Consider the following 121,896-nt stretch of genomic DNA (forward strand, 5'->3'; position numbering starts at 1 on the left):
ATATAGAGCAACTCTCACTAAAATAAACTTGGGAACTAGCAAAACAGCTCTTCTAAAACAAGGGCTGTAAAGAAATTTCCACATGGAGTCTAGTAAGAAGAAAAGAGAAGTGATCTGGTCAGGAACCACAACCACCATGGGGGACAAAAAGAGAAGGGGGATATCACAGGCTAGGAGATCCTCCCTGGGAAGAGAGGGGTTTGAGCCACATATCAGACACCCCAGCCCTGGGGTCTGACCAGGAAGACAAGCCCCCTTAGCTGGTTTGAAAACCAATGGGGTTTACCAGAGGGCTGTAAGAAACCAAGACTCTGCTCTTAAAGAGTGCACACACTCTTTAAGAGTGTTTATTTCTGGTCACAGCATGGAGGCAGCAAATTGAAAACTGCCTGGGGCTCTGGCCAGCTTGCCAAGACCACCCAGCATGCACCCCAGCCCACACTGGGCTACTACTCCAGCCACTCTTGCTCCGGCACTACTCCCCACTCAAGGGGAGCCTGCTATTGCCAACAAGGCTGTGCACACTGGGAGGGAACAGAGCCAGCCCAGACCATGGCCCTGCGTCTGACCAGGACAGAGGCAACCATCACCAGCTCGTGCATCCTTGCACACAATATGGAAGGAGTGAAGCTAGCTCCATGTTGGAGACCACCATCACAGGAACACATGTCCCTGTGCATACTTGGGAGAGGGCAGGCCCAGCTCAGTGTTGTGGCATCACCCCCTCCAGCTCCTATCCAGCCTCTAACTAATGTGTGCACACTGGGGCAAGGGGGTAGGTAGTGAAACCAGCACAGAAACCAGCCCCAAGCTCTCAGGCACTGGCCATGCCCCAAACATATTTAGAGACTGCCATTACACCCAGGAAAAACCCAACTACCTCAGAGTGTCTGCTCCAGCCCCTTGGGCCCTGCCTTTACCCCTGATAGGGCGGTGACAGTCACTGAGCACAGGAGAAGCCCTATCTTGCACCTGGCTCTGGTCCCTCCAACTCAAGCCCTACCTCCCACTAAGCAGGTGGCTCTCAGCCACCCACGGGAAGATATGAAATGTGCTGATTTCAGATCCAGCACTCCCACCAAAGCTACCGGGCACATGCAGACTGTATAAGGACGGTCTAACACAAGGACACACCCTCAAGACCAGGATAAGTAACCGTTTCACCTAACTTCCTAGAGACAGAGAAAGTTAGACAAAATGAGAAAAAAGAGGAATATGTTTCAAATGAACAAGAAAAAACTCCAGAAAAAAACCTAATGAAACAGATAATTTACCTGATAAACAGTTCAGAGCAATAGTAAAAAGAATGCTAACTGAACTGGGTAAAAGAACAGGTGAACACAGTGAGAATTTTAATAAAGAACTGGAAAATATAAAAAAAAGACCCAGTTAGAGCTGAAGAACTCAATACCTGAAATAAAAAATACACTAGCGGGAATTAGCAGATTAGGTGATACAGAAGAACACATAGCAATCTGAAAGACGGAATAATGAAAATCACTGGATCAGAAGAGCAAAAAGAAAAATTTTTAAAAATAAGAATAGTTGAAGGGATCTCTGGGACAACATCAAGTATACTAATATTCAAGTTATAGGGGTCCCAAAGGAGAAGAGATAAAAAGGTAGAAAATGTATTTGATGAAATTATGACTGAACACTTACTGAACCTGAAGAAGGAAACAAATATCCAGGTACGGGAATTACAGAGGGTCTCAAACAAGATGAACCCAAACAGACCCACACCAAGACATATCATAATTAAAATGGCAAAAGTTAAAAGATAAAGAGAGAATTCTAAAGGCAGGAGGAGAAAAAGAAAGAATCACGTACAAGGGAACCCTCATAAGGCTATCAGCTGATTTTTTCCAGAAACTTTGAAGAACAGAAGGGAGTGGCACGATATATTTAAAGTGTTGAAAGGTAAAAACCTGGAACGTAGGATACTCCGCCACAAGGTTAACATTCAAAACTGAAGGACAGATAAAGAGCTTCTTAGACATGAAAAAACTAAAAGAGTTCATCAATTCTAAATGGACCTTACAAGAAGTGTTAAAGGGTCTTCTTTAAGTGAAAAATAAAAGGTTACAATAAGAAATAAGAAATTATAGGAAGGGAAAAATTCCACAGGTAAAGGCAACTATATAGTAAAGGCTGTGGATCAACTACTTAAATAAGCTAGTACAAGGGTTCAAAGACAAAAATTGTAAAATCAGCTATAGCTACAATACATAGTTGAGGGGTAGATATGAAGATATAAAACATGACATCAAAAACACAAAATGTGATAGGGAGAGTAAAAAATGTAGAGTTGTTAGAATGTGTTTGAACTTAAATGATAATCAGTTTAAAACAAGCACATATAGTTATAGGTCAACATATATGAACCCCATGGTAACCACAAATCAAAAACCTACAACAGTTACACAAAAAACAGAGAGAAAGGAGTATAAGAATATCACTAAAGAAAATCATCAAAGCATAAGAGAAAAAATTAAAAGAAGAAAATAGGAACAGAGGAGAACTACAAAAACAAACAGAAAACAAGTAACAAAATTGTAAGAAGTACATATCAATTAATAATCACTTTAAACGTGAATGGACTAAATACTCCAATTGAAAGACACAGGGTGGCTAAAATACTCCAATTGAAAGACACAGGGTGGCTAATTGGATTAAAAAAAAAGATCCATCTATATACTTCTTACAAGAGACTCACTTTAGAGCTAAAGACACAGACTGAAAGTGAGGGGATGGAAAAAGATATTTCATGCAAATGGAAACAACAAGAAAACTGGGGTAGCAATACTTATATCAGACAAATTGGACTTTAAAACAGTCTATAATTGAATACAAAGAAGGCATTACATAATAATAAACAGGTCAATCCAAAAACAGGATATAACACTTGTAAACGTATATGCACCTAATATCAGAGCACCTAAATATATAAAGCAAATATTAACAGACGTAAAGGGATAGGGGTGCACAGGGACATGTGTTCCTGTGATGGTGGTCTCCAACATGGAGAAGTTTTAAGAGAAATTAACATTAATATAATAATACTAGGAGACTTAACACCCCACTTACATCAATGGACATATCATTCAGACAGAAAATCAATAAGGAAACGCTGGAATTAAATGACACAGTAGACCAGGTGCACTTAATATATCTATTCAACATTACATCCAAAAACAGCAGAATACACATTCTCTTCAATTACACATTGAATGTTCTCCAGAAGAGAGCACATGCTAGGCCACAAAACAAGTCTCAACAAATTTAAGAGGACAGAAATTATATCAAGCATCTTTTCCGACCACAAGGTATGATACTATAATACAGTCAAATACAGGAAGAAAAATGGGAAAAACACAAACACGTGGAGACTAAACAACATACTAGTAAAAAAAAAAAAAATTTTGGTCAATGAAGAAATCAAATAAAATATCGTAAAATACTTTGAGACAAATGAAAATAAAAACACAACTTTCCCAAATCTATCGGATGTTGCAAAAGCAGGTTTAAGAGGGAAGTTTATAGTGACACAGGTGTACCTCAAGAAACAAGAAAATTCTCAAACAACCTAATTTATCATCTCAAGGAATTAGAAAAGAATAACAAAGTCAGAAGAAGGAGGGAAATAATAAAGATTAGAGGCAATAAATAAAATAGAGACCCCCCAATCAACAGAAAAGATCAATGAAACCAAGAGCTGGTTTTTTGAAAAGATAAACAAAATTGATAAGTCTTTACCCAGGCTCATTAAGAAATAAAGAGAGAGAATCAAAATAAACAAAACAGAACATGAAAGAGGAGAAATAACAACTGATATCACAGAGACACAAACAATCATAAGAGAAACTATGAACTATATGCCAACAAATTGGACAACCTAGAAGAAATGGCCAAACTACTAGAAACATACAATCTTCCAAGACTGAATTAATAGATAATGAGAACAGAACAATCACTAGTACTGAAATTGAATCACTAACCAAAATATTCCAACAAACGAAAGACCAAGCCCACATGACTTCACAGGGGGACTGTACCTAACATATAAAGAAGAGTTAATACCTATACTTTTCAAACTATTCCAAAAAATTAAAGAGGAGGGAACACTTCCAATTTCATTCTATGAGGTCACCATAACTCTGATACCAAAAGTAGACAAAGACACTATATAAAAAGAAAATTACAAGCCAATATTCCTAATGAATATATATGCAAAAATCCTCAACAAAATATCACCAAACCAAATTCAACAATATATAAAAAGGATTATACTGAGCTTCCGGGGGGAGAGGGGGAAGATGGCGGAAGAGTAAGACGCAGAGATCACCTTCCTCCACACAGATACATCAGAAATACATCTACACGTGGAACAACTCCTACAGAACACCTACTGAATGCTGGCAGAAGACCTCAGACCTCCCAAAAGGCAAGAAGCTCCCCACGTACCTGGGTAGGGCAAAAGAAAAAAGAATAAAAAGAGACAAAAGAATAGGGACGGGACCTGCACCAGTGGGAGGGAGCCGTGAAGGAGGAAAGGTTTCCACACACCAGAAGCCCCTTCGCGGGCAGAGACAGCGGGTGGCGGAGAGGGGGAGCTTCGAGGCCGTGGAGGAGAGCACAGCCACAGGGGTGCAGAGGGCAAAGCGGAGAGATTTCCGCACAGAGGATCCGTGCCAACCAGCACTTACCAGCCCGAGAGGCTTCTCTGCTCACCCGCGGGAGCGGGCGGGACTGGGAGCTGAGGATCGGGCTTCGGTCGGAGCGCAGGGAGAGGACTGGCGGCGTGAACATAGCCTGAAGGGGTTAGTGCACGACGGCTAGCCGGGAGGGAGTCCGGGAAAAAGTCTGGACCTGCCGAAGAGGCAAGAGACTTTTTCTTCCCTCTTTGTTTCCTGGTGCGCGAGGAGAGGGGTTTAAGAGCGCTGCTTAAAGGAGCTCCAGAGATGGGCGCGACCCGCGGCTAACAGCGCAGACCCCAGAGACAGGCATGAGACACTAAGGCTGCTGCTACCGCCACCAAGAAGCCTGTGTGCAAGCACAGGTCACTCTCCACATCTCCCTTCTGGGGAGCCTGTGCAGCCTGCCACTGCCAGGGTCCCGTGACCCAGGGACAACTTCCCCGGGAGAACGCACGGCACGCCTCAGGCTGGTGCAACGTCACACTGGCCTCTGCCGCCACAGGTTTGCCCTGCACTCTGAACCCCTCCCTCCCCATGGCCTGAGTGAGCCGGAGCCCCCGAATCAGCGGCTCCTTTAACCCCGTCCTGTCTGAGAGAAGAACAGATGCCCTCTGAAGACCTACACACAGAGGCGGGGCCAAATCCAAAGCTGAACCCCGGGAGCTGTGCGAACAAAGAGAAAGGGAAATCTTTCCCAGCAGCCTCAGGAGCAGCGGATTAAATCTCCACAATCAACTTGATGTACCCTGCATCTGTGGAATACATGAATAGACAACGAATCATCCCAAATTCAGGAGGTGGACTTTGAGAGCAAGATTTATTATTTTTTCCCCTTTTCCTCTTTTTGTGAGTGTGTATGTGTATGCTTCTGTGTGAGATTTTGTCTGTATAGCTTTGCTTTTACCATTTGTCCTAGGGTTCTATCCGTCCGTTTTGTTTTTGGTTCTTTTTTTACTTTTAAAAATTATTTTTCTTAATAATTATTATTTATTTTTTATTTTAATAACTTTATTTTATCTTTATTTTATTTTATTTTATCCTCTTTCTTTCTTTCTTCTTTCTATGTTTTCTCCCTTTTATTCTGAGCCGTGTGGATGAGAGGCTCTTGGTGCTCCAGCCAGGAGTCAGTGCTGTGCCTCTGAGGTGGGAGAGCCAACTTCAGGACACTGGTCCACAAGAGACCTCCCAGCTCCACATAATATCAAACGGTGAAAATCTCCCAGAGATCTCCATCTCAACACCAAGACCCAGCTTCACTCAACGACCAACAAGCTACAGTGCTGGACACCCTATGCCAAATAGCAAGACAGGAACACAACCCCACCCATTAGCAGAGAGGCTGCCTAAAATCATAATAAGTCCACAGACACCTCAAAACACACCACCAGATGTGGACCTGCCCACCAGAAAGACAAGATCCAGCCTCATCCACCAGAACACAGGCACTAGTCCCCTCCACCAGGAAGCCTACACAACCCATTGAACCAACCTTAGCCACTGGGGACAGACACCAAAAACAATGGGAACTACGAACCTGCAGCCTGCAAAAAGGAGACCCCAAACACAGTAAGATAAGCAAAATGAGAAGAGAGAAAAACACACAGAAGATGAAGGAGAAAGATAAAAACCCACCAGACCTAACAAATGAAGAGGAAATAGGCAGTCTACCTGAAAAAGAATTCAGAATAATGATAGTAAAGATCCAAAATCTTGGAAATAGAATAGAGAAAATGCAAGAAACATTTAACAAGGACTTAGAAGAACTAAAGAGGAAACAAGCAACGATCAACAACACAATAAATGAAATTAAAAATACTCTAGAAGGGATCAATAGCAGAATAACTGAGGCAGAAGAACGGATAAGTGACCTCGAAGGTAAAATAGTGGAAATCACTACTACAGAGCAGAATAAAGAAAAAAGAATGAAAAGAACTGAGGACAGTCTCAGAGACCTCTGGGACAACATTAAACACACCAACATTCGAATTATAGGGGTTCCAGAAGAAGAAGAGAAAAAGAAAGGGACTGAGAAAATATTTGAAGAGATTATAGTTGAAAACTTCCCTAATATGGGAAAGGAAATACTTAATCAAGTCTAGGAAGCACAGAGAGTCCCATACAGGATAAATACAAGGAGAAACACGCCAAGACACATATTAATCAAACTATCAAAAATTAAATATAAAGAACACATATTAAAAGCAGCAAGGGAAAAACAACAAATAACACACAAGGGAATCCCCATTAGGCTACCAGCTAATATTTCAGCAGAAACTCTGCAAGCCAGAAGGGAGTAGCAGGACATATTGAAAGTGATGAAGGAGAAAAACCTACAACCAAGATTACTCTACCCAGCAAGGATCTCATTCAGATTTGATGGAGAAACTGAAACCTTTACAGACAAGCAAAAGCTGAGAGAGTTCAGCACCACCAAACCAGCTTTACAACAAATGCTAAAGGAACTTCTCTAGGCAAGAAACACAAGAGAAGGAAAAGACCTACAATAACGAACCCAAAACAATTAAGAAAATGGGAATAGGAACATACATACCGATAATTACCTTAAATGTAAATGGATTAAATACCCCCACCAAAAGACACAGACTGGCTGAATGGATACAAAAACAAGACCCATATATATGGTGTCTACAAGAGACCCAATTCAGACCTATGGACACATACAGACTGAAAGTGAGGGGATGGAAAAAGATATTCCATGCAAATGGAAATCAAAAGAAAGCTGGAGTAGCAATTCTCATATCAGTCAAAATAGACTTTAAAATAAAGACTATTAGAAGAGACAAAGAAGGACACTACATAATGATCAAGGGATCGATCCAAGAAGAAGATATAACAATTGTAAATTTTTATGCACCCAACATAGGAGCACATCAATACATAAGGCAAATACTAACAGCCATAAAAGGGGAAACTGACAGTAACACAATCATAGTAGGGAACTTTAACATCCCACTTTCACCAATGGACAGATCATCCAAAATGAAAATAAATAAGGAAACACAACACATCTTGCTTAAATGATACATTAAACAAGATGGACTTAATTAATATTACAGGACATTCCATCCAAAAACAACAGAATACACATTTTTCTCAAGTGCTCATGGAACACTCTCCAGGATAGATCATATCCTGGGTCACAAATCAAGCCTTGGTAAATTTAAGAAAATTGAAATCATATCAAGTATCTTTTCTGACCACAACGCTATAAGACTAGATATCAATTACAGGAAAAGATCTGTAAAAAATACAAACACATGGAGGTTAAACAGTACACTACTTAATAATCAAGTGATCACTAAAGAAATCAAAGAGGAAATCAAAAAATACCCAGAAACAAATGACAATGGAGACATGACGACCCAAAACCTATGGGATGCAACAAAAGCAGTTCTAAGAGGGAAGTTGATAGCAATACAATCCTACCTTAAGAAACAGGAAACATCTCAAATAAACAACCTAACCTTGCACCTAAAGCAATTAGAGAAAGAAGAACAAAAAAATCCCAAAGTTAGCAGAAAGAAAGAAATCATAAAGATCAGATCAGAAAGAAATGAAAAAGAAATGAAGGAAATGATAGCAAAGATCAATAAAACTAAAAGCTGAGGGCTTCCCTGGTGGCGCAGTGGTTGAGTGTCCGCCTGCCGATGCAGGGGACACGGGTTCGTGCCCCGGTCCAGAAAGATCCCACATGCCGCAGAGCGGCTGGGCCCGTGAGCCATGGCTGCTGAGCCTGCGCGTCCGGAGCCTGTGCTCCGCAAAGTGAGAGGCCACGACAGTGAGAGGCCCGCGTACCGCAGGAAAAAAAAAAAAACTAAAAGCTGGTTCTTTGAGAAGATAAACAAAATTGATACACCATTAGCCAGACTCATCAAGAAAAAAAGGGAGAAGACTCAAATCAATTGAATTAGAAATGAAAAAGGAGAAGTAACAACTGACAACGCAGAAATACAAAGGTCATGAGAGATTACTACAAGCAACTCTATGGCAATAAAATGGACAACCTGGAAGAACTGGACAAATTCTTAGAAAAGCACAACGTGCCAAGACTGAAACAGGAAGAAATACAAAATATGAACAGACCAATCACAAGCACTGAAATTGAAACTGTGATTAAAAATCTTCCAACAGGGCTTCCCTGGTGGCCCAGTGGTTGGGAGTCCGCCTGCCGATGCAGGGGACGCGGGTTCGTGCCCCGGTCCAGGAGGATTCCACGTGCCGCAGAGCGGCTGGGCCCGTGAGCCATGGCCGCTGGGCCTGCGCGTCCGGAGCCTGTGCTCTGCAGCGGGAGAGGCCACAACAGTGAGAGGCCCGCGTAACGCAAAAAAAAAAAAAAAAAAAAAAAAAAAATCTTCCAACAAACAAAAGCCCAGGACCAGATGGCTTCACAGGCGAATTCTGTCAAACATTTAGAGAAGAGCTAACACCTATCCTTCTCAAACTCTTCCAAAATATAGCAGAGGGAGGAACACTCCCAAACTCATTCTACGAGGACACCATCACCCTGATACCAAAACCAGACAAAGGTGTCACAAAGAAAGAAAACTACAGGCCGATATCACTGATGAATATGGATGCAAAAATCCTCAACAAAATACTAGCAAACAGAATCCAGAAACACATTAAAAGGATCATACACCATGATCAAGTGGGGTTTATTCCAGGAATGCAAGTATTCTTCAATATACACAAATCAATCAACGTGATACACCATATTAACAAACTGAAGGAGAAAAACCATATGATCATCTCAATAGATGCAGAGAAAGCTTTCGACAAAATTTAACACCTATTTATGATAAAAACCCTGCAGAAAGTAGGCATAGAGGCAACTTTCCTCAACATAATAAAGGCCATATATGACAAACCCACAGCCAACATCGTCCTCACTGGTGAAAAACTGAAACCATTTCAACTAAGATCAGGAACGAGACAAGGTTGCCCACTCTCACCACTATTATTCAACATAGTTTTGGAAGTTTTAGCCACAGCATTCAGAGAAGAAAAAGAAATAAAAGGAATCCAAATCAGAAAAGAAGAAGTAAAGCTGTCACTGTTTGCAGATGACATGATACTCTACATAGAGAATCCTAAAGATGCTACCAGGAAACTACTAGAGCTAATCTATGAATTTGGTAAAGTAGCAGAATACAAAATTAATGCACAGAAATCTCTTGCATTCCTATACACTAATGATGAAAAATCTGAAAGTGAAATTAAGAAAACACTCCCATTTACCATTGCAACAAAAAGAATAAAATATCTAGGAATAAACCTACCTAAGGAGACAAAAGACCTGTATGCAGAAAATTATAAGACACTGATGAAAGAAATTAAAGATGATACAAACAGATGGAGAGATATACCATGTTCTTGGATTGGAAGAATGAACGTTGTGAAAATGACTCTACTACCCAAAGCAATCTACAGATTCAATGCAATCCCTATCAAACTACCACTGGCATATTTCACAGAACTAGCACAAAAAATTTCACAATTTGTATGGAAACACAAAAGACCCCGAATAGCCAAAGCAATCTTGAGAATGAAAAATGGAGCTGGAGGAATCAGGCTCCCTGACTGCAGACTATACTACAAAGCTACAGTAATCAAGACAGTATGCTACTGGCACAAAAACAGAAATATACATCAATGGAACAGGATAGAAAGCCCAAAGATAAACCCACGCACATATGGTCACCTTATCTTTGATAAAGGAGGCAAGAATATACAGTGGAGAAAACACAGCCTCTTCAATAAGTGGTGCTGGGAAAACTGGACAGGTATATTTAAAAGTATGAAATTAGAACACTCCCTAACACCATACACAAAAATAAACTCAAAATGGATTAAAGACCTAAATGTAAGGCCAGAAACTATCAAACTCTTAGATCCTTAGATCCTTTTTGACCCACCTCCTAGAGAAAAGGAAATGGAAATAAAAACAAAAATAAACAAATGGGACCTAATGAAATTTAAAAGCTTTTGCACAGCAAAGGAAACCATAAACAAGACCAAAAGACAACCCTCAGAATGGGAGAAAATATTTGCAAATGAAGTAACTGACAAAGGATTAATCTCCAAAATTTATAAGCAGCTCATGCAGCTCAACAACAAAAAAACAAACAACCCAATCCACAAATGGGCAGAAATCCTAAATAGACATTTCTCCAAAGAAGATATACAGACTGCCAACAAACACACGAAAGAATGCTCAACATCATTAATCATTAGAGAAATGCAAATCAAAACTACAATGAGATATCATCTCACACCAGTCAGAATGGCCATCATCAAAAAAATCTAGAAACAATAAATGCTGGAGAGGGTGTGGAGAAAAGGGAACACTCTTGCACTGTTGGTGGGAATATAAATTGATACAGCCACTATGGAGAACAGTATGGAGGTTCCTTAAAAAACTACAAATAGAACTACCATACGACCCAGCAATCCCACTGCTGGGCATATACCCTGAGAAAACCATAATTCAAAAAGAGTCATGTACCAAAATGTTCATTGCAGCTCTATTTACAATAACCAGGACATGGAAGCAACCTAAGTGTCCATCATCGGATGAATGGATAAAGAAGATGTGGCACATATATACAATGCAATATTACTCAGCCATAAAAAGAAATGAAATTGAGATATTTGTAGTGAGGTGGATGGACCTAGAGTCTGTCATACAGAGTGAAGTAAGTCAGAAAGAGAAAAACAAATACCGTATGCTAACACATATATATGGAATCTAAGGGGAAAAAAGGTCATGAAGAACCTAGGGGTAAGACGGGAATAAAGACACGGACCTACTAGAGAATGGACTTGAGGATATGGGGAGGGGGAAGGGTAAGCTGTGACAAAGTGAGAGAGTGGCATGGACATATATACACTACCAAACGTAAAATAGATAGCTAGTGGGAAGCAGCCGCATGGCACAGGGAGATCAGCTCGGTGCTTTGTGACCACCTAGAGGGGTGGGATAGGGAGGGTGGGAGGGAGGGAGACGCAAGTGGGAAGAGATATGGGAACATATGTATATGTATAACTGATTCACTTTGTTATAAAGCAGAAACTAACACACCATTGTAAAGCAATTATACTCCAATAAAGATGTTAAAAAAAAAAAAGATGTGGCACATATATACAATGGAATATTACTCAGCCATAAAAAGAAACGAAACTGAGTTATTTGTAGTGAGGTGGATGGACCTTGAGTCTGTTATACAGAGTGAAGTAATTCAGAAAGAGAAAAACAAATACCGTATATATATGGAATCTAAAAAAATAAAATGGTTCTGAAGAACCTAGGGGCATGACAGGAATAAAGACGCAGATGTAGAGAATGGACTTGAGGATATGGGGAGGGGGAAGGGTAAGCTGAGACAAAGTGAGAGAGTGGCATGGACATATATACACTACCAAATGTAAAACAGATAGCTACTGGGAAGCAGCCGCATAGCACAGGGAGATCAGCTCAGCTCAGTGCTCTGTGACCACCGAGAAGGATAGGGAGGGTGGGAGGGAGACGCAAGAGAGAGGGGATATGGGGATACATGGATACGTATAGCTGATTCACTTTGTTATACAGAAGAAACTAACACTACAACGTAAGGCAATTATACTCCAATAAAGATGTTAAAAAAAAAAAAAGGATGCCTGGAGACCTAACTGTAATTTTCTTAAGTCCAAACATTTGTTGAGTTGAGGCAATTCTGTGAATTAAACATGAATTCAGACTTTCCTCACCTTTCAGGTAAAATACCATTTGCAAAGAGTAAAGCATATATATTTAGAGGAAACTATACATATGGAGACCTAGAAAAGACATAGAAAGAATAGTGCTCATATAATCTGTAATGTTTCAACTTAATCTGTTTCATTATAAAAATTTTTTTAAATGCTTTGCTGAAACCCTTTGGGGAGTTCGGGGGTTTGGGGGACATGAGTCACCCATTCTCCCTGCATGGCCCTGCAATCAACCTTTCTCTGCTCCAGACTCTGCCGTTTTGGTTTGTTTGGCCTCACTGTGCATCAGACACACAAACCTGTGTTTGGTAACAGTTTTTCAAGGCAGAAATTGGAAAGTTGGGAATGTGTTGTCGCCCCGTTAAGAGAAAGTGTTTAAAATATCCCAATTATGCAAGAAAAGACAGAGAATCCAAGTAGCCACTGAACAACAAACGTATTTTGACAGCAACTGTGTAGTACTCGGCCACTGCTGTAACAGGTGTCTGAGGACATTGTATGTCTTTTGCTGAACAAGCCTCAACTATATATACTCAGAGAGTTGAATATTTATGAGAGAAATTAATAGAAGCAATCAATCAAATGTCATCTCTGAATAGGGGATGGTGCGGATCCCGATATTCCTAAAGGACTTTGTTGAAAGATTTAGAAACCTGGAATAGGAATATTAGGAGTACTGAGAATGCATGTAATTTTTCTGGGCATAAGGGAAAGGTGCAGAGGTGGACAGGCAGTGGTTTGCCAGCTCTTGTCAAGCCAGATTTCACCCCCTTTCTTTCTCCCTCCCCCGACGATCATTTGAAAAATGAAAGGAATTTCTCTTTAAATCACTTCACTACCAAGTTATCACAGAGATGAAAGTGGAACATCCAGAGAAAGGCAACCGAGAGCGAAATGACAGAGAAATATTTGATCCAGCCCAAACTAAGATTTTGGGGGAATTCAAGGCTTTACCTACAAAGTTAGGCCATCATTCTAGAAATCTCATGTTTTCTGAGTTATAAGGATGTAGACACCTCACTCCTGATCATGTAGAGCCAGCTTTCCCTATCAACATTCCTTTTGAGAACTAGAAAAAGATAAATGAAATGCAGAAAGTATTTGTTTGAAAGTATTGGAAAATCTAACAAGGTTGTCAAGAGTCAGCAGAGAACAAGACCTCAGAGGGAAGAGAAGAGTACTGAGACGAGCTTGATATTCTGTATTAATTGTCTCCTCAAGGCCTTTGTCTATGCGCAAGTGGTACGTGGCCAAGAGACTGAGAAGCCTGGCAGAAACTGGTAGCTAAGAGGCTGAGAACCTTAGCTGAGCTTTGGGCAGTTCATGGGTATATGGACACACAACTTAAAATTCAGGGCTACCAAGGCAGGCAGGATTTGTTGGGTCAAGATCCCCAAAAGAAGCAAAACGTTTTAAGGTGAGCCCAACATTCTGCATCCATGTTCCCCATGAGATACGTAAATGCCATATGTAGCACATGATAAAAGGGTAAGAAGCTGAACAGAAAGTAGAGTCTATGAGGCCGAGAAGCCAAGCAGATATAACTGTAGTTTGAAATTGGAGCTGAGGGTCCACCAAGAAGAGGTAAGTGGTGATTACCCCTTTAGCTAGAGCCATGGAAGGTCACAGAAGCACTATACCGTAGGAGTAATGCTGAACAAGAAACAGAACAGTCTTACAACAATTTGGAAACACAATTTGGAAAGAGGTCAATGCCAGATTGGATTAAGATGATTTGACTCTAAATGCCTGCACAAAGCAAAAGTTATCCTTTTCTGGACTGAGATGACATCAGCCAGAGTCTCAGTTTCACTTCTAAAAATGTCAGGTATTCCTTAAGACGGGACCAAATGACCAAAAATGGAAAATAAAAGACCATAGAACAGATCCACTGGAGATCTCAGATATTAGAGTTATCAGACATGCATTTTACTTTATTTCATTTTCATATTCATTCATCTCTTTGTTCAATAAACATTTGCCTTTTTTCTAGCTTTATATAATTGACAAACAACATTGTGTGAGTTTAAAGCACACAGCAGGATGATTTGATATACATGTATATTGTGAAATAATTACCACAATAAGATTAACACATCCACCGCCTCATGTAATTACCATTTTGGGTGTGTGTGTGTTGAGGACATTTAAGATCTACTCTCAGAAAATTTAAAGAATGTAATACAGTGTATTAACTGTACTAGATTAACTAGTCATCATGCTGTACATTAGATCCCCAGAGCTTATTCTTCTTATAATTGGAAGTTTGTACCCTTTGACCAACATCTCCTCATTTCCCCCAACCCCTGGAAACCACCAATCTACTCTCCATTTCTAAGAGTTCAGCTTTTTAAGATTCTACATATAAGTGAGATCATACAGTATTTGTCTTTCTTTCTGACTTATTTCACTTACCATACTGCCCTCTAGGTCCATCCATTTTGTCACAAATGGTAGGATTTCCTTCTTTCTATGGCCAAATAACATTCCATTGTATAGCTATACCTCATTTTCTTTATCCATTCATTCACTGGCATACACTTAGGTTGTTTCCATGTCTTGGCTATTGTGAATAATGCTGCAATGAACACAGTAATGCAGATATCTCTTCAATATACTGATTTCACCTCATTTGGATATATAGCCGGAAGTAGGATGCTGAATCATATGTCAGTCCTATTTTTCATTTTTTGAGGTCTCTCCCTACTGTTTTCTATAATGGCTGTACTAATTTACATTTCCAACAACAGTGCACAAGGGTTCCTTTTTCTCCACATCCTTGACAATACTTTTTATCTACTCAGACATGCACTTTTAAATGAGTTTGATTAATGTGTTCAAGCAAATATGTGGCAAAATGGAGAATGTCTCTAGAGAACTGGATTCTATAAGACAGAACCAAAAGTAAACTCTAGAACTGAAAAATATAATAACCAAAATTAAGCAGATTAGAAACAGAAGAAGAGAAGATGAATAAAACTAGGATGTGGGTCAACAGAAAATATCCTGACTGAAAGACAGAGACCAAAAAAATGAGAAATACAGCATAAAATCATCAAAGTCTTATGGGAAATGGTAAGATCTAACATATGTATAGTTAGAGTCATAGAAAGGACAGACAGAATCGGACAGAGCAATATAATTTAATACGAAAATGTAGTTAAACAGAAGTTGCAAAATTGGAAAAGCGAAAAGGGAACATTATGGTAATACAGAGATAGTAATCACAGAATTGTGGCTAAGGGAACAAAGAGAAGAGGTTGGACCATCAACTGAAAGCCTACAAGAGTTTCTCCATGAGCTGGGACTCAGATCCTTAAGCAGGGTGCTGCCCATCTGTGCTGCCATCTCAGGAGCTCAGAGAAGGGGTCTTATGAAGCTGGGAAGGGGAGCTTCCTTGTTCCTGCTATGGCTGAGAGGGCATGAGGAAGCTAGTTCCAGGAGTGCTGAGAAAAAGCTGAAAGTGGAACCCCAGCTATTGCTGGGGTGATGCGAACAGAAACAGCAAGTAGTCTCCCTTTAGTGCCACAATCTAAGAGGAGTCAGATGTCAAAGAAGAAAATACTTTCCATATTCTGCACATCACAAAGCATAAGGGTGGGTTTAGAGATAAGAGGGAGAAGTTTAATAACCACTACGAACCTCGAGCAAGATAAATACAAAAGAAAACAAATCTAGGCATTTATATTAAACTACTGAAAACTAAAGGCAAAAAGAAAAAATTTTAAACAGCCTGAGACAAAAGACAAATTACCTTTAAACAGTACTGAGACAGGCTGGGACCTGGGGCCTGGGACCCTTTGCCGCAATGCTCGCACCTGGACAAAGTCTCCTCCAGCAACAGAATACAAAGAAACTATAAGGGGCTGAAAACAACTGCAGGCATGTGCAGCTGGGGCAAAACAGAAAGACCAAAACCCAACTGCTACTTCTGAGGTGTCAGAAGCAAACACAGGGTACTACCCATGATCCCTGCACACAGCACCACCAAGGGAGTGGGCAGACCACCTAAGCCACCTGCTGGCCTGACCCACGGATCTGCCCCTACCCTTACCCCATTTAAGGGAACAGCTCGCCCTCAGTGAGCGAGCAAGGGCACCTGTTACTTGTTTTCACTCCCTCGTGCTGCAGCACGAGTCCCAATAAAGCCATGCCTGAATTTCTTGTCTGGCCTATTATCAATTTATATTGATTAAATAGTTTAAGAACCCAGGTCCATAACAGTACCACCTTTAGACACAGGCAACTGTGGTCCAGGCCTGGACTTCTGTTTTAGGGCCTGTTTGGTTTCCTTCCCACCCATCACTCTTCACAGGGTGAGGGTCCTGCAGAGTCTAGCTGATACACCCACCCACAGCTGGCACACTCTATATCTCCTGCTTCAAAGAGCTGGACCTCAGAAATCCCTGCCCAAACAGCCTCAGGTCCATTTCCGGTTCTCACAGCCCTCTTTCCACAGGAGTGAGCACACCAGGCGTGAGGAGTGAGCACACCAGGCATGAGGAGTGTGCACGGAGCTCGACGGTGTGTGCTGAATTACGGAGGCATGCACTGACTTCCTCAGTTCATGAAAGACCCAATGGTGCGACAAAGAAGAGCCTTGGGTCAAGGACCTCCATTTGTACTTTTTACCCGGGAAATAAGTAAAGGCGAGCCTGCCTTCGAAGGAGCCAACTTTAGACTGAAATTGATTTCAAACAGAAGGGATAGACTTCTTAAGTCTTATGGGTTAATATTCTGATAATGATGAAAGAAAATAAATGCAAACTAGAGTTCTATACATCAAAATGTACCTCAAAATGAAAGAAAATGTACCGCAGAAATGAAGGGAGAGCTGCTCTGCCGCCCCACGCCCGGCGGGTGGGCCCAGGAGAGGCGAGAGGAGGCCCAGGCCCGGCGCGCTGGATGCCCGGTTTCACACCACCGTTTCCACGTGTCGTTTGGCAGCAACAGGCTGAGCCCGCTCCTCCAGATCAGGTGGCGGGTGACGAGGAGGTAGAGGACAGGGAGGCAGGCTGGAAGCTTAAAAGGCAGCCCGCCCCAGGACCTCCGAGAGCATGCCTCTCCCGGTGGTCCCTCCACAGGGCCAGGCGACGCCCTGGCCTCTGCGCAGCCGTCCAACTACGCGGGCCGGCTCCGCCCACCTGGCTACACCATAGCAACTGCGATGAAACAGCCTCTTCAAGCTGGTGGAGGGCTTCTTCGACTGTGGTCGGTGCTAGAGCGCATCATGGAAGACAAGCTGCTGGCAGACGTCAACACCTGGGAGAGCGAGGAGCAGAAGCGGAACCGGTGCGTGGCAAGCTGAGAATCATGGAACCCCGCAACCACGTGCTGATCCTGTCCTTCCCCATCCTGCCGACGGCGGCTCTTGGGAGATCCCTGAGGGCTACCGGGCCCAGAGTAGCCAGCATTGCACGCCCTGCAAAGGAAGGGTCCGCTACTGTGAAGGTGTGAGTGTAGATGAAGTAAAAGCTTTGGCTTCGGGCTTCCCTGGTAGCGCAGTGGTTGAGAGTCCGCCTGCCGATGCAAGGGGACACGGGTTCGTACCCCGGTCCAGGAAGATCCCACATGCTACGGAGCGGCTGGGCCCGTGCGCGTCCGGAGCCAGTGCTCCGCAACGGGAGAGGCCACAGCAGTGAGAGGCCCGCGTATCGCAAAAAAAAAAAAAAAAAGAAAAGAAATAATAATAATTAAAAAAGAAAGCTTGTAAAGCAGCAATAGGAATCTTGTCAGAGCCTGTCCTTTGTCCTTTTCCAGGGAGAGATGTTAAGAGTTGGAGAGGTAAATCATCAAAAGATTATTGAAGTGGGGTGGCACTTACAATCAATTCTAGTTTGTACAAGAGGCAAGATCAATAATCTATCCAGAGGTGCCTTAGGAAAATATGCAGTCTAATTCAAAAGAATAGAGATAGTAGCATTTGAGAAGCAATGTTGCCCTTAGCTCAAACATGCAGATATAGTCCTGAGCCTGGGACCACTGGAGCTGATTTTTTAAAAATTAAATTAATGTTTTTAAAACCCAATGTCCAGAAATCTCTTTAAGAAGGTTCCACATTTACCACTCCTCATTTTCAGGTCAGACACAAATTCACCTAATTGAGCTAGGAAGCCCTTTATGATCTTATCACATCTTTAATAAGAATGTCTGAATCTCCCATTCCAATTGTTCAATTAAGTCACTGCTCTATACGTCTTAAAGTTCCTTAAAATGCCTATTTCCAGGACCTTAATGGTATTTCAGCTGCTATTTCAGTTAAAGAGTAAGCAAAGACCAAAGAGAAGTAAGTCCCTATTTTTATTGAAATTCTTTTGAATCCTTCAGAAACACTGGCAGTGGCCCCATGTCAACCACCTTTTAGCAGTCTTGGGAGATTCTCCCCAAGACCAATTTTGGGTAGTTTTTCTCCTATTATCATCCAGGAAATTACATTAGTAACTTCCACAGCAGTGACTTTGGTGGATGACAATGGAATATGTTTTTGTAACAAACATTGTTGCATGGCTTGGACACTTCCATGACTGCTCATATCATGTATCCAAGTGGCTACCTGCAAACAGTCGACCAAGTCACCACCTTGGCATTCTGGTTCTCCTCTGAGCCAGTAATTGGGTTCTTTTGTTGAGCACCCCTATGATGTACTTTAATTTTCCTTCTGAAATTCCATAGGCCTGCCACAACTGTGTTCTTCACACACAGTATTCTTTCATTGTTCACCCATCAAACATTTATTAGCTAGACCATTGGGCCATTGGCTATGGCCTAATAGTCTGTGATATCCTGACTTTTGTATGTAGCATTTTATATGAATTAGGACTTTGTTCTAGAGCAAAATTACTTTCGTACTGCTACATGAATTGCTTTCAGTTCAGCCCATTGTGCAGAATACTTTTGCCTTTTTCAACTAGGAATTTACTGTCTGCTAGGCAAATAGCAGCAGACTTCCATACAAAATGTCATTTTTCCATACTTGAGCTCCCAATGGTGGAGCAAGCAGCCTGTGACACTTCAGCGAGAAGGGAGTCATAAGAGTCAGATCATTCATAAGCGTGAGTGAGCGTTCTGTCATTGATCCTACAGATAGAGAGAGGCTACCTACTCATGGATACGATACACACACTACTCCATCTCAGCATATTCCTAAGTATGACATTTACATTTTGTCAAGGAATTGTGTTGTTCAGCTCTCTCTTTATATGAATGTCTTTCTTAAATCACTCATATCAAAATATATATCTTGGTAATTCATTGTCCTTCAGCCATATGAGCTATTTCCACCACAGCTTAAGAGCATGCTAGTAATTGTGTCTGAAGTGGGTTGCACTTAGTCACAGCCTAGTTTTCTAATTCAAAATACCAGTAACTGCCATTGGGTGGCAGAATTAGACTTTTGCTAATAACTCTATAAAACTGGGGAAAAAAAGTGAAGAAAATCTTCACAGCTTCCCCAGCCATTTCCACAGCTATTGCTTTTTCCTCTCATTTCTTGTCCTTTCTACCCCTCCCCTTTTGCCTCTCCTGCACTTTTTTACTTTGTCTATGCACAAAGTGTAAATCAACCTATCTGACCACTAGCAAATATCCCACTTAATTCTGGGACAGTCCCTTCTTAGTACTGAGACCCAATTCCTCCTTTGTTCCCATACCAAAAAATCTCTGGCAAGTTACAGCTCCAGAGTAACTTAGAAAGAAATGAAATAAAATAAGTGTGTCTCCTGCTGTCTTTGTTCTTAACAAGTAACACCTAAATAGAACATAGCAAATAGTAAATCCTCAATAACTATTTGTTGATTAAGGAGTGAATGCAGGAATGAATGATGGATCTGTCTGGAGAGTCCTTTCTGTTGCATGATTCTAGGAAATAGGAGGGAGTATTCTCCTCTAAAGTGTAAGTCTTGAGACCCCTAACAGATTCTGTATCCCCAGTGTCTAGTTTGTCCTGTCACTTAATATGCTCTCAATTAGTGTGGAAAAAAAAAAGAATGAATGAGAGAGAAGGAGGGGGTGAGAAAAAGAACATATGAAAAGAAACAATTTTGTCCAGTAAAATTCCTGCCTTCATGACAATATAGATGACAGAGGAAAGTAGCATGGAGGAGAGATCAGGATAGAAAGAGCGAAAAAGAGTCCATATTTTGGGACACCATCCAGGGTCCTCCTCACACAGAGCTCGGTGAAACGTGTGCACTCTGACAGCCCCTGCCCTGAGTCTCTCCACCACCCACCTTAGTCTGGGCCACTTTCGATCCCTGCCTGGTTCAGGACTTTTTCCAGGCCTAGAGGAAGGAGAAGGAGTTAGAAAAAGCAGAACAAATGCTCAGCGACCACCCCACGTCCCATTCAGCTCCCAAGAGGGTTCTCTGAAAGAGAACAAAAGCAGCTTTCTGTCCTGCTTCTACCCAAAGGCAGAGAGGTCTTCATCAGTCAAGACCACATCCATGCCAGCTCCCTAGCTTCTACCTGTTCTTGATCCTTTGACCCTCAGGCTAAAATCCTCTCTGCAATTGTCAGTTTCCTTCAGCAAAACCCTCTAAAAATCATGGCCTCATATATGGTACATTCACAGGTGAAATTTCCAAGATCAGGATATTTCTCTACAGAATGAAGGCCAGGGCTATGGAGCCGAGCAAAACAGTCCCAGCTTTAGTTGCATTTCTGCTCTGCCCACTTGGTGGAGTTGGTCCCTTATATTTTCCAGAGCATATACCTTCCTGAGGGTGTAACTGAGGCAAAGTAGTAAGTAGATGTGTGAGATCAGTGGGAGTGGCCCTTCAATCCTGCCCTCCCACACACCACCATGCACAGGGGTTATTCCTAAAACCCTGTAGACTTGGCGAAAAGCCTTCTGTCCCATAATTAGGGAGGGAATAGCATGCAATACCCCCGGGAGATGTGTCACATTGTGTTCAAATTCAGACTAAAATCATATGATGAATACCAAGTTATTTCCTGAGAGTTTGTTTTCATTAAGTATAGGAGAGGGATGGCCTATCCACCCCTTGCCTGGGCCTATAGGTCCCTAAACAGGCCATGGGGGATTCATTTGGGAGCTGCTGGTCTCTGGGACAAGAGAAATATGGTCTGAATGCCTAAAGCCCCAGTGGGTATAGAAGGTAGGAGGAGGGAATTAGAAGATATAACTTAGCTAATACAGAAATGGGGTAATTCAAATTGGAGTCTTAGAATGTTGGATTCTCAAAGCAGGAAGAGATCTCAGAAAAATTACTAGACTAAAACTGTCATTTAAAGATGAGGAAATTGAGCCCCAGAGACAGAGATGACTTACCCAGCTTTGGACCATCAATGAGAAACAGAAACGGACTTTAGGAATCAAATCTCCTGGCTCTCCTTCTTTCACATTTCTCATAATCAAATTAGAATACAGTTCTGCAAAATTCCTCCTTAAAGAGAAGCCGCAAGAAGAGGTAATGGAGTGCAGGGTCCCAACAAAAAGGCCCCAGGTGTCCAGACTGAATCTTCAATTGCTGAGCTGTTCTCATCTATTGTTTTTAGAAAGAGTTCCTCTCACAGCAATTTGTGAAAGGTATTTCATTATCTCAGGGGTAAAGAAATACCTCAACCCCCCTCAAGTCACCCATTTCAGATTCTTGGAGCCCCTGCCCTTGCTGTTCTTTTCCCACCCTACATCTCTATCTGTCAAAACCCCAACTTCAAACAAGCTTAAATGTCGCTTCTGTCATGAATCTTTCCTTGAGCCCTTTCCCCACAGCCCTCCACCAAATATAAATTATCTTTCCTCTTATGAATACTCAGGGCACATTTCTAACCTCTCTCATGATACTTATGACACTCTTTCTTGTATTATAATTATGTATTAACGTTTCTCTTACCTTTCCTACGAGTCCTTGAGGCAACAGATGCTTTTAGCCAAATGTAGTACCCCTCCACAGTTTTTTAATACGCTAGGTGATCAATAAATGTTCGTTGAATGGAATTGATACAGAAAGAAATCTGTACCTTTGAGTTATTGTAAGTTCAGCCTATTTCCTCTTTAGCAGAGATGAAGGTGGCTATGACCCATGGCCATGTCCACCTACTCACCCTATTTCCTCCCTCTCCCTCCAGAAAGAAAATACAGCCAGCCACTCAAAATCAGGCCCTTTATTCAGGATAGAGGTAGAATCCACTGTTGTAATGAAAGTGCCACTGGGGGCACTGAGCAAGGGTCAAAAGTCCAGAGCACCAGTCACTCATCCCTGGAGAACAGTCCTTGCAATAGCCCAATGGTGTCACTACAGGGCTCAGGGCTCAGAGACAAATTAGCTTCAAGGGGGTACAAAGAAGCAAAACGAGGTAGCCATAGGGGAGAGGAGATCCAGGAACATAAAAAGGGCAGAAGCAGCAAAGACAGCAGGTGTTCACCACTTCTCGCAGCGCCACTGATCCAGCTTCTCAAAACAGAGTGCTTTATGGGCCAACCTGATCATGAAGAAAGAGACAAGGCAAGTTGACTGGCCGGATCTTAGTTCAAACTTCCATCTAGCTTTATCCCCAGGAGGGACGAGGTGGAAGAGTATGGGTGAAAATTACACTTTCCTAGCCAGATGCCAAGGGACACTGAGCCACCTAGTGGAGTGAGGTCCATTTTTTTTAACTCCAAGAAAATTGTAGGGCAGTGGTACAAAGGGCTTGCTTTAGAATTAAATATTCAAATCCAGGTGAAGGAGATCCTGGGTCTCAGCCCTCTATTAGGGAACACTTGTTAGGAAAATTGCTAAACAGGAGTGGAGTGAGTGAGGCTTGAAAGCTGAAAACCTGAGTCTGTTGGATGAGTTTTGTTCTGAAGACCACATTCCAGCTTAAATACCAGGAAACAGAGAGAAAGGGGGATGATGCTGGGACTAAAGGGGTGAGAAGAAGGAGGAGAAGGGTAAAGCAGAAAATAGAATGGGGACTCACCAGTAGTTAATTCCTACATTATCCAGAATCTTCTTGACACACATAATGTCATCAGTAAGGTCATCATCCAGGAACTCTGGCAGGAGTTACAGGGGGAAAAATGAGAGAGCTAAGTATTACCCAGAAAGGTAATGAGTTTCCCTCTTGCCTGGTCCTTCTTTGATCTAGAGGCTTATGCCTGTTGCCTTTCTATATGATAAATCCAGTACAATAATGCCTCCCCCTAGGTAAGGACTCCCTTCGCTTCTCTGGGGGCATCTCTAGAAGAATTATCAACTTCATCAACTGACTTACTCTGAAAATGCAGGGTATTAGACTTCAAGATCCCCAAACAGTTCAAATCATCTACGTGTGAACTTTAAGGGACTGTCTGGGGATTTGGTGATAATGAAAAATTCTGACAGCCTCTTACTCAGTACTATCAGTTGAAGTCCCACAGTTGATGTGGCGTCCAAGGCAGTGAAGTTAGAGGTGCGCTTGACGCCAAAAAAGGAGATTATCCCAGGAGTAGGCTCCAATAAAACACAGGAACATGGTAAAAGTGGTCACTCACTGTCACAGGAGATGCCACAGATGTCCCTTGAGTGAGGGATCTGGTTGTCTCTGCACCAAATTTTATTATTGATCTGGAAAAGTCCATATTCTGTGCTGTCGTTGTTATTTACTATGGTTTGTGTGTCACAACCACTAGTATGAAATACGGTACAGACCCCTGAAAGAAAGATGAAAAAGAGATATCACAGGGATGTCCGCATATAGCATAAATGTGGACAGACAGAAAAAGGCTCTCCAGCCAATCTCCAAATATGGCCGACCACAGAGTATCTTGATAAGATTAAGAGTTCCAAAAACCAATCAGACAATAGGAGAAAGGAGAGACAGGTGAATAAATGTAATAAAAGAGTAAACAGATGAGCAGATAAGAGGATTATTAGATAACTGAGTTAAAAGTAGAGAAAAAAAGAGGCGGAAGAGAAGGGTGGGGAAGACAGAAGAAGATGAAGCGTGGAACAAAGCAAGATAGCAGGGAACTCACATTCAGGCAAAGTGACGCCTCCATAGCCATCCAGGTCTTTCAGCCTCTGGAACAACTCACATTTTGTTAATTGTTCGGCCTGGACGGCATGGAACAGGATGCCCACCAAGAGCAGAGAGACAAAGGACATCGTTTTGGCTGCTCCCAGGATTCTGAAATGGGGTCACCACACAACTTCACCTCCTTTTATTTGTGGAGAAAGCCTCAGGGGTCCCGGCATCAAGCCCTACATCCAGGAAGAGGATGAAGAGAGACTGGTCATGCCAACAAAGAAACATTTAGCCTGCCAGCTGCCTTCGTAATTTCACCCCATTATTCCCTTCCTTCCCAGAATCTCTAGACCATACTAGGTATTGTTACCTGTCCAGAGAGAGTTACAAGCATGATCCTGTTTCCCATTTGGCTTTGTTTATACCTTTATTTCTTGTAGTGTTGGTTCTAGGAAGCAGGATGTCCCCAACCTACTTCAGCAACAAACCAGGCCTCAGGGGTAATACGAGTGAAGCAATTCGAAAACACAAAAAGGGTCCATGGCCAACTCCCGCTTCTCCTTAGAGAAATACAGAATTTGGGAAAGGAGTGTATATCATCACTCGTCATGGTTCCAAGATCAGAGCTGCCACTTGCCCAGTCGACCCAGGCATGAAACAAAGGAAGAATTCCTTGATATGCCAGTTCATGGCTGAGGGCTCAGGAATAGAGATAGAATACGGCAACATAGACTGAGAATCAGATATAACGTGGACCCAGAGACTTCCTATGTCACGAAAATGGAGAACTTGAAAAGTGTGTGTGACAGTATCTATCTACCCTATGAGCTATTATCAGCCTCCCCACACCCAACCACCACTACCACTAAATTGTAAACCTAAAAGTAATAACTTGTAACAGACTTGTTCATAAACACATAAACTTGTAGACAGCTTCAGAGTTGGCCACAGAAGGTTAAGAAAAGAGTGACCCAAGCCAGTGGGAAGACTGGACTTCCAGCACTTGAAGGTTGGAGTAGTATATATCTAGAGCCTATAAGACAAGATTCTGGATCTGAGCTTTCGGATCAGTGTCCTTGAGCAGTAGAGTTTAGGATACTAGTTCTGATGATTCCTTCGACTTGCTGGCATCAAGCTTCACGTCACGGTGCCAATAGCTGTTAGCTTCCTTCATGCAGGGGGTCATTCTCTCTACCTCAATGTCTAAACCTGATTTCTTTTTTTTTTTTAACATCTTTATTCGAGTATAACTGCTTTACAATGTTGTGTTAGTTTCTGCTGTATAACAAATGGAAACAGCTATAGGTATACATATATCCCCATATCCCCTCCCTCTTGCGTCTCCCTCCCACCCTCCTTAATCCACCTTCTAGGTGGTCACAAAGCACCAGCTGATCTCCCTGTGCGATACATTGCTTCCCACTAGCTACCTATTCTACATTTGGTAGTGTATATATGTCAATGCTACTCTCTCACTTCGTCCCAGCTTATCCTTCCCCCTCCCTGTGTCCTCAGTCCATTCTCTATGTATGTGTCTTTATTCCTGTCCCTCCCCTAGGCTCATCAGAACCGCTTTTTTGGTTTTTGTTTTTAGATTCCATATATATGTGTTAACACACAGTATTTGTTTTTTTTTCTTTCTGACTTACTTCACTCTGTATGACAGACTCTAGGTCCATCCACCTCACTACAAATAACTCAGTTTCGTTTCTTTTTATGGCTGAGTAATATTCCATTGTATATATGTGCCACATCTTCTTTATCCATTCATCCGATGATGGACACTTAGGTTGTTTCCATGTCCCAGCTATTGTAAATAGTGTTGCAGTGAACATTGTGGTACATGACTCTTTTTGAATTATGGTTTTCTCAGGGTATATGCCCAGTAGCAGGATTGCTGGGTCATATGGTAGTTCTATTTTTAGTTTTTTAGGAACCTCTATACTGTTCTCCATAGTGGCTGTATCAATTTACATTCCCACCAACAGGGCAAGAGGGTTCCCTTTTCTCCACACCCCCTCCAGCATTTATTGTTTGTAGATTTTTTAATGATGGCCATTCTGACTGGTGTGAAGTAATACCTCACTGCACTTTGCATTTGCATTTCTCTAGTGATTAGTGATGTTGAGCATCCTTTCATGTGCTTGTTGGCCATCTGTATGTCTTCTTTGGAGAAATGTCTGTTTAGGTCTTCTGCCCATTTGTGGATTGGGTTGTTTGTTTTTTTGATATTGAGCTACATGAGCTTCTTGTAAATTTTGGAGATTAATCCCTTATCACTTGCTTCATTTGCAAATATTTTCTCCCATTCTAAGGGTTGTCTTTTGGGTATTATTGGGTTTTTTTACTATATGATTTTTTTATTGAAATATAGTTGACTTACAATATTATATTAGTTTCAGGTGTACAACACAGTTAATTCAATATTTTTATAGGTTATACTTCACACAAAGTTATCATAAAATATTGACTATGTAACAATTGGCCAATTTTAAGCCTCCTTTTCTAAAGTTCCTGTTCATATCTTTTGCCCATTTTTTTTTTTACGTTGTCTTCTAATTAAGTTGGAAGATCTTTTGGTATATACTAGATCCAAGTTCTTCTTCAGATATATTTATTGTAAATATTTTCACTCAATCTATGGCTTGCCTTTTTATTTTCTTAATAGAGTAATTTGAATAAAAGTTTTTTTATTTTGATCAAATCCAATTTATCACTTTTCTTTTTTATTTAATGCCTTTTATAGCCCAACTTAGAAATTTTTGCCTACATACTCCAAGTCACCAAGATTTTCTCCTATGTTTTTCTCCAGAAGTGTTATCATTTTATATTTTTCAGTTAGATCTATAACACCTTTGAGTTAATTTTTGTGTATGGTTTGAGATAGGAGTCAGGGTTTGGTTTTGTTTTGTTGTTTTTTTCCCCAATACGGACAGCTGTTCTATAAGTTTTTTTATATATACCCAGTTGTTCTAGAACATTTGCTGAAATGACAAACTCTCTTCTCCCCAATGAATTACCTTGGCATCTTTATCAACAATCAATTGAAAATGTATGTGTCCATCTATTTCTATACCTCTTACTTTGCCTCCTATAGTGGAAGCATGGAGTCCTAACCACTGGACGGCCAGGGAATTCCCTCCTCCTCTGAATAACACGGATGAATTTTTGAATATTAAACAAATTGTGCATTCCTGAAATAAACCACACTTGCTCATGGCACATAAGCATATTTGTATGTTGCTGGAATTATTTTGCTAAAATTCTATTGAGGATTTTTGTGTCTATGTTCATAAGGTACATTGATCTGTGATTTTCTTCTATAATGTCTCTGTTAGGTTTTGATATTAGGATTATTCTGGTCTCACAAAAAAAGTTATAAAGTGTTCCCTCCTCCTCTAGTTTCTGAGAGAGTATCTGAAGGGCCAGTATTATTTATTATTTCTTACTTAAAGTTTTATAGAATTCACCAGTGAACTAATCTGCATCTGGAGTTTTCATAGTGGGAAGGTTTTCAATTGTGAATTTAATTATTTTGTAGATATACAGCTATTCCAATTTTTATTAATTCTTGTGCCAGTTTTGGTCACTGGTATCTTTCAAATAATTTTTCCATTTCATTTAAATTGTCAAATTTATTGGCATAAGTTTGTTCATAATACTACCTTTTTATTCCATTAATATTTTAAGGATCTGCAGTGATTCCTCTTCTTTCATATTAATAATTTGTGCTTAATCTGTTTTTAATCAATCTAGCTGAATATTTATCAACTTTATTGATATGTCAAAGATCTAATTTTTTGCTTTGTTGATTTTTCTCTATTATTGGTTCCTTTTGTATTTCATTGATTTCCACTATTTCATTTTGTATTCCAGTATTTCCTTTGTTCTATTTCTTTAAGTTTACCTTGCTCTTCTTTATCTAGCTTCTCGAGGTGTAAGCTTAGATTAAAATTTTACAAGTTTCTTTTCCTATATAACCATTTAAAGATATAAAGTTCCTTCTAAGCACTGCTTTCACTGCATCATTTTGATATATTCTAATTTCCCTTGTGATGTCTTCCTTTACACTTCAGTTATTTAACAATATGTTGCTGTAGTTAATAATACTGTACTGAATACTTGAAAGTTGCTAAGAGAGTAGATATTAAAAGTTCTCATGACACACAAAACAATTTTTTGTAACTATGTGTGGTGATGAATATTAACTAGACTTACCATGGCGATCATTTTGCAATATATACAAATATCAAATTATTATGGTGTACACCTGAAACTAATATAATGCTACATGTCAATTATATCTCAATTTTTTAAGTATATTGCTTAAATTCTAAATATTTAGAGATGTTCCTAGATATTTTAATGCTATTGATTTTTCTTTTTATATTCAAGACCCCTTTATTCTCTAGTTCTGCCCACATGGAGACACCCTCCTTGAAAAGGGGTTGAATCCTTCCGTTCACTTTAACACCTTGTGCTGAAAACACGTGTTCCGAGGTTTCAACTATGAAACCTTGTGCTGAAAACACGTGTTCTGAGGTTTCAACTATGAGATCCACATTCATAAAGCACTAATTCTTAAATCTCATCTAGATTTCTCCCCTTGGATGGCGGGAGATAACCCAAACACAGCAAAGAACAGCTCAGGACTGTGGGCTTTGCTCGCCCGGAAGACCTTGCAGCGCCCCTGGCCAGCTGGCTGGAGCCAGGATTAGGGCCCTGAGATGAGGGGCACCTGCTGGCTGCCGCCACCGCCCCCACCCCCAACTCCTCTCCTCTTCACTAGGCTGGCTGTCACCTTTAGTTTCCCTGGAGTTTGGGGATTCCAGACGGTCTCTGCTCACACTTCTGTATCACGCCTGCTGCCTCAGCACTGCTGATCCACAGCAAGGGGGAAAAGCACACAGAACTGCTTTTCAACACACCAACGTTCCACACAAAAGTTATTTTATAAGCCTGCAGGTTCTTTTTCAACAGAGGACATTCCCAAGGCCATGACTTCCCCCGGCTCCCCACTGCCCTTGCCAGCAGACTGGACTTGCGTGGTTGCAGTGCTGAGTCGGGCACCCCCCCGACCCCCCACCCCACCCCGCCACCGACTCCACTCCAGCACACTCCCCTGGAGAACTGAGGACGGTGCCCTGGCCTCATCAGCAGGATCTGTCCTGAAGCCAGTCCTAGAGTGACAAGAGCCACACCTGCAGGTCTATTCCACTGACCAGCCGCACAGGACTGAGCTGGGCCCACTGACCTTGGTCTGGGTTGTGTTGGCTGGTCATTCTTGCCTAGGTTCACAGGCCAACAGCCGTCGTCCTTCCTCTCCTGCTCATCACTGCACCAGCGGCTCACTCCTACCTGCTGCCGTCACACGCCTGGCAACCTCGTGTTCCGGGGCCAGCCAAGAACTGAGACCCCAGGGCTTCCCTGGTGGCGCAGTGGTTGAGAGTCCGCCTGCCGATGCAGGGGACGCGGGTTCGTGCCCCGGTCCGGGAGGATCCCACATGCCGCAGAGCGGCTGGGCCCGTGAGCCATGGCCGCTGAACCTGCGCGTCCGGAGCCTGTGCCCCGCAACGGGAGAGGCCACAGCAGTGAGAGGCCCGCGTACCGCAAAAAAAAAAAAAAAAGAACTGAGACCCCAGCAGGCCCCTAGTTCCCAGCAGGCAAACACCCCATTAAACTACTGCTGCCTAGCCGTTTCTCGAGGCTTCAGAGCCGGGAAAGTGCGGAGAGCATAGCAAGCCGCAGCGCTCCCAGCCCCAGACCCACAATGCTCCGCGGAGGCACCGGAACCTCGTCGCACCACCCCCCACACACAAGCGACCTCTGCGCCCGCCTGTCCCGCGGACCCGGGCGCACCTCCGACCACCGCGACCCAGGACGGAGGCGCGGGGCGCGGGGCTCGGCCAGCAGCGGGCGCTGGGGCGGGCGGGGACCCGGACTCCGGCCCCAAGGCCGCGCGGACCCGCCAGGGCCACCTCTTTCCCCGCCGCCTGGAAGAGCAATGCTATTGATTTTTAACTTACTCTCCTGTGGTCAGAGAAAATGACCCTTTTATATTGTATATCTACTAACATAGATTTATAATGACTTTTTATGCTTTTGTTCTTTAAATTCTATACCAGATTTGAAAATGATTTACACACCTACATTACCATACTATAGGATTCTGTATTTGTCTATATATTTACCTTTACCAGAGAGTTTTATGCTTTGGTATGGCTTTGTGTTGCCGTTTATCATCCTTTTGCTTCAACTTGAAGGGCCTTCTTCCGTATTTCTTGTAGGGCCGGTCTAGTGGTTATCAGCTCCTTCAGTTTCTGTTTAGCTGGGAGAGTCTTGATTTCTCTGTTTTTGAAGGACAGTTTTGCTGGATACAGTATTCTGGTTGGCAGGTTTTTTCTTTTAGCACTTTGACTATATCATCCCACTCCCTCTATCTTGTGAGGTTTCTACTGAGAAATAGGATGATGATATAGTAGGAGCTCCCTTTTATGTGACAAGTCATTTTTCTCTAACTGCTTTCAAGATTCTCCCTTTGTGACTTTTGGCAGTTCGGTTATGATATGTCTTAATGTAGGTCTCTTAAGACTGATCCTACTTGGAGTTTTTTGAGCTTCTTGAAATTGTATGTCCAATTCTCTCCACAGATTTAGGAAGTTTTCAGCACTTATTTCTTCAGATAGGCTCTCTGCCCCTTTCTCTCTTTTTCCTCCTTCTGTGACTCCCATAATGCATATGTTGCTCTGCATGATGGTGTCCCATAAGTCCCTCAGGCTATCTTCATGTCTCTTCTTTCTGTTTTCTTTTAGCTCCTCTGCCTCGGTAATTTCGAAACTCCTAAATTTGCTGATTCTTTCTTCTGCCTGGTAAAGTCTGCTGTTGAGTCCTTCTAGTACATTTTCCAATCCAGTTATTGTATTTTTCAGTTCCAGAATTTCTGTTCGGTTCTTCTTTATAATTTTATCTCTGTGTTGGTATTCTCATTTTATTCATGCATCATTTTCCTGATTTCATTTAGTCGTCCATCTGTGTTCTCTTTTAATTCATGAACATCTTATGATAGTTGTTTTGAATTCTTTGTCTGGTCATTCACATATTGCCATTTCTTTAGGGTTGGTTTCTGGAGGTTTAATCTGTTCCTTTGAATAGGCTATGTTTTTCTGTTTCTTTGTGTGTTGTATTATTTTCTGTTGGGACTTAAGCATTTGAAAACTCAGCTACCTCTCTCAGTCTTTGTGGTCTGGTTTCCACAGGGAGGACCTTCTCCAATCAGCCCAGCTAGAGAGTGTGGAGTCCTCTCAAGCCTTTTCTGGGTATGCATGCTCTTTGGGTTTGCACATGTCATCTCCTAATTAAGAGGCTTACCAGTTTCTACTTAAGATCTCCTCCTTGTGTCTGTCTGCAATACTTCAGCCTCTCTGGTACTGTAGAAAGTTGCAGTATTGGAGTTCCACCTAGTGTCTATCTGTACAGACTCTGGTGCTAGGCCAAGCCACCTTGATTGCCTCTGTTCTCTATGACCTGACATCCCATTCCTCTCAGTGCTTAGACTCGGGTAAGACAGAAACCAGTCCCTTGGCAGGAAGAAGTCAGGAGTTGGAGCTTTCCCTTAATCATGCCAAGCCACGCTGAGGAGAAATGCTCTGGTGAATGAATGCAAGAATTTTCCTGCTGGGCTTCATGCTTGCCTGGGGTGAAGAAATTTCTCCCTCTGTCTCTCTTTTTTAAACACAAAATAGCTTTTACCACTTTCAGGCCAAAAATAGAAATATTTATTTTCTGTTCACCCCTGTTTACGGTCTGCTGGCCTCAAAAGATTAGACGTAACAGTTAGTACCCATTTTCAGGAATGCACCTAATTGGCATAAGCTTTCAAATCTGAGGTGTTCACTTTCAGAAAACCACAAATGACTTATTCTTACGAATATCCACAGTTCTTCCTCTGATATAAGAAATGAGGACTTGGGACTTCCCTGGTGGCACAGTGGTTAAGAATCAGCCTGCCAATGCAGGGAACACGGGTTCGATCCCTGGTCCGGGAAGATCCCACATGCCGCAGAGCGGCTGTGCCCGTGAGCCATGGCCGCTGAGCCTGCGCGTCCGGAGCCTGTGCTCCGCAACGGGAGAGGCCACAACAGTGAGAGGCCCGCGTACCGCAAAAAAAAAAAAAAAAAATGCTAGGTGAAATATTAGGATTAAAATTTTATGTATGATGATAATTACAACTATATAAAGAATGCATATTAAAAAAACTGGAAGGAAAAAAATTTTTGGTGATGGAGTTATTTTAATGTATATGTGCTGTTCACATGTTTTTATTGCCATGATCCAAAATTAGTCTTGAAAGACAGTTGGCCTGGCTATCTAACTACCTTCATGAAGGATGACATAGGATGATCAGTAATTCCAAAAGCCAAACTTTATTTTTATTAAATATCCTCCAACATCTTACTGGATCAAACTAACAGTCTTTAAAAACAAAAAACAAAAAAAAAATTAACAGTCTTATTGAGAAAATTAGTTCATGTAGTTGCAACAAGTTTATCCTGAAGAGCTCACCAGGAAGTTTTACTGTCATAGTGAGGTATTGTTAAGAGTGTTTTATTGAGACTTTGTTAATGACTGAGGCCATTGTTTGATAACATCGACTTTATTTATTTTTTCCAGGATGAAATTTTGACAATAGGAGGCAAGTTAGGGTACATTTCATGTATGTCTGTAGATCTGTGTGTCTGTTCCACCATACTTTGGAGGTAGCAAGCGTCTGAAGATAGTTTTTATGGACCAACTTAATCATATTTCCAGGCCAACCCATCACAGTTTTCTTCTTTTCCTTAATATCTTCTATTTACCCTTCTCTATTACCCAAAGGCAATACTGTGGAATGTCAGCTTTGAATTTGGGCTTCACCAGTCACTGATTGTATGATCCTGGACAACGTACTCAATCTCTCTATGCTATACTCACCTGATATATGTAAATTGTAGATAATGATAATAACTACCTCCCTCAATTCTTGTGAGGCTTCAATGAGATAATTTTGTAAAACTCTTATCAGAGTGCCTCACACATAAGAGATATTCACTAACTGATCTCTTTTAGTATCGTTATTTTGTTTTCTGGTCTTAACACGTCCTCCTCTTTATATTCTCTCCATTCATTCTTGATGCTTGTATCAGTTAGTTGATATGAGGGACACAGGAAGCTAGTCCTGTGAAGATGAATTTTTTCCCAGGCAGGATTTCTGCATTCAGGAAAGCCAGCTCTGGACGAAAGAGGTTTCTGATGAGGGTAACATGTATCCATCATCAAGACGCAGGTAACTGAAAGTAGTTCAGATAACTCCGCTAACCAAATTTTGTTTTGTTCATTGCCTTATACCTAGAGTCTAGAACAGTGTCTGACAGGTTATAAATACTTGGTAAGTACAATATTTCTTGAATTAATTAATGTATGGCACGGTTTTATACAAAAACTAATCTAATACCTAGGAAACAGCATGTAGACCCTTCATTTCCACTTTCAACTCACAGATAACACTTCAGGGGAAAAAAAAGCTGAAATTAAACTTTTAAACACAAGTTGGATACTTTTATTGCTATTATCATAAATTCTACATTAATAAACACTGGACTTCCTTTCTACCTGGAAAAGTCTCTTATTCTGTTTCTCAACTGGCATCTCTCTCAGGCTCTTTACAGCAACCCAAGACTGAGGCAGCCCTATTTACTCTCAGCTACTCTCTCAAAAACAATATTATAGTTACTTCCTTGCAAGTCACCTTTTCCTCATCCAAGTCTTTCCACTCTGCCTTTCAGCTGTCAAAGTAAGACACTTGTGCAGTCTCCTCCAGGAGGAGCCATTCTAGTCTGTTACTAGGAAAAATCCAACCTCTGCTGTGGCCCTGTGCTGTCTTCCTTCTGGCCTAGGTCCCCTCTCTGCTTTCATATGGAAGGAACTCAGTGCTATATTCCTGCAGCAAGGTTTCTTCTTTGTATCTGTCATTTAACTGCATTTTACTATCTACCTGGACTCTCTTTAAGAGGACTGACCTGGTTTATGTAAATCTGTGATGTTAAAAACTATCAAACTAAACAGAAAAAATTATCTACAGAATTATATCGCTGTCAGCTCGATGCTTTGTGACCACCTAGAGGGGTGGGATAGGGAGGGTGGGAGGGAGGCTCAAGAGGGAGGGGAGATAGGGATATATGTATACGTATAGCTGATTCACTTTGTTGTACAGCAGAAACTAACACAACACTGTAAAGCATTTATACTCCAATAAAGATATATTTTTTAAAAAAGAATTATATGGCTGTTTTCTCCTGCCTCCTCCCTGTTTAGAGATTAAAGCAGGACCCAGGTCTTGACCCATGCCAGAGTAGGAAGACTGCTAATCTAGCCCTTAGAGGTCATACTCTAGATAATCCGTCCCAATGATGCAAGAACAAATGATAGCATACGTGCATTTCACATTGGGGTTCATTCTGAGTATCAGATATTTATTAAATAAGTTAATATTTGTTTTATGAATTATAAAGTATTAAATGTTGGTTTTAATCGCGGATATTCTTATGTCTTTCCAGTTTTTCCCTATCTCATAAGGAAGAGGTCATTAGATTTGAGTGAAACATATGGATGTGGTTCCTGATGAATGAACCAAAACATTTCCCTGGAACAAAAACATAGATGCAGCTGATCTCGTTGACTCCAAGATACATCTCCTCCTTAGGGAGGCTTTTCTTCAACCCCCAGAAGGGAAGGAGGCTGTCTCGCTCTAGAAAAGGCAGTAGTGTCCATAGCAGCATATATAGAATAGGGTCAACAGCTTCCATGAGTACCTTGGAGTGGGGAGAAGCCAATACCATGGAGCCTTCATAGGAGAGAAGCAGAAAGTCCACAGATCTGTAAGCTGGAAGAAGAATTTAGTCCAGGGGTAAGACAACCAGGGGAGAAGGCATTGACTCCAAGCCCAAAGCAGGTCATGTCCCCTCTCTACTGAACCTGAGTATCTAGAATTTATCTGGGCCCAGACTACCCTCTGCCTCCAGGGAGGACCACCTCTGACACAACCTTAACAAATTCGGAAGCATGCCATATTTTTTTTAATGTCTTGTGTTTGTTCCAAGTACTTCCAATGAATGGGGCCCATATTTGCCAACAAACTTCTAGAGGCTCTAGGAAGAAACTTCATTGTCCCCACTCTTACCCTCTCTTAAAGTGAGCCTTACCTTATTTTCGTACCCCAAAAATCATGCTGTAAATAACAATTGTTAGCCCCATAAGAATCCCCTCTGTGAAACCAGCACAGGTAGGTGGGTATGGGGTTTCTACCACCACCACCCCCATGGTCCTTGTTCTCCCCTCTGAGCGTCTATGGGATAATTATAATCCCTCTTCTTCATAAGAATCCCTCCAATATTGAAAACAGCTATCATCGTCTTCCATTAGTTTAGTCTTTTCCAGGTTAAACCTCTCCACACTCTTCATATGTTCCTCCTACTTTATACCTACTAAGTCCTAATTCATGATGGTCAAAAAAAAAAATCTCAAATCATTCTCACAGAAGTGGGCACCAAGTCAGGTCTTATCTTTCCTGTAATTTTTCAACTGATTGTTAAAGCTTATCTGCAGAGTTTATATGTGCCCTTGTTAAATTTCATCTTGTCTTTAGCATTCCAAAAGACACGATTATTTTGCATTATAATTCTATCACCTGTAATATTGGTTACCCCTCTTTGATTCGTATCATCTGAAGTTTCATGAGCCATGCATATTTGCTATGTCTAGATAGGTGAATGAAACAAGATCTACAAAACTTTCTCCTTTTCACTAGACTTCTTTCTCAGACTTTCAGAGGGTCATTAATGAATACTTTTGCTATATAGTAAACAAACTAAGAGTATTCTCTTTAAGCTCACAGGCATCATGTTTTCTGTTAAGCTTTACTGAAGTCAATATGCCCTTTTCCCACCCCTTTCTCCTGATCTACTAAATTATTTTTTGATCTACTAAATTATTAATACTATCAGTAAAAGACATTATGTGAAGTTTCACACTGTAATTCGCATTATATAGTTCCTAATGATATCTCCTTATGAGAATTCCAAATGTTCTGTAAAACACCTATTTAAGAATTTTAACAGGGACCAAGGTCAAATTCACTGGTTAGCAAGAACGATAGTAACTTTTTGATCATAAGCATCGATTCAGGGTCCAGATTTGAAACGTTTTGGGTCAGTTGACTGGTTTGTTGGTTTGGTTAGTTTTACTAGCTTCTTCCCTTGCTCCATCTCTCTGCTAAATCTGGAGTCCTATTCCACTCTCATTTCAAGTCTCTCCCTAGTTCTTTCAGAAGTCACTAGTACATAGAAGACAAAATATGTTCAAAAACATATGAAAGTACTCTATTTGCTCTATGTCTGTACTGCCCATGCGACCAATGTGTGTCTGCATGGTGTAAGCTCAAGTCCAGAAGAACAGGTAGGACCAGGAAAAGAACACAAAAACCCTGTGTTCTTGCTGCCATCTGCCAATGTGGAAAGTCATCTTTCTTAACTTTAAAAATGAGAAAACTGGGGGCTTCCCTGGTGGCACAGTGATTGAGAGTCCGCCTGCCGATGCAGGGGACGCGGATTCATGCCCCGGTCCGGGAAGATCCCACATGCCGCAGAGCGGCTGGGCCCGTGAGCCATGGCCGCTGAGCCTGCGCTCCGCCATGGGAGAGGCCACAACAGTGAGAGGCCCACGTACCGCAAAAAAAAATAAATAAATAAAAATAAATGAGAAAACTCTATGTTGTGTTGGGCTTTCTGGTTTCTTCAGCTTAACACATACACACACACACACACACATCTCTTTGACTTCCACCTACAATCTTAATCATGGTTCCATCTCAAGCTCTGAGTAGCAATATTCCAATATTCCCTCAGTTAGGGGAGGGACCAAAGATTCCTTCTCTCTTGGTAATCATTTAAATGTCTCTTTCTCTAGCCCAAGCATTAATTTCAGATGCTGAAAGTTTCCATGGCAATTTGCTATTGGAAATTTATTATAATTCATTTATTTATTTTTTCATATATTCCACAAGTACTTACCAAGATCTTCCTGTGTGTTGGTATTATCTTCCTGCAATAACTGAGAGAAAACAAACCACGGTAGAAATTTCTAAAGAATCTACAGTTAGGTGAGATAAGCTGAACATTTTGGCCTGTATAGGGAACATGAGGCAGGAGAATCAAGAAAAGGAAAGTATCCCCAGCTTCCGGCAAACTGATTAGAGACTGGGCAAAGTTTGAAAATGGCTTTACCAACAGTCACCAGGGCACTTGTCCAAGGAAAAAGAATGGCTTCCCAGGAGAGTGGGATCTAGGTTAATTCAGATCTTTCTATATGGCATCTCTCACGGAGTAGATGACATACATTTTTTGTCAGGATTTCCATCTCATTTTCTTGGAAAGGGAAAATAGTCTGAGATGAGTGACTGCTTCGGGAATGTGCATGACCTAGAGCAGGACCACCTCCCAAGAAGTCCTGGGCCCTCTTCCTACCCTTCCAGAAGAGTTTACCAGGGATGGTTCTCCTGTTGATGTTCAGCGAAGATTGTCAGGTAAAGAGCTGGTTGGAAGAGCCCCATACTGCTCTCTGATATGGACATTTCTATCACTCAGAAAGCATTTCAAAAAGCACTGTAGGATAGTGGTTAGCAGCTTTGGAGTCAAGCAAACTTGAGTTCAAATCATGACTCCACCATAATGACCTTGAAAAATCGACATAAACTCACTGTGTCTCAGTTTCTCTTCTATAAACAGGAGACAATAAAGCCTGTACCCAGTGCTTGCTTGATGAATAAATTAATAAGCCAAACATGGCGTGTGGTCATAATACAGTCTTGGTTAATATTACCTTCCTCTGTTCTCTTGAGGACAAATCTAGATGAGAAAGCAGCCCAGTAGTGACAGCAAGAACCAGACCGCCTGGCTAATCCTAGAGGGCTTTGAGGAGCTGCAACACCTGGGCTTTCTCCCGTTCACCCTCTTTCTGGCCGTCTATGTGGTGACAGTCGGGGGCAGCAACCTCATCGTGCTGGCTGTGGCCTCCAGTCGGACTCTTCACACACCCATGTACTTTTTCCTCTGCCGCTTCTCCCTGCTGGAGATTGGCTATACCTCAAACATCGTGCCTCAGCTGTTGCAAAGCTTCCTGGATGGGCGGGAAACCATCTCGCTGGTCACCGTCTGGTCCAGTTCTACTCTTTTGTCTCACTGACTGCAGTTGAGTGCCTGCTACTGCTGCCACGTCCCATGATACTACTTGGCCATCTGCCACGTCCTTTGCTATCCTGCCCTGATGAGCAGCTGGTTGTATGGCTGCCTGGGGCCTAGTTCAGTGGCTTCTCCTTCTCTGCCTTCACTCTGGCCCTGGCAGCCCCTCTGCCTCTCTGCCCTGGCAGCAGGGAGATGGACCACTACTTCTGTGAGTTTGCTCCAGTTGTAGGGCTATTCTATGGGGATGTGGGGGTCATGTGGGGAGCTGGAGCGAGCATCTCAGGTTTCCTGACACTGGCCCCCTTCCTGTGGATTGTGGCATCCTATGCCTTCATTCTAAGCGCTGCGCTGCGAATACCTTCAAGCTATGGAAAGCAGAAAGCCTTCTCCACCTGTTCCTCTCACCTCCGAGCCTGGAGATCCAGCCTGAGAGCCGCAGGTGGACTCCACTGGTGCTCTGGCGCCCTCTAGTGGCCATATGCTGTAATGCCAACTCTCAGCCCTTCCTCCTGCCTCCCTCCCCAGCCCTAGGGGCTGCACTGGCCTTGGGCACCTGCCAGCCTGATTTCGTTCCTCCTCTCCCTCTAAGTGCAACGAAGTGCCCTACAGAGGTTTAAGATCTCTTGGAGAAAAGAAAAGGATAACCCACCATCTAAAATGGCACAAGATGTTTGCAAATCATGTATCTGATAATGGTCTGTAGCCCACCAGCCAAGCCCCCTGCTGCCCAGTGGGGTACCTGCGTGGCCCCTCCCATCCCAGGTGATAAGGGGATTTCAGGCCCCACAGCACCCGAGGGGTGGGCACTGGTCATCCTCAACACCCTCAAGGAGTGAGTGCTGGATTGTTTTGAACCCAGATTACTTCCCCCATTTCTGCCATCAAAGGCTGGGGGCTTCCTCATGCCTCCGGAAGAACACACAGTATTTGCAAGTCTTTGAGAACCAAGAGAATAGTCTTCACTTTTCTGAAAAGTGCATCTTATTATTTCACAACAGTGACCGTTTTCAAACTGGCTCCCAGGGGTGCCCTTCCACTCTTCTTTATTTCTCTGAAAGTGGCCATGGCGGTTTGGCTGTCCCCCATCCCCACCCCATGTGACAAGGCCAGTGGGGCCAGCTCCTGGTGGCCCTTACCTTCGCTGGAGATTAACCCAGACTCTCAACCTTAGATCGAACGTGACGTCCCTGCTGTTCCCTGTCACCACTTCTCATCTCCTTCACCTGTCTCGTTTCCTCCAGCTTTTCAGTTTCAGAGTTTGCTGACTGTCACCACTCACAGTCCCCGCAGAGTCCAGAGATTTCTCCTCGAAGGGAAGGTTCTGGAGAAATCAGAGGGATAAAGAGTGCGGCCGATTCTTGCCTTGTGCTGATGCCCAAGAGGCTGAAGAGTGAGTGTCTTCTCGTTAGAATTTTTAAATCCTCCAAGTAATAGATCATTTGGGAGCATCCTGTGTCCTCCTGCTCGCTCTAATAATATGTTGTTCCTAACTTTTAATGAGGGAAATTCTTTATCTCATAAATATGCCAACTGGGAGATCCATTTTAAAAATGGTATTGAGGTAACTCCAAGCGTTTACAAAGAATGAGGACGCAGCATCCTGTGTTCAGACACTGGCTGAGAGTTTCCCGCCTGGAGCCTGGGGCCCATCGGAGGGTGGGACAGACAGGACCCTCCTCCCATGGGTGGGCCTCCTCAGGAGCATCCCAGACGTGGGCCCACCTCATGGCAAATTCCTCATTCGGCCAGTGGCAGGCAGCTGGCTAGAGATGTGGACAAAAGAAAAGTGCCCAGCAGCCTGGGATCACCCCAGGGCATGGCCTCAGGAGCCTGGTCCAACCCATCAGCACCTCTAAGGAGCAACACATCTTGGCAGGAGCTCTTCTGGTCTGGGATGTGGCAGGAAAGGGAGAGGGAAATGTGCTGGAGAGGGTGGCAGAAGACCTGAGAGCTGGCGTTCTAGCGAATGGCCACTAGAGGGCACCAGAGCACCGGCGGAGCCCACCTGAGGCTCTGGGGCCTGATTTCCAGCCTCGGAGATGGGGTTGGCAGACCCCAAAGAGGTGCCCAGAGGATAGGGGTTGATTACCGGACGCCTCTGACTCTCCGACCCACATTGTCTCGCCTCACAGAGGCGACAGAAGTTTTCCTTCAGCATCTGACGGGGTCACTTCCAGCCTGGTCGAGTGGCCCAGTGGCCAGACAGCCTCACAGGCTGTCTGCGGTCTGACTGCCTTTTGTTTCTCCAGAGGCAGTACTCTGGACCCAGAAATACCCGGCTTGAGTCTTGTGCTTGCAGTTTTCAAGCTGCAGGCCTGCATGAGTGGTGGCATGTGGAAAATAGGGATGGTGGACGTGAACTTGGAACATGTAAAAGTGGTGGTATTTTGGTGGGCAGGCTGTGTTCTTCCCTGTGCCCTCTTTGTGGAGAGTTCTCCCCAAACTTCCTTCTTCCCTTTCCAGCTGAGCCTCTCCCTTTTGTCCCCACACCCCTGCTGGATGGAACAGACACATGCACCCCAATGTTCCTAGCAGCACAAGTTACAATAGCCAAGACATGGAAGCAACCTAAGTGTCCATCAACAGAGGAATGGATAAAGAAGATGTGGTATTTTTATATATAATGGAGTATTAGTCATAAAAAGGAATGAAATAATGCCATAGGCAGCAACATGGATGGACCTAGAGATTATCATACTAAGTGGAGTAAGTCAGACAGAGAAAGACATATATGATATCACTTATATGTGGAATCTAAAAAAAATGATACAAATGAACTTATTCACAAAACAGACACAGATTCACAGACATAGAAAACAAACTTATTGTTACCAAAAGGGAAAGGGGGGTGAGGGAGGTTGGGATTAACATACACACTACTATATATAAACTAGATAACCAACAAGGACCTACTGTATAGCACAGGGAACTCTACTCAATATTTTGTAATAACCTATAAGGGAAAAGAATCTGAAAAGGAATATATATATCTGAATCACTTTGCTGTACACCTGAAACTAACACGATATTGTAAATCAACTATCCGTCCATTTTTTTTAATTTTTAAAAAATTTTCAGTTAGTAGGAAAAAACAAAATCTCTTGAGTGTCCAAACCAACATTTGCCTCAGACCAATATCCGATTGTCTAATGAATTCTCTGCAAAAAGGAGACACAGTGAGCTTCCCTTAATGTGGGGGAAAACAACAGCCCCCTTTAAATGGTCCTTCATACTATCTGCTGTGGTTAATGAGCTGAAGGGAAGGTTGAATCACCCGTCCTGTAAGCATGTGTAGCCCATATCCAGGGACAAGCATACACTGGTCCATTAACTTGGGGCCGTTCCATTCGAGTTAGCCTGTCCTTCCCTGTAGTGGGGAATAGGTCGCTGCCAGAAGATCTAATTAATGGGGAAAGGAATAAACTGTGAGGATGAACTCTTGAGAACCCCACAGAAAATCCCCAGAGTCAAGCTTCACCCACCATATCATGATGAATATCAGTATTCCACTTGTTATTAGCTGTTCTGTGGAAACATTTTAAGACATATTCCATATTGCATTCTAAGGAATTCAAAATGTTTATTACAGTAAAGTAAATCAACCTAGTTATTTTGAACAAATAACTTTTAAATTCTCAAATGAACATCACTGGACACTAACTTTATGAGATATAATTTGAAAAATGGAGAAAAATGGAGCTCTTTGGTGTGTGATTATAGCTGAAGGGCCAGTTTTTGCTACTGAGAGCAAAGGAAGAGGTCCTATAAAGTTCAACAGGAAAACACTGGTGGTTTCAGGATTCAGTAAAGTGGTTGCCCTGGGGGAAATACGTTCTGGAAGGGTGGTCATGGGCTCTGCTGGGACACAGTAATATTTCTTCTCTTGGTCTGGTTCCTGGTTACCTGAGTGTATTTACTTTGTGAAAAGTAATCAAGCTTTACACCTATGATTTTTACATACACCTCAATGGATATTATACTTTAACAAAATTAGACTTCAAGAAAAGAGCTGCTTTGAGGTGGAGACAGGAGTTGGAGTTACACCTGTGGGCCACCTGGCACCTACACTCTGTGGCAAAGAGGTGAGGCTCTTACAGAGGTAGTGTAGGGCACTGGCTAAGAGCACTGGGCTCAGAGCCAGATAGAACGGGATTTGAATCCCCGTTTTGTGGCTCCTGGCTACATAAGCAACAAGGAGAGCAATAGATTAGGCCAGATACGGTCATGGGCCAGACCACGAAAGACCCTATAAAGTCAAGATAAAGATTTTGACAATTGTAAGTATTAGAATATGTTGAGAGATCACCATATTGAGGGAGAATGAATAAAATGGATCAAGAAATTTTATCCAACCAGATGAGTACTGTTAGATCTTTTTTAAAAATTCCTCAAATATATAAAAAAATTTTCCAGAGAAATAAAATTGGAGCTGTGCTTGCATTACATGAAAAGAATACCAACCATTATGCCGATTTGGGGGAACTCTGACATATGTGCTAATAAAAAAAACTAAAAGAACTTGTATAACACCCATTAAGTTCTACTTCTATAGACTTATAAGGCCATTTATCATATTCTCAGAGAATATGATAAACAATTCCACAATATTCTTACTGTAATTGTGAGGTACATAAGAATATAAACATTGATAAAACATGCTAAACCTATATCTTTTAAGTAGTAAAAATTATCTTGTGCTAAACTGACTTTTTTGAACTGATCATCTTTCTTAGGGGCAAGATGAACAATTTAATCAATTAGCCTTGACTACATGTTCTCTGACCTTTCAGTACAAATGCAAGAATGGATCCGATAGTCACATTTCTTTCTTTTTACATTAATTGCTGGGTATGTTTCTCCATACGGAAAAAAATGAAAAAAGTTAATTTTTGGGTGTCATCACAGATAGAAAAGAAAACCTGCTTTTACATTTCCAGTGTCATCACTTCACACATTAAAACTAAGTGACAACTAACACTCCAATCTCACTTTAACAAGCAAGTATCTCGGGTACACTTTAGAACAGGATGACCCAGAGAAATGATCAGTGTGGTGTCAGAGTCCAAGTGTGGCTCTGAGCACTGGCTTTGCCAGTTAGCATCTCAATGGCACTACTAACACATTCTAAACCTACCAGAACCTCATTTTTCGTATCCCTATAATATCACTAACAGTATCTACCTCCTAACATTCTTTAAACAATAAAACAGATAACATGCAGTTGTCTAGCAAAGAGTTGATATTATATACGTTTAATATTTTCCTTCTTTCCCTTGTATATGGAAAGGAAATTTAACAATATCATGGTATTATTTATTCACAATATAACTTTCAAAGTAGCTGCTCTTCTAGGTAGAGTCTTAGGAACTGGACATTAAAGCCACATGATTTGAAGTAAGATGATAAATCTTATTCTTGTTTTTTAATTGATCTATAAGATGAAAGATGATATATACGTTTGCTAGGGCTGCCATGACAAGATTCCACAGACTGGTTGCCTTAAACAACAGAAATCTATTTTCTCACAGCTCTGGAGGCTGAAGGCCCAAGATAAAGGTGATGACAGTTTTGTTTTTTCCAAGGCCTCTCTCCTTGGCTTGCAGATGTCCATCTCACTGCTGTGCCCTCACGTGGTCCCTCCTCTGTACACATTTCTGGTGTCTCTCTGTGTCCTAATCTCCTCTTCTTATCAAGACAACAGTCATACTGGATTAGAGCCCATTCCCACAGCCTCATTTTAATCTTACCTTAATTACCTCTATAAGGGTTCTATCTGCAAATACAGTCACATTCTGAGGGACTGGGGTTTAAGGTTCAACAGATGAATTTGAGGGACACAAATTACATTGTTGGGGGGGTGTAGGAAAAATTTCAATATTTTCAAATATTTAAATGATTTTAATCCTAAGAAGGAACAAAATGATACTTTAATAGAGAAGTTTTCTCCCCTACAGTATTATTTTTTTCCCCTACAGTATTATTAAAGGTGAAAGAGGATGCCTGTGGAAGATGATGTTAAACATCGCTCACTATCTCTGCCCCCGTCCTTCAAAGCATGAGCTTCTCCTTCTCCCACTGCATTTACTCTGAATATTTGGGATAATTTTGGAATAGCACTTACAGCTGATTTAATAAATAAATTACTTCACAGCAAATCTACTGTAGATAAAAAAATACCTCCTAGTATCACATGGACATCTCAGGGATGGCTCGGCCCGTGACAGCAGGTGCGCTCTCTGCTTTGGGCTGGTGTTCTTTTGTATACATCTTGTCTTTTTTCTTTTCTTTCAGCTAAGGCTGGGCTTCTTAACCTGACAGCTGTGGGTGAGGGTTAAGAGAGCCCATTGCTTCCCTGAAATGTACACAGAATGGTGTGCGGACCCGTGTCACTTCCCTGTGGAGATGCTTCGTGTGTTTTTGCAGATCATTGAAAGGGTTTTGCATTCTGTCCTTCAATCACTGAACTAATGTTTATTATGGTAATGTTTATTACTATATGCTGGGCACCGTTCTAAATGCTGGTAATACAGTAATGAACTACAAAGACAGCAGCCCTGTTCTTATGGAGCTAACATTCGCAATCCCAAAAAGGCTAGGAAGCGCTAATCTAAAGCTTAAGGTAACTTGTTATGGCTGTTCTCCTTGTATCCAAAAATGAATGATTACTTGATTGTCTTATGAATGGAAATCTTCTGAGTCATTTTTTGTTGTTGTTATCATTAAAGTGATTATGGGAAATCATGTTTACTACTAAAATTTTATCTATATATAAAACGACATCTACCTATGCATGCATACATACACACTTATATATTAATTATATATATTTGTGTATACATGTGATTGTACAAAACCTTTTCTGTTTTAAATTATTTCACTACTATGTCTTTCTACCTCTGAAATAAAATGGAAATTTTATATCAGTTTAATATTCTCTTGATGTCTTAGCAATTAAACGGATTTTGCTATCAGAAAACTGGACTTTATTCTCCACGGACTTAGAAAAAAATCAATAACTTACATAGCATAGATATTCAGTACATCTTGGTACAAAGAATAAAAGAGTTGCAGGATAGATGAAAGGGTCAATAAATGACAAGTCTACATTTAGAAATAAAGGGTTTTAAAAGCTAAACTCCTTTGTGGTTATACATACCAAGAGTATACAAACTAGTAATTCCAGGACACCACTTCATGTGAGAAACAAAACTGAAAACCATTTCTTACAGACAGCAGGCTTTTGGCCAGCTTACTTTCTGCAATCTAAGATGCCTCTAAAATGCCTATTATAGAACAAAGGAAAGAACAAACTAGAACTTCCATCATATTTAACCTTGCCTATTATGTAAACAGAAGCCATAAACCCTTTGTGGTACTGGGTCACCCTCTCTCCACAGTACATTTCTTGAACCTAGGGGATATCATTTAGCTTTTTTTTAAAACAACGTTGTAATTACAGGGCTGCTTCCAGAGCCACATGCAAGGGCCTTTGAAGCAGGAGCATTCAGTGGGGCGAAAATCACACTTCTAGACTTGAATAATTTTCTCTTTTCTACAAAATGAAGCATAGCAATAGAATTTTTAAGGAATAAAATTGAAATGTAGCAAAAATTGTTGGAGTCATATTCAAATGAATCGAGTTTTGACTTTCCTAGGGTGTGTTAATTTGCTAGGTAGTTTTAGGTAATCAGATGATAGAGGCCAATAGGCCTATAGAGATATTACTGAGATTTTCCAGAACTCTTTTTTTTAAATGTAATAATTGCACTAGCCCAAAGGAATAGATGACATCCAGAAATAATGAACTATTAAGTGGGCGAGTTAGCGTCAATAGGAATTTCTAAACCAAACTCTGAGCAGGCTACTCTTTTTTTTGCGGTACGCGGGCCTCATCACTGCTGTGGCCTCTCCTGTTGCGGAGCACAAGCTCCGGACGCGCAGGCTCAGCGGCCATGGCTCACGGGCCCAGCCGCTCCGCGGCACGTGGGATCCTCCCAGATCGGGGCACAGAACCCGCGTCCCCCGCATCGACAGGCGGACTCTCAACCACTGCACCACCAGGGAAGCCCTGAGCAGGCTACTCTTAAGGTAAGAAGTGTCCATCACTCACTCGCACTCGTACAAGAGTACCATCTGCTATTGGATGGTATCACTTATCTCTCTGCAAAAAAAGCAGCCTTTAGGGATGGTAGGCCTGAGGTTCTGGACTAATTATAAGTTAGATGATCTTGCTTAGCTACATTTCCCAAGCAGTTTTATCTAAATTTCCTGCCTGACCCCTATTTTATTTTATTTTATTATCTACTCTAATTTTATTATCTACTCTAACTAATTTTATTATCTACTCTAACTCTTGCCGAGAGCTAGAAGGTACAGTTAACCCACCCCTTGATCTGGGAACAGATGTAGTGGCTGCGCCATCCCATCCGTGGGCTAAATGACTCCTGACAACACTGGGATGTTATCCTCTAAGCAGCGATGGAGATGGAGAATCTGGAACTGGTTTGTAAAGGACAAAGGGTCCCTGAAGAGGGGAGGGTTAAATTTATTGTGCGAAGTGTCTGATACTGCATTTACGTTATAGAAATCAGATTGGGGGAGGGTGTATTTGATTAATATATGGCCATTATAGAAAATAAGTTGAAAATTAGTATTGAATTTACGAAGAAAGGATTGACTGGCCTTTCTTGCAAGGCTACAAGAGCACCAAGATTAAGTGTATCTCCTGAGAGGTAAGATGATGGACCACTTAAGGAGAGGGCCTTGGTACTTTTATTAGTGACATCTTAGAGGTAAGATGATGGACCACTTAAGGAGAGGGCCTTGGTACTTTTATTAGTATCTCCTGAGAGGTAAGATGATGGACCACTTAAGGAGAGGGCCTTGGTACTTTTATTAGTGACATAGGTGTGAAGGGCAAATGGCTTTGGTGACTGGAATATAAGTCAAACCTACTACTAGGGTAGTGTTACAGAATGGTGCAAGCTGGTAGACTAGAGGGTGATCGCTTCAGATCAAAAAGCAATCACCAGGGGGACTTCCCTGGCAGTCCAGTGGTTACGAATCTGCTTTCCAACACAGGGAACGTGGGTTCAATCCCTGGTTGGAGAACTAAGATCCCACATGCCGGGAGACAACTAAACCCATGCACCGCAGCTACTGAGCCCTCGCGCTCTGGAGTCTGCACCTCACAGCTAGAGAAAAGCCCGTGCACCGCAACAAAGAGCCTGCATGCCACAATGAAGATCCCGCATGCCACGACTAAGAACTGATGCAGCTAAATAAATAAATAAATTTTTTTTTAAAAAAAAAAAGCCATCACCGGGGAAGCAGCTGAATTTGGAAGGTCAGAACAGAGGAATTTTCACCAAAGCCTTGTAGTAGCACACCACTACCAAATTCCACTATTAAAGAACTCAGTGACTTGAGGTTATGGGGCGGGGGAAGGGTGAGCTGTGACAGGGCGAGAGAGAGTCATGGACATATACACACTAACAAACGTAGTAAGGTAGATAGCTAGTGGGAAGCAGCCGCATGGCACAGGGATATTGGCTCGGTGCTTTGTGACAGCCTGGAGGGGTGGGATAGGGAGGGTGGGAGGGAGGGAGACGCAAGAGGGAAGAGATATGGGAACATATGTATATGTATAACTGATTCACTTTGTTATAAAGCAGAAACTAAAACACCATTGTAAAGCAATTGTACCCCAATAAAGATGTTAAAAAAAAAAAAAAAAGAACTCAGTGAGGTTGCTGTAGTCAGCATGGACTACGGCTTAAAGTAGGGAACTGACCTTTACTGAACTGGGTTAAACATTTCTTTGGCCAAAATTCTGTTTCCAGAAATAAAAATATACAGCTTAAAGTTAAAATGCAAGAATGTGAGAAGAGTTACAGAAAGAAAATGACATTATATTCTCTAAAAATTACATCAAATATGCAATAAAAAATATTTGAGTTCTTGAGACAAAGGAAGGGAAAATAATGAAACTATTAAAGTTTGGGGCTGGGTTAACAGGTGCATTTTATCTAAGATACGGCTGGGAGAGGAGGGCAAGAAAGTACAGGAAAGGGGCCCAGGATAGACACATTCATCATTAGGAAATTGGTTTAGAATAGGTTTATAACAACTACAAGCAGGGAAGCAGACCCTTGAAGACAGAGGTCTGGATATAAGTACTCACATCTTTATTTTTTTTAATTTTTATTAGAGTATAGTTGCTTTACAATGTTGTGTTAGTTTCTGCTGTACAGCAAAGTGAATCAGCTATATGTATACATATATACCCTCCTTTTTGGATTTCCTTCCCATTTAGGTCACCACAGAGCATTGAGTAGAGTTTATAGTTTGGCTCTCCACATTCCTTGCCTGCATAGAATGTGCTGGCTAGTCAATCCTATCCCTTCAGCATTTACTCTTCTCATTGTAAATTAATATATTGGCCTTTTGATTTTAGATCTCAGTGTTACAGACACGGATTATATTTGAGATCAAACTACAGCGTGCTGATAAATCAAGTTCTATCATAAGAATCTGACTTTGAATCGTAGAAAACTCATTAAGGTAACGTCAGATATCTTGAGAGACAGCCTTTGAGACATCTCCATGTGATCTAATTTCAGCTCCCAGAATTTGATGCAGCAAGCTAAATTTCTTTTCCTTTCTGAAATTTCTATGCATAGGCAAGCATTTCGTCTATACTGTACTATCCTAAGAAGTTGCTTCAGAGAAAAATCTCTACTAAATCCTTTCTAATATAAGCGAAGCCCGGTTTCTTTGTTTTTCTGCTTTCTCATTAAAAGTGAAATTTCCAAGGTGGTTCAACATTTTTATTTTCTCAAGAGGTTCATTTTTATAGACCTTTCTCCTACATGTAAAACTCCACTTATATCTCTCCTCCTCAGGTCATTTATGCTTCCTTTTATTTCTCTGAACCACGCCTGCACGTATTTTCTACATTTTGCCTGAGTTGCATTGTTCCTATCTTGAGCTGATACTCAAGACAGGATAAGAGCAATTCTGAGTGGTAGTAGAAAAACTGATTAAAATTTTTTTGGTTATACATTTTCACACTATTCTTATCCCGGCTGATTTTTAAATTTATATTTGGTCTATGTTACTTTAGATATTTATCTCTCATATTTGACCAAAGCCAACCCCTCCCCACTGAATATATCTCTGTTGGTAAAATACTCTGGTTTCAGATGTATGGTATCAGGTAACATTTAGTTTTAATTTTTTCCACCTCTGTCACTTTTAATTTAAATTCACTTATAATTATCAATTTAGTAAATTAATTACAGCCAATCAGCCTGATTATTCTCCCCACAAATGTCATTGTCAACTTTAATAGCAGACACCTATTCCATATACGTAATTTGATTCATTTGCGTTTCAAATATGCTCTGTGTATTGTTACTTTCAAGAAGTCTGTGCCATAGGGACTTCCCTGGTGGCGCAGTGGTTAAGAATCTGCCTGCCAATGCAGGGGACATGGGTTCAAGCCCTGGTCTGCGAAGATCCCACATGCTGCGGAGCAACTAAGCCCGCGTGCCCCAACTACTGAAGCCCGGGCACCTAGAGCCCGTGCTCCGCAACAAGAGAAGCCACTGCTATGAGAAGCCCGCGCACCACAACGGAGAGTAGCCCCCACTTGCCACAACTAGAGAAAGCCTGTGCGCAGCAACGAAGACCCAATGCAGCCAAAAATTAATTAATTCCTTGATTTTTTTTTTTTTTAAAGAAAAAAAGTCTGTGACATATAGTATGGAAACCTATCAAAACTAACCAGTTTCTCATTTCAGGGACAGTTTGATAGAAGAGTTCAATTTGACTAGGTTATTTTTGGAACCATGGAGGTTGTGTGTATGTTTGTGTGTGTGTGTGTGTGTGTGTGTGTGTGTTATTTATGTATTTAAAACACATATAGACACTTTATTATAGAGACAGAGACATATGCACTGGTACCTGCCCCAATGGGTGAAAAAAAATAGAGACAGACAGACAGACACTGTGGGTGCTTTGCTTAATCTGAACAATATCTATTCCAAGATTGGAAAGAAGAAGAATAAATTGCCTAGGGACAGAAGGAGGAAGAAGTCATTGCCATTGAATATCCTGTAACTTCAGTATCACGTTTAGAGTACATTTTTAGATATTGGGTACTCATATCTAAGAATTATGTTAAAACATTCTAAAGCCAAATATTCATTTTAAAATCATCTACTACATTCATTCACCTTTTTGCCACCTTTTGTTAGTTTGGATAATGTATGTGTAGTGATGCCCAATTTTAAAGCTTTGTGCCAGTTTAGGAGATCTATGTGCAATGACCATTCAGGAAGGACACATTTTTTTCTCTGCTCTAGTTGGCATTATTTCCTTAATACTTCCTATGTTAACATGAAAACCTTATAAATTACAGTAAGTCCCCTACACACAAACCTTCAAGTTGTGAACCTTCAAAGATGCGAGCATGCGTTCCATCAACGTCAGGCATGAGTGAAAGTGCAGCTTGCCCTCCGTCTCCTAATGCTGAAGATCCTTCAGCTCTACCATCTCCCACTTCTTCTCTCCCTCCTCCAGTCAGTAACTCTTCTTCCCTGTTCACTCAAAGCCAGCCCCTGTATGCCAGCTGTTATACTATACTACTGTACTTTTCAAGGTACTGTACTATAAGATTAAAAATGTTTTCCTTATTTTTTGTGTTTGCTTTGTGTGTATTATTTGTGTGAAAACTATTATAAACCTATATATTACAGTACAGTATTATATAGCCGATTGTGTTAGTTCGGTACCTCGGCTAACTTTGTTGGACTTAAGAACAAATTGTACTTACGAACACGCTCCAGGAACGGAACTCATTCATATGTAGGGGACTTACTGTATTCTATCAGTTCTCTTTATGCAAATGCATAGCTGGTTAAGAGAGCTGAAACCTCTGTCTGTCCACTGTTATGTGCTAAGCTTCATTTAGTAGACTTGAGCACCTCATAATATTGGTCCTCATGACTTTGTTGCTCTGACCACCTTATCATTTTGAAGTTTTGACATGAAACAAAATTAAAATTTTGGTTTCTAGAGACCTTTACAAAGCTACCTTCTAAGAAGAAAGACTAATTGATCTTAACATTTGAGCTCACTAGATTAATATGCTTTTATGAAAATTGTGAGATACTAAATATAATCAACAGTCTGGCTGGACAGAACTGCAGAGTGGGCTGCTCTAGTTATTCCCTCTGGCATCCAAAACACAGGTCCAAACACAGGTTTTGGACATCCTGTGTTTTCAATAGGAGGGTAGTATGTGTGTGAGGCTGCAGGGTGGCTGGGGGAAGAAGAGGCAAAGGGTACCAATGAGGAAAGGGAAGAAATGAACTACAAGACCAGAGCACTAAAGGCAAATTGTTTCTCTTACCTCCAACCTAATTCTCCTGGTGCCCAAACTGGGAGTTAAACTTATTTGGAAGTTGCATTTGTTTTTTAACCACCAGAGTAAAATTCAAACAGTAAAAGTTGACTTTGGAGTTTAATAGAAAAATGGAAGAAAATATAGAAAATAAAGCTGATGGTACCAAGCTACTTTTCTGGCTAGCAATTTTCCCTCACCGCCATCCCCTCCAGGACTGGGGAGTGACTGACTGAAATCTTTGGAATGAACTTCAACAAGGAGCCCTTACTCCATGAAACTACATGCAGACAAGCTGACGGGACTCATTAATTGTGCCTAATGCCCCAGATTTTCTATAATCTTTGGTTGACTTTTCTGGAACTGGAAACAGGATCCAGTTTTTAAAAAATAAAAAAAAATTTTTAATTAAAAAAAATAAAATGCTGTGATAAGTGAAGGTCAACAGAAAAACAGTTGTAGGAACCTTAATGGATTTCCATTGCCCACAGCCATGGTTCTCAGAGTGGTCTCTAGACCAGCAATTTCATCATCACCTGGGAACTCTCTACTAGTCTGCTCAGGCTGCCACAACAAAATACCTCAGGATGAGTGGAGTAAACAGCAGACGTTTGTTTACTTACAGTTCTGGAGGCTAGAAGTCCAAGATCAAGGTGTTGGCCGGTTTGCTTTCTGGTGAGAGCTCTCTTCCTGGCTCTTCCTCTTTTTATAAGCCACCAATCCAATCAACTTAGGAATGCAGCCATATGACATCATTTAACCTTAATTACTTCCTAAAAGCCCTATCTCAAATACAGTCACATTGGGGATTAGGACTTCAACATATGAATTTGGGGGGACACAATTCAGTCCATAGCACTTGTTACAAATGAAGTATCTGGAGCCCCGCCTCAGACCTATTGAATCAGAAATTCAGGAAATGGAGCCCTGCATTTTGTGCCTTAATTAATCTCTCCTGGTTATTCACATGCACACTAAAGCCTGAGAAGCCTTCAAGAAAAATTCCCAACATCACATTTCGTTTCCTTCACAGTTTTCCCCATTTTTACTTTCCAACCTTATTTCTTACTGCTCTTTGCCATGAACTCTGCTTCTGCTAAACTTCTTCTGACCATGGGCTGAAGGATCATCCGTCCTCTGTCTTCCAGACTCTTGTTTACTCTTTCACCAGCCTCGAATTGCCGTTCAACCTCTTTAAGGAAGCATCACTTTAACATCCCAGACACAGTCATGTCTTCTTTCTCCAGATAGCAGAAGGCCTGACTGTCTGAACCAATCATTTTCATATTTTACAGATCTTACTTTTTTCTTTAACATCTTTACTGGAGTATAATTGTTTTACAATGGTGTGTTAGTTTCTGCTGTATAACAAAGTGAATCAGCTATACGTATACATATATCCCCATATCCCCTCCCTCTTATGTCTCCCTCCAACCCTCCCTATCCCACCCCTCTAGGTGGTCACAAAGTACCCAGCTGATCTCCCTGTACTATGTGGCTGCTTCCCACTAGCTGTCTATTTTACATTTGGTAGTGTATATATGTCCATGCCTCTCTCTCGCTTCGTCCCAGCTTACCCTTCCCCCTCCCTGTGTCCTCAAGTCCATTCTCTACGTCTGCGTCTTTATTCCTGTCTTGCCCCTAGGTTTTTCAGAGCCTTTTTTTTTTTTTAGATTCCATATATATGTGACAATACATGGTATTTGTTTTTCTCTTTCTGAGTTACTTCACTCTGTATGACAGACTCTAGGTCCATCCACCTCACTACAAATAACTCAGTTTCGTTTCTTTTTTATGGCTGAGTAATATTCCATTGTATAAATGTGCCACATCTTCTTTATCCATTCATCTGTCGATGGACACTTAGGTTGATTCCATGTCCTGGCTATTGTACAGAGTGCTACAATGAATATTGTGGTCCATGACCCTTTTTGAATTATGGTTTTCTCTGGGTATATGCCCAGTAGTGGGATTGCTGGGTCGTATGGTAGTTCTATTTTTAGGTTTTAAGGAACCTCCATACTGTTCTCCATAGTGGCTGTATCAATTTACATTCCCACCAACAGTGCAAGAGGGTTCCCTTTTCTCCAAACCCTCTCCAGCATTTATTGTTTGTTGATTTTTTGATGATGGCCATTCTGACTGGTGTGAGGTGATACCTCATTGTAGTTTTGATTTGAATTTCTCTAATGATTAGTGATGTTGAGCATCCTTTCATGTGTTTGTTGGCAATCTGTATATCTTATTTGGAGAAATGTCTATCTAGATCTTCTGCCCATTTTTGGATTGGGTTGTTTGTTTTTTTGATATTGAGCTGCATGAGCTGCTTGTATATTTTGGAGAGTAATCCTTTGTCAGTTGCTTCATTTGCAAATATTTTCTCCCATTCGAGGGTTGTCTTTTTGTCTTGTTTATGGTTTCCTTTGCTTTGCAAAAGCTTTTACGTTTCATTAGGTCCCATTTATTTATTTTTGTTTTTATTTCCATTACTCTAGGAGGTGGGTCAAAAAGGATCTTGCTGTGATTTATGTCATAGAGTGTTCTGCCTATGTTTTCCCCTAAGAGTTTTATAGTGTCTGGCCTTACATTTAGGTCTTTAATCCATTTTGAGTTTATTTTTGTGTATGGTGTGTGCATTGAGTCTTCATTGCTGTGCACAGGCTTTCTTTAGTTGCGGCGAGTGGGGGCTACTCTTCGTTGTGGTGCGCGGGCTTCTCATTGCGGTGGCTTCTCTTGTTGTGGAGCACGGGCTCTAGGTTCACAGGCTTCAGTAGTTGTGGTTCACGGGCTCAGTAGTTGTGGCTGGTGGGCTCTAGGGCTCAGGCTCCGTAGTTGTGGCGCACGGGCTTAGCTGCTCCATGGCGTGTGGGATATTCCCCAACCAGGGATCGAACCATGTCCCCTGCCTTGGCAGGCAGATTCTTAACCCGTGTGCCACCAGGAAAGTCCGACCCTGAAAATTTCAGCGTGTGAAAAGGAGAAGCAAGTATAAGATTGATGAGGTTAAATTAAAATCCTATATAGTTCTGCATTTGAACTAGAAGCATCACTATGAAACCATGATGATGTTATCTTTTTTTTTATTATTGAAGTAAACTTGATTTACGTGTTGTGCCAATCTCTGCTGTACAACAAAGTGACTCGGTTACACACATATTGACATTTTTATATATATATACTTTTCCATTCTGGTTTATCACAGGATGTTGAAGATAGTTCCCTGTATCATACAGTAGGACTTTGTTGTTTATCTATACTATATATAATAGCTTACATCTGCTAATCCCAAATTCCCAGTCCTTCCCTCCCCCACTCCCCACCTTGGCAACCACTAGTCTGTTCGCTATGTCTATGAGTCTGTTTCAGTTTTGTAGATAGGTTCATTTGTGCCATATTTTAGATTCCACATATAAGTGATATCGTATGTTATTTGTCTTTCTCTTTCCAACTTACTTCACTTAGTATGATAACATCTAGGTACATCCATGTTGCTGCAAACGGCATTATTTCACTCTTTTTTATGGCTGAGTAGTATTCCATGGTATATATGTACCACATCTTCTTTAACTATTCATCTGTCGATGGACATTTAGATTGTTTCCATGTTTTGGCTATTGTGAATAGTGCTGCTATGAACGTACAGGGTGCGTGTGTCTTTTTTTATAGTTTTGTCCAGGTATATGCCCAGGAGTGGTATTTTTGGATCATAATGTAATTCTATTTTTAGTTTTATAAGGAACCTCCACACTGTTTTCCATAGTGGCTGCACCAATTTATATTCCCACCAACAGTGTAGGAAGGTTCCCTTTTCTCCACAGCCTCTCCAGTATTTGTTATTTGTAGACTTTTTAATGATGGCCATTCTGACTGCTGTGAGGTGGTACCTCATTGTAGTTTTGATTTGCATTTCTCAAATAATTAGTGACATTGAGCATCTTTTCTTGTGCCTACTGGCCATCTGTATGTCTTTTTTGGAGAAATGTCTATTAAGGTCTTCTGCCCATTTTTCAGTTGGGTTGTTTGGTTTTCTGTTGTTGAGTTGTATGAGCTGTTTGTATATTTTGGAGGTTAAACCCTTGTCTGTCACATCATTTTCAAATATTTTCTCCCATTCTGTAGGTAGTCTTTTTATTTTTATTTTTCTATGGTTTCCTTGCTGTGCAAAACTTGGTAAGTTTGATTAAGTCCCATTTGTATATTTTTGTTTTTATATCTATTGCCTTGGGAGACTGATCTAAGAAAACACTGGTATGGTTTATGTCAGAGAATGTTTTGCTATGCTCTCTTCTAGGAGTTTTATGGTGTCATGTCTTATGTTTAAGTCTTTAAGCCATTTTGAGTTTGTTTTTGTGCATGGTGTCAAGGTGTATTCTAACTTCACTGATTTACATGCAGCTATCCAACTTTCCCAGCACCACTTGCTGAAGAGACTTTTTCCCATTTTATATTCTTGCCTCCTTTGTCAAAGATTAATTGACCATAGGTGTGGGGGTTTATTTCTGGGCTCTTTATTCTGTTCCATTGATCCATATGTCTGTTTTTGTACCAATACCACACTGTTTTTATTACTGTAGCTTTGTAGTATTGTATGAAGTCTGGGAGAGTTATGCCTCCTACTTTGTTTTTTTTTCCTCAGGATTGCTTTGGCAATTCTGGGTCTTTTATGGTTCCATAACTTGTTCTTAGTCTTCTTCTAATAAATCTCCCTTCTTGCTTAAACAAAAAGCATGAGCTAAATAAAGGAGGAAAGACAGTCTCTTCAAAACTCTTAGAGGAAAACATAGGCAGAACACTCTATGACATAAATCACAGCAAGATCCTTTTTGACCCACCTCCTAGAGAAATAAAACAAGAAATAAAAACAAAAATAAACAAATGGGACCTAATGAAACTTCAAAGCTTTTGCACAGCAAAGGAAACCATAAACAAGACGAAAAGACAACCCTCAGGCTGGGAGAAATATTTGCAAAGGAAGCAAATGACAAAGGATTACTCTCCAAAATATACAAGCAGCTCATGCAGCTCAATATCAAAAAACAAACAGGGCTTCCCTGGTGGCGCGGTGGTTGAGAGTCCGCCTGCCGATGCAGGGGACACGGGTTCGTGCCCTGGTCCGGGAAGATCCCACATGCCGTGGAGCGTCTGGGCCCGTGAGCCATGGCCGCTGAGCCTGTGCGTCAGGAGCCTGTGCTCCGCAACGGGAGAGGCCACAACAGTGAGAGGCCCGCGTACCACAAAAAAAAAAAAAAGAAAGAAAGAGAAAAACAAATACTGTATGCTAACGCATATATATGGAATCTAAAGGGAAAAAAAATGGTTCTGACGAACCTAGGGGCAGGGCAGGAATAAAGATGCAGACGTAGAAAATGGACTTGAGGACACGGGAGGGGAAGGGTAAGCTGAGACGAAGTGAGAGAGTAGCACTGACATATATACACTACCAAATGTAAGATAGATAGCTAGTGGGAAACAGCTGCATAGCACAGGGAGATCAGCTCGGTGCTTTGTGACCACCTAGAGGAGTGGGATAGGGAGGGTGAGAGGGAGACCCAAGAGGGAGAAGATATGGGGATATAGATATATGTATAGCTGATTCACTTTGTTATACAGCAGAAACTAACACAAAATTGTAAAACAATCATACTCCAACAGAAGAATGAATACAAAACAGGTAGCAATACCATTAACTATTGTAGTTAATGTGAGTGAGAGCAAGTACCAACGTGAATAAACTTTAAAACAAATTGAATGAAAAACAAGGTACAGAATAATATGCAGAGTATTATGTCATTTGTTTAAAGTTTAAAACCATACAAAACAATACATATATTGTTGTGGGTATATACATGTATAATAAAGACATGAAAATCTGCATAGAAATAATACACACAAATTCAAAATCCTCTGTAAAAATAGCCTCAAGTAGAGACTATTTATTCTCCCAAACCCAGGTATATCTGGATCTAGAAGTAATGAATCTCACTCTTGGCACTTTTTTTAAAATTGAAATATAGATGATTTACAATGTTTTATTAGTTTCTGGTGTACAGCAAAGTGATTCAGTTACATACATATATATATATAAAATATTCTTTTTCAGATTCTTTTCCATTATAGTTTATTACAAGACATTGAATATACTTCCTTGAGCTATACAGTAGGACCTTGCTGTTTATCTATTTTATGTATAGTAGTTTGTATCTGCTAATTCCTAATTTATCTCTCCCCCCGCCACCTTTCTCCTTTGGTAACCATAAGTTTGTTTTCTATGTGAATCTCTTTCTGTTTCATAATAAGTTCATTTGTATAATTTTTTAGATTCCACATATAAATAATATATGGTATTTGTCTTTCTCTTTCTGACTTACTTCACTTAGTATGATAATCTCTAGGTCCACTTGTTGCTGCAAATGGCATTATTGCATTCTTTTTTATGGCTAATATTCCACTGTGTGTATATATATATACCACATCTTCTTTATCCATTCATCTGTCAATGGACATTTAGGTTGCTTCCATATCTTGACTGTTGTAAATAGTGCTGCTGATGGGGTGCACATGTCTTTTCAAATTAGAGTTTTGTCCAGATGTATGCCCAGGAGTGGGACTGCTGGATCACATGGGAACTGTTTTTAGTTTTCTGAGGAACCTCCATACTGTTCTCCACAGTGGCTGCACCAATTTGCATTCCCACCAACAGTGTACGAGGGTTCCCTTTTCTCCACACCCTCTCCAGCACTTATAATTGGTAGACTTTTTGATGATGGCCATCCTGACTAGTGTGAGGTGGTACCTCATTGTAGTTCTGATTTGCATTTCTCTAATAATTAGCGATGTTGAACATCTTTTCATGTGCTTACTGGCATCTGGTTATCTTCTTTGGAGAAATGTCTTTTTAGGCCTTCTGCCCATTTTTTTATTGGGTTGCTTGTTTTTCTTTTTTGTTTGTTTCATTTTGTTTGTTATTGAGCTGTGTGAGCTATTTGCATATTTTCAAAATTAAGCTCTTGTCAGTCACATTGTTTGCAAATATTTTCTCCCAATCCGTAGGTTGTCTTTTCATTTTGTTTATAGTTTACTTTGCTGTGCAAAAGCTACTCCTGGCACTTTAAGACCATCACTAACTCCACCTTCTTTTAAAGTCTCTTGTTTCTTTGAGGTTTATGTATTTTGGCCATATGCCTACCATCTCCCTTTGGTTACTCTCCCTCATTCCTTGAGAACACTGGAACTTACTTCATAGAATTCCTCTCCAACCCAAGATCTACTCCTACCCCCAAGTGATTCAAACATCCATGAGTGTCCTCTCCAAAACCTAGCCTCCTCAACACAATAAGCCTCACCTCTGCTCCACTTCAGTCACCCATTCCCATGGCCTCATCTTGAATCTTGCCATCACCTAGAACTGCTTCACCTCTGATATACCCCTGAAACTAATATAATATTGTAAATCAACCATATTTCAATTTAAAAAATTAAGTGAACATTTAAACTATAGAACACATCAATGTGATGAAATACTACTCAGCAATAAAAGGAACCAACTACCGATACAGGCAAATTAAATTAGATGGATCTCAAGGGCATTTTGCAGAATGAAAACAATCTCAAAAGGTCACGGACTGTATGATTCCATTTATACAACATTTTTAAATTACAAAACTATAAAGGCAGAGAACAAATTAGTACTTGCCCAAAGTTAAGTATGATGGGAAGGAGAGGGTGGATGTGACTATAAAAGGGGCAGCATGAAAGAGATCTTGTGGTGATAGAACAGTTCTATATCTTGATTGCAGTGGTCGTTACACAAATCTATACATACATGTGATAAGATGAAAAAGAACTATACACACACATTGTACCAATGTCAAATTCCTGATTTTGATATTGTACTATAGTTATATAAGATGTAACCACTGGGGAGAACTGGTTAGAGTATACACAGGATCTCTCTGTACAATCTTTGCAACTTTCTGAGAAAAATCTATAATTATTTCAAAACGTAAAAGTTAAAAAAAATTTTTTTTAAGAGAGAGCAGGAAAGCTGATATACACATGTTAATGTGAGGCCAAATGAACAGGCATACCTCAGAGATATTGCACGTTCAGTTCCAGACCACCACATTAAAGCCAATATCACAATAGTGAGTCACACAAATTTTTCGGTTTCCCAATGCATATAAAAGTTTAGTTTACATTATACTATAGTCTATTAAGTATGTAACCGCAGTATGTCTAAAAAAACAATGTACATACTTTAAAAATACTTTATTGCTAAAAAATGCTAACCATCATCTGAGCCTTCAGCAAGTCGTAATCTCTTTGTTGGTGGAGGGTCTCGCCTCGAAAAAGTTTGAAATATTGTGAAAATTATCAAAATGTGACAGAGACACAAAGGGAGCAAATGCTGTTGGAAAAAATGGTGCCAATAGATTTGCTTGACACGGGGTTGCCACAAACCTTTAATTTGTTTTTAAAAAACCAGTATATGCAAAGCACAATAAAGCAAAGTAAAATAAAATGAGATATGCCTGTACTTTTAGGCAAAAGCACTACTAGATGTAAAAATAATAGATTATTTGAGGCAGAAAGTAGGAAGAAATAATAAAGAGCACAATTACATAAAATAGAAAACAAAAATCCATTAGAAAAGGACAACTCAACCAAAAGTCTAATGAAAAACTAATGAAATTGATAAATATCTGGAGAGACTAAGAAAAAAAAGGGAGAATGCACTGACAGTCAATAACAGGAATGAAACAAAGAGAATCACTAAATGTTACTCAGTCTTAAAATAGATAAGATTATATTATAAATAACTAATAAGTTTGAAGACTTATGTGAAATGGGCAGATTCCTAGAAAATACATAACTTACCAAAACCAACACAAGGAGAAACAGTAAATTTTAGTAATCATGTATCAGTAGATAAATTGAATCAGAAAACAAGTCTTTCCACAAAGAAAACTTTAGCCTCATATGGCTCCATAGGCAAGTTCGACTAAATATTCAAGGAAAAAAAAATAATTCAAATCTTACACAAACTATTCCAAAGAATGTGAAAAAAGGATACAAGCCCAACTCACTTTATGAGTAGCATAACCATGATAGCAAAACAAAAAAATTACCAATTTCATTTATAAGCCCAGATGCAAAATTTCCAAAACATACATATATAAACACAGAGAGAGGAGAGACAGTGCCTAAATCCAAGAATGTCTAAAAAGAATAAAAAAATATGACCAGTAGGGTTTATATGAGGAATAAAAAAATATGCTTATAATTAGAAATAAATTTTTCAACATATTAGACATAAAAAAAGAAAAATCATAGTCATCTCAATAGACGCAGAATTCTTCTGAAAAATTTCAGTGTGATTTTTTTTTTCAATTTAGCAAACCAGGAATAGACAGGAAACTTGCTAACCTGATAGTATCTGCCAAAAAAAACCTGCAGCAAATTTTTTAAGTCCATATCCTTCTGAATCCAAACCCCAGACACATGGCCACATTTTAATGCTTTCTTTTCAAATAAATCCAAGAAGTTGAATATGGCTGGAGAGTAATGTGTAAAGAAGGAACATTTCCTTGAGCTGACATTAGATAAGTAAGGTCAGATCATGAAGGGTCTTAAATGTCATCATACTAAAGAGCTGTTTGTTCCTGACAACAGTGAGATACAACTGAAGGCTAGAGGTTGGCATAAGCAGTGGAGTGACTGGATAAAGTTTCTTTCCAAGATCATTCTGGCTGCAGTATGGGTTAAAGAAGGGTAAAACTTCAGGCTGCGAAACCAGTTAGAAGGTTTTCTCTTGAGAGAAAACAAGGGGTCACAGATTCCAGTCCCTGCAGGAGCCAGACATGTAACAAAAACGAGTGAAGCAGGCAGGTCCTAAAGACAATAGGGAATGGTGGGAACTGTGAAAAATCAAAAGCACATAACTTCTCTAAAAAGATAGCCACTATTCAGCTCCAATTAATAAGTTTTCATGCAAGAATACTGCCCGGTATTGCTAGATCTTACAAATTTTCAAGAAAATTTCAATGTAACTTTTTTATTTTTAAAATTGTGCAAAACTAAACCCAATCAAATGGCCAAATCTGGTGCAAACGTCACCAGTTTGCAACCTGTGGTTCAAAATAAGGTGATGTCAGTAGAGATAAAGGGGACAAACTCAGGGGATATTATGAAGGAAGAATCAACCAGATAGTAATCAATCAGATGTGGGCTATAGAGTAGAGGAAGGACAATGGATGACTGCTAGGCTTCCAGTTTAGGCAGAGAGGATGGTATGCCATTCACTAAGTCATGAGACATAGGTAGAGGAGGTTTAAAGGACATTCAGGTAGCTATCGCTAATCGGCAGCACAAATATAGGGCTGGGGGACGGAATAGAAGTCATTTTTCAAACCGTAGCCCTCAATTCTCTACTCATCACTCCCATCCCTACATCTTCGACTCAGCTGCATAAGTGACACCTGATCAAAGCAGGAGGGCACTAGAACCAGCAGACTAGATCCGAGGGACTTTGGTTAGATACACTGTTCAAATGCAGCCATCCACAGGGGCTGAACAGTGAGGCCAGTTGGTATTGCCTGATGATGCCAGGATAGTGACAGTCTTGATGACCTGGGGTTACAACCAGGGTGGCCAATCATTGCAGGTTGTAGGATTTGGGCAGCCGAGCCAGCTGGGGACCCCAAAGTGTTAGGAAAATAAAAGAACAGGGAATCCAGAAAATACTGTCTCCACTTAGAGGAAGCTAGATTCAAAGAAGATTGAAACTATGACCTCTTGCCCATTATACTATCCTGGTTGCTGGATTCTGAAGGCATCAACCTATCTTTATCCCAGCCACATACTGTTTACAAAGCTTCCTGTAAGAAGGAAATCTTGCCATTTGCAACAATGGACCTTGACAGCATTATGCCAAGTGAAATAAGTGAGACAAATAAACACCTTATCTCACTTAAATGTGGAATCTAAAAAAAACCCAAACTCATAGAAACAGAAAGCAGATTTGTGGTTGCCAGAGGTGAAGGGGGATGGAGGGGTGGGGATAGGGGGAATGGGTGAAGGTAGTCAAAAGATACAAACTTCCGGTTATAAGATTAATACATTCTGGGGATGTAATGTACAGTTAATTTTTAAAGATAGCTGAAGGGTGAGAGAGACAGAGGGGTTCCTTAAAAGGGGGCCCTTATCACCTGCAGCATAAGAGCAGACTCCGCTGAGGAGCATGCTGGGGACTTAGTAAGAGTTGAACTCCAGAGAAACTGGAGTTTACAAAACAATCACACTGGGTGATGTGGATGCTAGTGGTTTGCAGGTTACCTTTAAAAACAATGGGAAGATGGGACTTCCCTGGTGGTCCAGCGGTTCGGACTCCATGCTTCCACTGCAGGTGGCACAGGTTTGATCCCTGGTCGGGGAACTAAGATCCTGGATGCCACACAGAGTGGCCAAAAATAAACAAATAAATAAAACAATGGGAAGAAAAAAATAAAACAATGGGAAGAGGATGTTTTAATCTTAATCCTGTTGCAGAAGCAGGTATGTTCAAGCTGCTTAAGAAGTAATATCTGTCTTTGTGGATACAGTGTAAAAAAGTATACTGCAAGCCCTATTACAGGTGATGTCAGGATTCACCTGATGGGTCTTCTGAGTCATTTCCTAACCATTCCCTGGAAGTAAATATTTAAACTAAAGCCAAGGTGATGGTGGTGATGGTGTTAACTGTACAACCCTTCTCTGTTCCTCAGTTCAGTTCTTATAAAAGGTAATCTTTGGCCTCTTGTCATATTGCATTATAGTAACAGACAACTTCTAGCATAGGTAAATTAACCCTACCTGAACGTCTGTTTTAACCCTACCCTTAGATTCATCATCAGAATAATCTTGACAGTTTATGTCTGTGATCCAGCATCAGGCCCAATTTCTCTAGAGGTTTTATACACACATTCCTAGCCTTAGAGAATTTTGCAACAATAATCAGGCATTAATTGTGAGAAAGAAATGGGATTGGGAGGAGGGGTGCGGCACAGAGGGTAAAAAGAAGACATTTGGGAGATATTTGCAGAAATAACATAACTCTGGGTAGGTAGGCTTCCTTAATAAGGAAGTCCCACCCTTTCCATTTACTTCTTACATGGTTTTTAACTTATCCTCCCAACCAAAACCAAAAGCAAATTAAGTTACTGAAAATGTATTTACTTCTTGGGATGGAAGTATGTGTCCTGTTTTCCCTTTTCCATCAGAGGCAGCTCCCTGAAAACCCAAAATACACACAGACACACTCTCTCTCAAACACAAACAAAACATGCATTCAAGTGATTGTTTTCATAACATTTTAACATTTAATAGAAACTATGTACGATAATTTTTTATTGTATCTTACATAAGATAGCCACTACAGAAATTTACATAGGTTAGAAGCAAGATGGATGGTTAAGGAGGGCCCAGTCCTGTGGGCTATTTTCTCAGAGGCTATAGGTCAGAGTTCACTGAGGGGAGGGGCTTCAGATTACCCAATTAGGTGAGAAGTGAGGAAAGGCTAAAACAGGCTGCTAGACAGAGATAAGCAGCCATTGGGTCCATGAACATCCCTAGACTTGGGAAACAGCATTACAAAACTCTCTCTCCCCTTAGGCACAGTCCCAAAATACTCTCAATCTCAGCAGCTCCGATGGGAATCACCTGTCTCTCTTCCTTGCCTAGAGTGGGAAGACATCCACAATTTTTAGACACTATTGGTCCCTTCCCCCAACATGTGGTTTGACTATAGCACTCAGTAACCCAGAAGAAAAACAAGGTAGTCCAGGTTGTCCTTTAGTGAGAGACGGTCAGAAATACTTGTTTAAATGGGAAATACAAATCCTCCAAAGTCAACTGGTTCCCAAAGCAAACTATCAACTGACAGAAGCGGGTTCTGGCTTTCCGTTTGCAGTAGCCACTCCACTCTGAGGCAATGGCGCAGAGGCTTTCTCAGAATTTCGGGATCCCTGTGATCTGCACCCATCTCCAGCCATCTGCATCTGGCCCTGTTAAAAGAAAAGTCACTGTGGTTACAAACTCATTAACTGTGGTCTGAAGCATGAATCTGACTTATATAATGCCCATGTATAGTAGCAACAAGAACAAGACAGCAGATATAACTCTATGCGGTTGCTCTTCCCCATACTTAACTATCCCTGACCCTCGGAGTCAGAAGTCATTACTTGTAGCATTCCCGAGGCCCTCCCAATGGAAAGGAGAGCTGTGGGTTGTTTCTTCCAAATGAAATAGCCATTCTCTGCTGAGTTTCCAGAACAGCCAACAGATCACAGGAAGACAGTCCTCTGGGCCTCTGTTTGAAACCAACAGCTATAGTATAACTGCAGGTCTTCAGTCAGAGCCATGAGTGTCCCACCCAAAGCTCAAAGAAAGAAGCCAAATCGTGCTGCTTGTGCTTAACTCTATGATGAAAACAATTCCAGGGCTGAACTCTCCCTTAAAGCAACAATTTTCTTACACTCCTTGTCTCAACCTTTTCTAGTTAACTAAATAAATTTGTCCTGCTCTCCCAGATACGGGGACCAGGAGCTAGTAAGTGTTCTCTCTAAGGCCCATCTGGAGAAGTGCCATCTGGAGCACCTGCACAGCTAGTGATGACAACCCCGACCCCCAGGAGTACATGCTGGCCACAGCCAGCAGGGGACCCTCTGCCTGGCTGGAGGTATTCTTCACTTGCCAAAATATCCACTGGGCCTTCAGCAATTTCTTTTACAGGATGATCTTCAAGGGTTACTGAAGGATCAAAAAGCAAGGGTGAAGGAGGGCACTGCATACCGTCACCCACAACATCCAAGTCCTAGGAAAGGAAAGAGAAAAAAGCCTATCAGCAATATCAAGGGGACCAATAAGCTAAAGCTGGCATTTTTCAGCGAACCTCGAAGAATTCTCCCTTACTTCCCTCACCCCTCGCCTACCTTTAAAACAAATAACGAGTTCCCCAGAGTGTGCAACAAATGGGATAAGATTGAAAAGCACTGAGAATTTTTTCCTTGCTGCCAAATATAAAGCACAGACCACTATAGTAGCTTTAAAAAGCATATCTTTTTTGAACAGAAAAATTCAGAGGCGAAGGTAGAACAGGAGCTACCAGGGGCTGGAGATAGAGGGGCAGTGGGAGTTACAGTTTAATGAGTCCAGTCTCTGTCTGCACTGCCAGAAAAGCCCTGGAAATTGACAGTGGTGATGGTTGCACAATGTTTTGAGTGTACTTCATACCACTGAACTGTACACTTTAAAATGGTAAATCTTACATTACAAATATCTTACCACAAAAAGAAATATTTTTAAAAAGCATATACTGGAACTCCCTGGTGGTCCAGTGGTTAGGACTCTGCACTTTCACTGCCAAGGGCACAGGTTCAATCCCTGGTTGGGAAACTAGGATCCACGTGACCAAAAAAAAAAAAAAAAGCATATACTTCTAAGACTAACTGTAGTCGGCATCTAAGTTCACCAGCGATGAATCTAATATGGACAATCAGCATACATGCAAATTAACATGAAATACTGACTTAATAGATTGGACAATATGAGACCACTTGATTAATATTCTAATGGCCACAAAGCGAGCCAGGGAGCAAAAGAGGAAAAGGGATGGGGGAAGAAAGAAGGAAGATGAAAAACTCAAAGTCCTTCCGAATGGCCAGGAAATATTTTAGTTAAGTCCCTATCCCCACAGAGAAAAGCCCCTGATTCTTAAACCTAACATATCCAATTGCTCTTTAAAACACCCACACACAGGGGGACTTCCCTGGTGGTCCAGTGGTTAAGACTCTGAGCTCCCAATGCAGGGGACCCGGGTTCAATCCCTGGTCAGGGAACTAGATCCCATGTGCCGCAACTAAGATCCCACACGCAGTGAGGAAGATCCCGAGTGCCACAACTAAGACCCGGCACAGCCAAATAAATAATAAAACACACACACACACACACACACACGCACAAAACATTGTATTCTACAGACTATGTTTCTTCCAACTGAACTGGCCATTCCCGCAGAGGGGCTGAAGCCAACAGACCATAGGAAGACACTGCTCTTGGCTCCTGCGTGAAACCAATAGCTACAGCAAACTACTGGTCTTGATTCAGGGTCTAAAGCACTATAAAGGCTCAGACAATATGTCAAACTGACTTTCATCCCTCTGCTGTCTAAGCATCTACTGCTAAACTCTGCTTCCCAAGAGTGAAAACTACCCAAGGGTTTGTACTCTTCTGTGTCCAAGCTACTTTATAGAGGCTCTATGTTTCCAGTAATTGAGCTTCTAGAGAAAAGCTAAGTTCTGTGCTTTTAAAATAAGTCTAAGAGTTTGAAATCCTTTCCCTTTCTTTGCTGTGCTGATCACCGAAAACAAGAATCACATCCTCAAGATAATTAAGGTAAAGAAAAGAACACAATTAAAGGATGTGCTGGACTTAAAGCTGCTCAACTTAAGCAGAAACATAAGGAAAAGGATACAGCTGGCTACCTAACATCTACGTCAGATGTGTTAGAAACTTCTGTACTATCCACAGAAACCACCATGTTCTCACACTGTTAAGTAAGACTGTGAACTGTTTTCTCCGATTCTTTTAGTATGCACAATTATTATGCACTTGATCCTTGAACAACGCCGTGGTTAGGGGCACTGATGCCCACAGTCAGAAATCCGTGTATAACTTCAGTCAGCCCTCTCTGTCCATGGTTCTATACCCTCAGATTCAACCAACTGTGGATCATGTAGACTGTAGTAAGAATTTACTGGGAAAAAAAGCTGTGTATAAGTGGACCTGCACAGTTCAAGCCCGTGTTATTCAAGGGTCAACTGTATAAATAATTAACTTGAAATTTAAAAGAACCCATTTAAGCAGTGTGGCAAAAGGTTTCCAAGTCTCAAGATAACAGTGGTACAGAAATTTTTCAAACAAAAACAGATACTGAAAAGGCTTTCCTCACATATTCAGTGTTGTCTTTTATAAGAATTAAAATTGGGAACAGGAACCTAAAATAAGAGAAGAAGAAAGGATCAGCAGAAATGCCTATCCTAAGAGGAATGAATCAGGACACAAAGACAGAATCCACATTTTGTTCTATGTCAAAAACAGAGCTCAAAAAACAAACACAAAAAGAGAGCAAGCTCAAAGTAATAGGATTAAGGTATTAAATTCTTATTTGTCAAATATCCTCGGATCAAAGGACAGAAAACAGGCAAGTGTTAATATCCAGAATGAAAGGCTGAACTTTTACCCATATGAATATCTGATACCTGGTCCTCCCACAAGTAAAGTTACCAGAAATTATTAATAAGTATAACAGAAATGATATCTAAGAAAGAACATAGGTAAGATTGCTGGGTGGAATTCACATAATTAAGAAATTATTTTTACCCAGCAAAAGACTAGTTAAATATATCCAGAATTTACGGGAGGACAAAAACTCTTTTCTAAAACAGAACTGTTTCAACATTTTCTGGAGAATTTCTACCTCCAAAGATTAAGAATAAAACTACTTTTTAACGACCAACGTGGTTCATCTAAAGTACATTAATTCAAACATAACAGATGATCAAGTACAAATAGCTGATTATCATTTTTAAACCTCTAACAAAGGTCCATCTTAAAAACCCATGAGATTCTCAAAAATCAACTTACTTCTCATACATTCTTTACAAAATTCACACCATAAAATAAATATTAAACGATCTGACAATATATTTTTAAATGTTTAAAAATTAAGATTCCTTAAATGTCACTTTTAGGCTATGATCACATCTTATAATCTCTAATGTTTTGTGTTACTATTCTCCAAAGAGCAAACAAGAACATAATCTTCAAACATACTGGAACAGTCATATTTTCTTAGCTCTAGATCATCAGAAGTTTAAGAAAACACTGTTTAAAACTAATGCAAAAACATGTGAAAGGGGAAAAGCAAAAAGGTCAAAATAGCAATGGCTCTAGAAATTAACAATCAGATGAAATAAAAGTTAACCTAGTACATCTATGTAAAATCCATGTGCTAGTTACTACATATGTACATTAATATTTGAAGGGAATTCGGCAATGTAGTGATTAGGTTATTTTTTAGACCCTATAAATCTGCTCGTTACTAAGTTAAAAAAAAAAAGGAAAGATAGCACCTCTTTGGGTTTTCTTCACATGTAAAATGAAGGGAAGTGGACAAAAATCTGTATCAATCTAGGGCTATCTATTCATTTACTCTCTTCAACATAATCTCATTGGAAAACTCTGGGAAGCACTGGAGTACATAATCTCTAAGGTTCTCATATTCTATGAATCTGTTTGAAAGAAACTTTTTAAAAAGCAATTATAATCAGGATTATAACAAAAATTATAAGTTTGTTATAAATGAAGTGACAAAAATCAAGTTCACTAATCCTACAAACAGTATACAGCCACAAAAGGAGGGGGCGTAGTTAATTGGCATCAGTTTACTCTTTTTGGGGGCCACTCTGCACAGCTTGTGGGATCTTAGTTCCCCCACCAGGGACTGAACCCAGGCCACAGCAGTGAAAGCGCCGGGTCCTAACCACTGGACTATCAGGGAATTCCCTGGAATCAGTTTACTCTTAGTGCCACTTTTTCAGATATTAGCCTGTCCTGATATATCTTCTTTAGTGAGCAACACTCGAGGCCACCCAAATCCTGCTTCTACCCCTAGGCAAACAATCTTGTAACCTATACTGAATTTTCCATTTAGATTTATCACTTTAAATATGTCATGGTTATATATTGATACAAGACACCTTTATTATGAAATTCAGAAGAATTATCTTCAGAATAAATAATGAAGACCTTTATCCAAAAGGCTAAAGTTTAGCAAACTGCCAAAGATTAAGCAAACTGCCAAAAAAAAGATGGAATGTCAACTGATCCCTGAAGTGAATGATATAGTAGGGTAGTGCTAATTAAGGAAACAAATGCAATCAGAGATGGGTTTATGCGCTGGGACCAATCAAGGAGCAGACTGAAAAAGGTAGAGTAGTGTACACACTTAGAAGGCTATAAAAGTAAATATTTAGGGAGATCACTGTTGTTCTGGTCCATTCACAACAGAATCTTTAATAACATATCAAAAATGAAAAACAGTATGCAGAGCTAAGTTTAGAGTCATTTTTAGGGGAGGACACATTAATCTGAAAATGAGAACTCTTATAGGGCCAAAACACAAATTTACATTGTCAAGTAGATATCAGAATTCATTTGTATTATTAAGATTCAAGTGAATTACTTACCTTGTGGATGGGCACCAAATTTCCCAGCGACACAAATCCAACCATAATCTTGACTTTCCAATTTCCCTTAGTTTAAAATTTCCCTTATCATTCCCTCAGAAAAAAAAACTTCTGTAAATTTAAACTGTCTCTAAATGAATATGTTAACATACAAATACAACCATACACACATATCATTTCAAAAAACTTATCAAAGTTTTCTTTTTTTTCTTTTTTTTTAAACCACAAAAGACTAACCTATTCTCACCATTAATAAATAAGGCCTTGCCTCAAGGGCCAACCAGAGCAGAGCTTCTCTAACTTACATCACTGAACTCCAGAGGTAAACTCTCAGTGGGCTGAAGCTCAGCAGCACTCAAGTACAGATCCATGGGGCCGGCTTCCAGATCGTCTGGCACAGACAGTACCTGCTCGGGCTTATACATCTGAGGAGGCAACTGGAAATGCAGTGGGCAGCAGGGATCCTCAGAGAGGCTTACAGGAACTGGTTTGTTGCAGGGTACCTCTTCAGACCCCTGGCAGCATTTGAAGAGAACCTGATTCGTGTCCTGACAAATATCTGTAGAAAAATGGTCAAGGGAAATAAAATGGATCTATCGGAGGCACAAAGGAGGTGTCTGCCATGTAAAATTCAAGGTCTGGACAACACATGATATTTGGTTACATGTGATACAGAACCAAATGCAGGTAGCAATTTTTAAAGTTACTTCTCAAATTGTCATTTACTAGCATAACTCTAGCTCTACCAGTAATGTAAAACTAGTCCCCAACCTCCATTTAAAGTAGAGACACTAATCTTGTTCTCCCTATGAGTCAAATGAAAAACATTTCAAAACATAGTGCTAAGCAAACAGCAGTTAACAATCCTAGAAAACTGTACCTATTCAGAAGAAACATGTCATGGTAAATGCAAATAGCTTGCAGAGGCCCCTAGCAACCCCTTCCAAGAGTCAAGAGATACAATGTTGTTTCTGCTGTTAAGCAGAGGGGCAAAAACTTCCTCAAAACTTTTTGAACCTTGTTTCCAAAATGTTTACATGATACATTTGTTTAAAGAAGCAGGGTGTTGGGGAAAATAGAAGCTCCAGTAATAGTAACTAGGTATCCTATCCTGACAGGAAATAAAATTAAATTTCCACACACACACCCTTTTTCAGGGGGGTGGTATCACTGGAGTCCTGTTATGATCCCAAAAACAAAGGGAGGAAGAGCACTTCCCTGGTGGCACAGTGGTTAAGAATCCGCCTGCCAATGCAGCAGACACGGATTCAAGCCCTGGCCCGGGAAGATCCCACGTGCCGCAGAGCAACTAAGCTCGTGCACCACAACTACTGAGCCTGCGCTCTAGAGCTCACGTGCCACAACTACTGAAGCCCGCGTGCCTAGAGCCCATGCTTCGCAACAAGAAAAGCCACCGCACAGCAAGGAAGAGTAGCCCCGCTCGCCGCAACCAGAGAAAGCCCGCGCACAGCAACAAAGACCCAATGCAGCCAAAAAAAAAAAAAAAAAAAATTTTAAAAAAAGAAAGGGAAGAAGAAAATAACTGCTTATGGTGCATGGAAAGAAGTAGTCCAGGAATGCTCCAGGAGCCCTAACAACTTAAGGGTAGAAGCAGAAAAAGGCTATATTTCCAAGTTGGCAAAGATGTTCTGTGGGATGAATCAACATTGAAATCATGACCAGAAAACAAAATTCTGATTCGAGTCACTCTACAAAATATTTTACTCAAGTTTTATCATTTCCTGAAATCCTAACTACATGGTTATTTTCCCTAGATTAATAGACAACTATTATTTCAAACTTGGGCCTATTTTTTAAACCAGAAAGCAAAATTTTCTGTAAACTGTACCCAGGATTATGGAAGAATGGGTAATTTTTATCCCCCAAATTTTAAGGTAGTTTTTTGAAGTTAAAAAATCTAATGTACATTATAAATTTTAAACCTAATAAACCCTCTTGAACAAAAGCCATTTTTTTCAATCCATTCCTTAGAACTTGATAAACTCTAAATTAGAGTTTCATAGCATTGCCACCACTGGCATTACGGCTATCTGTGCAGTGTAGAATGTTTATTAGCAGCATTCCTGGCCTCTGGCCACTAGATGTCAGTAGCACCCCCATCAGAGTTAAGACAAAACAAAAATGTCGCCACACACTGCCAAATGGGGTACAAAGTGGCCCCGGTTGAGAACCACTACTCTAAAGGAACAGTATATAGCTCAAAGTAAACAAATAATTATTCAATGAAAATCAGCACTCAAATGAACAAACATGAATCTGATGGGAACAATCAGATTTGCAATCTCTATGCTTAAGAAGCTCAATCTTATTCAAATTATTAAAATTTTAAATGTGAATCCATTAAATTGTTTCAATTGGAACCTTTTTCACGTAATTCGAAGGATTTTCACAAGTCTCTTATTTATTTAATATCACAGTATCCTTGAAAAGCCCTCCCCCATCCTCCTCCACCCCCTTTCCTTTCAGATAGGGACAACAGACAAAGAAGGGAATGGTTGACCTACAACTAGAGTCTGGGTCCTTCACTTTCAGTCCAGTGGTGTCTCCATTAGACCAGAGTAAAGAGTTAACAGGTCACCAATGGCAGTCGCATCTTTCTCTGGGATAAGGACTTAAGGAAGGGTAAGTGACTTAGGCAACTACAGAGTGGAAAGGAAAAGAGCATAAAAGAGAAAAATAATACTTCCCTTCTCTTTTCACATACATTTTCAACTTTGCTTTTTAAAATCTTAATATTCTAATAAACTATCTTGAGTATAGTGCTGTAAGTCTAAAATACTCAATATCCATAAACTGGGTTTTTTGCCTTATAAAGTAATTCAAGGTCACTGAAGAAAACCTGAAAAGTACAAAGCACAGGGAAAAAGGGCATTCATAACCCCACCATCCAAAAATAGTCACATTTCTGTTACATTCCCTCCTAGTATTAGTTCCATGTAGTTAAAACATACTCTACTGAATTCCATACTCTATTTTTGTCACTATCAAACATTTTCCTATGTCATTCATAAATTTTGTTAAATACAATGTTTAATTCCTGAACATATTCCATACTATGCTGTGTCACAATTTTCCTCTCTATTCCCCATCTCTGAAAATTTTAAGGCTCTCTCCGGTTGGAGGAATTCTGTGTAACATAATCGTCTGTATTTGATTATCGTCTTAAAATAAATTCTCAGAGGTGACGTTATCATATCAAAGAATATGAATATTCTCAAACTGCTTTCTAAAAGCCCGTGCCACTTTACAGTCCCACTGGCAGAGTTTAGAAGGGCCCATTTCACCATTCCCTCACAAACTTTTGAAACTTTCTCATTAAATCTCATACATAGATAAGTCTCAAATTTATAGATTAGGGAATTCCCTGGCAGTGCAGTGGTTAGGACTCAGGGCTCTCACTGCCAGGGCCCAAGTTTAACCCCTGGTCCGGAAACTAAGATCCCACAAGCCGTGCGGCACAGCCAAAAAAAAATAAGTATGGATTAAAAAACTTCCTTGTTTTATTTCTTATTTCACTTATTTATAGTAAAGGTAAATACTTTTCAACTATCAGCCACTTCCACTTTTAATCTGTCCATAGATAGCCTTTGCCCAATTATGTTTTGAGCATTTATCTTTAGTTTTTAATTACTCTGCACAAGAATTTTATATATTAAGGACAGTAATCCTTTACCAGACATTTGTTACAATAATTAATAAATTGGTAAAATATTTAATAAGCAGAATAGAGAAAAAATCAGTTTTCCTTTCAAAAGAGCAAGAAAGTCTTCCTTCCCTTCTTATTAAAGAAAATACATTTTACTTTCCAAATATTTGTATATCTTGCCAGGCAAATGAAATCCAGCAAGATTTATGCCTTTTATATAATGAAGATCACCATATTTAAATAGTGCGTTTACTGTGAAAGTAACTTTCTCAATGTCCACCATATAGATGCACTTTCACAATTCAATATACAGCTCAAAAACTTTTACAGCCCACTAGTAAATGTAAGTTTCCTATCTGAATGAAGTCTAAAATACACAAGTCAGGGCCCTGACCATAAAAGGATAATATTCAAAGAAAGATCACATTTCAGAATCATCCAACTGTTTTTGGATCCTCAGCAATTTTTTTGTAGTAATTGGATTTAACAGTATTATAATTCTAATGAATGAGTTAATAAATCAGGGATCTCTAAATTTTGGAATCCCAATATTAATCAACTACAAGTGAGTATTAGCCCGTATCTATCACCAATGACAGATGTTTCTTTCTAATGAATTGACCATTACATTTCCAAAGTTCTGAAATGGCCAACAGACCATAGAAAGAGATTTCTTTAGGCTCCTGCTTGAAACCAACAGCTTCAGCAAACTGCTGGCCTTGATTCAGGGCCAAAGGAAAACAAAGACCTTCAATTAACTAAACTATCACAGATCCCCACTAGCCTTCAGTCTAGCTAGCAAACTGAACAGAGCAAAAAGATACGGGTAAGGCAGTGTCTGGTCATTGGAAGAGACTGATTGGAACAACGAACATCATCCACAAAGGCCAAGCACCTCTGACTGGAACGAGTGGTATGGGCCTAAAATGGAGAAAACAGGTCAGTCAAAACAAATTATCTATGAAAACACTTACTTATATAAGAAAACTGTATCCTTAAAGCCTAGAAACTTGAACATTTAACAAATTTATTCACCAATACTATGCAAAAGGAAAAAAAAAATGTAAACCTCATGTCCAAATAATGAATCAACCATAATTCGAAATACAATTCCTCCGTATTACAAAAGTGTGTGATACACAGCCTAATGGTTTTCAAACTATTTTGTCTTTTAGCAGAACCCTTTTTAAATCGTAATCTTACGTCGAGCCTCAAAAAATAGAAAAGATAGGGCTTCCCTGGTGGCGCAGTAGTTGAGAGTCCGCCTGCCGATGCAGGGGACACGGGTTTGTGCCCCAGTCCGGGAAGATCCCACATGCCGCAGAGCGGCTGGGCCCGTGAGCCATGGCCGCTGAGCCTGCGCGTCCGGAGCCTGTGCTCTGCAACGGGAAAGGCCACAACAGTGAGAGGCCCGCGTACCGCAAAAAAAATCAATAAATAAAATAAAATAAATAAATGGAATTACTCTTTTTTTTAATTTATTAATTTTGTTTTATTTTTGGCTGCATTTGGTCTATGTTGCTGGCTTTCTCTAGTTGCATCGAGAGTGGGCTACTCTTTGTTGCAGTGTATGGGCTTCTCATTGCAGTGGCTCCTCTCGTTGCGGAGTACGGGCTCTAGGCTCACCGGCTTCAGTAGTTGTGGTGCATGGGCTCAGTAGTAGTGTCTCAAGGCCTCTAGAGTACAGGCTCAGTAGTTGAGGCACACAGGCTTGGTTGCTCCACAGCATGTGGGATCTTCCAGGACCAGGTTTCGAACCTGTGTCTCCTGCATTGGCAGGCGGATTCTCAACCACTGTGCCACCAGAGAAGCCCAAAAATGGACTTACTCTTACTGATGCAGAGACCAGGGGCTTGAGGAACAAATTTAAGAATAATCGCTTAACTCTGCTTGTCAACCTTACTTCCTGACCTTCACTGCTCCTATTATTCTGCCTTCTAAAACAAGAGTCCCAATCTATTAGGCATTCTGTGCCTGTTTCTGAAGCATTTCTGAACCAAATAACTTAGAAATCTATGGCAACCCTTCAATATGCAGATGAAAACAGAGTTCAGTTATCAGTGCAGGTACAGAATTGATCAGAAGGGATCCAAAACCCATGTCTCTGCACTTCCAGATAAGTGCTCTTTTCAATAAACCCCACGTCCAGTAAGTTAGATTTCAGAACCAAGACTGTACAACAGTGTTTTGACAATTACCCTAACTCTGTAAATAAAACAAATGTAACACTTTAGAGGTATATACAAAAATTACCTGTTGGGCGGCACCATCTGTGGCCAGCATTCTGCGCTCCTTCAGCTGCCTATGTAGTAAGGCTTCCACTCCATAGCGCTGACGATACCGCCGAAGACATTTTAGACGCTTTAAGTTCTCTCGTTCTTTGGCAAGAAGTCCCTCTGGGCCAGTCAGGAGACTACTACCTAGAACGTCACAACAGTCAAGATGTTATCTGCCAAGCAACCAATCAAGGATGCGTCCCCAAACTAACAAGAAGAAAACAGAGAAATCTGCCCATACAACAGCTTCAAAAGCAAATCCTTCTCCAGTCCAGGTAACAAGACAGAAGTCTAACTACTACGAAATTCACATGTTGAACCCACAACAGCTTATCGGAACTGGCATAAAACTTGCCTAGAGCTTCATGTTCCACTTTGCGATTGTGTAAGTAACGTCGCTTCTTCTCTTTGAGTAGATGCTGAAGTCGTTTAAACTGGTCAATGTACAAAGACTGCAAACGAATAAGCTTCTCACGCATAATCAGGGCCACTTCTTCCGCTGTGTAGACACCAGCATGCCTAAAATAAAAGAGACAATTCAAAAAGGATAAGAAAGCACAACAATAAAACCCAAGCTTAGACGGAAAAAGGAGTGAAGGTGAGACTTAGATTTGCTATTCAACAGTCAGTGCTGAGACAATCACCTTATTAAACAGGAATGTTTTCACACAGCATTTTACCATTCAAGTTGTTACTCAAAAACAAAACAAAAAAGAAAATTCCCAAGAATGGATACTAATGTACGATATCACAATATGGGGAAAAAGGAAATGTTTCATTATTTTCCCCAGTTATTTGCATTATGTTTTAATAGGAGTAAAGATATAGAATACTCAAAATTTTTATTAATCTACATTCTTGTTCCATTTAATAATTTAATACAGAAAAATCACAGTCAGGACAGCTTAAGAGTGTTTAATTTAGCAGCATGTATCTCAATACATTTTAATTAAAGCACAAAAGATAACAAACAATTATGACTTCTAATTTAAAAATATACTCGTAGGGAAATACACTGGCAGTCCAGTGGTCAGGACTCCATGCTCTCACTGCTGAGGGCCCGGGTTCAACCCCTGGTCCAGGAACTAAGATCCCACAAGCCACACGGCCAAAAATAAATTAATTAATTAAAATTAAATAGAAATAAAAAATAAAAATACACTTGTATTTTGGAGTTTACACAGGCCCTCAAAACACTGGTCACAATGGCTAGTCAATGTCCTCAGCTCATTTTGACAATATTCTCAAAATATCGTACCCTGGAGTAACCCTTTGCCAAAGATCTAGATCCACAGCAACTTTATTAAGTTTTTTTTTTAAATAAATTTATTTATTATTTATTTTTGGCTGCGTTGGGTCTTCCTTGTTGCGCGCGGGCTTTCTCTAGTTGCGGCGAGCGGGGGCCACTCTTCGTTGCAGTGCATGGGCTTCTCATCGCGGTGGCCTCTCTTTGTTGCGGAGCACGGGCTCTAGGCGCACGGGCTTCAGTAGTTGTGGCTCACAGGCTTAGTTGGTCTGCGGCACGCGGGATATTCCCCAACCAGGGCTTGAACCCGTGTCCCCTGCCTTGGCAGGTGGATTCCCAACCACTGCACCACCAGGGAAGCCCAACTTTATTAAGTTTTGCCACCAACTATATGAATCAACAGAACTTTAAAAAAAAAGTATTCTAGTGATTAATGAGGTCGCATAAGCAAATCAGTTTAAATGTCAGTTTAATTAAAGACTAGTTCCTGCCTCTGATTTAACTCAAAGTTTAAGGGATTAACTGCAAATTTAAAAGATTTTTGGTTCCATTTGTCTTATGTGATCATTATATAAACAGAAAGAACAAGCTAGATATATACCCTGACTTGCTATTTTCATATTCTGACTGAGTAAAAATTATTTCTGTTATTTAAAAGGCAATACACACAAATTACATACTAATTTTGAATCCAAAAATATGTGCTCTTTAAAATTTAACTCTTAAATCACTGAAATACACAGAATAAAATTATTAACTTTAGGACTGAAAGCAAGTAATCTCTGCCAAAAACTTTTCCTAAATATAAACAGGAGACAAAACTACCTGTGTATAAGAGAACTACAACTACAAAGTACTCTGATAAAAATAAGTGAAAAGAAATTAAGAACCAAAACATGAAAAAAACCCAGAAAATTACAGAAATGACAAAATCTAAGACTATCAGAAAATGTGAAAAGGTTTTAAAAATATCTAAGGTCTAAAAAAGGTGACTAGGTTATTCATATTCAGGAAAATGGGGCATGTCTGCATTAATATGTCTGTACCCCCTAAAATACTGAGGCCTTAACCTAGTACCAAGTTTGTTAAAATGAAATTAATTTCATTGTACCCTGTCAGAAGAGAATTTAACCAATGATCTGGGGACTATAATTTATAAATGGGAAGCCACTAAAATTAGAATTTACTACAAATCATTTGGGGCGGGGGTGGGAGAGGATGAGCACCCTAACTAATATGAATGCCTAGTTCATGTGAAAAATGGATCATTTATTTAAAGATGGATGTCCCAGACATTCACAGCTAGTTATTAAAGTCATGTACTAATTCTTCTTGCTCTGATATACACAAATATAAATCTAGGATTTATTATTAGAATTCAACTTCAAAAAAGAGAGTCACCTTATATTCTATTAAACAGTGTCTCTTCTTAAAAGTGCATTCTCTCAAATGTCTTCATTTTGATAACAATGATGAAGACTCAATAACCTGAAATGACCTTTACCAAAACAAGTTCTGGATGCGTGTAGAGGTCACATGATAAAACTTACTTTTTAAATAGGGAAAGATTTAACAATTACTCTTAAGCTAAAATTTCACCAGTGTTGGATGATCCTGGAAACAAGTTTTAAAGATTACTTTTTACAAAGCAATTAAGTAAATGATTATTTTGAGAGAAATCACATATATGTACCTACAATGGGGAAAAATATGCCAACAATAATTCTAGTTAGGATAAAATCTCTAATGACATCATCATAAACAATTCAAAAAGAACCCTTTCTGAAACAAGCAAGTGAAGATATATGCTATAAACTGTTAATGATTCAAAAATGATGACAAAAACATTGGCACCGGGACTTCCCTGGTGGCACCGTGGTTAAGAATCCACCTGCCAATGCAGGGGACACGAGTTCGATCCCTAGTCTGGGAAGATCCTACATGCCACGGAGCAATTAAGCCCATGCGCTACAACTACTGAGCCTGTGCTCTAGAGCCCACCAACCACAACTACTGAAACCCGTGTGCCTAGAGCCCGGGCTCCGCAATAAGAAGCCCACACACCGCAACGAAAGTAACCCCCACTTGACGCAGTAGAGAAAGCCCGCATGCAGTAACAAAGACCCAACGCAGCCAAAAATAAATAAATAAATAAAAATTAGCACCAAAGATGAAAATTCTTAATTAAAAGAATTTCATTACTTATATTAAATATAATATGTAACCACATTAATGAATTAAATATTGTAAGCAGACAATTAACAACTCTATTTACATCTCTAAAAATGCATATACGTATAGTACTATTTACTCCCGCTGGTGGGTATCTCCAGGTATGGAGGACCAACTATGGGACTTGAGCATCCTTGCATTTTGGTACCCGGGTCAGATCCTGGAACCAATCCCCCTCAAAGTATGAGGGACAACTGGATTTTAGTTGGTCAAAAATTTTTTTAAATAGTATCACTGGGAGAATTAAGGAAAGCCTTATATTTAGTTACCTAATAGTTGAGCACATCTGAGGCTTTATTTTCCCCTTTGAATGTTTCTTTTAAAGGAAACTAACATCAAGTACCTAGTCCTCTTAACATTTATACTTCTCATAAAATTAACTGGTATTTCGGTTTATATAGCAATCTCTTGTTAAGTCAGATTAGAATGAATGTGTCCGCTAGAGACTGATCCACTCTAGATTACTACTGACAAAATCGAGTTTCTGGACCTTCAAAACTGAGCGTTTACCACACCAAAAGACAGTCATTCTGTGACCCTACAGTGTGTACACCTCCTCAAAGAAGCAAGTTCGGCATTTCTAGAAGCACAATGGAGGAGGGGGGGAAAAACAACATATGTGTTGCTTGGTATAAAGCTTCTACTGTAAAAGAATCCTGAAACAAACATTCCTTCTCAAACTACTTAGATGGACTCTCCAAACAAGTACTTCCTGAATAGCTTACTACATCGAGATTACTTAAATAGATGAAATTATTCTACTCAGAAAGTGTAATCGTAAATGACCTCTTATAAACTTCAGAATCCAAGGAACGAAGAAAATGCTATTCTAAGAATTTGTCAAACACAGTCAAGTCTAGAAATCCATTACCCCTCCCACTATTCAGAGTTCTTCCACCTGAACTGTCAGTGAGAAGTGTCATGAGACAGAAATCAGAAAGAAAACAAAAACTAAACCCAAACCATGACACATAGAAACATGACACTTCTGAGTGGCAATATGTCTACAACTCCAAAGCAAACATGGGTTAAGTAACGAGCAGAACCTTAGTAAGATATAATTAGGTTGATTACTCACTTCTGGGTTTCTAAATCTGTTTCTCTTTCTTAGGCATGAAACCAAAGGAAGCTCCTGAACACCTTTTAATTTTTCTTAAACAAATAAATTAATCAGACAGAACTTTGCAAAAAAAAGTAGTTATTCAAATATAATCACTTTATTATTCCTGAGGTTTAAGCCAAGAACCAATTCACATCAATTTTCTCTTCTCTAACTTATCTCCACCCACCTCCCACTCCTATGTCCAAGAAATCTATTTTCTCCCCTACACTTTCTCATGTGTAGAATCTGATGTCCCAAAATTTTCCCAAATTACAAGACTTCTAAAAAAAGAATCAAATCCTACCCTGAAGCAAGATGGTGATGAACAATGACACTTTAATATGCAGAAGCTATTTATTACTGCTCACAAATAGCTATCTTCAACCCTCCTAGGTTATTAATCTACTAAACAGCATGCAGTACTACATTCCACATTCTAACTACTAAAATATTTAAAAGCCCTATGTGGAGTTACAACTTACTTTAGGGGATCTTCTTGATCACTGTCTATGCTATCAGCTTCACTGTCAGGGTCACCTCTCCATGTCTGATCCACAGTAATGGGTTCCTGCTCCCCATCACTCCAGCTGTCTTCATCTGAGGCAAGGAAGGGAGAGCAGCCATTAAGACTTCCCACCTCTGTAACTCCACCACACAAAACTAGATTACTTAACACATCAACCCAAATCTTAAAATTAAAAAAGCTTAGTACAGAGGCACTGACAAACAAAAATGGCTTAAGAAAATACATCCCAAGTATGAGTACTTGTAACACAAATGAGTTAACCATGCCCTCAAAGGGACAGAAAGGCCAACTCAAAATTATTCTGTTTCCTGAAATTACCTTACCTAGCAAAGATGGTAAGTATAAAAACAGCATTGAAGGAAAGAGTCAAACTCAGGGTAGTAAACCTAAGCACCCACTACTTAAAACCAAAAAGAATAGTGAACAACATGGCAATCCTGACTTCTCATCAAACTGCCTATGAATTAACAATAATATTGTACTATCAAGTGGCACGTATGTTCAAGGCACTGTGCTAAACCAAATTAAGTTCTTTGTTAACTTTTTTCCTCCTTTTTCTTTCTGGGAGAGAAGACCCTTACCCAGAATTCGGCTGGCTTCACTGCGGCTACTTTCTGGAGTCTGAGGACCCAGCTCTGACTTGGCATATGAGCTCAGCTGGCATAAGAGTGTTTCACCCACAGGCCCTGTATTGGTCTTCTTCATTTGAGCATGAAGTGCAAGGGCATTCCTACGGGCATGTTCAGCACAGAAGGACACCCTAAGGAGACAAAATATTAACATTTTATACTCTGGTTCTCTCTTAAAAGAGTTCAACTATTTTCACAGACACTGATCTTTAGATCATTTTCAGGAAACTAAAATGACTATTATCTTCATTTATAAATTAAAAATGCCAGTAAAGCTAAATAATTTAACTGGCCCAAGGTCAACTCATTTGGTATTACTAATGGGAAATGCAGGGAGCATAACCTAGTAGTGCTCTATCCATCAAACAAAACATTCCATCTCTAAAAATGCTGACATCATTTCACAACAAATCAAAGAGATTCACTTTCATCTTTCAAAATTGGTTCTGGGAGACAACATTTTACTTCAGTATCAATCCACTGTAGGTAATAAGATGTAGGACACAATTTTAAAACCAAATGATATATGCAGAATTATCTAGTCAAGTTATGTTTCTGCATAGATACTTTTGCTTAAATGATGAAAGCTATGAAGTTTTTCCCAGAAAAATACATATATATTAATATGATTTTGCATTATTACCTAAGGCTCAAGGACAGCCAAGAGTCGTGGAACCTAGGGTTAAGAATAATCCTTATTTTACAGATAAGGGAAAAGATCCAAAGAGATAACAAAGTGACCCAACTGGGAGTTGTCTCCTTACAGTTTTCACCATTTTTTTAAATTTTCGAAGGATATATCCATAACCTCAATTTTACAAGCACGTGACATAAAAAACTAGGCAGCTATTCCCAACCCACATCATGCCACATCCTCCTCTCACTTAAAAACTGAAAGTACAAACGACAGATATCTATACATATATACCCATCTTTCTTCTCAGGCTTTGGGGCAGCACTGGGACATCTTTTTCCATTCTTCGTAGATATATAACTACACTGCTTGAAAGGGGCATTCTTGTCTTCAAGTATATGCTTAATGCAAAACTCCTGCCCCTCCAGACGAGGTTGCGAGCATGGGCGATGAGTAAACGAACAAGATAGGGGCTCCTGAGACCTGGGCACTGGGGTGATCCTCCCCCGACTGGTCGGCAAGACGTGGATCCGAATCCTGTTCATACCAAAACCTGCAGGGTCACACAAAAGATCAAAAAGCCCTTACCCTTCCCGAAAATTCCTGCTCCACGATATCTGGGCAGACTGCGCATGGCTTCTAAAAGACAAGCGGAAGTCACGCTCCTTAACTCCCCTCCGTCCAGGTCCCCCCAAGCGTTAGTGAATTTGCCTCACCTCAACTTCCCAGTCCAAGCCCGCCCCCCACCCCGACCACCGCCAGGCTGAAAGCATCTCAAGGGCTCGCACAGCCGCGGCACGAGGGCGAAGCGCCAGCGCCGGCCCCACGCGGCGCGGCAAACCCGCAGGGCCACCCGCCACCCCCGCCTCCGCGCACGCCGCCTTTGTCCCGGCCCGCCTCAGAGCTCACGGCTGGGCCCTGCCCATCCTCGGCGGCCCGTGCAAGCGCCATTTTGTCCTAAAGCTCCGGGCACCGGAGAATCTGGGTTCTGGGAGCCTAGAGGAGACTGACTCTGACGCTGACTTGAGGCAGAGTAGCAGCTCGGAACGGACAGACGGGGCAAGCAGCAGCTTAACTGCAAAGGCGAAGAGCAAGCGCCGCCGCCATCTTACCTTTGCAGCCACGCCACGCTGCTTACGGTCTGGCAGCGCCAGTCGCTTCTAACCATTCCTTTCCGGGCTCCCAACCGCTGATTGGCTACTGCGCCTACAACTCTGTGTCACCATTGGCTACCTATCAAGCCTGGGAGGGCGGGGCGCTGAGAAAAGGCGCGGCTGGGTGGCTAGAAGAGCTGTCTGTCGGTAACTCAGCTCCAGAGAGAGTGAGGCGGAGGGAGCGCGGGCTGTGGAACGCGCTCGCTGAAAACGATGACTTTCCATCTCCCATCATCGCTGGTGTTCAGGCCGCATTTGGCCTCTCTTGTCTGTGGTCCTAGGCCGCGGCTACCTCACCACCCCTAAACAGTAGGTACAAAATCGACATATAGAGGCCAAAGGATCACTGTACATTTGACTCTCAGTGTTTACAGGAAAAGGCTTTAGTTTTGTGAACAGTTCACTGATGGAAACATTTTTTGAATGCTTATTAAGTCTGGGAAATTACATATATAAACATTTAATTTTCAGAACAATCCTAAGAGGAAGAAGCTATAATCTCCATTTTACAGATAATAGAGAAACAGAATGAGCCCATATCTAGTAATTAGGGGAAGAAGGCGAATTTGAACCCAGCCCTCATTTTTTATCCCTTTTATTCCCTCTCATATAGTGAAGAGCATTGGATTGAGAATTAGGAAATATGAGTTCTCGTTGCGGCCTTGATTCTCTAAAATTCTCTACAATTCCGTGCTAAATAATGCAGCTATATAGAAATGGCAGACACAATCCCAATTTTATCATCCTCTAAGCATCTTTAGTTAAAAGCATCTCTCCCTTCTTCCATCTCCAGCACGCCTCTGGTAGACACGAACCAACATTTTCTCCCCATAACCCTTCTGGATCTTTTTTGCATCCCATCCTTCCCAAGCTCTCACCTGCTGTCAGTTTCATTTAAGTAAGCTGTTTCTCCATTACCAATGAGCAGGTGAGCGTGGTTCAGTAGTGAGCGTAGAGAATCTACAAAGCTGGAGAACAGCAGTTTAGGCATAAGAAGTGATTAAAACCGAAATGGGTAGAGAGCTTATACCTCCCGTTTCCCAGAGATTAGGGCAGTCCTAGAAGGCCATTTCATGAGATTCATTCATTTATTGAGCACCTAAATGCCAGGCACTGGGGATACAGGGAGAACAAGAACAATAAACCTGCTCTTTTGGAGTAAACATTCTAGAGTAGTTTGGGATTGTAGATGCAATACAGCCATTAAATAGCAGCTATGAGTTATATACATAAGCAAACACTCCAACCCTCAGAAGAGGTACAAAGACATTTGTTATAAACACTCTGTAACTCAAAACTAGGAGAGGAAGCCACATTACAGAAAATATGGGAATTTTCAACCAAATGCAGTGAAATCAAAAAGGAATATTAAAGCTACTATAGGGAACAATGTAAAGAGGCATTAGGGACTAGAGATGCAACAAAGGCTTTAATTAGAGCGTCTACTGAAGGTCTTGGGGGGAAAAAAAATCTTTCTGCTAAGCCCAAAACAGACCAAAAAACGCTATTTAGAACCACTTCTGGGCTTCCCTAGTTGCGCAGTGGTTAAGAATCCGCCTGCCAATGCAGGGGACACGAGTTTGATCCCATATGCCGCAGAGCGACTAAGCCCAGGTGCCACAACTACTGGGCCTGCGCTCTAGAGCCCACGAGCCACAACTACTGAAGCCCACACGCCTAGAGCCCGTGCTCCACAACAAGAGAAGCCACTGCAATGAGAAGCCCTCGCACTACAACGAAGAGTAGCCCCCGCTCGCCGCAACTAGAGAAAGCCTGTGCGCAACGAAGGCCCAAAGCAGCCAAAAAAACCCCCACTTCCTTGTAAGTGGGGGAGAGATATTAAATGGTCAAGATATTAGCAAATTCTTTGTGCTTTTTAACAAAGTAGATGGCTGTTTTTAATCCAATTAACACTTTGCTAGCTACTGAATAGGTTAAAGTAGACCTGAGGCTGTTCGTAAATAGCGGTTAGGAAAGATGAATTCTTAAAGGAAAGAGAATTTTTAATTCGGACTTTTGGGGGCTAATCCCAGAGAAAAAGTGTGTTTGTGTGTGAGAGTGGAGATAAATAAATGCCCAAATCCTGCACTTTCTATAGTCATCCTCATCTTTTTTCCTTCCAGTTTCTTGGGCCAAACACTGGGAGTCATCCTCGACTTCTCTTCCAACCTTATAGCAGATCCTACTGGCTCCAACTTCAAGATATGTAACTTCTCATTACCTTCAGCGCTTCCAACCTGGTCCAAGCCACTTGCATCTGTTCCCTTAATTATTGTGAGAGTCTCCTTACCCTTGACTCTATATAGTCCATTTTTCAACACAGAAGCCAAATGAACATTTTTTTTTGGCCATGCCTCGCTGCTTGCAATGGTGCAGTATCTTAGTTCCCCGACCTGGGATTGAACCCGGGCCCTGGCAGTGAAAGCGCCAAGTCCTAACCACTGGACTGCCAGGGAATTCCCCGCCAAATGATCATTTTAAAACCCAAGCTAGATCATGTTACTTCTCTACTCAACACTTGTCAATGGTGCTCCATTTCACTGTCTTCCTAATGGCTTACAAGGCCCTACTGTATCTAGCCTTTTGCTGCTTCTCTAACCACATTATCCTACTACTTACTCTCTCCTCCTCACTCAATTCTATACTAGCTACACTGGCCTCCTTGCTCTTCCTCAAACGTGCTGGTATCTTCTCACCTCAGAACCTTTGCACTTGTTTCCTGGAATGATCTTACCCACAAATATTCCTGTGGCTTGCTCTCTCACCTCTTTCAGGTCTTTGCTGAACTATGATTTCGTAAGGCCTTCCTCCCTAGCCATCTTATTTCCAATTTCAACAATCCTACTTACCTACATGCACATACAAAATCCCTGTCCCTCCTTCCCTGCTTTACATTCTCCAAAGTACTTATCATCTAGCATATTGTTTTACTTTTCTCCCCTACAACTAGAATGTAAGTTCTATGAGGGCAAGATGCTTGCTTTGTTTACTGCCATATTATCATCTGTAAACAGTATATAGTACTTGGTAGATACTATTTTCTAATGAAGGGATAAATGAAAAGCAGGGAAATGCCTGAAACTACTTTTCAGGAAAGATGGATCTAGTTTTCAATTTTAACTTGTTTTCATCACTGTGATTTTTTGGTTACCTGTTGGTTTTGAGTGTTATGTGAAATTAAGAAAAGGGGTTAAGATTCCACAATGCAAAAAAGGTAGCACAAGTAAGACATGTGACAATCCACAAATCAAATCAATTCAACAGAAGTAGGCCCCCCAAATCAATTCAGCAGAAGTAGGTGCCAGAGCTAGAGATTACAATAAATACAAGTCTCTAAGGGAATCCACAGAAGTCATAGAAAGGGCTTCAAACTTCCTACAGAAAGTTGAATGACAGAGATCAAGCCAATCTTATTGGCTCTCAAAAGTGTCTGAGAGACCAGGATGATTTAGGCACTGATCATAAGATGAAACTTAGCTCTATCCCAGTTAGTTTAACAAACCTCTATAATTGGGGATCCAGCTGTTTGGAAGTTTACATTGATTTATACCTCATCTATTGCCAAGGATGACACAGTTGATATCTCTTTTAACAAAAGCAAATCACTATTTATGACTTTATAATAAATTTATAGTATCATCCATTCTCACATCGTTCACTTACTACTTCTCTATTCTTCCATTCAAACCAGACCAAAATTCCTAAAACATCGGCAGCTTCCACAAAAGTTTCAGGAGAGGCACAGCAAACAAAAATCTTAAGTTGTCTTATTTCAGAAAATGGAAGGACGGAATGAACAGAACTCAAGACTCAAGTGATTTTTTTTTCAGAAGTGTTGAACATTCTGTTAAATTTATATTTTGTTCCTTTTAGAGTTTTTAAACTATAGCTACTCCTAACATTTTTTATATAATTTGAGCATTATAGCATAAAAATTCTTTCCATTTAAATGGGCAATTTGCAAGATTTACCTTGTGTGTGTGGTTTTATTATGTCCCAAGAAAAGGGTGAGTATTCCCTATCAGCTTTTCCAGGCACCACCAAGAAGGCTATTAATTTTTTCTTCCAAAAGCACTGCTGTCTATACCAACATTTCAGTTTTCAAAGAACCAAATGTACAATTATGAATCATTGATAGTGCTTGCTAGATAAGCAGTACATGTTGCTATCATCTGTTAGAGCTATATATTTTTCTGTGTACCAGTCACCCTTCCAGGTATCCATGCGACAATACAGAATGAGGGGTTTTCCCCCTCTGCCACATCATACTTTATATACCATCAGGTTCACTGTAATGATCAAATCTTAGTTAGCTATTTCCAATGAACTCAATTCCCATAGGATCTTGTGCAGTAAGAAAGTACATACTATATTACCAAAACTAAAACAAAACTATTATCATATCAAATGACAGTTAAAAACTAACTTGAAGACTCAGTACACATAAACAATAATCAGATGATTGTTTTATCATTAACATTTATTGATGGGATGGATAAATACAGATTGAGAAACATACTTGACAGCAAGATATCAAACTGATAGCCAGACTATAAAATGTATACAACATCCTTTTTTAAATTTTTAAAAAAATTTTTTTAATGTTTTACAAAGAGCCCTTACTATAATGGTCACTTATATCTTACCATTCACATAACAGCAGTAGAGATCCCAGGGGTAGCATCCAGAACTGAGGTGCCCCAAGGAGGACAGAGGCAAGAACAGAATAATATGCTGAGAAAGGGCTCTTAAGAGCAATACAAAGAAAACAGACAAAAATATCACCACAAAATTGTACCTGAGTGACATAGATTGGAAAAGTGTTTTACTTTTTTTTTTTCCTTCTTTGCTCTTTGGTCTGATAAGAAAACAGTTTTAGGTGTGTGGAGTAGGGTGGGGAGGTCAGTTTCAAATCCAGAAACCTAGGTTAACACTAAGTTAGTGGGCTGCATTCTTTTCTTTGGGTGCTTAACCCAGCCAGCACTTCCATCTTATAACCAATTCCAATGTGATCAACCACTAATCAGTTAAGGCCTCAGCTTTCAACTGAAGAGTTCCTGATAACCTGATGAAGACATACTTGCTCTGGCTTCAATTAGCATGCTCTCAAGTCTTTCTCTTCTCTTCATTCACCACGAATACACACTCATAAAGGGGAAGAGTAGACACCACTTTTTAGTAAACGTTCCTTTTTTGCCCTCCCTTTTCCAATGCCAAGTTCATGCTAAAAACTTTAGAAACATTAAAATGGAATGGTCTCCCACTTAAAAAATAATTCTCACTCCAGACCACTCTATCAGGCAGGATTATAGTACCATGCTTTTTATCCCACAGAGGGATAAAAAGATAAAACTTGACAGTGTGATAAAACATGAACATTTTTTAAACCACCAGGAACAAACACTCAGTTAAAAGCTGGGTGTTAACAAGCAGCAACACAAGAAATTTGGGGAGGCATCAAAGTCATTGAAAGTTTCGTGGGACTGCAGAGGGCTTATTTCTCACCATGTGAAGGGTTGCATAGACTGCTTAAATTCTCCCAAACCCAAGAGAATAATATTTGTATTCCAACTTCAAGATGTCCTAGAATCCCTTTTCCTGGCATTAGTATCAAAACAGATCATCAACAAAGGACTAATCCTTTTAAAATTTAATCAGTTCCCAAGTTCCCACAGTCCTGTGTTTCTGCGGGGGAAACACAGATATGTTTAAAATCCAACCATACTGGGATAAGACTCCTCTAATTGCCTTTGTCCAGAAACAAGGCATAAGGGGTATGGATTTTCAATATGGGGAATTAAGTAGCAGAGGCTTAAGTAAATCCAGCACTGATGTTACCATGATTTTGTTTCTATATCCTAATCCATTGCTGTTTCCAACTGGAGATTTAAATTTTTCTATCAATACTGGTGAAGCCAATAATACAGAACTATGTAAAAGGATACATTAAATCAAAACACTAAAATCATTTAAAAAAAAAAAAGAGGAAGCTGAGGGTCTCAGATATGGAAACACATTGATTCAAGTGAAAAGACTAGACTAATTCCTACATATTTTCTAAACCCAAAACGCATAACTGATACTTCAGAAGACCAATGTAGCTTTAGATTAATGCTTCACTAGAGTTCAGCTAACAGCAACACAGGTATCTGATTAAAAGCCCTAATGACAATTCACAGGTATTTGTTTTTGCCAACATGAGATTCAAGCAAAGTTATAGGAATGAAATTTACAGAACTTGAGGCTCCAGGCCTGCTTACCACCACTTACCCTTGATAAGGTTAAAAGGAGGGGGGAAAAAGCCCTGTTTACTAGACTAACTTTGCATGTATAAATCCTGTTTCTCACCCTTTGAAGTGGTGAGGGTAAGAGAAGACACAGCATTTAGAAACCACACAATCTTCTGAAGCCTAAGCTTATGGAATCTGGACAACATGCATGCTAGCTGACAGGCACATCTGCTAACCCAAAGACAATGCAGTAAACAGCTTCATGCAGAGCCCATAAGGAGTTTCATGACATATGCATAGATATAAAAGCGGACACTGTAGGTATCTTAAAACAGTATCAGGAGGCACTAATATAAAAAAGTCTCTAAATTGACCTATATCAGCAATGATCTACTAGTGCAAGGGCCAGACTGTGCAGCGTAAAGCAGCTCTTAGGCTCCAGTAAGCACTTTTGCAAGGTCACTCCTGACAAAGTTCTAAGGAACTACAGACTGCCATGGAGAACTGCTGAGGCCAAGTGGATATGTATCTCTGTGGTGAGAAAGTGAATGTGGTTAGAAAATATGTGACATTTGATGAGAAAAACTGAAAGCTGTAAAAGACATTTTCATAAATCAGTGATCATCAATTTCACAAGATACAGATGCAAACTAAATAACCTTTTGGGAAGGTCAGAAAGGAAAGCTGACTCCGCCAAACAAAATCTAAACAAATAGCCTAAATTTAGTAAACACACCACGCATCTACCAATTACCAATTACCTAGCACAACACAGAAAATATCAAGGAGAAAGAGGAAAATGTCATCCATGAAAGTAAAGTGACATTCCAAGTCAAAAGTATTACTGGTGTATCAATCAGCACAGAGCTCACTTTACACAGCAATGGCAGGCACTCCAGACAGTTCAAATATGCAGAAGTGCAGGACACTAATTCACCTTCAGTTAAGGCTTACTGAATGAATTCCCTCCTATATTAGGCCAGTGCATCATCAATTCCAACTGTCTCAGTTTTCTCCCCAACCTGTTCCTGGCAAGCAGCAGCACATGTACAACTCCTATCTCCCTATGACTACCAATGAAAAAATTCAATTTATCTACAAAGAATATTTGGTGTGAAAGACGCTGCATTAAAATCAAGAAGACAAATTCAAATTGCATCACCTTTTCCATGGCAAAAAACACCATGAAAACTGAAAAAATATCACATTAAATAATCTGTGGCTAGGTGGCATTTTCAGCTGGACAACTTGGCTTAGAATTCTTTCTGGCCCCTTGAAAGATTTCTTTCCTCAACAAAAATGTTCACTCCTAAAATATGGGATAATTAAGCGCCCATTAGAATAGGACTCCTGATCCATTTTTCTAAAGGACTCTTAGAAATCTACAGAAGAACTTCTGCCTAGAAGCTAAAACCACCAAAGATGCACAATCTAAACATAACAGTATCTGAAGGCTAGGCTTGCTCACCTTCATGGCACCAGCACTGTTAAATTCATAAGCTCCAATCTCTGAAGTCATATAGGCTGCAAAAATTGAGGATGCAGCTGCCTCCCTTCAGATATACAGATAAAAATCAAGTCTTACATTCATAATATAATTTAAAATACAATGTCCTAAAAATTCCCAATCACAGTTTTCATTGTTTTCAGTATCCTTTAGCTCCATGGCTTCTCCCAGATCTATTCTCACATATGGTCTGGGCTTTCACAGGAAGGATAGTACATCCCCCTACCCTTCAGAGACCCTGAGACTGCTCTTACTTGAACACTTTCCCAAAGCCCAATATGAAAAAAAGGACACCCAATTCTGTAGGGCAGAAGCCAGCCTAGCTCTCCAGCCTTCTTCCTCAACCCCACCTTTGTTCTGTATCAAAAGGAAAAAGGGGGTAAAAAGGAAGTTTTTATAATGGAGTCCAGAGTCAGACCATTGGCTGCACCTGCCCAAACTAGAATTTAGAAGGCTACCCTCAATTACAACATAAAGAAAGAGAAATGTCAAATACAGGCCTCTTCCTTCCTTTATGTTTTAAAGGCCACACCGTGTTCTCTCTAGTAGACTGTTAGGAAGTAAAAATGGTGAAGTACAGGGAAGGAAAGATAAAACATGATTTTAAAACACACATACCCACACTTACATACACACTTAAAGGTCGAAACACTTCAAGTGGCCAGAGCCGATCTCAGAACTCACGGCCAAAATCCTATCCTCCCATCCCCACTACACACACACCCCCCACCCTCCAATCCCACCCCCCAGGACTCACTGCCGTGTATCTCATACACACAGCAAAATCCCTATCCCTTCCCCAATTATATAAAAAAACTAAACAGATAACTTACTTTCTTTAAATTATTTTTTTAAAGTCTCTTAAAAGATTTTGACATTTAAATACTTCCTCTCTTCTGATATATTAAACACCAAAAGGATCCACAACTGTTTGATAAAACAAACCCTCCATACTTCAGTCCTGGCAAGAAGAGGGAAGATATCAACTCTAATCGACCTAATTAGGAAGTGGAGAGGCCAAGAACAGAGAAAGTATTCTGAATCTTTCACAGCTTTAACACATTCTCACCTCTCAGTAAAAACTATAATAAAATAGTTAAATTTCTGAGGCAGGCGATATAATAACCAGGGCCCTCTACCACCTTCCCATGTCTCAATATAAATTTATTTCTAGTCCAACAAGGGTGACATGTTTCATAAGGGAAGTAATTTTCTTAGTCCAGAATCAGTAGTTTAAAAAAAAAAAAAAAGATGTGTTTTTAAAGTTTTTTTCTCCTCTTTTTCTTTTTTACTTGGGAAGGGGTGGAAGTGGTGGAGGAGGTTCTGATGGTAGAGGTGGTAGCCGGGGTTTGTCTGTATTGCCAGGTCTGGAGGACATTCCACCAGCCCGTGGATTCAGATATTCTCCATAAGAATGAACATATTCAAACGCAGGTGGCTGAGTGGGCTGAACGCCTTGGGCATGGAGAAGGGAGTGAAGCATATTCACAGTATCTTGATAGTCTATGGTCTGGGTTGCATTGTGACCATTGGCCCCAGTGGAGCCTTTATCCAATTTCATGTGAGGAACTCGAGTTTTACAGCTGGGCTGTGAAAAAGTAAGGCCACTTGTGTCTGAGCTATGCCCAGGCAACTGGGCCATTGCAGGAAGAGGAGGGAAGGAGAAATTTATGGAAGAGGATTTAGTATTCTTGGCAGTCTTAGCTGAATGATCAAACACTGCCCCTCCAGTCTCTTCAGGGAAGGGCCTTTTACGAGAAGAACTGGAAGAGGAGAAAGAGCTAGACAAGCTATAGGGTTTGTGTGCTAAGGTGCTTGTCTGGCTACTATGTTTTGGATCACCTGGACGTTTGTTCCCAGTACTAGCTGGAAGCTGTGAGTGAGAGTGTTTGTGTGAGTGGTGATTATGATGATGATGATGATTAGATGGGTGAGTCTTGTGCTTTTCTTTGTGCTCACGGCTCTTTGTGACACTGTCATCTACAGAATTGTGCTTGTCAGCGGCAGTGTGAACTTTGATGCGCATTTTTATCTCCTCTGGTTTTGAAGTGGCAGCTTTATCTCCACTTGTCATTGGGATTCTCATTTTGAGAGCCGTTTTGTCAGTCTTTTCCAGAAAAGGCCGCTCAGGGTTTTCTGAGCCCTCTGTGGGCATTTTCAGAAGGAGGGAAGAATGGCTATCATGGTGAGCCAGAAGATTCTGGGCAGCGAAGGCATACTGTGACTTCACATTGGCCTCCATGTTCTCCAGTTGCCTCTTCTGGGCAGCCAACTCTTCTGCATGCTTTGCACGGTATTCTTTCAGTGATACTTTAGCTGATGGCACACTCTTACTAGTCTGCTTCTGGGAAACAAATGCATTTGAACCATCCTGTTGCAAGGAATGATCAACTCCTATAAGTGCTAAATTCTCACTAGTCCGATGACCCTGAGCAGGTTCTACCTTAAAAGGAGGGTGGGAGGACAGCCAACGCTCACTCGGCAACATCTCCACATTGCTTAAGTTACTGGTTGACTCTTCAGTGGCTGGAAGGGAAGGCACTGCACTTGTGGTAGAAGAAGCTGACATACTCATTAAACCTGCAATAGTTGTATCTGAAGAGCTCTGGGAAATCATATTAAGGATTGTCTGCTCCGAAGTGTTTTCATCTGCTCCTCGGTCATCCGTTTTTGTTTTCTTGGCAGCCTGGCATGCCTAGAATGAAGCAAATAGCATCTTTTCACTTCAGGTAATTTATCAAATGGAAAAAAAACACTGAAATGAGTAGACTGTGTTTGCTGTGACATTGGGAGTTTGGGATAGCCCATAACCAGGAGGTTACTCTAACATGAGACTGATAATTATTACCATCAGGAGAGATACGATTTTTTAAACCTTAAATCAAGCATCACAAGATCTCAAAGAGGTATCTGAACTCCCATGTTCGTTGCAGCACTTTTCACAATACCTAAGGTATGAAAGCAACCCAAGTGTCCATCAATAAATGAATGTATTTAAAAAAATGTGGTCTATATATACAATGAAATACCATTTAGCCTTAAAAAAGGAGGAAGATTCTGTGAAGACAGCAGAGTAGGAAGCACCAGGAATCTGTCCCACCTAGACAACAACTGCAAAGGCAGAATCTGTCTGACATAACTATTTTGGAACTTTGCAGTCTGTTGAAGGCTTGCAGCTGCCAGGGTAAGCCCTGGACAATAAACTGAAGTTAATTTCCCTCAATTTCAGCTCTCAGCCCCAGTCAGCTGTGCAGCTGTTCCTGGAGTCGCTTGCACACAGCTTGGGGGACGCTGGTTAGGCAAAAAGAGCTCTATTTTCCAAATACTGGAGATCTGTGGTCTGATGGCTGACTGCTGCTTTCAATCACAGAGATACAAAGAGAAAGGTAGCCGTTGTTGTTGCACCTCCCTCCATTGTTGTAATCCCCTCCCCCTCTGGCTGAAGTGACTTCCCTGGATATAAAGGGCCAGCCCCCTTCCTCCCCCACTTCATTTTTTGCTTTTTCTCCCTTTGGGAGCCAGATATTAGAGTAGAACATAAAAAAAAACACTGTCCCTACAGAAATGTCCAGGAAAAGGCTCAGATAGGAACTGAGAAGACATTAATTTTATACATCAAGCTGATCCTCAGCACAGAAATATCCTTCAAAATCAAGCCCCCACCCCAAATATACAAAAAAAAAAAAAAATCCCAGCAAACTCCAGAAAAGGGAGAGAATCTGATTTCCAGAGTTACCATGTTATTAGATTCAAATGTCCAGTCTTCAACAAAAAAATCACAAGGCACATAAAGAAACACGAAAAGTATAGCCCATTCAAAGGAAAAAAAAAAATCAACAGAAACTGTCCCTGAAAAAGACCCAATGGCAGATCTACTAGGCAAAGACATTAACTGCCTTAAAGATACTCAAGGAAATGAAAATGTCAAAAAGTCAAGAAAACAACATGTGAACAAAATTAAAGTATCAAAAAAGAGATTAAAAACTTTAAAAGAAACCAGAAAGAAATCCTGGAGCTGAAAAGTACAATAACTGAAATGAAAAATGCACTGGAGGGATTCAAAGGCAGATCTGAACAGGCAGAAGAATCAGCAAACTTGAAAATAGGACAATGGAAATTATCAAGTCTGAGGAACAGAAAGAAAAAAGACTGAAGCAAGTGAACAGAGCCTAAGGGACCTATGGGACACCATCAAATAGACCAATGTATGCATTGTGGGAATTCCAGAAAATGAAAAGAAAGAGAAAGAGGCAGAGAATATGTGAAGATACAGCAGCTCAGAACTCTCCAAATCTGATGAAAAAACATGAACATAGATATCCAAGAAGCTCAGTGAACTCCAGGATGAACTCAAAGAGACTCACATCAAGACATATCATACTTAACCCTCCCAGACTTCAGAGAGTACTACAAAGCTATCAGTAATCAGTGTGGTACTGGCACAAAATCAGACATCTGGATCAATGGAACAGAATAGAGAGCCCATAAATAAACACACATGCCTACAGTCAATTAATCTTTGGCAAAGGAGGCAAGAATATACAGTCTCCTCAACAAGTGGTGTTGGGAAAGTTGGATAGCCACATGTAATTCAATGAAGTTAGAACACACCCTCACACCATACACAAAAATAAACTCAAAATGGCTTAAAGACTTAAACATAAGACATGACACCATAAAACTTCTAGATGAGAACATAAGCAAAACATCCTGACATAAATGTACCAAGGTTTTCTTAGGTCAGTCTCCCAAGGCAATAGAAATAAAAGCAAAAATAAACAAATGGACCTAATCAAATACAAGCTTTTGCATAGCAAACAGTAAACAAAACGAAAAGATAACCTATGGACTAGGAGAAAATATTTGCAAATCATGTGACTGATAAGGGCTTAATTTCCAAAATATAAAAACAGCTCATACAACTCAACAACAAAAAAACAAACAACCCAATCCAAAAAACATGGGAAGAAGACCTAAATACACATTTCTCCAAAGAAGATATACAGATGGCCAACAGGCACATGAAAAGATGCTCAACATCACTACTTATCAGAGAAATGCAAATAAAACTACAAAGAGGTACCACCTCATACCAGTCAGAATGGCCATCATTAAAAAGTCTACAAATAACAAATGCTAGAAAGGGTATGGAGAAAAGGGAACCCTCCTACACTGTTGGTGGGAATGTAAGATGGTGCAGCCACTATGGAAAGCAGTATGGAGGTTCCTCAAAAAGCTAAAAATAGAGTTGCCATATCATCCAGCAATCCCACTCCTGGGCATACATCTGGACAAAACTATAGTTCAAAAAGATACATGCACCCCAATGTTCATAGCAGCACTATTCACAATAGCCAAAACGTGGAAACAACCTAAATGTCCATTGACAGATGAATGGATAAGAAGATGTGGTACATATATACAATGGAATACTACTCAGCCATTAAAAAAGAACAAAATAATGTCATTTGCAGCAACATGGATGGACCTAGAGATTATCATACTAAGTGAAGTTAAAGTTAGACAAAGACAAATATCATATGATATCATTTATACATGGAATCTAAAATATGACACAAATGAACTTACCTACGAAACAGAAACAGACTCACAGACATAAAGAACAGACTTAGGGTTGCCAAGGGGGAGGGGGATGAGGGAGGGATGGAGTGGGAGTTTGGGGTTAGCAGATGCAAACTATTATATATAGAATTGATAAACAACAAGGTCCTACTATATAGCACAAGGAACTATATTCAATATCCTCTGATAAACTATAATGTAAAAGAATATGAAAAAGAATGTATATATGTGTATAAATGAACCACTTTGATGTACAGCAGAAATTAACACAACATTGTAAATCAACTACACTTCTATTTTTTTTTTTCTTTTTTTTGCCACACCACACAGCTTGCAGGATCTGTTCCCTGACCAGGGATTGAACCCAGGCCGTGGCAGTGAAAGCGCCAAATTCTAACCACTAGACCACCAGGTAACTCCCCAACTATACTTCAATTAAAAAAAAAAAAACAGATGAATGGGTAAAGAAGATGTGGTATATATACGATGGAATACAACTCAGTCATAAAAAAGAAGGAAATTTTTCCATTTGCAACAACATAGATGAACTTGGAGGGTATTAGGCTAAATACTGTATGTTACCACTTATATGTGGAATTTAAAAAATAAAATTAATGAATATAACAAAATAGATACAGACTCACAGGTATAGGCAACAAACTAGTGGTTACCAGTGGGGAGAGGGAAGGGGGAAGGGGCAAGATAAGGGTAGGAGATTAAGAGGTACAAACTACTATGTATAAAATAAATAAGCTACGAGGATATATAGTACAAAACAGGGAATATAGCCAATATTTTATAATAAGTATAAATGGAATATAACCTTTAAAAATTGTGAATCATTTTGTTATACACCTGAAATTTATATAATATTGTACATCAACTATACCTCAATTCTTAAAATCATGGTATCAAAAAAAAAAAAGACATATCATACTCAAACTTTCAAAAGCCAAAGACAGAATTTTGAAAGCAGCAAGAAGCAAACTGTCACATACAAGGGATCCTCAATAAGATCATGAGATTTCTCAACAGAAACTTTGGAGGCCACAAGATAGTGAGCTGATACATCCCAAGTACTAAAAGAAAAAAATTGTCGGCCAAGCATCCTATATCCAGTAAGAATGTCCTTCAAAAAAGTGAAGGAGAAATTAATTATCTCCAGATAAACAATAGCTGAGGGGGGCTTCCCTGGTGGCGCAGTGGTTGAGAGTCGCCTGCCGATGCAGGGGACACGGGTTCGTGCCCCGGTCCGGGAGGATCCCACATGCCACAGAGCAGCTGGGCCCGTGAGCCATGGCCGCTGAGCCTGCGCGTCTGGAGCCTGTGCTCCGCAACGGGAGAGGCCACAACAGTGAGAGGCCTGTGTACCGCAAAAAAAAAAAAAAAAAAAAAAGCTGAGGGGATTCGTGACCACTAGACCAGCCATACAAGAAAGGCTCAAGGGAGTCCTCCAAGACAGTAACTTCAAGCCACATGGAGAAATAAAGACCTCAATAAAAGTAAATACATGGGCAATTATAAAAGCTGGTATTGTAACAATGGTTTGTAATTGCACATTTTGCTTTCTACATGATTTAGGAGACTAACACATTCTCAGGGAAAAAAAAAATTAGTGTAAAACCTAGTATTACTATAACTTTGTCTTATAATTCCAAATCTTATTTTTTATATCGTATAAGAGCCTAATGCATCTAAAAGAATTATTAGTTTTCGGGGGGCACACAATTATTTAATTTTGTAACATCAACAACCAAAAGGGATGAGGATGCAGCTATAAAGGAGACAAATTTTGTATGTTAATACAAAAAATGAATGAAAAAGGAATTTAAAATTTTTCACTATGAAAAATCAACTAAGCACAAAAGACAGTATAATGCAGGAAATGAGGGACAAAAAAGCCGTAAGGCATACAGTAGGCATACCTTGGAGATACTGTGGGTTCCGTTCCAGACCATCTCAGTAAAGCAAATATCACAATAAAGTGAGCCACACAAATGTTTTGGTTTCCCAGTGCATATAAAAATTGTGTTTAGGGCTTCCCTGGTGGCGCAGTGGTTGAGAGTCTGCCTGCCGATGCAGGGGATGCGGGTTTGTGCCCTGGTCCGGGAAGATCCCACATGCCGCGGAGCGGCTGGGCCCATGAGCCACGGCCGCTGAGCCTGCGCGTCCGGAGCCTGTGCTCCGCAACGGGAGAGGCCACAGCAGTGAGAGGCCCATGTACCGCAAAAAAAAAAATTGTGTTTACACTACAGTCTATTAAATGTGCAATAGCATTATGTCTAAAAAAAAATGGACATACCTTAATTTAAAATACCTTATTGCTAAAAAATGCTAACCATCATTTGAGCCTTCAGTGAGCTGTAGTAGTAATACTAAAGATTACTGATCACATATCACCATAACAGATATAATGATAATGAAAAAGTTCAGCATACTGCCATAATTACCAATGTGTAACAGAGACACGAAGTAAGCAAATACTGTTGGGAAAATGGCGTCAACAGACTTGCTTGACGCAGGGCTGCCACAAACCTTCAATATAAAAAATGCAATATCCGTAAAGTTTAATAAAACAAGGTATGCCTGTCTAAAAATCAAATAGCATTAAGTGACAGAAGTAAATCTCTCCTTATATGTAATTACTTTAAGTGTAAATGGATTAAACTCTTAAGGAAAAGACAGAGATTTGTAGAATGGATAAAAATATATGATCCAACTATATGCTATCTACAAGAGGCTGAGATCCAAAGACCCAAACGGGCTGAAAGGGAAAGGATGGAAAAAGGTATACAATGCAAACGGTAACCAAAAGAGAGCATGCATGGCTATACTAATAGCAGACAAAACAGACTTGAAATAAAAAAAGATTTCAAGAGACAAAAAAGAGCATTATATATTTTAAAAGGCTAGCTACAGAAATTAGACATAGCAATTATAAACATTTACACACCTAATGACAGGCCATCAAAATATATGAGGCCAAAACCTAACAGAATTAAAGAGAAATAGACAGCTTTACAGTAATAGTTGGAGACTTCAATACCCCACTCACAATAATAGATCAAGCAGAAGATAAAGAAGTAGGACTTAATAAACTAACTAGATCTACAGACATACACAGAACACTCTCCCCAAAAACAGCAGCACATACATTCTTCAAGTGCATATGGGACATTATCCAGGACAGACCATATGTTAGGCTGCAAACTTAGTCAATAGATTTTAAAAGATACATATCATACCATGTATTTTTTCTGACCACAACAAGATAAAGTTAGAAATCAGTATCAGAAAGAAAATCGGGGAAAAAAAAAAATCACAAAATTGTAGAAATTAAACCAATGGATCAAAGAAATCAAAAGGGAAATTAGAAAATACTTAGAGACCAAGAAAAACAAAACACAACATATCAAACTTAAGGTATGCAGCAAAAGTGGTGCTAAGGAAGAAATTTATAGCTATAAACACTACATTAAAAAAACCAGGGACTTCCCTGGCAGTCCAATGGTTAAGACTCTGCACTCCCAATGCAGGAGCTATGAGTTCAGTCCCTGGTTGAGGAACTAAGATCCAGTATGCCACACAGAGTAGCCAAAAAAATAAAAATTTAAAAAGTAAAAAGTACTTAATAAAAAAACAAGAAACTGGGAATTCCCTAGCAGCCCAGTGGTTAGGACTCCGTGCGCTCACTGCCTGGGGGGCCTGGGTTCAATCCCTGGTCAGGGAACTAAAAATCCCACAAGCTGTGCAGTGTGGCCAAAAAAAAAAAAAACAACCAAGAAACATCTCAAAAGAACAAACTAACTTTATAACTTAAGGAACTAGAAAAAGAACTGAACACAAAGCTAGCAGAAGGAAAGATATAATAAAGATTAGAGCAGAGATAAAATAAACTAGAGAAAAACCAAAACAAAAATTGGTTCCTTGAGAACATCAACAAAATTGACAAATCTTTAGCTAGACAGACTAAGAAAAAAAGAGGGAAGACTCAAACTACTAAAATCAGAAATAAAAGTGGAGACATTGCTACCATTCTAACAGAACAAACTGTATATCAACAAATTGAATAACCCAGACAAAAGGGACAAATTCCTAGAAACACAAAACCTATCAAGACTAAATCATGAAGAAACAGAAAATCTGAATAGACTTACAGCTAGTAATAAAATTGAATCAGGACTTCCCTGGTGGCCCAGTGGTTAAGAATCCGCCTGCCAAAGCAGGGGACACGGGTTCGAGCCCTGGTCCGGGAAGATCCCACATGCTGCGGAGCAACTAAGCCCATGTGCCACAACTACTGAGCCTGCACTCTAGAACCTGCGAGCCACAACTACTGAGCCCACACGCGCCTAGAGCCCATGCTCCGCAACAAGAGAAGCCACTGCAATGAGAAGCCTGCCCACTGCAACAAAGAGTAGCCCCCGCTCCCCGCAACTAGAGAAAGCCTGTGTGCAGCAATGAAGACCCAACACAGCCCAAAATAAATAAATAAATTTTAAAAAATAAATAAATAAAATTGAATTAGTAATCAAAAATCTCCAAAGGAAAAAAAGACTTACTGGTTAATCCTATCAATCATTTAACAAAGTAATGCCACTCCTTTTCAAACTTTCCAAAAATTTGAAGAGGAAGAAACACTTCTCAACTCATTCTATGAGGCAAGCATTACCCTGATACCAAAGCTAGAAGAAAACACTACAAGAAAGGAAAACTACAGGCCAATATCCCTTATAACCACGGATGCAAAAATCATCAACAAAATACTAGCAAGATGAATTTGGTGGCATTTAAAAAAAATTACATATCATGCATGACCAAGTGGAATTTATTCCTGGAATATAAGGAGGGTTCAAAATATGGAAATCAACTGATGTAATATGTCACACAAACAGAATGAAGGAAACAAATCACATGATCATCTCAATTTGTGCAGAGAAAGCGTTTGACAAAATTCAACACACTTTCATGATAAAAACACTCAACAAACTAGGAACATAAAGAGGAAACTACCTCAACATAATAAAAGTCACATATAAAAAACCCACAGTGAACATCATATTCAATGGTGAAAGACTGAAAGTTTTCTTTAAGATCAGGAATAAGGAAAAGATGTTCACTTTCACCACTTCCATTCAACACTGTATTGGAAGTTCTAGCCACAGCAATCAGGCAAGAAAAAGAAACAGCATCAAATTGGAAAAGAAGAAGTAAAATTATCTCTGTTTGCAGATGACATGAACTTATATGTAGATAACTCTAAAGACTCAACCAAAAAGAATTTATTTTTTCTGATTTTATTAGAATTAATAAATGAATTGGGCAAAGTAACAGGATACAAAGTCAACAAATAAAATTCAGTTACATTTCTCTACATGAATAAACAATCTAAAAAGGAAATTATGAAAACAATTCCATTTACAACAGCACCAAAAAGAATAAAATACTTGGGAATTAACCAAGGAAGTAAAAGACTTGTACAATGAAAACTGCAAAACACTGCTGAAAAAAATTAAGTAAAACATAACTGGAAACTCACCTATGTTCTGGATCCAAACATTAATTCAAACATTAATACTGTTAAAATGTGGGGGGACTTCCCTGGTGGTCCAGTGGTTAAGACTCCACACTCCCAATGCAGGGGGCCCGGGTTCGATCCCTGGTCAGAGAACTAGATCCCGCATGCATGCCACAACTAAGAGTCTGCATGCTGCAACTAAGAGTCCACATGCTGCAACTAAGAAGCCTACATGCCGCAACAAAGATCCCGTGTGCTGCAACTAAGACCCTGCACAGCCAAAATAAATTTAAAAAAAGAAAAAATCCTAGAATTCATATGGAATCTCAAAGGACCCTGAATAGTCAAAACAATCTTGAAAATGAAGAACAAAACAGAAAGACTCACACTTCCTGATTCCAAAACTTACTACAAAGCCACAGTAATCAAAACAGTGGGGTACTGACATACAGACATATAGATAGATGAATGGAACAGAATAGAAAGCCCAGAAATAAACCTTCACATACATGGTCAAATGATTTTTGACAAGGGTGCCAAGACCATTCAATGGGGAAAGGACAGTCTTCTCAACAAATGGTGCTAATTCCACTATTCATAAATAAGACTTTGAAAAATATCTGAAATACAACTTTAGACTGCAATCTATATAAAAACAAAATTCTAAAATCCATTTAAAAGCAGGTAATGTCAAAGACAAAATTATAATACCAGTTCTAATCTCCTAACTCTGAATCTTTCCTATACCAGAAGCCAACATTCTGTGACTCAGAAAAGCCAAATTTTTCCCCTTAACACTCTCCACACAAGAAAATAACCAATGTTGCTGACCAAATGACTAAATCACAAGAGTTGCAAAACACCAAATAAATCTCACTGTCGCCTACAGCAATGGATTTCTGGGCCAGAAGCCAAGCTATGAAGTTGAAATTATGACTATTGCATAACTACAAAAAGGGAAATTCCAAACCGAGGGTACATATCCATAACTGGTATTTTCACTGGTTTGGTCAAAAGAAGAAAATGGTTTGTTCCACAAACTGACAGCAATAATTCTTACCCTCCAATTCCGAATTCGTTTGAGCCTGTTGGGGGTTTTCTCCAGAATCTGTAGAAATTCATGTGTCAGTTCTACAAATGAAATTAGAACATTTAAGAAAAACTCAGAGGCAGAAGTAATGAAATAAGAATAACCTCAACTAACTATATTCATCTGAAATCAAGTCACCTTTGGCCAGATATGTGACAGATCAAGAGCAAGTGCTATTCAAGGTCCCTTACTCTAAAACTTACCATCTAAAAGTTCCAAGGTCACAGTGGCGTCAACATACTCCCACCAGTGCTTCCCATCAGTTGAGACTGGGATCTCCCAGTTGGACCACTTGCAAGCCAGATGAATGCAGACACAGGCCACCACAGGAGGTGTGTACTGCAGGCTAAATGTGGTCAAATGCAGGCTGACATCAGAGGGAAGGAAACAAGAGAGTGTCATGAGCTCTCAATTCTGAACCCAAAGTTAAAACTCTCCATTACTTTAAAAAAAAAGTTAAAAAAAAAAAGTTAAAAAAATAAAAAACCCACTGGAGAGCAAGAAGGGCAAGAAATATCCAGTGCTCTGACCCAGCACCCAACATGATTTTTTCCATTAACCCACTGGCTCAGGTAACAACTTTTCTAATTTTTCTGACTACACATCATTTAATCCACACACTAATGAAGGACTGGAAAAAATAAAAACAAAAGTAAAAGACTGAGCATTCAGTTTTTTAAAATAAGGATTAATTATCCTGAGAATAAGCTCAGAACTTAAGGAAAATTATAAGATTTTTGATATGTATAATCCCTAAGTCAAATACCTAAGGAAATATTCTAAAAATTATCTTGTCTCATGCCAATCATAGGTCTGGTCTCTTTAAAATAATGAACAGACAATCATTCTCTCAAGTGTCAATATACTTGACAGTTTACTTTTAAAATTTTTCCCACCAGGCTATAAAAATGAACTTCTTAGCCCTGACAGTCATTAGGAGTATCTTTGGTTTCCATGAACAACCAGTAGACTGGAGATGAGAATAAGCAAGTCATTTGGTAATACAAGTTATGTATTAATTTTTTTCTTTAAAAAAGGAAGGAGAAAGAAAAAGTATCACAACTCTTTACACATATACATGCCCATTTATCTGGGCGTGGGTGAAGAAAAACAGAGTCTTTTAAAATATAGTAACAGCAGAATCCTCCAAATTAGATTTTAGTCACTGTCAATGGACCCCAAGTTTAAACAAACTTTCAGAATTATGCTCTTGGATATGTTAAAGCAAAGTAACAAATGCAGAATTAAGTAGGCTATCAAACGATCAGCAATAAATAAATATATCACTTTAACAAATTAAAAGAGCAGCATGGAAATTTTAAGGTACACATGAAAACTGCAGAAAAATCAACCTTTACCATAGAATTGTCTATAACACATTGTATCAGAGATCCTTGCCTAGATCTTTGGCTTCTAGTTTACTAAGTGCAAGACCTGTCATCTTTCCATATACCCATCAAAAAGTGACAATTCTAATGCAAGTAAAGTACTATCCCAAAAACAGAAGAGAAAAATACTAAAATATAAACCTGTTGGTTGCCATGAAGTAAGAAGTCTGTGCTAAGTCCTTGCTTGCTAAAAAAAAGAAAGGGGGGAGGGGGAGAAGGTTATTAGTTCCATTCATTCTAAACAAGTATTTAGTAAGCATGTAATATTTGCAAGGCAGAGAATATAGTGGTAAATGAGGCAGGCATGGTCCCTGACCACGTGATGTTTACATTCTACTGTCAAAGAAAACAGTTTGAGTGATTTTTAATTATAATATTAATAATTATGCTGCTTCCCGACTTAGGGACCTAAGCTTTATTCTGCACACCAGGTATAAGGGGTACATGTTTAAAATGCAATTCCTGGGCATCCTCCCTAGAGTTTGACTCAACACATTTGGAGAAGAATGTAACAAACATTTTTACTTGTTAGTAACTCAGAGATCCTGATACAAGGGTTCACTGAGAAATTCTAAGCTAGGGGATGAACTAATTTGGAGGCAAGATCAGAATCCAGAAGACCTTGCTATATCTGGAAAAAATTAGCAAATAACATAAATTATTCATATATATTACAATTTTAAAAATTCCTCCTTCGGGCTTCCCTGGTGGCGCAGTGGTTAAGAATCGCCTGCCGATGCAGGGGACACGGATTCGAGCCCTGGTCTGGGAAGTTCCCACATGCCTCGGAGCAACTAAGCCCACGCGCCACAGCTACTGAGCCTGTGGTCCAGAGCCCGCGAGCCACAATTCCTGAAGCCCGGCCACCTAGAGCCCGTGCTCTGCAACAAGAGAAGCTACCGCAATGAGAAGCCCACACACCGCAACGAAGAGTAGCCCTCGCTCACCGCAACTAGAGAAAGCCCGCACACAGCAACAAAGACCCAATGCAGCCCAAAAAATAAAATAAATTAAAAATAAATAAACAAATAAAAATTCCTCCTTCAAAAAAAAAATGCTCTGGGTAACAAAGCAAATTTTAACCTTCCTTAGATTAAATATTAGCATTTATCCATCTCTGTTAGTGTAAACCTTTCAAAATATAAGAACTCGGGGAAAATTGAGTTTTCAAATGAAACACACAAATAAGGCCAATTGTCAATCAGTTAAGTCTACGAAACGAAAAATGGCATTTAAACGCACAATGGTGTCTAGATAGCCTTGATACTACTATTTAAATAAATAAGAGCTAGGTTTTGTGCAATTACAGCTACTAAAGTTAAATCGGAATAAAAACCAAGTCCTGGGCTTCCCTGGTGGCGCAGTGGTTGAGAGTCCGCCTGCCGATGCAGGGGACACGGGTTCGTGCCCCGGTCTGGGAAGATCCCACATGCCGCGGACCGGCTGGGCCTGTGAGCCATGGCCGCTGAGCCTTCGTGTCCGGAGCCTGTGCTCCACAACGGAAGAGGCCACAATAGTGAGAGGCCCGCGTACCACAAAAAAAAAAAAAAAAAAAAAAGTCCTGCCAGGGAATTAACAAAGATGAAAATAAGTTCAAATAAATTCTAGATGACCCTCTGGGTGGCCTTAAGAGTGCCTAGGACAATCAACCCTAGAATCAAATTAACCCCCAAGACATCCTTAAAATTGCTGTTAGATACTTATGATTTGATGACATTTCAAAATCTGCCCCCAGCTTTGACAAACATCCATAAGAAACTAACTCTCTTTATCTGGAGATCACCTAAAAACATTGTAAGAACCCAACAGAAAAACTCCAACCACTCATTTTGATTTAAGCCAGGTAGGTTTTTTAGTTTAAATTTTGGCCAAAGCAGCTGTGTTCTGTATTTGTCCAGGGCAAATCTTAGCCTCTAAATGGTAAAACAATTTAAGACAGCATCTCAAGTTGGGATTCCTTACCTCGAACAAGTTGAGTGCACTTTACCACATGTGTATGTGGGTGATCAATTGTTAGTTCAAAGCCTAAAAAAAAAAAGGTAACTGGTTAAAAAGCTAAAGATACTCAAAATATCTTATATTTCTTTTATCCGAGTCATCATTGAAGGCCTCCCTCATTTTCTGGTCCCAAACCTGCCGTTTAGAGGCTAAGAGAGTCAAAGTATGGAGCACACTCTTCTTTAAGATTATCTTCAAAGGTGCTTATGTTTTGAGCTAGAAGGCACCACTCAGATAATAAAGCTAATGCAGTCTCAAGATCCCTGAGCTACCAAAAACTTCTAAACACAAAACATTTTCTTAGGGACAACAGAATATAATACATGGTTGGAAGAAGCAATTACTCATGTAATAATTATCTTCGAAAGCTTGACCTTGAGAAAACATTTTGAAACCTATTCCTCTCTTACCTCAGTTTTGTCCCTTTTCATCATCTCAATTACTGTAAGTACTGATCATTTTATCTAACTCTAAATGATCTTTACCAAAATTACTTAAGGAAGATCGGTATGTCTACAAAAATTTTCAATGAAGTTTCTCTTTCTGAGTATATAAATTAAAATTTTCAATGAAATTTCTCTTTTCGAGTATGCAAATAAAATTTTCCAGTACAAGTAAGGAAATTCTAGGGAATTCCCTGGCTGTCCAGTGGTTAGGACTTGGCACTTTCTTCTACAGAGGGCCTGGGTTCAATCCCTGATCGGGGAACCAGAATCCCACAAGTTGCGTGCCACAGCCAAAAAATTTAAAAAATAAAAATAAAGTCTGAGACAAACTGATTAAAAAAAAAAAGAAAGAAAAAAAATTCTATTGAGAAATTTACTTGATGCAAATTATTCTAAAAGTATAATTGATTCTTGCTAATTAGATCTTACTAGTTTCCACATTAAAATATTAATAAAAATTTACTCCACCAGAAAAATATCATTGTCCCCTAAAATATGGTTACCTTGAAGAAAACTAATTTAAAGTAAAAATTTGCAGAAACTAACTTCAGAGACAAACTTTGAAGAATTCACTGTATGTTTTGTACATGCAAAAATACAGCCCTACCAGTAACTTTCCAACATAACTCACGAAATACTCCCCTACCTAAAGAGAAAAATGATAGCCCAAAAGAACTAGAAAATCTTTATTTTCCATATTTGCTAAGCTTTTAAAGGCAGTCTCTTTGATGAAAATAATAGATAATAGCAGAACATCATCAGATCTTTAGCCCATCAACTGCTATAGCTTGAATTCCTCCACCTCCACTCCACTGTTCTGAACACTGATTATCAATTTTAAAAACAAATGCTGTTATCTAAACATAATGACAAGCAGACTATAAAAATCCATGGAAGAAAAAAAAGTTGTTTAGATAGTTTCTGCCATTATTTATCAGAAAGTTAAAAACTGCCAAATCTTAACAAGCAAATCATGAATCCTAGAATATAAAACAAACAAACAAAAAACCCCTGCTAACTGCTATTTCAAAGGTCAGCCGTGCCTGCATTCTCTCTGTGGTATAAGCCAGGGTTAAATGACCTCTAAAATGTGCAAAAACCTTCCCAAGAAATTCTCTTCCTATTTCCTATTTTGCAAATTTTAAAATCATTACATTATGTACATATTTCTTTAATGTTTTAAAGGAAAATAAACTTACCTAAAGTCTGCAGAATTATGCTTTCTAATATCACCAGATCTTGAACTTGTTGCAGGTAAGCCTGCAGGTGAGAAGACAAATTATTCCCCAAAAAGATACAATATATAATATATAAAGTGTAGGCAAATTCTAACAACCTCCAAGGGAAATGAAAGCCTCAAAAGGCAAGGGTGGGGTTATGAGGGAGAGTAGGAACTGAAATTAACCCTTATTCCTAACAGATTCTCCTTAAAAAAAAAAAAAAAAAGTGGTATAGTGAGAGGTGTCACTTTATTTATAAATGGCTACAGAAAAAGCACCAGAGATCTAGTTCATTTTCAGACTGACATTTTAGGTTCTAAAGTTCATATGATGTAGACAGAATCCTACAGGCAATAGGCAATCTCAAACATTTGACTCCTGTTAAACCTTCCTTTTGGAGTAATGCTAGATTTTTACAATTCATAAATGGGTTCAAAGGAAAAGGGGACAAACAAAAAATTCTTTCAGATTTGTACTGGCCATTACTGTAGCCACTATCCACACATGGCTATCGAGCACTTGAAATGTGTTATGAGTGTAGAATACACACTGAATTGTGAAGACTTAGTTAAGAAATAATAATGTAAACCACTTCATTAATAATGTTTTAAAATTGATTATATGCTGAAATGACTATATTTTGGTGTTAAAGAAAATAATATATAAAATATAACATATTAAAATTAATCTTAATTTTTTTAAGTAAAGATTTTTATATAAAGCTTAATGAAAAGTTTAAAATATTTAATTACATATGTGACTTCCCCTATATTTCTATTGGACAGCACTGGTCTAGAACTCTAGGAGAATGAGATTTGAGCCAGGAGTTAAGAGACTTATGTTGCTGCTAACTTTCCACTGAACTTTATGATCTTGAATAAGTCCAGTAAGGACTTAAACTATGCTAGTTCCCCTTTCCATATAGTGAAGAAAGTATATTCTCCTAGTCACCTCATAAGAGAGACTCAGGTGAGAAGTCATGTAAATATACTTGAAAGAAAAAAAAATAAAGTAGGGATTTTATTTTTTGCTTTATTTTGTTAAAATAAAATTTTATTTGGTCAATTCTATAGACCAGTGGCAGTTACTAGTCTCTAACGTAAATAAAAGTCCAGACCAACAGCTCTTCAACAAAACTACTGGTGCAGCCCAAAGAGAAAACAAAGTAAGTCAAGACACTACTATGCAAAACACTTAATTTACATAATAAAGGGCTATTATCAAAACAAACCATCCCCACAACCACTTTGCCCAATATGATCAGAAGAACACACAATTCCACTTAATTTGATAATGGATGACTCATGCACCCACTGTAACAGACAAATAATCTAGTAACAGAAATCCATAATTTTTCTCCAAACTCATCATTCCCCAATCACTGATTTCTAAAGCCAGGAGAGTTTCCCTTCTTTAGAAGGTCAAGGAAGGATGGAAAGGGAAAAAAGCTGTATGTATACACATAGGATAAAGGTGTGGAAGAATATATATCTGAACTGTAATCAGCAGTATCCTCCTAGGAGAAGGAGGGGAGATGAGCTTTACCTTTGACTTTAAATGATTCTTTAGTGTTTGGGTTCTTTTATGATGAGCATACTTGTAATTTCTTAAAAAGTTAAGCACACATGCACCAGTGACAAGATTCACTTAAAAAAAATTCATTAACAAAAAATCTAAAAGAATTTTCTTCATAGTGATATTATAGTGGTTAAAAGCTGGAAATTATCTTAAGAGAAAATGGTTAAAATATATGTATGTATATGACAAAATACGATATCAATATTTAAAGGAAGCAGAGAATTGATGGGAAAATATTTGGCATACAGTAAGTGAAAAAAGCAGGTATAAAATATATACATGTGTAGCTACTCATAGAAAAGAAGCTGGAAATACTGGTTCATTTATATATCTGTGGTACAAATTACATCTAGGTAATATATTTTCTTCTTTTTCTGCATTTTCCAATTTTACCAGAATGAATACAATTAACTTTTGCCATAAATTTCTGTGATGTTTTTGTTAAGGAAAAAACAAACACTAAAAGTTCCTTTAACAGCCCCAATTCAGACTTCAGTAAATCAAAGTTAAAAAACTAAGTTATGATCAAAATAAATTAAGAAAAACAGATGTGTGTAATTAATCCCCTACCTCACTCCTAGTATCAGGAAGTGATTCCTGTGGATGGAGACAAGCATGTGCTACCTTGATGACGTGTTCCAATTTTTTGGGCTGCTCCTCTACTTTGGCTGCTAAAAATAAGGCTGCTGGAGCCACAGACTGGATGAAGAGAAAATAAATCACATTTATTATTTGTTTATTTCTAGAGTAAGGTAGATCTAAAAAAGAACTAAGTCTTAAACCAACTTCTTTGCTTACCTCAACTTCGTCACCTCTTGTTTATGCTTTCTCCTCCTCTACTTAATTATCTTCTCCTCTCCTATCCATTAACCACGTCCACTTCTGAAAACCAATCCTTCAACAAACTCTCATTAAAAGCTACCTATTCAAGAAACCACTAGATGTAAATAGACAGCTTTCTATTTAAAATGAGATTATTAAGTTTTATCAAAGCACTCTATATACTTTTTTTAAAGGAGTAAACTGAAATGTCCAGAATCAGCAAATCCATGGAGACAGAAGTAGATTAGTGGTTGCCGGGGGCTGGGAGAAGAGAGGAATGGGAGTGACTGCTAAAGCATGAGGGGTTTCTTTCTGGGGTGATGTAAATGCTCTGAAATTAGATCATGGTGATGGTTGCCCAACTCTGAATATACTAAGAACCAGTGAATTGTACACCCAAAGGAGGAAATTTATTGTATGCGAATTACCTCAATTATACTTACATATGGAGAGGAGCACAAATCTTTAAAAAAGAATTCAAAGTATAGTATTATATTCAACAGCTTATAAGTAGAAGGTACTTAGAGGGGGGAAAAAAAAGTCAAGCCAGGGAATTCCCTGGCGGTCCAGTGGTTAGGACTTGGCACTCTCACTGCCAGGACCGGGGTTCCATCCCTGGTTGGGGAACTAAGATACTGTAAGCCTCGAAGCACAGCCAAAATAAAAAAGTCAAGCCAATACACAAGCAGACAGAAAACTCAGACACTAAACAAGAAATTAGAGCAATAGGACATAAACATAGCCTGGTGATCTGGGAAACCTCAGGAAGCACAACGTCTCTAGAACCTTAAGAATATTTCAGTGAATCAAAGATGGCAATGGCATGAACTACAATTCACCAGGAGTTAAAGAAAGCAACAAATAATTTTATAAAAGTGAAATATCTATTTACTGAGTAGAACTGACATGCATTCTAACACTTATTTGTATCCCTGCAGTTATCTGTTATACTTTGCTAGAATAGATTTTTCTCCACAAATTCAATTCAGAATAACAATTCTCTTCCTTCATATTTGTTGCAGTTATATATGGAGCTTGCTACATATATTCTACTAGACCTTAGGATAAACAAAGAAAAACCAGAGGAAAATGGGCACGAACAAATGTGTGAGAAATCGGGGCATAAAGCACATTTTGAACACTAAACTGAGTAGTTTAGTTAAAAGATATAAAGTGATGTGGGACACAAAAGATTTTTAAGAAGAGAGTGACACTACAGATTTTAGATAAAAAAATGCAGAGTTTAAGAAATATTTGGAAAGGTTAATCCAGTGGTAGGTGGTACTAAAAGGAAAGGATAGATACATTAAAAGTTAATTTTATTAAAGAGAAAATTTTAATAATACAGGCAGGGACTTCCCTGGTGGCACAGTAGTTAAGACTCCGTGCTCCCAATGCAATGGGCCCAGGTTCGATCCCTTGTCGGGGAACTAGAGCCCACATGCATGCCCCAACTAAGGAGGCTGCCTGCCACAACTAAGTAAGACCCGGCACAACCAAATAAATGAATAAAATAAACAAATAAATATTAAAAAAACAATAATGATAACACAGGCATTAGGAAATAAAGTTTAGAGTAGGCACTAGCAGTAGAAATAAAGTAAAAAAGAAACCCAGCTTTCACCTTGGAAAACAAATAGGTTTTCAGTAAATATATGTATTTGCATACAGAGAAAAAAATTCTAATGGAATATACACCAAAACGTTAACAGGATTATCTCTGAACACCGAGTTATAGGGAAACCATCACTTTCTCCTTTAATCTGTCCTCTTTCAATTTTTTTTTTTTTTGGCTGCATTGGGTCTTTGTGGCTGCACATGGGCTTTTTTCTCTAGTTGTGGTGAGCAAGGGCTACTCTTCGTTGCGGTGCACAGGCTTCTCATTGCGCTGGCTTCTCTTGTTGTGGAGCATGGGCTCTAGGCGCACGGGCTTCAGTAGTTGTGGTGCATGGGCTCACTAGTTGTGGCGCACAGGCTTAGTTGCTCCGTGGCAATGTGGGATCTTCCAGGCCAGGGATCGAACCCACATCCCCTGCATTGGAAGGTGGATTCTAAACCACTGCACCACCAGGGAAGTCCCTGTCCTCTTTTAACTTTATGATGACAATATATATTTACAGGGGAAGAAAAAATGGTACCACTATAAAAATTAACGGGACTTTATAACTGATTGGACACAGGGGAAAAGGAAAAGGACAACTCAGAGACAACACTTAAGATTTTAAGCCTACAACTTTGCTTTCAAGAGGCTAAAAATATATCTGAAAGAATCTAACTAAAATATGATATACAAACAATGGCTTACAAGGCAAGATAATATCTGTTAAGTGAAAGACCAATCCTTTTTGTCCAATCAACCATTTGTCCAATCAACCATATAAATACTCCTTTTTGTCCAATCAACCATATAAATACTCATAGCTCCTCATGGAATCATATACCAAGCTAGCTTATCAAACTATTTTCCCATCAAAGGCAGTTTCCCAGAGGAATTCCAGGTAGGAGTATAAGATTTTCTCCATTTTAAAAGAACAATAATAATGCTAGCTAATACTTATTTGTTTGCTATATGCAGACACTTTGTAAATTAATTCACCTATATCCTACTAACTACTCTATGAGGTAGGCACTATTATTGACCCCAAAGAGATGAGAAAACTGAGGCGTATGGTAACTTGCTCAAAGGCATATAGCTGGTAGGCAGTGCAGCAAGGATCTGCATCCAGACAAGTCTGACTCCAGAGCCCATCCTCTTAACCACTAAACTTGACCTTTTAAGAGTCAGCTAATGAGAATAATATACACCCAAATTTGTCAGCTATTAAAAGACAACACCTGTATATCAAATATTATAAAATACAGAATAAATACACACACACCAAGTTGCTCACCACTACTTTTACATTCCCCCACTTGAAAACTTTTAGGACAGTACCTACAGAAATTCAATTAATGAGGTTGAATTTCTTCTCAAAAAGAGAGTAAATGCAATGCCAGGATTTAAGTGAGAATAAACCAGTCATTTAATCATGTCTGCTAAGAAATAAAGTTTATTTCAATCAAAAGACAGCTTCTCTACCTTCCAAGGTATTGGAAATGAATGATGGTTATGTATATATAATGCAAAAAGTAATCATGCTGCAAACCTCAGACTTTTGGGCTTTACTTTATGTTATACCTCAACAAAAATTTTAAAATTTTTTTAAAAAGGCAAGAACTCTAGGCTTGAAAACACTATAAACGAAGAGTTACAACAAAACGAAAGAAGTATTCACAGCACATGACATACGGTTCTGATATATAAAGAGCTCATTTAAATGAGAAAATCAAAATAAATAAAACAGGGGCAAAAAGAAACAACAGATAATTCTTCAATTTCACAAGAACAATGACCAATAGGCATCAGAAGTTCAACTTCACTAATTGAAGAAATGTAAATTAAGAAAATAACTTAGGGCTTCCACTATCTTGCTCACCACTCTAGCCCTAGTGCTTGACAAGTAGTTAGAACTTAATATTTCTTGAAGTAATGAGTATTTGTTGTTAGTGAGGATGCAGAGGAAAGAACCCTCCCCCACAGTGCTAGAAACAATGTATGTTGATATAATCTTTCAGTAGAGCAAACTGACACAAAAAAACTTTTAAATGCATACCCTTGGACACAGCAATTCCACCTATAGGAATTTATAAAATAGTCATATAAATGCATGATATATGTACCAGACTAACTTATGTAACATTATTTATAATACAATAAACTATAAACAACCCCAATATCCACCAATAGAGAGCTGGTAAAATAAATTATAGTAACTACTCAAATAAATACTATGTGGCCACTTAAAATGAGAAACCAATAAGAAAATGTCCAATACATACATACTGTTAAGCAATAAAGGCAATTGTGTAAGAGTGGTACAGTAAGAAGTGATTTTATAGAAATACATAAATGCTGGTACTATATGCACAGAAAAATGTCTGAGACACTATTACCAAAATGTTTATCAAAGGTTACTACTTCTGGAGGATGGGATTACAGAAGAGCTTTCACTTTCTGCCTTACACATTACTGTACTGTTTTAGTTTTTACCATGAGCACTTACTACCTTTGTAATAAGAAAAAATAACAAGAAAAATGTATGAGCACTTCACACTACATACTACATTTCAATGCCACAACAATGTATTAAGTCCCTTCAAATTTGAATTTGGACTCATCACAGCTAAACCCTTAGAATTAACATACTAAAGGAGTGATATTTTTCATCTGTTAATTCCAGAATGTACCTAAAATCAATTCTCTAAAGAGGACCAATAACCTCAAACTAAAAGAATCACTGGGGCTTCCCTGGTGGCGCAGTGGTTTAGAGTCCGCCTGCCGATGCAGGGGACGCAGGTTCGTGCCCCGGTCCAAGAAGATCCCACATGCCGCGGAGCATCTGGGCCCATGAGCCATGGCCGCTGAGCCTGCGCGTCCAGAGCCTGTGCTCCGCAACGGGAGAGGCCACAACAGTGAGAGGCCCGCGTACCACAAAAAAAAAAAAAAAAAAAAAATCATTGGATTTTGGAAAAGGTCATAAACTCCAGAAGAATCTCTTTATATTGGATAATTACCAGATCATTCATTCATTCAACAAGTTTACTGAAAGTGCTTCAGAGGATACACAGAAAAGTGAGTCTCTGTCCTTGCTAAGATAAATGCATAGAAAATAAAACAAGATATAATTTAAAAGGTAAAAATAGGGGAAATATACATACACACACACATACATATGCATAGAGTGGACAAATTGATTTGAGATGTAGTTCACCCTGGATTTCAAACCTTTACCATAATAAAAGAAATGTAGAAAACTTTCATAATGGGCAAGACAACTATGGACTTCCTCTTCAAATTCCGTTCTTTATCCACTACTTTCTATTCTAGAGCTATCAGACAGCCTCATTAAATGCTTCTCTCTCTCTTATTAAGAGTGTGTTCCTTGCAATCAGAGGAGGTAGGGAGGTTAAGGGTAGGAGACAGCCCAACTGATTGAATAATCAGCAAAAATTGGGAATAGTTAATCCACACTCTAAAGGGTTTCCTGTGCAATTATTCCCAATACTGAGTCCACCAATATCCTACAAGAGCAATATCTAACTTTCCAGTTTCTCTTCCTATGGCATAAAAATTCAAAACCTATCATCCTGGGACTTCCCTGGTGGCACAGTGGTTAAGAATCTGCCTGCCAATGCAGGGGTCATGGGCTTGAGCCCTGGTCCGGGAAGATCCCACATGCCGTGGAGCAACTAAGCCCGTGCACAACTACTGAGCCTGTGCTCTAGAGCCCACGAGCCACAACTACTGAAGCCTGGGCACCTAGAGCCCGTGCTCCACAACAAGAGAAGCCATCGCAACGAGAAGCCCACACACCGTAACGAAGAGTAGCCCCCGCTCGCCACAACTAGAGAAAGCCTGAGCGCAGCAATGAAGACCCAATGCAGCCAAAAATAAATAAATTTATTAAAAAAAAAAAAACTATCATCCTAAGGAAAAGTCTGAAACACCTTTTCTCAAAACGTAACCTTTTCTTAAAAAAATAATGAAATATTTGACTCACAAATCCATATGAAGTGTTCAAGTTTAGCCCTATTACCTTGTGATTTTATTAAACAAATATAAGCTTACCTGCAACTGGGATATCACTATGCACTCGCTTCCAAGTCATTTACAATAATGTTAAATAGGACCATTTCAGGTAGCAAAACTGAAAATAGCACTATTTACAATTCTGTCCAGAAAAAAAAAAATCCCTTTATTACTATTATTTTCTTTTTTCTGTCTTAAAAGTCATCCCCCAGTTATCACATAACACACCTTCCCCTTCGAACTGGTCATTGATGGGAATTTTATCAAAGGTTTTTAGAAAATGTAAATGACTTAACATTCACTTGTTTTCTTGTGCCCATATTATTATTAAACATTTCAAAAATCACACTTAAATTAAGTGTAATGCTACCCCCCTTTAATGCTACTCTCCCAATCCAAAGACGTTAAGTTTAAATGTTCAATAATCTATTTTATTAGAGAATCCACCTACTCTAAGGATGCACTAAAGCTAAACAACTAGCTAGACACTTCACAGGAAAACTAGAAGGCTGGATTCAGAACAGCAGTGTGACACACAATGAAAGTGATCAATCATAAACTCTAAACTTCAAATCCCAGTTCAGCAGCAAAGATCAACCATAAAAGAAATATGAAGTTGAGATTAATCACAAAAGGATTACACCATATATAAAAATTATACTTACATTTCGATGGAACTGTGTAAAGGACTGAATCATGTAGAATCGATGCATGTATACTATAGCAGTGTTGATGGTCAATTGTGAGCTAAAATGTTCAAGTTAAAGTCCCAAAACAGACAGGCAGTATAATTCCCAAAAATACAACCTCTATATCCTCCCAAAAGGACCATGCAGCCAAGCACAGTGGATGCCCCTAAATGAAAATCATACTTACCTCTCAGGGGTGTGGAGAAAGGGACACCTCCTACACTCTTAGTGGAAATGCAAATTGATGCAGCCGCTATGAAAAATAGTATGGAGGTTCCTTAAAAAACTAAAAATAGGGACTTCCCTGGTGGAGCAGTGGTTAAGAATCTGCCTCCCAATGCAGAGGACACTGGTTCCAGCCCTGGTCCAGGAAGATTCCCACATGCCGTGAAGCAATTAAGCCCGTGTGCCACAACTACTGAGCCTGTGCTCTAGAGCCCACGAGACACAGCTACTGAGCCCACGCACCACAATTACTGAAGCCCGCGCACCTAGAGCCCGTGCTCCGCAACAAGAGAAGCCAGCGCAATGAGAAGCCTGCACACCTCAACGAAGAATAGCCCCCACTCACCGCAACAAGAGAAAGCCCGCACGCAGCAACGAAGACCCAACACAGACAAAAATAAATAAATAAATTTTTTAAAAAAAAAGAAAGAAAAGGTGCATGCACCCCAATGTTCATAGCAGCACTATTTACAATAGCCAAGGCATGGAAACAACCTAAATGTCCATCAACAGATGAATGGATAAAGATGTAGTGTATATATACAGAATGGAATACTACTCAGCCATAAAAAAGAATGAAATAATGCCATTTGCAGCAACATGGATGGACCTAGAGATTATCATATTAAGTCAGTCAGAAAGAGAATGACAAATACCATATGATATCACTTAAATGTGGAATCTAAAACATGACACAAATGAACTCATTTATGAAACAGAAACAAACTCACAGACCCAAAAATCACACTTATGGTTAGCAAAGGGGGAAAAGGGATAAATTAGAAGTTTGGGATTAGCAGATACAAATGACTATATATATAATAAACAACAAGGTCCTACTGTATAGCACAGGGAACTATATTCAATATCCTGTAATAAACCATAATGGAAAAGAATATGAAAAAGAATATGTAGAGAATTCCCTGGCAGTCCAGTGGTTAGGACTCAGTGCTTTCACTGCCGTGGGCCTGGGTTCAATCACTGGTCGGGGAACTAAGTGCCCACAAGCTGTGTGGTGTGGCAAAAAAAAAAAAAAAAAAAAAAGACTATGTATACATATGTATAACTGAATCACTTTGCTGTACACCTGAAACTAACATAACGTTGTACATCTATACTTCAACTTTAAAAAAAAGAAAGAAAATCATACTTTCCTCTAAGAATTAAAAAGCAAATCTGTTCTTTCATCAATTAACTTCCAATTGACACTTAACACACTGTCTTATATGTAACAGATATTCACTATAAAGTTGCTGAATTAATAAACAAGCAAAGCTTCTCAGCATGTGGATCAAGAAGGAATATGAACAAAACTATATAAGACCTAAACCTGTTACTTGCCTACTGAAAATCCTGCCAAGGCGATATACTTGCACAGGATATCTCTTCAAATGATTTACAACACTCTCCCTGATCTGCCCCCTAGGTATGTCTCCACTTATCTCCTCACCTTCTAAGCTCCAGCAATTACCTTTTCAGTTCTACTTCTCTCTGGCACTCATAAGGTGATCCCTGGGACCAGAAACACTATGATTTGATATTCATTCAGTGAGTTATTTGATACTCACTAAAAAGAAAAACATTTTTTCTGCTTTTAATTTTTAAAGAGCTCCATTTCCAGTTATTACAAAATATTGGCTACAGTCCCTTGTTGTGCAATAAATCCTTATAGCCTAACTTACAGCCAGTAGTTTGCCCCTCCCTTCTCTCCCCACTGGTAACCACTAGTCTGTTCTCTATATCTGTGAATATGCCTTTTTGTTTTCACTAGTTTGTTGTATTTCTTAGGTTCCACATATAAATGATATCACACGATATTTGTCTTTCTCTGACTACTTCACTTAGTATGATAATCTCTAGGCCCATCCATGTTGCTGCAAATGGCATTATTTCACTCTTTTTTATGGCTGAGTAGTATTCCATTGTGTATATATACATCTTCCTTATCCATTCATCCTTCAATGAACATTCAGGTTGCTTCCATACCTTGGCAATTATAAATAATGCTGCTATGAACACTGGGGTGCATGTATATTTTCAAATATGTGTTTTTGTTTTTTTCAGATATATACCCAGGTGTGGAATTGCTGGGTCAAACAGCAGTTCTATTTTTAGCTTTTTGAGAAACCTCCATACTGTTTTCCACAGTGACTGCACCAAGCTACACTCCCACCAACAGTGTACAAGGGTTCCCTTGAAAAGAGAAACTTTTGAATGTCTTATTATAAAGACCTCAGAAAACAATGTGGGATATACAGAGATGAGACAGTACCACAATGGCAACAACCTTAATAACACACATGTAAAAAGGAAAGTGCTAGGATGCACTGAAACAGAATTTTTTAAAAAAAGGTTTAACTCAGTACTGACTGGATGCTTAGGAAACAAACTGGATACAGGCACCAAAGAGGACACCACTTTTGAAGTGAGCACAACCTTAAGACACAAACATACAGCCAGCAACACATTTAAATGGAAGCTGCACCCAAGAATAAGTTTTCATTTCCTGAGTGGAAAGAACTTTATATAGCTTTCTCTGCTACAAAATGAGTAGGTTTTCTGACAAACAAAAACACTTAAAGGGGAAAAAAAATCACTAAATCTTTGAAATATGAGGAAAACGAATATACATTAGCACTCTGAGTAACTTTAAAACACAGTATTTTATAAAAGGTTTTTTAGAACATTAGATCTGTAGGTCTACATCCCTACAAATCTACACTGACATCCTTCCTTCCTCTGAAATGCTATAAAACTCTTAACAGTAGCTACTTTAACATATGAGTGCCAAGCATTGTGTTGGGCACAGAAATCAAATTCATGAGTTATCGCCCCCATTTTACAGACAAGAAAACCAAGAATTCGACAGGTTTCTTAAACAACTAGTAAGGGGAAGGAACGGATTTTAAGCCAAAGCTGGGGCATTAATTCTAGACCACTCTCTTTATAAGACCTTCAGGTATCGAAATTTCTCAAAACTCTCTTTACACACTAAGTTCAAGAGGCAGCCATCAACAGTGAAATCTCCACCAGATCCCTAGGGCATAGTAGAAAAGCAGAATCTCGAAGTCACCGGAGTAGGAGATCAGAACACACCGAAAACAGACTACGAGGAAGAGGAGTTAAAACACAAAGCGGAAAGGATACGCGTTCCCAGCAAGGCTGATGGCACGGGTGAGCGAGCGGGAAATTAACTCGGCCTCGCTTCCCTCCAGCGAACACTTAACTTCAGTTCGCCCCATCGTAGGCTCTCCTAACTAGACATCCAGTCCCTGCCCACCCTCTTCCTTTCTGTCTGACAGACCTTGAAGCCTGGACGCCCAAACAGGGCGGGACCTACTCCAAGGCCGAAGGCCTAGGCCGCAAGGATACACGTTAAGACGTTGGCCCATGTCCTGGAGCAGATTGGCCGCCTGCTGGCGATAAGAAAGTTCTTTATCGGGGTCCAGGCCAAAACGACGGGATGGGCTATTTTCCAGCTGTTCTCGAGTAAAATACCACCGTTTATTGTTGTTCTTTCTCTCTCCCTCCATACTGCTTCAACCAAAAGGCAGCGGCGGCGGCTGCAAGCACTTCCCAGCGTCACCTAAGCGGCGACACACATCCGCTGTACGGAGACAACTGCGACGTGACAAACTTCCGCCAGGGGAGGACGGCTGGATTGTGACACGCTTCCGCCGACGGGTTGCTAAGTTAAAGAATCCACTTCCGGAACGGACCTCGGGTCACTCTGCAGCCGAGTTAACAGGCAGCAGGAAACACCTTGCGTCGAGGACACAGGCGCCAGTCATGTGACCCTTGAGAGGCAAGGTGCGGTTAGGAGTTCTCGTTCAAAAATAAACCACGGCTCTTCCCGCGAGAACTGGGTTCTGCCTTCGCGCGCTGAGCAGAGCTGAATGCGGCGTCCGCTCACGCGCCGCTGGGCGGTTCCTCGGAGAACTTCGCTTGTGACGTAGGTGACGGTATAAAACTGGGCAGATGGCGAACTTAACAGAGAAAAGGGGTGAGACTGTCAAAAACTGAGAAAAGTAATCAAAGAGAGTAGCCCTACCGTATATTAGAACATAAAGCAACTGGAAAGCTCTCGCACTGTTGGTAGCAGTATAAATTACCCATTTGAAAAGCCGCG

The 121,896-nt window shown here is 39.9% G+C and overlaps 3 protein-coding genes, 3 non-coding genes and 1 pseudogene across 18 annotated transcripts; 1 reads left to right on the forward strand and 6 right to left on the reverse strand.

Moving 5' to 3' along the window:
• Positions 1 to 22,658: 22,658 nt before the first annotated feature.
• On the reverse strand, positions 22,659 to 29,827 carry LALBA (lactalbumin alpha). The gene is made up of 5 exons (XM_067698650.1): positions 29,668 to 29,827; positions 24,424 to 24,649; positions 23,941 to 24,099; positions 23,388 to 23,463; positions 22,659 to 22,907 (listed from the first exon to the last, which is right to left on the reverse strand). The coding sequence occupies exons 2-5, from the start codon at positions 24,551 to 24,553 to the stop codon at positions 22,847 to 22,849; spliced, it is 426 nt and encodes a 141-aa protein (XP_067554751.1). The 5' UTR covers positions 24,554 to 24,649; positions 29,668 to 29,827; the 3' UTR covers positions 22,659 to 22,846.
• An 8,527-nt stretch (positions 29,828 to 38,354) lies between these two features.
• LOC137202902 (olfactory receptor 11A1-like) lies at positions 38,355 to 39,157 on the forward strand (annotated as a pseudogene).
• Positions 39,158 to 64,427: 25,270 nt separating this feature from the next.
• On the reverse strand, positions 64,428 to 83,949 carry KANSL2 (KAT8 regulatory NSL complex subunit 2). 11 transcript variants are annotated; one of them, XM_067696369.1, is made up of 10 exons: positions 83,803 to 83,949; positions 83,174 to 83,243; positions 82,009 to 82,187; positions 81,384 to 81,498; positions 76,673 to 76,840; positions 76,299 to 76,461; positions 74,870 to 74,966; positions 70,684 to 70,937; positions 65,824 to 65,943; positions 64,428 to 65,134 (listed from the first exon to the last, which is right to left on the reverse strand). In XM_067696369.1, the coding sequence occupies exons 2-10, from the start codon at positions 83,233 to 83,235 to the stop codon at positions 65,003 to 65,005; spliced, it is 1,290 nt and encodes a 429-aa protein (XP_067552470.1). In that variant the 5' UTR covers positions 83,236 to 83,243; positions 83,803 to 83,949; the 3' UTR covers positions 64,428 to 65,002. The 11 variants fall into 11 exon arrangements, with proteins under 11 accessions (XP_067552470.1, XP_067552468.1, XP_067552464.1 ...); XM_067696367.1 differs by having other exon boundaries at positions 70,786 to 70,937; positions 82,985 to 83,243; positions 83,803 to 83,942; XM_067696363.1 differs by having other exon boundaries at positions 76,299 to 76,465; positions 76,677 to 76,840; positions 82,985 to 83,243; positions 83,803 to 83,936.
• On the reverse strand, positions 65,355 to 65,491 carry LOC137203054 (small nucleolar RNA SNORA2/SNORA34 family). The gene has a single exon (XR_010932883.1). It is a non-coding gene; the product is annotated as a small nucleolar RNA SNORA2/SNORA34 family (small nucleolar RNA).
• Positions 67,110 to 67,241, reverse strand: LOC137203056 (small nucleolar RNA SNORA2/SNORA34 family). The gene has a single exon (XR_010932885.1). It is a non-coding gene; the product is annotated as a small nucleolar RNA SNORA2/SNORA34 family (small nucleolar RNA).
• Positions 74,643 to 74,779, reverse strand: LOC137203052 (small nucleolar RNA SNORA2/SNORA34 family). The gene has a single exon (XR_010932882.1). It is a non-coding gene; the product is annotated as a small nucleolar RNA SNORA2/SNORA34 family (small nucleolar RNA).
• A 4,357-nt stretch (positions 83,950 to 88,306) lies between the features above and the next one.
• Positions 88,307 to 121,531, reverse strand: CCNT1 (cyclin T1). Of its 3 annotated transcripts, XM_067696360.1 has the most exons (9): positions 121,140 to 121,528; positions 117,519 to 117,600; positions 110,973 to 111,101; positions 108,804 to 108,864; positions 107,123 to 107,185; positions 105,302 to 105,347; positions 103,976 to 104,139; positions 103,743 to 103,813; positions 88,307 to 94,276 (listed from the first exon to the last, which is right to left on the reverse strand). In XM_067696360.1, the coding sequence occupies exons 1-9, from the start codon at positions 121,298 to 121,300 to the stop codon at positions 92,870 to 92,872; spliced, it is 2,184 nt and encodes a 727-aa protein (XP_067552461.1). In that variant the 5' UTR covers positions 121,301 to 121,528; the 3' UTR covers positions 88,307 to 92,869. The 3 variants fall into 3 exon arrangements, 2 of the variants coding, with proteins under 2 accessions (XP_067552461.1, XP_067552462.1); XM_067696361.1 differs by lacking the exon at positions 110,973 to 111,101 and having other exon boundaries at positions 121,140 to 121,531; XR_010932384.1 differs by lacking the exon at positions 103,976 to 104,139 and having other exon boundaries at positions 94,137 to 94,276; positions 121,140 to 121,514.
• Between the last annotated feature and the right edge of the window lie 365 nt (positions 121,532 to 121,896).

The sequence above is a fragment of the Pseudorca crassidens genome, chromosome 11 (assembly GCF_039906515.1).
Source record: "Pseudorca crassidens isolate mPseCra1 chromosome 11, mPseCra1.hap1, whole genome shotgun sequence".
NCBI lineage: Eukaryota > Metazoa > Chordata > Mammalia > Artiodactyla > Delphinidae > Pseudorca > Pseudorca crassidens.

What these genes read in the sequence shown, in the direction of transcription:
- LALBA (XM_067698650.1), bottom strand. Translation starts at nt 24,553, where the DNA reads ATGTCCTTTGTCTCTCTGCTCTTGGTGGGCATCCTGTTCCATGCCGTC. An exon ending in AGGCGTCACTTTGCCTGAAT is followed by an intron (nt 24,100 to 24,423) that starts GTGAGTTCCCTG and finishes TCTTTCTTTCAG; the next exon opens with GGGTCTGTACCGTATTTCAT. An exon ending in AATGTAGGAATTAACTACTG is followed by an intron (nt 22,908 to 23,387) that starts GTGAGTCCCCAT and finishes CTTCATGATCAG; the next exon opens with GTTGGCCCATAAAGCACTCT.
- CCNT1 (XM_067696360.1), bottom strand. Translation starts at nt 121,300, where the DNA reads ATGGAGGGAGAGAGAAAGAACAACAATAAACGGTGGTATTTTACTCGA. An exon ending in ATGGGCCAACGTCTTAACGT is followed by an intron (nt 117,601 to 121,139) that starts GTATCCTTGCGG and finishes TGAACATTTTAG; the next exon opens with CTCACAATTGACCATCAACA. An exon ending in TTACACAGTTCCATCGAAAT is followed by an intron (nt 111,102 to 117,518) that starts GTAAGTATAATT and finishes CTCTTCATCCAG; the next exon opens with TCTGTGGCTCCAGCAGCCTT.
- KANSL2 (XM_067696363.1), bottom strand. Translation starts at nt 83,235, where the DNA reads ATGAACAGGATTCGGATCCACGTCTTGCCGACCAGTCGGGGGAGGATC. An exon ending in CAGATGGTGCCGCCCAACAG is followed by an intron (nt 74,967 to 76,298) that starts GTAATTTTTGTA and finishes TCTCCATTTTAG; the next exon opens with GCCCATACCACTCGTTCCAG. An exon ending in GACCAGACACTGCCTTACCC is followed by an intron (nt 70,938 to 74,869) that starts GTATCTTTTTGC and finishes ATTTTTCTACAG; the next exon opens with ATATTTGTCAGGACACGAAT.